The sequence below is a fragment of the Schistocerca americana genome, chromosome 11, assembly GCF_021461395.2.
Source record: "Schistocerca americana isolate TAMUIC-IGC-003095 chromosome 11, iqSchAmer2.1, whole genome shotgun sequence".
Lineage (NCBI taxonomy): Eukaryota > Metazoa > Arthropoda > Insecta > Orthoptera > Acrididae > Schistocerca > Schistocerca americana.
The window spans coordinates 109340382-109484560 of NC_060129.1; the positions used below are offsets into that span (position 1 = coordinate 109340382).

The window sequence follows — 144179 nt, forward strand, 5'->3', positions numbered from 1 at the left end:
AGAAAGCCCAGACTTGCGTGTGCTGCCCTATTTTGCATGCGCTCAGTATACCCAAATGGCATGTATATTTCCAATACATTTAGGGGCAGTGTTATGGAACAGTGTCTCCCATAACTGCTCTGTAATCTAATTAATAACCGATTCATAAAATTAGACTACAAATTCGATTCAACTTTCGAGCGATAAATGAAAGTGTACATGTAACTGAAACAAATGCCAGTGATTGTGAATCTAATAAGTTCTTCATTATTGCAAGTCTATGCTGTGACTGATGTGTGTGACGTTTCTGTGTAAGCTGGGTCTGCTGGCTGGCTGTGGGAAGTCGAGAACTGCACGGCGAGGATAGCAAGGGGTCCACAAAACTTTTTTTCTCTGAAAAGGACAGAATGCAGCCAGGTACACACTGGGAAGCAGCTGCAGCGCGGGACAGATGTGGGACGCCTAGCGTGGTCACTGCATGGGCAACCGGGAGAAATCTGCATTCTGTAAATTCCATTGTGAGAAGGAGCAAAAATAATAACTTTTAAAAACGATAGAGGTTTGTGACGGGTTGAGGAAAAAATGAAGAGAAGTACCCATTGGATTCAAAGGAGGCCAAGAGTAACTTATGTTGAAATGTAGGGGCAGATATTCTGGGGCACCTGCTACAGGTGCCGAATATCAAAACCTACGATACTTAGAATCCTTGTAACGTCAGATGCCATCAGATAATAGAGTGCTGTTGTCATAGTGAATACTAGCTCTCGGAAGCTAAGTAAGGTTTCGCTACTCTTGTGGAAGATGCAGTTTTATAATAGGACCTGGTTAGCGATGTTATACGGCTCATCGTCTGACGTTTATTGTTTCACGAAAGCGTGAACAGTTAACGTTGTTGTTTAATGATTCAGGATTGTATCGCCCATCTGAAGGGAGACGAAACCAACTACTCAGTGTTTCAACAAGAGGACGCTACTGCTAACACAGCTTGCAACACACTATGCGTCTTATGGAAGAGTTTTTTGGGGAAACTTTTCATCTCAAAGAACCTATGGCAGCCTTGCTCGTCGGACTTTACTCCAACAGACTGTTTTCTTCGGGGAATAACATGTAGTGTACCACAATCACCCATTATTGATTCGAGATTTAAATATTGAAATAACTTCATACATGACAAGCATGTCATAATCAGATGGACGGAAAGGGATTCCAAATAAAATTAGGCGGGTTGAGCCTTGTATAGTCACTCGTGGAAGTCATTCCCAACATAGTGTACATAGTAACCACACAGTTACTTTCTGAGCACCCATACAAGCAGTGGCACTCAAGACACATATTATATACTCGTTACAGAGGAAATGTTGAGGAAGACGAAATCCTGACCTATGCCGCATTCGAGCAACGAAAAAATTCATAAGTGACAAATGAAAATATCTACCAACGCTGGGGTTCTAACCCGGGTCTTCCGTTTAGCAGGAAGATGCATAAGGTAACTACACTACCTTGACATAGTAGTTAGACACAACTGCACAGACTACACAAGTGTGCTACCCGTGCTACATCCATATTACTTTTTGCCGCAGAGCCAGCCGCGGTGGCCGAGCAGTTATATGCGTTTCAGTCCGGAACCGCGCTGCTGCTATGGACGCAGGTTCGAATCCTGCCTCAGGCAGATATGTGTGTGATGTCGTTAGGTTAGTTAGGTTTAAGTAGTTCTAAGTTCTAGGGGACTGATGACCTCAGATGTTAAGTCCCATAGTGCTCAGAGCCATCTCAACCATCATTCGCCGCACACCACCAAAGATGCGTCCCCTAGTCTTCTTCCCTCTTTTCGCTCACCGCATCGCACAAAGTCCCTTGCAAGGGCGGGTTAGGAGTGCTCTGCACTGAATGATGATGTTAGCCCTGACGGCGCATATACACTGCTGAGCCAAAAGATTATGACCTCCTGCTTCATAGCCTGTTTGTCCGTCTTTTGAACGAAATACATCATTGATTTCGAGTAACAGGGTTCCGACGTTTTGGAAATTTGGAAATTTGTGGTAAGTTCCTATGGGATCAAACTGCTGAGGTCATCGGTCCGTAGGCTTACCCACTACTTAATCTATTTAAAACTAATTTATGCTAAGGACAACACACACACACCCATGCCCAAGGGAGGACTCGAACCTCCGACGGCGGCAGCCATGCGAACCGTGGGAAGGCGTCTAAGACCGGACGGCTACCCCGCGTGGCCCCGACGGTTTGTTGGCACAGCTCATGTAATTCGCGTAAATAACGGGCCGCTGATTTGCTTACGCAGTGATGGCACCAGATAGCGACTCAGATGGCTACCGTAGGATTTACATCAGACGCATTTGGTCGCCGAGACATCACCGTGAGTTCACTATATTGCTCCTCAAACCACTGTAGCACGGTTCTCGCTCCGATACACGGACCATTATACTGCTGAAAGATGACATCGCCGTCGGAGAAGACGCCGAGCATGAAGGGATGGCCGGCCGCAGTGGCCGAGCAGTTCTAGGCGCTACAGTCTGGAACATCGTGACCGCTACGGTCGCAGGTTCGAATCCAGCCTCGGGCAGGGATGTGTGTGATGTACTTAGGTTAGTTAGGTTTAAGTGGTTCTAAGTTTTAGGGGACTGATGACCTCAGAAGTCCTATAGTGCTCAGAGCCATTTGAACCATGATGGGATGCAGGCAGTATGCAACTGGCAATGTGTCCAGAATGAGATTTTCACTCTGCAGCGGAGTATGCGCTAATATGAAACTTCCTGGCAGATTAAAACTGTGTGCCCGATCGAGACTCGAACTCGGGAGCTTTGCCTTTCGCGGGCAAGTGCTCTACCATCTGATCTGCCGAAGCACGACTCACGCCCGGTCCTCACAGTTTTACTCATATCAGCGCACACTCCGCTGCAGAGTGAAAATCTCATTCTGGAAACATTCCCCAGGCTGTGGCTAAGCCATGTCTCCGCAGTATCCTTTCTTTCAGGAGTGCTAGTTCTGCAAGGTTCGCAGGAGAGCTTCTGTAAAGTTTGCAAGGTAGGAGACGAGATACTGGCAGAAGTAAAGCTGTGAGGACCGGGTGTGAGTCGTGCTTCGGTAGCTCAGATGGTAGAGCACTTGCCCGCGAAAGGCAAAGGTCCCGAGTTCGAGTCTCGGTCGGGCACACAGTTTTAATCTGCCAGGAAGTGTCAATGTGTCTCCGATTACTACCACAGGTGCCACGCAAGTGCAGGAGAATGCCTCCCACACCACAATACTGCTCCCACGAGCCAGTGTCGGTGGGTCGCTGCACGTTTGAAGCCGCCGTTCACCTCGATGACGACCATCGACCTAGTGTAGCAAAAATGTGGTCCACCGGAAGAGCCGACACTTTTCCATTGATCGACTGTCGTATCCCGATGGTCCTGTGCCCACTGCAATCGTAACTAACGATGTCGTTGCCTCAACATGTGAACACGTGGGGGTGGTGAGCTGCGGAGCTCCGTGTTGAGCAATGCACGATGAGAGGTGTGCTCCGGAACACTCGTGCGCGCACCAGCACTGTGCTCCTTCGGCAGAGGTGCCACAGATCACCATCCGTGCTGCTTCACATAGCAGAGAAGCCTCCGACCCCAACGTCCTGTGAAGAACAGTGGACGTCTGACCATTCAGCGCCTAATAGTAGTTTCACAGTCGAACCCCTTCCCGCAGATGTTCACGACAGTAGCACGTGAACATTCGACCGTCTCCGCCGTTTTAGAGATACTCGTTCACAGGTTCTGCGTACTAATAATCTGCCATTTCTCGAAGTCGCTCACCTCGGTGGATTTCGCCATGTGCAGCCCGTGTCTCCGCCGTCCGTGGCTGCTCCACTTCCGCACTTTCATCACTGCGTGACGTGCCTGCAGCGCCACCAGGCGGCGTCCAGCGACGCGGTGGGCAGTCGTCGTAATGTTTCGTCTTATCGCTGTATATCTGTACAAGTGGTGCCTGTTCTTTCGGACATGTCGGGAAGAAAAGACACCACTCATACAGGTTGTAGATGTTTTTGAAGGCCTTTATGGTCAAAAACATCAGATGGTAGAGAGTGCCGAAATTAGCACTGTGCGATCTAGAACTAACGCTCACCAATGAATACTTACTTTTGTCTTATTTACTTTAGCAGTCCAGGCTAATATTGACAGTGCAAAATGACAGCCACTCTTCTCAGTGCACGCCTTATGAGGCATGAAAGTTGCTCCCACGACTCTGATTGAGTTTTGTACACTGAATACTCCATGTAGCCACACGGGCAAAAAATACAACTAAGGTCAATATGGTTTATTCGTTTGGATGTTCACGTTACAAATTCTTGACGCAGAGACATAAGCAGTTTGCACGACGTGTGCCCACCTCTCTGCCCACTGAAGCCCTCGAGCTGCCTGCAGCACTCACTCACTCTGCATGGAGACGCTCACAACGCGACACTACGGAGCGCCCTGCCCTCTCCCACTCCTTTCGTACTCACAGGGCTTCAGGTTCAGTGTCTGGACGTAAATTTGCTGAGGTGCCACCGCGCAGTTGTCAAACGAACAAAACAAAATTGGCTTTGAAGGTGACAAGACTTCCGAGTGTTGTTACCCAAACAGCATTTGACTAACTCAGCTTGTAGCATAGTCGGATTTTCAATCATGAACACGAGAGTGGAATCTAGCTAGTAGCATACTTTTTTAAATGTAATATTTATCAACAAATGCGAACGTTAAGTAAAAAGTTTTGAATAATATTTTTAAAATAAAAGTAGCATCCTTTTATTGACGGTTACTAGATGTCTAAAAATGAATTTAAACTTCTTAGGAATATGCCAAAACGTATTTTATTCTATGAAAAAATTACATATTTCAGTAACACTAGTGAGTCTGTGAAAATGATACTTTCTCATTATCTATCTGATGTATCGGCTTCGTATGCCATATTTCAATTTACTGTCCGTAGGAACGAATAACCAAGATGTTATTCTTATTAAACACTATTCCATTTCTGTCAATTAAGATTACACTTTGTTAACAAATATAAAAGTTTTAAAAAAAATCAAAAGATACAGGGTGACGCAGAAAAACGGGAACATTTCCACAATCCAATAAAACTAGAAGTGATGAAGGAAATAAATTGCATTCATCGTAACTGAAACCTTCCAACTTTGCCATTTAGGAAACATTGATGGCATTTCTCATTTTTCAACAATTACGTCCTTTAGATGGCGTCCTCCTGTTCGAATACATTCGTGAAACCTGCTGTTGAGATTCCTCATTGACCGCTGCAACATCTCAGCTGGCATTCTGTGGATTGCATCCCGAATTCTCTGTTTTAACTCGTCCAGGGTTCTTGGTCGAGTCGCGTAGACTTTGCTCTTGAGGTAGCTCCAGAAAAAAAATCACAAACGGATAGATCTGGCGATATAGGAGGCCCGGGTATGTTAACGAATTGTGAGATCACACGGTAGCCAAACAATTCTCGCACATATGCCACTGATTGCCGTGTAGTGTGTGATGTCGCTCCGTCACGTTGAAACCAGGCTTCTTGAACGTTTGCAAAGTTGTGCAATGCAGGTGTAACGAAAGTTCGTAACATCTCCACGAACCGATCGGCGTTGACAGTTATTGTGTTTCGTTGTTCATTTGCGAGACAATACGGTCCGATTATCCCACGTGATGAAACAGCACGCCATACTGTCACTTTAGTAGCGTGTGAAGGGCGCTCATGAACGTCATTATGATTTGTGTTTTTCCAGTAGCGGTAGTTCCGTTTGTTCACCGCATGTGCCTCATCTGATGTCCACAACTTTTTTTACAAATTCATCGTCATTGTTTATTTTTGTTATCATTTGTTGACAGAATCCTAATCGTAATCGGAAATCGTGGTCCTTAAATTGTTGCACCATCTGTAGTTTGCACGGATGAAATTTTAAATCAAGATGAAGGATTCTGCGAACACTCTCCCGGGACACTCCAATCGCTGCTGCTTGCTTACGAATTGACGCCGTGGTCTCCGTAAGACAGACTCGCGTTCAACATCAGTGTTCGCTGGGGAACGCACACTTCTTGGTCGTCCTGTTGGTTTCTTTTTGAGGGCAGATCCAGTGTCTTCAAAGTTATTAATCCAACATTTTATCGCGTCTTTCGACATCCTAAATTACAAAAATGTCAAAACTCCCTCTGCGCCGCTACCAAACTATCATTGTTTTTATAAAACATTTTTATGGCTAACGCACGCTGTTGTCCGTTCCACTGACGCACGATTAGTGAAATGGCGAACTGTTTACTTGCTGTCTGTCACGAACCCGCAGTGCTGCCACGTGCGCATGGCTGCCACTCCTCATTTCAAACTTTACCGTTATTCCGTGTCACCCTGTATTTATCTTACTAGCGAGATTCGAACCATCGAACGTACTAACGTGCTGAGAAACCGACGAATTCGTCGAAATAATGAAAATTGTTTTTAACTGCACTTGGAGATCTGCTAATTGTGAAAGGTCATATTTCGGAGTTCTTTGTCGCACTGTCTTAGAAAATTTATGTGCGTGCACTGAACTCCATCTGCTACAAGTGTGCAAAAAATCGGAATCTGTGAGGACCCCTCGTCATTGTAGAATCCTCCTTTTACCACCAGCATAACTGTGACCTGAAGCCACTTTGGCACAAAAAACTTTTAATAATAACCTGACAGGTCTTTCACTGGAAACTGTCCTCAGAAACATTAATAAATCATTTCTTTGGTATTGTGTAACGTCATCACATATACAATCACGGCCTTCCCCGTACTCTCTGCACTGCCGAAGGAGTCTGCTACCTCTGCAACAAACCACCTCCGTCGCTCGCTAATGGGCGATCTCTGTCGAAATCCATACGCTGTGTGGAAAGGCCACATCACAGAAGAATTTCACTGTTCCTACTACAGACCCTGGAAGCAAATGAATCCCTTAAGCGACTTGCCATAAGATGAAACAAATTGTACTATCTTGCGTACATGGGCGTGTTACAGCGTGTCATGAAATGATTCCGTAGTATCTACCATTTTATTTCCTACTGAAAAAAGGTTTTTGTATAGCATTACGTTAGTGAAGCATCTGTATACACGGAAACTAAGGTTACAAAAATTTTTTTAGGTGCAAAAAATTTTATTTATCATAATAAAATTTAGATGCATTATAGTACAGGTGCTGCACTATTTTTCCAAGCAATCACCATGTATCTCTGTACATTTTGTCATCATTAGGACGAGTTTTTTGATTCGGGTGTCATAGACGTCTCCCACCGCCTTTTTCAGTCGGTTCTGCACTTCGATTTTCACCTCGTCGTTGTCGGAAAAGTGTTTTCCTATAAGGTTTTTCTTCAATTTATTGGCCGGCCACTGTGACCGAGCGGTTCTAGGAACTTCAGTCTGGAACCGCGCTGCTGCTACGGTCGAAGGTTCGAATCCTACCTCGGGCGTGGATGTGTGTGATGTCCTGAGGTTAGTTAAGTTTAAGTAGTTCTAAGTCTAGGGGACTGATGACCTCAGATGTTAAGTCCCATATTGCTTAGAGCCATTTGGACCATCAGTTTAGTGAACAGATGATAGTCACTAGGTGTGAGATCAGGGCTGTGAGAGAGTTGGCGTAAAACATCCCAACCAAACGAAGTCGACTACTCTTGCGTTGAATGAGCGGTGTGCGGACGCGCGCTCTCATGAAGCAGACAGAGTCTCGTTGTCAGCACGTCTGTCTTGTATGGCTCTGCGAAGTTTCTTCATGACCCCACAGTATCTTGCAGCATTTATGGTCCCACCAATTTCCAAAAAATCAACGGGCGGAACTCCTTTCCTGTCCCAAAACACTGACACGACGATTTTCCTTGCTATATCCTGGGTTCTGAATTTCTTGGCTATAATATTTCCGTTCGTCTCCCTTATACAGACACTCTATATACTCCTTTTACCTTTCAGTTTTCCCTTCCTTGCTTAGGACTGGTTTTACATCTGAGCTCTTGATATTCATACAGTTGCTTCCCTTTTCTCAAGAAGTATGTTTAAATTTACTGTAGGCGGAATCAATTTTTCCCCTAGTGAAACATTCCTACATTTGTCCTCTAGCCATTCCTGTCAAACTCATTTTGAGAGACGTTTGTATTCCCCTTCGCTTGCTTTATTTGCTGCATTTTTATATTTTCTTCTTTCGTCAATTGAATACAATATCTCTACTATGCCTTGCCTTTCGACCTATTTGACACTCTGCTGCCTACTCTATTTCATGTCTTATAGCTATCCATTTGTCTTCTACTGTATTCCCTTTCCCTGCTCTACTCAACCGCTGCGTAATGCTTCGTCTAAAACTATCAGCAACCTCTAGTTTTTCAACTTATCCATGTTTCGTCTCCTTAATTTCCGACCTTTTTGCAGTTTCTTCAGGTTTAATTTACAATTCGCTACCAATAAATTGTGGTCAGAGTCCAATCTAACCGTGTAAATGTCTTACAGTTTAAAATCTGGTTCCTGGCTTCGCTAGGTATCCTTTCTTACACAAGATACGTTGATGATATTCTAGTCATCTATAACGCACCCGCCGATAGAACTGATCATATATTTAAACTTTTTAACGACCTCCATGAAAAAATTCCTTTCACTTTTGAATTCGAAAACGATAACCGCCAATTACATTACTTAGATTTGACGCTTACCATAGAAGACAATAACATCACTTTCAATATTTTTCGAAAAGAAACGTATACTGACCAAATCGTGCCTGCTTCCTCTTTTCATCCGCAGTCTCAAAAAATGGCCTTTTTTCACTCTGCCGTCCACCGAACCACCTCCATACCACTTTCAATGAGGAGATTAATTTACTTAAAACCGTAGCAGTCAATAATGAATATACGTCTAGCATAGTGGACGATATCCTAAAAAAAAAAAACTGCAAGAACTACCACGCTCAACACCTCATGCACTGAAATTAAACCAAAAAAACCTTTTTCTATTCCTTTCATAGGACCCATTTCCTATCAGATTCGGCGCATGCTTCGCAACAAATACAACTGCAATGTTGACTTCTCTACAAATAATAATCTAAAGAGAAAGTTCATTCATAATTTGAAATCCATTCTCTCCCCTACAGAAAGTTCTGGCATTTATAAGATCATCTGCGATACCTACTCCTCCTCTTATATACGGCAAAACGGACGTGCTTTCACCGTCAGATATAAAGAACATCTTTTGAGAAAGAACGGCACCAGTCCCCTAAATTCATCCTTTGCCGATCATCTCTTAACTACTGGACACGTGCCTACAGCCATAGGCAATAACAATATTCTGCATACCGAAAAGAAGGGGCGTAGGTTAGACGGCTTAGTGGAATTGGAGATTTTCAAACATCTCACTCGTCATGATGGGCTCTTTCTCAACGAAGAGTTGCAGCTGCGAAATAAAAACTTTTTTGACTGTATAAAGCCATTGCTTGATCTTTGATTCAGATTTCCTCATGCAGTTTACCGAAATGTTGCTTTCCTGTCACATCTTTGGTGTTTTCTTGTATGTCATAACTAAAGTTTTTACGTTGCAAAATGTATCTCTATTTAAAGCAGATAAATATGTAACTTCATCCTGTTATTATTAATGCTTACTTTATGCCTGAATCAGCTGCATCACAATTTCATGTGTCTAATTTTGAATGTACAGTAGCCTAGTTGTTTCTGCGGCTACTAGATGGCGCTCGTAGCAACACCGTGTTTACTTGCCCACACTTTCTAAAGTGGGCACCTTAGTCTTGTTGCAACCCTTGTCCACAGTGCGAGCAGCCCTTAGCAGCTCGCCATCTGACAAGTTTCATGACGTCGCCTTTCCGGCTGAGATCTTTTTTAATATGTGACTTGGTTTAATTTTATTAATGTACTGTATACCTAATGTTTCACTACAGTTAGTCTAATTTTGAAGACGAAGCTCATAGTAGCGTCGAAACCAGGTCAATTTTGACTTAATATTTGTGACCGAGGGCTTATTTGTTACAATATTCTACTGAAACAATTACTCGTGATCATGTGTTACTCAAAGATCAAATCCTTACCTTGGAAAAATCCGACTTCGTAGATATCGATGATCATCTGCACACAAACTTGTCTTTTTCCATCCTTCAGACCCTTCATGTACAGTTTATACTTCCCGTAAGGTAAGGCGACGAACTTTTTTAGCGTGATCGGTCGTGTCCAGTACCGATGCATGTAGTAGGTGCCCTGCCAACAGAGGTAGCGATGTAATTACACAATACAGGTTTTGTGACTAAATCAAAACTTCAACTTGTAGGATTATTCTTTGTCGAAGTCTTTACTGAGTATCAGATGTAGCAGTCTCTCCCTGGTTTTTTTTCTGCTCCTTTCATAACTTAGACACGCTTATTGTATTTTGGCCATCATATATTGGCACATGTAAGTTAAAGAAATAACAAAGGATGTTGAAATTCACACTCTAATAGTTTACATAGCAATGAGTGAACATCCTGATACTTCTCAGCAATCAGTGGTGAATGACAAAGACAGGAACTGGAAACTCGAAATCTCAAGCCATTCGCCTAACACAAGTGAAATTAAGAAACAGACTGTAAGACGTCGTGGTCTCCTGGCCTTCATTGCTTACATATTACTCCCTCACAATCATATTCCGCACATCAAGATGCTTCATTCGAACCCAAACTCGATAAGATAAAGTCAATGTTGTATGAATTCATGTAAACGATATGTGAATAACTAATAAATCGCAAGTGCGCACCGTGGTTGAAATACTCGAGGCTGGCGTACACACTTACATTCCAGACACGATGGTCACAGGAGCTTTTGGTTCAGGAGAGGCAAGCGCACGCCAGGAGGCCAGTCCCAATCAATCTACATTGGCCGATGGCCGCCCCTGGAGCGGACAGCCTGTGCCCGAGTGAAAGGGGGAACGACCCCGTGTTCGGCTTAAAAGCAAATTCCGCTACATTGTGTGGGAGTGGCTGGCCAGCCTACGCACTCTTTACACAAAGCACGCAGTTTCAGAGATTTTCACAGGGAGACAGCAAAAGGCAAACGCCGATACTACAGATTTCCGGATTGGTAGCCTTAAACGAAACGTCATTCTCCCGTTTTAGAAGAGCAATGCTGATTGGCAGACGATATTTCCGACGCCTTGAGCTGAAGGAGTAATGGAAGGGGCCGAAAGATATACCCCTTAACGTCTGGCGTGGAGAGGGGCCGTTCTGCTTTCGCTCTTGGAGCGAGAACACGTAACGAGAGCGTGCGCCCTCGTGCGTGCACTCAAAGAGTGAGGAACAAGTCTCTCCTCAGTACTTCACTGGGAGAGCACTTCTGTTGAGAGCGAATCAAAGTGCGACTCTATATTGAGTTCTTGCGATTAAGCATTGTTCACTGTGTTGGCCGCCACACTTATTGTGCGGTGTGAACGGTCAGAGTTAAGCGCCTGCGAGCGAATTTTGAGTGGCATCGCGGTGGACTGGTTATCTGACCGGTGTACCACATCAATAGTTAGAGTAGGGGCGAATAGGAGTCCTTGACTTCATCAAGGCGTAGGGAGAGTTTGATTGGCGAAGGTCAATCCAGATAGAACGAGAATTATCTTATTTGTCAGCAACGAGCAGCGCAGACAGCTGTCATTGCAGCTTATGGTATTGTGCGCTACAGCTCTTGCGAGCCCCATATTTCCTCCACAACAGTACACTTAGCTGCATTTCACACGCAACAGCCTCGACCATACCTAGCAACATTCTAACGCATAATTATTCGAGTTGAGTGGGCGCGGCTCTCAGCTATTCTGCCAAGTCAATAACAATCTTAAACTTTGTACAGGAATTTCATTAGCGAATCCTATCCATGAGAGGTAACTTCACATTCCAAAAAGAACCAGGTAATAACGTGTTCAGTTCATAACTAAAAGTGCCATTGTGATGTCTCAGAATTTTTGCAGAATAAATAATAATTTTCGTTAGTTTCATGTTTTTCTTACACTAACTAGCACTACTCCAATACCCAAGTATCCCACTAGTTACGTGAGAAATTTTGTAAATTTTTGTGTCATTTCCTTACAGCGGACGACTCCAGAAGATATTTATTGCTGAAAGTTTTTCAGGCAGTTCTCTTTAGAACGTTAGGTGCGTGTGTCTGACTTCTGTAGTAGTCTGGGGGTATAAATTGCATCTTGCAGTAGCCACAGGGTAAAGGGTACATCTCAGATTAATCTGTTGTGCAGAATAACAGAATAGCAACCCCACGCTCACAAGAGCCACAGTGGCAAAAAGTCAGATGCCCCATCCACAACAGATACGACACTGGTATGACTTTGAGCCCTGGATCACAAACTCGTCCTGGTGCTGGAGTTGTTAGAAAGCAAATGAAAACCAAGTAAAACCGTAACAGAAAATTGACTTTGACTCTCCTGCACCACTGCCCAGGAGTGGAACATTCAAAGTGGTGACCCTGGACACCGGTACACTGGTGCACTCGTTGAATGAAAGAATTATTTACTGCTTCCAGTGTTGCCTGCTGAGGAGAATTACAAGCAAGCTCGATACGTTCCCCAGTCATCTTGTTGTCCTCGATTTGCAGAGAATGACAGTCCATATTTTATAGGAAATTACGGCCAAGTTCTCATTCAAATGAACAACAAACATGCAAAGTTTCGAAATTTTTTTGAGACAATGAAAAGACACACGTTCAACTATATTTTAGATTTGTGATACAAGAAAGAAAAAAAATGGAGCCCATAATCGAGGTCTGTTCGAGAACCTACGAGTTTGAAGTAGAGTGTAGCCTCTAGAAGTTATCTCAAATCAAAAATGGATAACATCAGTAGATACTACACTAAATTTATGGGACCTTGTACCTAACTACAATGAAATAACCTTAAATTTAACGATATGATGCTAAATCGAACTCTGAGTTGGATTTTTGTTTTATTTTGACTCTTTATGGCTTTACAAAAAGTAGTTATTATTAAAAAAAATTCATGTATTCTAAGCTACCAAGAAATCTGTTTGCTTTTCGAGAGTCAAAGTTAGAAGCTAATAGGTTGAACCGTTTTTATTTTATGCTGCATGCAGTTTTGAAAAATCGTTTTTCGAGCAAAACCATGATTAAAGTTTAGGGAGAACTTTTATATTAATTATTGGCTGAATTTACGTAAAAGCTATATGTCATTATACACTTTTGGTGTCGCTGAACACAAATCTGAAGTTAGATTTTCAAAATTCAAAAGGGATAATCCATTATGGTGGACCAAATATTATCTTTTGGCCAATTTTAATCAAATTTTGATAAAAATAGTGTTTTCGTTACTTACGTTTAGTCTGCAATTCCAGGACCATGTATCCACATTTCTGACGCAAATATCTTTCAAAAATGCAACAAAAAATCTTTTTTTCGACTATTTTGAATGAGAACCTGGTCTTAAGACTGAGTGATTTAACGGACGACGTGCAGTAGGGCTTGTAAGCCTTCGTCACAGCAGGAACGAATGCATGCAGTCCTGTGGACACGGATACATCTTCACGGAAGACCGAAGTATAGCCAGGACAGAACTGAAACTCTGGACGGAATGTGCTGTCATTTACGCAAACACCGAATATTCTAGAACACACAGACATTACAGACACACATAACAAACGTCGAGAGCCTTTTAGAAATGATTCGTACCAAATGTATGATGAGATAAAACAAATTATTCAGAGAGTCGAAGGAAACGAAAACTTAATTGTGACAGAGTACTGGAATTAAAAAATAGGGAAATGAAGAGAAGGAAAAAGTGTAGGTGAATATGGGCTGAGGGAAAGGAATGAAAGAGAAGCCACCCGGAAAAATTTTGCACAGAGTATAATTTAATCATCGATCATAAAAGAAGGTTGTATACGCGGAAGAGGCCTGAAGACACCAGAAGGTTTCAGACTGATTATAAAATGGTAATGGAGAGATTTAGGAACCAGGTTTTAAGCCGTACAACATATCCAGGTGCAGATATGAACTCTGGCCGCAATTTATTATATAGATTAAAAGTAAATAAATTTCAAAACGGTAGGCAGTTAAGGAGATGGGACATGGATGAGCTGAAAGAACCTGAGGTTGTTGAGAGTTTCAGGGCGAGAATTAGGCAACAGTTGTCTAGAACTGGGAAAAGGAATACAGTAGATGACGAATGAGTAGCTTTAAGAGATAAATAGGTAAAAAGACAAGGTGTAATAGAAATCATTGCGTAACATGAGAGACATTTAACTGATAAAAGGAGAAAACTTAAAAATTCAGTAAATGAAGCACACGAAATGGAATACAAATGTTTTAAAAATCGCATTGACAAGAAGTACAAATTTGTTAAGCAGGAATGCTGCAGGCCAAATTTTTCACTAGGGAAAGGATAGATGTCCCCTACAGAAAAAATCAAGTGGCCTTTGGGGAAAAGAGATGTAGCTGTATGAATATCAAGAACTCAGATGGTAAACTAGTCGTAAGCAAAGAAGGGAAAAGTGGAAGGTGAAAGGAGTGGATTGGATTGGATTGCTTGGGGGAGGAAACCAGACAGCGAGGTCATCGGTCTTATCGGATTAGGAAAGGACGGGGAAGGAAGTCGGCCATGCCCTTTCAAAGGAACCATCCCGGCATTTGCATGGAGCGATTTAGGGAAATCACGGAAAACCTAAATCAGGGTGACCAGACGGAGGATTGAACCGTCGTCCTCCCGAATGCGAGTCCAGTGTGCTAGCCAGTGCGCCACCTCGCTCGGTAAAGCAGTATATATAGACTCTGCATAAGGGAGATAAGCCTTAAATCGATATTATAGAGAAAGAAGTTGACGTAGATGAAGACGAGATGGGAGATATGATACTGTAAGACTAATTTGACAGAGCACTGAGAGGCTAAGTCGAAACAAGGCCCCTGGAGTAGACGACATTCCATCAGAACTACTGATAGCCTTGGGAGAGCCAGCCATGACAAAACTCTTCCATCTGGTGTGCAAGATATGTGAGACAGGCGAAATACCCTCAGACTTCAAGAAAAATTCCAAAGAAAGCGGTTGCTGACAGCTGTGAAAATTACCGAACTATTAGTTTAACTTATCTTAGAAGAGATATTAAGGAAAGGCAAACCTACGTTTGTAGCATTTGTAGGCTTAGAGAAATCTCTTGACAATGTTGACTGTAACACTCTCTTTGAAATTCCGAAGATATCAGGGTTAAAATAGAAGGAGCGAAAGACTGTTTAAAACGAGTATAGAAACGAGATGGCAGTTATAAGTGTCGAATCACATGAAAGGGAGGCAGTGGTTGAAAAGGGAGTGAGAAAAGATTATAGCCTCTCTCCGATTTATTCAGTCTGTACACTGAGCAAGCAGTAAAGGAAACCAAAGAAACATTTGAAGTAGAATTATTCAAGGAGGAAAAATAAAAACATTAAGGTTTGCCGATGACATTGTAATTCTGTCAGAAAGAGCAAAGCACTTGGAGGAGCAGTTGAACGGAATGGTCAGTCTTTTGAAAGGAGGATATAATACGAATATAAACAAAAGGAAAACGAGGATAATGGAATGTAGTCGAATTAAATCAAATCAGATTAGGAAACGAGACACTTGAAATTGTAGATGAGTTTTGCTATTTGGGCAGGAGAATAACTAATGAAGGCCGAAGTAGAGAGGATACAAAATGTAGACTGGCAGTGGCAAGAAAGGCGTTTGTGAAGAAGAGAAATTTGTTAATACCGGACATAAAGTGTTAGGAAGTCTTTCCTAAAGGAATTTTCGGAAGTGTATCCACGAAACCCAGTGAAACGTAGCCAGTGAAAAGGTTAGATAAAAAGATAATAGCGGCTTTCGAAATGTGGTGCTATGGAAGAATGCTGAAGATTTGATGGGTCGATAATGTTAACAATGAGGAAGTACTGGATAGAATCAGGGAGGCAAAGAATTTGTGACACAACTCGACCAGAGGAAGGGATCGGTTGGTAGGACACATTCTGAGACATCAAGAGATCACTACTTTAGCGCTGGAGAAAGATGTAGGTTGCAATAATTAATACGATAGAGTAGCATGGAGAGGTGCATCAAACCAGCCTTCGAACTGAAGATCACAACAACAATACTACACAGAAAAGTAGTGTTCCTACGATAAAATGACCGATTTTACTGAAAAATTGCCAAAAATGGACACAGTTTATTTAATCTGTTTCGTACCGTAATTGATGTGCACCATTGTAACTATTAGACTGTAAACTCCTCGTAATGCTGTCATCACCAAAACCACCATAACCCACCATAACCCACCACAACGACCACTACAATTCAACATCCACTGTCAAAAAACGGCCCTTCTCTCGCCTCTTCCACGCACTACGGGCTAGAAGATGTGGCTCGATTTTGTTCCCGGAAGTTCTCTGGCGAACTGGACAACTTCCCGTTCAGCTTTCTATTCGGGATTTTCTTATCATCGGCACGCGGATGGTCTATTGGTCTGTTGGTCTCAAAGACTTTCGCTTCAACATTTCAGATTCACCGCTGTCGTAATTACGCATTCAACTCGAGGCTGTTCATTTCTCTTCCCGCCTCTCCTGGTGGTTGCAGCCACGCTTCTCTCTGATAGTTTTCACAGGACCCTCTCGTTCTCCCCTTATTCAGAAATGGAAATGTTAGCTTACTGCAACTTTTCCTTTTTGTTTTGATTACGCTCTTTCACTTGCGAAACTATTTTCACTCTTCCATTTGTCTGTTTGTTTTGCTACCATGGAGTCATTGACCTCAACTGTCCGTAATACTAAATATAATCAACGAGTTTTACGACTACATTATTAGCATTTTCAGTACTGTTTTTGATGCGCGCATTGTTCATTATTTCATTATTAGGCACTGACGCAGTTCTCTGTGCTACAGGCAAACAGTTGAGTGTTGGCGGAAGAACAAAGAAACTTCCCGTAAGATCTATTAGATGATGCCCAGTCCCCCTGTTGACTACTTTAAGAATCGGAAGAATTTCCGTTTAATGTTGATTAGAGTTTTGATACTATGGAACCTCCTTGTCTGATTCTTCTTCCTAATTTAAATTCCTCACTACCATTAGGAAGTAGGATGGCTATTGTACCACTAACACATGCACTGATTAGACAAATTTATGACTATTGCCAAACGCGAAGGTGGATTCCAGAGGTGACGTTGTAGGTACGTGAGAAGTACATACACTGACGGAAAAAATAATCGCAACACCAAGAAGGAATGGTGCGACCTAAACGAAAATTGGCAGGCGTGTTACTACTTTTGAAAGCTGATGTAGATTCATATTTCGCGATAGTTACATACGAGTGCCGCTAGTGGCGGACTATGACGATGCAATTCAGGTTTGCTTCAAATACACGCTGTAACTGTCGTGTCCGTCAGTTACCATTGAGATTGGGCGTGGTGACTTGGTGTTAATCAAAAATGCTTTTAAGGCGACAAAGATACCATTATCAACACATCACTCAGTTTGAACGAGATCGTGTAAGAACCTAGATGTTCCTTCTGCGATATTTCAGGTAGACTTGACAGGAATGTACAGGGTGTTTCAAAAATGACCGGTATATTTGAAACGGCAATAAAAACTAAACGAGCAGCGATAGAAATACACCGTTTGTTGCAATATGCTTGGGACAACAGTACATTTTCAGGCGGACAAACTTTCGAAATTACAGTAGTTACAATTTTCAACAACAGATGGCGCTGCAAGTGATGTGAAAGATATAGAAGACAATGCAGTCTGTGGGTGCGCCATTCTGTACGTCGTCTTTCTGCTGTAAGCGTGTGCTGTTCACAACGTGCAAGTGTGCTGTAGACAACATGGTTTATTCCTTAGAACAGAGGATTTTTCTGGTGTTGGAAGTCCACCGCCTAGAACACAGTGTTGTTGCAACAAGACGAAGTTTTCAACGGAGGTTTAATGTAACCAAAGGACCGAAAAGCGATACAATAAAGGATCTGTTTGAAAAATTTCAACGGACTAGGAACATGAGGGATGAACGTGCTGGAAAGGTAGGGCGACCGCGTACGGCAACCACAGAGGGCAACGCGCAGATAGTGCAGCAGGTGATCCAACAGCGGGGCCTCGGGTTTCCGTTCGCCGTGTTGCAGCTGCGGTGCAAATGACGCCAACGTCCACGTATCGTCTCATGCACCAGAGTTTACACCTCTATCCATACAAAATTCAAACGCGGCAACCCCTCAGCGCCGCTACCATTGCTACACGAGAAACATTCGCTAACGATATAGTGCACAGGATTGATGATGGCGATATGCATGTGGGCAGCATTTGGTTTACTGACGAAGCTTATTTTTACCTGGACGGCTTCGTCAATAAACAGAACTGGCGCATATGGAGAACCGAAAAGCCCCATGTTGCAGTCCCATCGTCCCTGCATCCTCAAAAAGTACTGGTCTGGGCCGCCATTTCTTCCAAAGGAATCATTGGCCCATTTTTCAGATCCAAAACGATTACTGCATCACGCTATCTGGACATTCTTCTTGAATTTGTGGCGGTACAAACTGCCTTAGACGACACTGCGAACACCTCGTGGTTTATGCAAGATGGTGCCCAGCCACATCGCACGGCCGACGTCTTTAATTTCCTGAATGAATATTTCGATGATCGTGTGATTGCTTTGGGCTATCCGAAACATACAGGAGGCGGCGTGGATTGGCCTCCCTATTCGCCAGACATGAACCACTGTGACTTCTTTCTGTGGGGACACTTGAAAGACCAGGTGTACCGCCAGAATCCAGAAACAATTGAACAGCTGAAGCAGTACATCTCATCTGCATGTGAAGCCATTCCGCCAGACACGTTGTCAAAGGTTTCGGGTAATTTCATTCAGAGACTACGCCATATTATTGCTACGCATGGTGGATATGTGGAAAATATTGTATTATAGAGTTTCCCAGACCGCAGCGCCATCTGTTGTTGACAATTGTAACTACTGTAATTTCGAAAGTTTGTCTGCCTGAAAATGTACTGTTGTCCCAAGCATATTGCAACAAACGGTGTATTTCTATCGCTGCTCGTTTAGTTTTGATTGCCGTTTCAAATATACCGGTCATTTTTGAAACACCCTGTAGCAACTGTACATGTTTACTGACAGCGGTTGACACGAGAATGTATAGTCGCAAGTGGAACTACCGAGAGAGAAGACCATCGTGTTCAGCGTATGGCCGTGGCGCATCAGCAACTGGCACCAAAGTGATACGACGAAATTGCCATTTGCGACGTTGGTGGTATCAAGCGAGAGCTCACTGGAGGACAAGATGGAGATCTGTTGTGTTTTCTGATGAAAGCCCATTCTGCCTCTGTGCCGTGTGTTAGCTAGAAGGATGCCTTTCTGTGTGCTAGACGGACTGGACCTACACCTGGAGTTACAGCCTGGGGTACGATTTTGTATGAGAGCAGGAGCGCTCTCGTCGTTACGCCACGCATCCTGACTGCAAAACTGTGCGTCATTCATGTGAATCGACTTGTTGTGCTACCATTCATGAACAGCATCCCATGGGGTGGTGTGCTGCCATTCACGAACAGCATTCGAGGGGGTATTTTCCAACAGGATACCGCTCGACAATATACCGCTGTTGTAATCCAACACGTTCTACACAGTGACCACATGTTGCCTTGGCCTGCTCAGTGACCGAACCTGTCGCGCATCGAGCACATGTGGGACAGCATCGAACGACAACTCCAGCGTCATCCACAAACAGCATTAACTGTCCCTGTGCTGACCGACCAAGTGCAACGGGCACGGACCGACATCTCATAAACTGACAAACGGCGGCGCTCGTGCCATACAATTAGAGCACGTCTGCATGCTTGCATTCAACATTCTGGCTGTGGTACCGGTTACTAATGTACCGGCATTTTACATTTGGGATGGCTTATTTCGCACTTAATTTAATCTGTAATCCTGCAATGTTAATCCATTAAATATATCGGCTAGACAAATATATTCCCAAAATTTCCTTACTGTTCATTAATTATTTTTTGCTGTTTCAATTTTTTTTCCGTCAATGTAAGTGGATCAGTGACGAATGGATGATCAGTCTACCGACGATACGGCTTGCAAATGTGGAAGTGCACTGACTTTGACAAATGGAGGATTGTTCTGGCCGCCACCTGGGAACTAGCTTCCCAGGGATCTGGTGGGCTGCTCGTGAGCTTTGATCGTGAGCATCTACAGAAAGTGGCTGAAGGACGGCGAGACCACAAGAATCCGACAGATTGTTGGACTTCCAGGCCTCATCACAGGAAGTGGAGACACGGACTTTCCCGTTCTGCAGAGCCCAGTGGGAAGGCGAGCCGGTCCCAGGCACGAATCCGCGCGACGGATTATTGTCAAGGTCCGGTGTGCCGGCCAGCCTGTGGACGGTCTTTAAGGTGGTATTCCACCCGCCTCGGCGAATGCGGGCTGGTTCCCCTTATTCCTTCTCAGTTACACTATATTGGCAATTGCTGTGCAAACACTGTCTCCACGTATGTGTACAACGTAATGACTCTACCACGCAAACATCTGGGGTTGCACTCATTCCGAGGGGAGGGGGGGGGGGGGTCCACTGGGGGCTGAACCACACAATAACCCTGGGTTCGCTGTGGGGTGGCGGTGGGGTGGGTAGAGTGCTGTGGCCTGTTGTGGGGTTGTGAATCACTGAGGGCTATGGCAGGACGGAATCTCTCCATCGTTTGCAGGCCCCCAGTTCAGGGTACAATACACACACACTGTTCAGCACACACTGCTGAGCACGAGCGTTGAACCAACACCATCGTCAGTGACGCCTGTGGTGAGAACAGGATCATCGAGAGTGGAACTTGGGTCAAAGGAAACCTCTCGCCTGGTCAGATGAATCACGCTGCTTGTTACAACAGGTCGATGGTCGCTCCTGGGCTTACCATCGTCTAGAAGAATGGCAGCTCAGGGATCATACTGTGCTACAAATGGAGGCCAGTGCTAGAAGCATTAAGCTGTGGTAGACATTCACGTGGTCTTTCATGGCACCTGATGGCAACATGACAGCCGTGGACTTTGAGAACGTAGCTGCAGTCTACGTGCATCTTTCACTTTGGATGTCTTATCTGTCGGCAAAGGCATTTTCCAGCAGGACAACAGGACAACTGTCTGTAGCACATGGCCGGAATCGTGCTACAGTGTTAGTGAAATCATTACACCGTCCCCACTGAAATACTAAGAAAAGACTTAAAAACATTGTTTATAAAGAACAGACATTTAAAAATTGAATAATAAGTGGACACTAGCCGCTCAGGCGAACATACATTTTTCTCGTGTATCCGTATTATAATAATTTCTCTGTGTAAGTTTCGTGAGCAAAGAAATATAACAAAATGATCTCAAGAGACGACAAGATAAGCTCTTTTGTTAATTTTCTTAGTCGTCTTTTACTTGTTCTCTTGCCTGCGTGTAGACGAACATCTTGCGAGTGCTGGCAAATCTAAGCATAATTGTACTAATTAAGCAGATAATGTATTGATTTAAAATTATCGTTCACTTTTAATGAGTAAGAGGTGATCCCGATTTCATGTCCGCCTTCACTGAATTAATCTACATTCGAATAATTTACAGTGCAACGATCGCAGCTGCCGATGCAGCCAACCACGCCATTACGTGACGATATTAAATTATAAAAATTAGCAGAAACGAAAAACTCGCCCGCTAGTAACATAATATACATTTTTCTCCACAGCTGCCTGACGCTGCAGAATATACGTAGCTTTAAGGTAGTTATTTTCAGTACAACAGCCGAGAGCCAGAGCGAGGACTCCGACTACAATGCAGTGGTTAACGGAGTTAAGAAGAAATACTCTCGTGCGTGTGTGGGCCGCAGTTGTAATTAATAACTAAAGATTTTTTGCTTTAAAGTGAACTGACTAGCCGAGGAAATCGTATGAAATGTTTATACCATTGTTCAACTTACATGCTAATGTTGTAAGATTCAGCGAGTCTGAGTATTTGTATGGAGTGTAGCCATGTATGGAAGTGAAACATGGACGATAAATAGTTTGGACAAGAAGAGAATAGAAGCTTTCGAAATGTGGTGCTACAGAAGAATGCTGAAGATTAGATGGGTAGATCACATAACTAATGAGGAGGTACTGAATAGGATTGGGGAGAAGAGGAGTTTGTGGCACAACTTGACCAGAAGAAGGGATCGTTTGGTAGGACATGTTCTGAGGCATCAAGGGATCACCAATTTAGTATTGGAGGGCAGCGTGGAGAGTAAAAATCGTAGGGGGAGACCAAGAGATGAATACACTAAGCAGATTCAGAAGTATGTAGGTTGGAGTAGGTACTGGGAGATGAAGAAGCTTGCACAGGATAGAGTAGCATGGAGAGCTGCATCAAACCAGTCTCAGGACTGAAGACCACAACAACAACAACAACAACAAGTGAAAATATGTTTAAAACGTTTTTGACTCATTCCAAATACAAGACGATCATTCCACTTGGGATCTGTGAAAGGTACATCAGCATTCTTCTATTCGTTTTTCATTGTGTATTCATGTTCTTCTGACATGTTCTGCATCCTGGAGGATCTTCTCACTACGGATCACTTAGAACGAAAAGTTCATCTAATCCGACGCAATCTTCTTCGGGCTATCATGCATGCTTCCTGTCATCAGTGTACATTCTTCTGTATACTCGGGTGTAATGCAGAAATGTCTTGCTGTTTGAAAGTTAGCATGAGAAATTTTACTTCCACAGAGTGAAACGCCTGATCAAAAATGTGAATCACCATAGACAACAATACAGATAGATGTAAATGACTGAACTGCTTCGGGTTTTAATTACTAGTTATGTTACAAGGCTTTACATCCTCCCGCCAGACAAGACGCCGTCCTTTCGTGCTGTTGTAAATTTTGTGTTAGGATTTTAACATTTAACTCTGTTTATATTAGGTAGTAAATAAGTGTATTAATCCCTGTTCCAGTGCATTCATCAGAAGCTAACTTTTCAAACTCGTATTATTCATTGAAAGTCGAAAGTGCCTAAAAGATGAAATCACGCACTGATATCAACTGATTGATGGTAAATACATGATAAACTACTTATGGACTAATTTATATGCATTTCTTTATCGTTTAAAAAGCTATGTTTTCGAATTCATTGTGGTTATCTGCAGACTTTAACGCAGACAGTTAAGTTTATATCAGGTTATTCAGTGACTGAAAGCGTGTGCGTAGGCAAAATTTGTTTTCTCGTCTCTACAGTTATGAAGAAAACTGTGACAGGTCATAAATACGTAGTAACGTATATGTCAGTGTAATTACTTACGACAGTGCGGCTATGGGTGACAAACAAGCGTACTGCAGCAGGTTAGTTCATAATGCGGAACATGTTTGTGGGGATTGTGAATTGTGGTTCCATTGGGTTGAGTAAGGGGAACACGAGAAGAGAATACTAATGACTCTCACGGATATGTAGGCTATGCTAAAAAAACAAGAGAAGTGGCCAACAGCTGCGGAGATTGAGGCTATGTAAATTGAATTTGGGCAGTTAGGAGGAAAAAAAGGCAGCCTGCTATGTGAAAAGGTAAGAGTGAAGGGGTGTAAGAGGAATCAGTGGTTGCCGTTGAGATCGAGGATAGGTAAAGGCCGATACCAGTTGAAGTCGAGGTCCTCTTCATCCTCACGAAGTAGTTAGTGCTGTCAACAGAAGGGGTCAGATTGGTCCCATTTTTTAGATTTCCAGCAGGCCGTTCCTCGCAACTGACTTCTAATCATATTGCGTGCCTGTGGAGTATCGTCTGAGTTGTGCGACTCGATTCGTGGTTTCCTGTCAGACAAGTCACAGATCGTAGTAACTGGCGGAAAGTTATTGAGTAAAACAGGAGTAACATCTGGCGGTGCCCAAGGAAGTGTTATAGCCCGTCTGCTGGTCCTGATCTACGTAAATGATTTAACAAACAATCTGAGCGGCCCTCTTGGAGTATGCAGATGATGCTGTCATTTATTCCATTATAAAGTCACCAGATGATAAAAAGACGTCTAAAAACAGTGTAGGTGCGAAAAATCGCAATCGACTCTGAATAATGAAAACTGAGAAGTCATCCACATGAGTACTAAAAGGAATCGGCTACATTTCGGTTGCAAGATTAAATACACACGTGTGGAAGCTGTATATTCAACTATAAACTCCAATTACAAATAACTGGAATTGAAACGATCACATAGACAATGCTGTGGGAAAAGCAAACCAAAGACTGCGATTTATTGGCAGAACACTTACAAAATGGAACAGGTCTTCTAAAATGACTGCTTACAGTACACTCGTCCACACTCTTCTGGAATACTGCCGATCAGTTTGGAACCTGCATCAGATGGGATTGACGGAGGACATCGAAAAAATTCAGAAAAGGACAGCTCGTTTTGTATTGTTGCGAAATAGGGGAGATACGGACACAGGATTTGGGGTCGCAATCAATAACGCAAAGACGATTGTCATTGCGGCGGGATTTTCTCATGAAATTTCAATCACTAACTTTCTCCTCGTAGTGTGAAAATATTTTCTTGACACCCACCTACATAAGGAGTAATGATCATCATAATAAAGTAAGAGAAATCAGGTCTCGCAGGGAAAGAATTAAGGGTTCATTTTTCCTGCGCGCTGTACGAGAGTTGAATGTTAGAAAATAGCTCAAAGGTGCTTAGACGAACCCTCTGCAGGGGACTTAATTGTGAACTGCAGATTAGTCATGTATGTGTAGATGAAGATTTGACTCATTCAGTTTTAGAAGGAAGAGGGAAGCGCCAGACCATTGATAAGAGTCATTTCGGAAGCTAAGGTGTGTAGTAATAGAAAGGACTTGCTGCTACATAGCAGTCTTGGAACGTGTGTTGCTTATCTGATGTATATAGTCAGAGATACTGTCTGCTTTGCCACCTGGGTTTGTATGTGAGACTGCATTGAGACTTGCTTCCCGCATTCTCTGTTTATGAACTATGGTTTACGAGGCAACGCATTGCATAGTTCAGTTTGACATTTTATTTGAGGACAAACAGTTTACTTCTATACTGAGCTATTACGAGAGGTTCTGTTCTAAATGTATTGTACTGTGGGGCATCCAGTCTCCATTCACACAGCCCAGGATACGTTTCCTCTTTAGCGCACAACTGAATCACAAGTGCCTTGGTATTTTCGTCGGTTTCTTGAGTGCATTGCGGGTAAATTCTTCGTTATGAAGTGGTACAAACTAAGGTGTCAAAAGTCGTGGGATACTTTCTAATATCTTGTGGACCTCTTTTTTGCCCGGAGTAGTGCAGGAGGTTGATGTGACGTGGACCCAACAAGTTTTTGGGAGTCCCCTGCAGAAATAGTGAGCCGCGCTGCCTCTATAGCCGTCCATAATTGCGAAGGTGTTGGCAGTGCAGGAACTGGCCTCTCCATTATGTCCCACAAATGTCCGATGGGATTCAAGTCGGGCGGTCTGGGTGTCCCAATCATTTGCAAGAACTGTCTAGAAGGTTCGTCAAACCAATCGTGAACAGCTGTGGCCTGTCATCCATGAAAATTCCACCGTTCTCTAGGAACATGAAGCCCGTGAATGGCTGAAAATGGTCTCCAAGGAGCGGAACACAACCAGGATTCAGTACATTCCATGTAAATAAAGTCCACACCATTATGGAGCCAACGCCAGCTGGAACAGAGCTTTGTTGACAACTTGGCTCCATGGCTTCGTAGGGTCTGCACCACGCTCGATTCCGAACATGAGCTCTTACGAACCGAAATCGAGACTCATCTGACGAGGCCACGGTTTTCCAGTCCTCTTGGGTCCAAACAACACTGTCACGAGCCCAAGAGAGGCGCTGGAGGCGATGGCGTGCTGTTACCAAAGCAAAGGCACTCGCGTCGGTCGTCTGCTGCCATCGCCTATCAACGCCTAATTTTGCCGCTCGACCCTAACGAAAACATTCGGCGTACCTCCTACATTAATTTCTGAGCTTATTTGACGCAGTGTTGCTTGTCTGTTAGCACTGACTACGCAAACGCTGCTGCTCTCGGCCGTTAAGTGATGGCCATAGGCCACTGCTTCGTCCGTGGTGGGATGCAATGCCTGAAATTCGGTATTTTCGTGACACTCTTGACGCTACGGATGTCAGAATATTGAATTGCCTAACGATTTCCGAAATGGAATGTCCCGTGCTTCTAGCTCCCACTACCAATCCCCCTTCAAAGTCTGTTAATTCCCGTCGTGCGGCCATAATCAGGTCGGAAACTTTTTCACACGTGTCACCTGAGTACAAATGGCAGCCTCGCCAATACTCTGTCCTCTGATACTTTGTGTACGCGGTACTACCACCATACGTATGTGTGCACATCGCTACCCCAGGTCTTTTGTCATCTCAGTGTAGGCTCTCAGGCTGTTCATGTAAAATTTGTAATTTCTTTTACACAGTTTTACAAAACTTCTAGGGTCGGTCCAAACCTCGGATAAGGAGTATTTGCAATATCTTGGAAGATGAATGGCGATTAGTAAATAGCTTCAAAAATGTTCCAGGTCCAACCCTGTTAAAAACCTGCGTAATACTCAGACAAAATACCTGACTACATGACTAACTACACTACATATTTTCCTTTAGCTGAGAGGTAAGGGAGCGTGACCCAGCTTGCCCCCAGGTATTGGTACCCATGCTTGGTTCAAATGGTTCAAATGGCTCTGAGCACTATGGGACTTAACATCTATCGTCATCAGTCCCCTAGAACTTTGAACTACTTAAACCTAACTAACCTAAGGACATCACACACACCCATGCCCGAGGCAGGATTCGAACCTGCGACCGTAGCAGTCGCGCGGTTCCGGACTGAGCGCCTTAAGTACCCATGCTTGTATGTACAGAGTGCGGCGCGGGCATTTCCTTATTTGAAACGTGCGCAACATGGCGGCCGTTCCTCCCTGCTGTGTGAGGTTGAGCACATTCGAAACGGCAGGACCTAAAGTTACTTTAAAGGTCAGTTCAGTAGCGATCATGCAGCGAGTGAGAGGGCGACTTACTTTCCCAACACATAAAACGTATTCGCAGTTGCGAACGTGGGTAACCATCAGCTGTATAATGGAATGAGGGCAACGAAAATTTGTGTCGAACTGGGAATCGAACCTGGGTTTCCCACTTATCGCGAGCAGTAGCCTTACCATAATGCAATGTGAGCACGATTTACAGCCAGACCCAAACTTCCGTACTTCCTTCACTTCTGCTACGTGTCTACAGTCAGTACTCATACATCTACTATGTACCGGGTGGTTATAAATAAACTTTCCCTACTTAACACGTCATAACACGGAAACTAATAAGTGTACGACGACCAAACTCGGTAGCATTAATGTCAAGGACATCAGGAAGAGAAATAATGCAGAAACTGTTCAGTTGGAACACTTTTAATATGATGCTACGCTACATCATACCATTACACACCACTACCATTACAAAAGGGGCTCCATATCGCGCCCATCACTGGCCAGAAGAGTCTGAAAGCTCAGGATTGCATTGTGCGAAGCAGAACGTAGCATGTCTGTAGGTATGCTGGTCACCTCTCTTCATATGCTCCGCTTCAGATCATCACATGGCTGAATGTTCCCCTGCAAACCCTATCCTTCAGGTAGTCCCACAACCGGAAATCACAGGGAGTGAGATCAGACGATTGTGCTGGGCAAGCAGTTGGAAACAATTGGCTGATAATTCGATCGTTTCCAAATGCGTTTCGGAGAAGCAGAAGAACTTCAAGAGCGACGTGCGGTGAGCCCCATTTTGCATGGAAACTGTTGAGCTCAATGCGTCTCTCTCCTGTAGGGCGGGTGTTCTCGTTCTGGAAACATCCCCCAAGCTGTGGCTAACCCATGTCTCCGCAGTATCCTTTCTTTCAGGAGTGCTAGTTCTGCAAGGTTCACAGGAGAGCTTCTGTAAAGTTTGGAAGGTTGGAGACGAGGTACTGGCAGAAGTAAAGCTGTGAGGACGGGGCGTGAGTCGTGCTTCGGTAGCTCAGATGGCAGAGCACATGCCTGCGAAAGGCAAAGGTCCCGAGTTCGAGTCTCGGTCGGGCACACAGTTTTAATCTGCTAGGTAGTTTGATGTGGGTCTTGTACGGATACCGTTCGAGTATGGTAGGAAGCACCTTCCGAACAGTCGACCACGAGATATTCAACTGCCGTGACACAGCAAGCACACTGCCCGCTGAGCGGAAGTTGCGCACAGCGTTGTCCGCCACAACAACAGAGAGTCGATCAACCACCTGCGGCGCAACCGCTCTTCCCAGAGCAGAGCCCAGTTCTCCAGGTGATCCGAACTGCCACAGTGACAGAGAGTTGATCAACCGCCTGCGGCGCAACCGCTCTTCCCAGAGCAGCGCCCAGTTCTCCAGGTGATTCGAACTGCCACAGCGACAGAGAGTCCATCAACTGCCTGCGGCGCAACCGCTCTTCCCAGAACAGCGCCCAGTTCTCCAGGTGATTCGAACTGCCACAGTGACAGAGAGTCGATCAACCGCCTGCGGCGCAACCGCTCTTCCCAGAACAGCGCCCAGTTCTCCAGGTGATTCGAACTTCTTCACCATGCTCTGCACAGCGGGAAGAGAAAGAAGACCCTTCCGTAATCCTTTCAGCTGGCGACATTCTCCAAGTGCAGCTGTGACATTACTCTTGTTTTGACAACAGAGCTTCACCAGTAACGTCCTGCTCCTTTTGTTCGAGCTCAAGTCGACACGTCAGCTGGTGCACTGTGACTGGTCAGGTGTGTGAGACTACGAATTGCGATGGCTGGTAACGGCACCTGGTGGCCGCAGCTGCAACAAGACGGTGGTGCTGTGACGCATGGAACTCGTGCCTCCCATACTCTGGACATTAATGCTACCAAGTTTGTTACTCACACGGTAATTAGTTCCCGTGTTATAACGTGTTAGATAGGGAACGTTTATTTATAACCACCCGCTGTATTCCCTTACAGGGGAGACATTGTACTTGAGAGTCGCTTGCCCCTTGTCGGGAGATAAATACGATACTGCAGTGCCTGCGTCGTTTCGATAGCCACCCACTCGCCTATCACCACCCTGACGATGTTACTCTAGCCGCTTCCTTTCTCCAGCAGACCTTGTCTGAGGCTATGGAGGCCCACGTCCCTACCATTGCCATCCACCCGCACCACAGACCGTCCTCTGCCTCCTCTGTCAATCCTGCCATCTCTACCATGCCTTCCTTCACACGTATCACCCAGACACACTACGACGCCACGGGCAACTACGACAGGCAGACACTTGCTCGCGGCAAAGAAACGCCAGGACCGGCAACAGACGTGCACCCATCTTAATACTACACTTCCTATCAACTCGTCCAAGTACTGGTCTGCCTTCCGCCACCCTACCGGATCTAAATCCTCCCTTCTACCCTCTGCTTAATGATGACCAACCCTTCCCTGAGAACCTTAGTAAGGGCAATCACTTTGCCTCCTACCTTCCTGATATCTTTACCCTCACTGGCGATCCCCAGTTCGATTACTCCCTCTTCCCAGATGTCCACGATCGAATGGACACCTATGTGCCTCCACTCGCTCCTGGCTTCCAGTACTTGGACAACATTACACACAATGAACTCAATGGACCCATCACCACTCTGGATATCATCACTACACTCCACACGAAATGCAACACTGCTCCCGGTCACGATCGTGTTACCTATCGCAATCTCCGTGAAGCTCCCGCCTCCTTCCTCTCCACCATGGCCGGCCTCTATAATGTGGTCTTCTCCACCGGCTACTACTCCGAGCTGTGGAAAACCTCCTGTATCCTGATGTTCCTCAAACCCAACAAACTGCCATCTGCTGTCTCCTCCTACCGTCCCGTCAGCCTTACCTCGGTCTTTGGCAAGATCCTGGAATCCATCCTTACCCAACACATCCACCAGCATCTCCGCCATCACCGCCTCCTTCCCACTACCCAGTGTGGCTTTCGACCGTCCTTCTCTGCCGATGACCTTCTCCTTCACCTCACTCATCTCCTCTCCGAACAGCTCAACTCCCGCCAGTCCACCATCTTCCTCTCCCTCGACCTTGAGCGTGCTTACGACCGTGTATGGCATTCTGGTCTCCTCTTCAAGTTCCAAACATTCGCTCTTCCTGTCAACTATGTCCGTCTGATAGGGTCCTTTCTTTGCCAACGTCCTTCCTATGTCAACAACATCCATAACACAGATTCCTGCACCTTCCACCCTTCCAAAGGTGTGCCCCAAGGTTCCATCCTCTCCCCTCTTCTCTACCATCTGTATACGGCAGACATGCCACTGCTTCCACCCCTTGTCCACCTTCTCAAGTACGCCAATGACACCGCCTTCCTTGCCCTCGCCCCCACCCTGCACCGCTCCCAACACCTTCTCCAATCCCATCTTGACCAGTTCACAATATGGTGCTACCAGTGGTTGCTCAAGGTCAATCCTTCCAAGATGCAGGCCATCATTGTAGGTAAAGCCACCCCTTCCTTCCGTCTCCTCGACTTGTATATCACCATTTCTGGCTGTCCTATCACCCTCACCCCCACCATCAAGTACCTTGTCGTCACCCTCGACCGTCGCCTCTCATGGATCCCCCATCTCCGGACAATCCAAGCCAAGGCACACTCCCGCCTCTGTCTCCTCGAGCTCCTTTCTGGCCACACATGGGGTCTGGCCCCCTGCACCATCCTCCACACTAAGAAATCCCTCATCTGCCCTATGCCCCTCCAACCTTTTAGAAATCCCTTCAAATCCTAGAACGCCATGCGCTCTGCCTCACACATCACATCCATCTCCCCTCCCCCATGCGGATCCTGTATGACCTTATTCCGTTCCCGCACCTTTTCCTCTAACCAATACGGATCCTCTACACCTCCCGTAAACTTGATCCCCCTTACCTGCTCGTCTCTCCCATCCTTTCCCACCCCCGTCCACTGCTGTGCCTGTATTCCCACGTCCCACCTGCTCTCTATCTCCACTCTCCATACCTTCGCCCAAGGTGGCTTCCACCAACTCCCCCTCCCTGGTCATGCCCTCATCCCCTGCATCTAACCCTCCTACCAACTTTGATCGTCCCCTTCCACACCCTGTGTTTTTTTCCTGAGGGCACCCTATCTCCCTTCTCTCCTTCCTCCCTTCCTGCCCCCTCCTCTCCCCAGGCTTCCCCTACCCCTACCTTGTTTCCTCCCCTTCCCATCTCCTCTGCCACTGGTATCTCCACCCTCCCCTCTCCCTCCTCCCCCCCTTTTCCCCTTTTGGCAGGTCCCCGGACTCGTACACGTCAAGTGAACATTCGCGCGCCAGAGATCGTCGCCAGTGTTTTGTGTGTACCATCGTGTTAGTGATTCAGTCTTTCGTCATTTGTGCTCCTTCATTCACGCGCGCCGTTTCTGTCGTCTCTGTTAGTGCCAGAGTGCTGCACTTGTGACCGACTTCATGTATTTTTAAATTTGTGTGTCTACTGGTGTCTATGCACCGTGTTGTTTCGTTTTTCGATGTCTCCACTTGTAATAAATGTATTATCTATGGCCGAAGAGCGGCGTAGTATTGCCGCTGCCGGCCTACCTTTGTATAAGGTGTCAAAATAACAATAAAGGGAAAAAACGAAAAGCCTGTGTCGTTCAGCAGTACGATGCAACGTTCCTTAGTCACGCAAGAGTGCTCGTCCCTAAGAACGTCGCGCCCTACTTCTGAACTATACAGGCACTGCAATATCATTCTTTTCCAACGGCCGTTCTGTCATCACAGCCTAGTGAGGATTCAGGGAATGGTTTAATATCTCGCCTACAGGTTGCGTTCCTGATCGAAAATCGATTGTTGTGTGGGTGTACTTGTTTGTAGATACAGGGAAAGAAAGCAGGATCTTCAAGAACTGGCCATTTTCAACTCCCCCAAGCTACGCGCAGCTGCTGCTGTTCCTGATCGCACAGCGAGGCGAAATCTCCACGAGGGCTTAAAAACTCTTGCATACACACTGAGACTAGTCTACACACTCACTACACACATTGTCGCTTCACAGAAAACCACTTGTGAAGCCTTGATCTGAAACTTGCCTCGTGACAGCCTCGTCTTCTCCAGCGTCGAGGCACATTTTCGTTTCCCTGGATGCGTGAATAAACAACACACGCCATACTGGAGTGGCACGAAAACCGAAGAACTTAATGAGGAGCCCATGCCTACGGATCGTGTGACTGTCTGGTGGGCATTATCAAAAACTGGCATTATTGGCCCATGGTTTTTCGTAGAGAATGGTAGGGCAGTTACGGTCTCTTTTGAGCGTTATGAACAGATGATTCAGACAGCTACTCTTCCAGAGCTTAAAGAAATGTGTGTTGGGGATGTCTGATTCCAACAAGAAGGCGCCACAGATCACACAGAACGGACGTCAGTGACAATCGTTCGCGAACACTTCCCCGACCATTTCACGTCTTTGAAGGCCGATCTGCAGTCGCCAGAACGCTGGCCACGATTAGCCCGCTGCAACTTGGGGCTGTCTTATGGGGCTACCTAAAACCCTTCGTGTACACCAATCGGCCACAGACCCTGTGTGAGCTGCAGAACCATATTCGTGCTGCTAATGCCAACATATAGAATTGCTGGATGCTGAAACGAAACTTAGATTTCGACTCTCCAGATGCACTGAGGAGGGCGGAGGCCACCTTCAGGATAAAAAAAGAAATATAAAGAGAATTAAACTGACATCTTCAATACTTTCTGCTTCATGATTTTTTTAAGGTAACGAAGTTCCTGCGCCACATCCAGTACTACGAGGGTCATTCAGTACGTAATGCAAGACTTTTTTTTCTGAAAGCACACAGCTTTTGGGAATATTCCAGCACACCAGTTATGCGCAACTCTTTTCGCTACAAAAACTTTTCAACATAATCTCTGTTCAGTCTGACGCCGTTACGCCACCTTAGTGGGACGGCCTGTAAGTCCACATAGCACCACTCTAATGGTCGACGTCAGAGCCAACATCTTGCTTCATCACTAACCTCGCTATCCTCCACGTACTGTTTCCCATGGAGTGTATCCATTATTGGACCAAACAGGTGGAAGATGGCGAGATCCAGGCTGCAGGGTGGACGAGCAAGAACAGTCCAATGAAGTTTTGGGAGCTCCTCTCTGGTACGCTGACTAGAGTGACACTTTGCTTGCCATGGAGATGGAGAATTTCGTTTGAATTTTTGTTGTGACGACACTCTGCAGGAGCCACAAACGAGTGCGGCCGGCTGCCATGTGGGATATCGGACAGGCCTGCGTGACCTTTTTGCAATGATGACTGGCGCCTCGCCCAACGACTCATCGTGCTTTTGTTCAACGCCAGTTCTCCGTAGACATTCGGCAAGTGCCTACGAATATTTGCGGTGCTCTGGTTTCCCACCAAAAGAAACTCAATGACAGCTCTGCTCTTACAGACGCCGTTCTTAATGTTACATATACTGCTGCCACCCACCGAAACTTCATGAAACCGCAGGAACTGAAGAGGGAATATTCCGTGACAAATTCTGCAATTTTTCAATCGAAACTGACCGTAAAAAATAGAATCCATTGCTTACTGAACGCCCCTCGCATAAGCTGTCTTTCCAGTTGAAGTAATCAGTGACTCTCATACGATCTTTTTGAATTTATTTACACTCCTTGCCGTTATTACACTGATAGCGTTCATTTAATGAATCTATTTAACAAGCCAGGTGGTCATGTACTGCACGAGCTACACACTAGTGCGTACTCTCCCAGGATCAAATGGTTCAAATGGCTCTGAGCACTATGGGACTCAACTGCTGTGGTCATCAGTCCCCTAGAACTTAGAACTACTTAAACCTACCTAACCTAAGGACATCACACACATCCATGCCCGAGGCAGGATTCGAACCTGCGACTGTAGCAGCAGCGCGGCTCCCGACTGGAGCGCCTGGAACCGCACGGCCACCGCGGCCGGCTCTCCCAGGATCATTTTGCCTTCAGCAAACGTGTTGATTCACTGAGAGTTGCCTGCACAAGATTACTAGCAGGGATTTTGTACGAATCTTTCAGGTTGTAGGAGGTAAGTTTACATCAGGATATTCGCAGCAGGTTATCGTCACTGAGTTCCCATTCACTGTTATTCTATTATTCAACATTCTCGATCTTAGCGTGGAGAAGTACTGAAGCCAGTTGCAAGCCAGAAATGTTCCTAGCACATGCGTCGTCTGTGAGATGAGACATTGAAGCACTTCGTAAATCGAATGATGGATTCACTGACAGGAAACTGTATTATTAAAGTATACCTAAACACTCGTTTGAATAACAGTTGTGCAACGTAAGAAGGGCCGTATCTATGGGCGGGGGGGGGGGGGGGGCTGGGTTATATGTCCAGGATGGCAATTTCAAGGGGCGCCAAATTCATATTATTGAAGAAAAAACCTTGTTTTACAAAGCGACAGCCCACGTATCGATTATTCATATGATCCTGAAACAAATCCCTATTGATTTCCGAACATTCTAAGTTCATTTCTGAACGTATCATAAGTTGACTCAACGCGTGCATACAGTACGTGATGTCTCTGCTAGGGGAATCCCCGTCGCATCCAGAAGTTAATAACTTTCCCGCAGACAAAGGGGGATGGGGCTGTATGAGCCGATCCCAATAAATGAGAACGGGTGAATACCAATCGCTGTTTTTCTATGTGGTTGCTTAGGTGTGCGAATGATAAGCCTTATTTTAACTTTTAGCGAAGTCCATAGATTCAGTCAACCAGAGTGCAAATAAGCGACTAACAGCAACATCAGGCAATGAAAATTACATATTATTTCCCCAATGTATCCAACAAAATGAAATTCTGAGAGGAAATTTTTGTTAGATTGCTACACTACTAACGGCCAGCGGTACACTCTCCGGTTAGCAGCAGCTTAATTCTATTCTCGGAATGGCGCGGAAAATGCTTTTCACGCACATGTAAAAAACGCCTAACCGGAGAATGGACGCGGGATAACTATACAGGATACTGGCTGGGTTAGTGAAGTCAACTGGAGAACAATTTTTTAAAATGGCAGGAATAATTACAGAATTAGTGATGATAAGATTGCTTGTTACAACGATTAAGGAGAAAAAACGAGAATATCACCCAAATTAGATGGAAGAATACGACGATCTCAAATTTATACAAATATTTCGTACTACTATTACTTCTCGATCTCATGCTTGAGAAATTGGGGCTTATGAACGAAAAGTGAAACTCCTAACATAAAATTTTTGCTTGTAGTAAGCCTAATAGGCATTTGATATTCGTACTTTGTGAGTTATATTCTGTCGTGTTATTTATATAAATAAGGTAGATAAACATAACAATTTGTGCCAAAACAGTCGCGCCTATTTGGCGAGTGTTACAACTCCTGCAATATTAAAAAGACGTATTTCGTTTTATCTAGCAGACAGTGACAAAATAGACGTAATCAAACCGAGAAACCCCGCCAGTCTTGGGTACTACTCGTATTAACAGCTTTTTCAGTATTAGGTAGCAAATTTTAATTTTTCATGTAGCAAAACGTTTCACGAACTTTGATGACGTAATACACATACAAAAAAAAGTTTTGTATCACCCTGGTTCCCAGAACTCCTGAAGATAGACGTTGACTGTGGCTATTGTATCACAGACACAGTCCCTCTGACTGTTCACAGATGTCACTAAACCCTCCCAAAGATGTAAACAACCATGCATGAACGACGCCTATTAGACGGAAGGGGTCCGATAGCCGATCAGTTACAGCCATTCCACCAGGAAGGAGGTAAACGGTTCGTGTTGTCTGTAGTTCAGCCATGCCTAGACGGCCAATACCGCGGTTAGATCGCGTCCGCATTGTTACTTTGTGCCAGGAAGGCAAGTGTCCAGGCGTCTCGGAGTGAACTAAAGCGATGTTGTTCGGACATGGAGGATGTACAGACGAACTGTCGATGACATGCCCCGCTCAGGCCGCCCAAGGGATGACCGCTACCTGCGGATTATGGCTCGGAGGAAAGAAACGCCACCATGTTGAATAACGCTTTTTGTGCAGCCACAGGACGTCGTGATACGACTCAAACTGTGCGCAACAGGCTGCATGATGCGCAGCTTCACCCCAGACGTCCATGGCGAGGTCCACCTTTGCAACCACGACACCATGCAGCGCAGTACAGATGGGCCCGACAACATACAGAATGAACAGCTCAGGACTGGCGTCACGTTCTCTTCACCGATGAGTGTCGCATATGCCTTCAACCAGACAATCGTCGGAGACGTGTTTGGAGGCAACCCGTTAAGGCTGAATGCTTTAGACACACTGTCCAGCTAGTGCAACAAGGTGGAGGTTCCCTGCTGTTTTGGCGTGGCATTATGTGGGGCCGATGTAGGCCGCTGGTGGTCATGGAATGCGCCCTAACGGCTGTACAATACTTGAATGCCCTTCTCCGACCGATAGCGCAACCAAATCCGTAGCATATTGGGGAGGCATTCGTCTTTATGGACGTCGCGCCCCCATCGTGCACATCTTGTGAATGACTTCCTTCAGGATAACGACATGAACGCTATCGAACATGCCTGGGATGGATTGAAAAGTGCTGTTTATGAACGACGTGACACACCAACCATTCTGAGGGATTTACGCCGAATCACCGTTGAGGAGTGGGACAATCTGAATCAACATTGCCTTCATAAACTTGTGGATAGTATGCCGCGAGGAATACAGGCATGCATCAATGCAAGACATGCTACTGGGTATTACAGGTATCGGCGTGTACAGCAATCGGGACCAGCACCTCTGAAGGTCTCGCTGTATGGTAAGCAATAAAAACGACAGAAATTATGTTTACGTTGATCTGTATTCCAATTTTCTGTAAGGGTTCCGGAAATCTGCGAACCGAGGTGATGCAAATTTTTTTTTGATGTGTGTAGATTCTTTCGCGGAAAGGAAAGCACTCCGTGAAAACTGTAGCGAGATAAGAGAGAAAAATGCTTGGACCTAAGGATTGATAAAATGTGTGGTGTCTTGTTTCTCTCTTGTCTTTATTGCTATGAAGTTGTGGCACTGCACTGTGGCACACTTCAGACCAAATAAGGTGTTTTACATTTCGCCGAATATATATGTTTTATATATCATACTCTTCAGAAAGATGTGCGCTATTTTTGAAAATTCTATTTTTTTTTAATTTCTGGCGGTCTATCTCAAACTCTCGAGGGGGAGGGTCGGGGGCGGGAAGCCGCCACTATCACGTCTTGGCTCTGGTCCCAAACTATCGTAGATCCGGGGCTGAAGTTAAGTCAGATCTGTGTTAGCGTCTTCTTGACATTAAGTCAGGTAACGTTAAATTAAATCTTTTGTGGGTAAATATTCATACATTGTAAGTGGACAAATTAAGGAGGGCAGTTTTCTGTAGGTAGTGTAACACGTTACAAATCACTTGGTACGAGGGGTAGCAACAGCTGTAACGATGCATTTCGAACGATGAAAACGGCAGCAGATGAGTCAAAATGGTTTACTAATCGTGACTAGTTTCATAACATTACAGTGCTGTCTTCAGGTAACAAACTGTTGACATTCTAGCAAAAAAGTCCTTAAAATCTTCGTATGGGTAAAGAAAAGAAGTCTTCAGTCTTGCTGAACAAGATTTTGTACAATTGTCAAGAAAAACACGACCAGTGGTATTATAGAAAGGCGTTTCCCAGACATACGTGATACGTATTCTCAGGAAAAGCGGCCGTCTCGGAGGCAGGTCTCTCTACGGTTGATTTCGGCACACCAACACAAGACTCAGAGCACATTTATCACTTTATCAAGTTTTTTCCCGTAATAAATCACGTTCAGAAACAACAGCACCCTTCATAAATTCAGTTATAGAAGGAGAAATGACTTAAACTACCCACCACTAATCCATACTGTACTACAGAAAGGAATGAGGTCTTTGACGTCATAGCCAGTAATGCAAAGAATTTTATACTAAATAAAATTAACATCAAACGCTGTCTGAAATCGTATCTGCTTGAGTTGTTAACAATCCTTGTGTGTGTGTGTGTGTGTGTGTGTGTGCGTGGGCACGTGCGTGTTGTTTTAGAGAGATGGGTGGGAGATGGACAATACAAAAAAAGTGTATTGAGACAGTTAAGAAGACAACCGCACAAATGGTCAGCAAGTTGTCTTGTTTCTCGGCGAGAACATGCATTACAGCTGCAAAAGTGACTCTCTCCACATCGTAGCGAGAGATCGAAATTACAGTGCACAGAACATGAAAGTAATTAAACTAAACTCTCACGAAAGGAGTTTTGTTACATTACATGCAAGAAAGTATCTGTAAACTTCAGCTGGTGCGAGCAATGTGTTTTTCTCCGTTCATATCTCATCTCTAGTTCAAACTGACAACGTTTTCCTTACACATTAGCGTCTGCCTCCAGTTTCAGTTTTAGGATCTGATAATTTGCAGGAGAGCTGCTTAACACCAGAAAGGCGTCAAACTGATTAATTTCGAACATATTCCTTTTCTTATTGCCGTTCCTCAAAGTCATCGTAAACGAGTTTCACAAAGCATGACATTAAATAAAACTATATGGAGCTGTTCTAGATGTTGCAGTATGAATAGCAGCCTTCTAAGTATCACTTTAGTGGATATTTTGCATGCAGTTTGTCATCCACGCTTCTGAAGATACGCTCCGTCCAGAGTAGTGATTGGATACTTGCCGGAGGCACAGGCTTCTTGTTGATGCCCATGGGGTACCAGATGTACTCAAAGACGGCCGGGAAGTTAGCCAGCAAGTAGTCGAATGGCTTGGTGAAGGTCAGGTCGTAAAATTTAAGCCATCCACCAGTACTGCCCCACTTGTAAACGGTGATCTCCATCTGCAACGACACCACAGAAAATCATCAGAGAACTGTTCACGAAAACTTTCTCAGTGCAGCTCACTTGCAGACAATTTTAGAGGAAATTCAATGGGATCAAGTGCAAACATTTTCAGCTCTTTCAAAGGCACGCCAGATTGCGTACAGGGAGAAAGTAAATAGTAGGTTTAAAGAAATTGTTGTATCAATCTCTAAGCGAAGAGAAAAGATTTCCATTTCGATTATACTTTCTTAAACCAAGGTAGGGAAAGGTGTCTACTATTGTGCAGCTTCCGTTGTCTGCAGACATTCATCAGAAAGGAGATATGTAACAGATAATTCTCAGATATCCAAACTAAGTTGGAAGGAAAACGTATTTCACTCTGTAAAGGAATACTTTTCAATCATTCTAAGCCTTTCGTTAGCTGACTTGAACATTCGTTTGCTGCTGAAGAGAAAAATCTATTGACATCGAACTGCACTCGAAGGTGACTGATAGGGTTGCTTCACCGTGGTAAATACCTACGAGAAAGGGTAACAGACTGCTTCCTCGTGTTATATTAAGACCCACGAACGGTATTCACTGGGTCCAACAGATATGTGTCAACTGGTATACAGAACGAAGCTAAGACAGACACTGAAATAAAATAGATGAACTAAAGTTGAGCAATACTGTACTAAAGTAAAATAAATGTCGTGTGAATAGGGCTTCCCGTCGGGTAGACCGTTCGCTGGGTACAACTCTTTCAATTTGATGCCACTTCGGTGACTTGCGCATCGATGGGGAAGAAAAGAACCAGTCCCTGAGCTGAGAAAATCTCCGACCCTGCTGGGAATCGAACCCAGGCCTTTAGGATTGACATTCTGTCACGCTGACCACTCAGCTACTGGCGGCGGACTTCAGTATAGTAATACGAAATTGAGCAATAGTGTGCAATAACGATACCAACATGATCTGCATTACAGACAAATATATCAATTTTGAGAATTCGTGTGTGAAAAAGTTTGCTTTGGGATTGAACGTGTTCTTCAAACAAAATATTTAACTTACCATTAAAACATTCTCATGATCAGAATAAACAGAACACCTCGAACGACTAGAGAAAGGACATTGACATTCACAGTGCAACGTCCCCTTGGAAAAATTATTGAATTACTGTGCTGATAAACCTCTTACATTATTTGATTTTCAAACAGCTGAGCAAAACTGAACGTACTCAGACATTTCGCTCTTTACCTATTCTGATCAACACTAAACTGACACACAATATTTTTAGCGCAACGCAATCTGAATTTCAATAATCCCTACAAAAGAATGGCCCTGACTAACATTAACCTATACCTTTCACAAATCACTTACCTCACAAAAATCTTCGTTACTCGAACTACTGCAATACAGCGAGCGCTACTACTGCCAGCTAAATAAAAGATACAAACTACTCAAGGCACTAACTACTGATAGGCATAGTTAGCAAATGAAAGATTTTGATAGAGAACAAACAACGTATTTACCTTAATAGTGTTCAAAAGTCATTATATATATAGCAGTTCATGACATCCATTCTTACAAATGTACTGTTTCTATTGGACACACGTCCAGATCATCGGCTCTCAAAAATCCGCCATCTCACTTCACTACATCCACCACTGCTGGCGGCTCACCTCCAACTGCGCAACGCTACGCGCTGTTAACAGCCAACTGCCCAACACTACAATAGCGACTACTGCAACAATGCCGACCAGCCTCAGACTGCACGCAGCACAGTCAGTGATTTTCATACAGAGCGCTACGTGGCGTTACCAATATAAAAACCTAAACAGCCTACTTACAACAGGACATGTACATTAATTAATACGTCCTTCATAAATGATAAGCACTTCAGTCACCTCGGTTCAGCATGCATCCTGTTGCCTAGTAGCCACAGGGACTACGATGGGGCCTGATTCCTTCTTCCATGTGTGATGGCATCGACACGCTTAACCCGCGAATGGCGTCCTGTGGTGTAGGCATCATGCTTATTCTCCTGGTTCCAAAGTTCATCTGTGGTGGTTGGCATTGGTTCACAGCACTGCCACCAAAAAGGCACGTGTTCGTGCAACACCGTGCGGTCATGCATTGTCATGCTGGAAAGCAGCATTTGGGGTGTTGTGCACAAAGGGTATGGCTACAGGCCGCGGGATGTCATTCACGTGGGTCACACTGGTCACAGTGCCCTTGAAACACTCCTGTCTCTACGTCTAATCAGACTTTTCTATATGATCCTAATCTGTGCCGAAAAGGTATTTACTCCACAGAATAATATAAAACCGAGAGAAGTAGATGAAGTGATAACCAAATCGCCACTGCTCAGTACTTTAGCAATGACGATTAGACACAAAGTTCGGTTAATTTTATATGTTTTTGTTACGTAAACTAATTTTTAATAAACAGTAGTTAGTGGAAAATTTGGAAAAAAGGTTTTCAAAGTATGTCATTAATGAAAATAAGCAACGGTCGTCAATTCCTCACCACAACACGAATAATTAAATAGAAACTGAACTCTATACACGTGAGCCGTCTTGGGTAAGAATCAATTACAGTACGATTGTCTATTGGCTGTGGATAGAAACTTTTGTTACGTTATTCACCGTAATACTGACTGTTGTAATTGTAGCAAGCAGGAAGATTGGGTGAATTTACTCATTGGTAAGGACTGTTGTAAATTGTGCCAGAAGGTATAAATTAGAAACTACGCTTTGACAGTGAAATTCAGTGTCCAAATTAAGTAAAGTTTTACTAGAAATTTTTGATTATGAAAGTTACTCTATTTTCAGCAAATGAATTAATAATGGCTTTTACATCATTCTGTTTCTGACATTAGTCATACTACAGCCAAAGATTTCATTATTACATAATTGTCCAAAGGTTTTGATAACCTAATAAATTATGTTAGCTTCGTTTTCAGTTCATTTTCTGACTATCTCGGTTCGTACAAAGGGATACGATGGGTACTGTGATACTTGGATAACGACGTATGAAAATTATTTATGTGACAATATGCACGAAAACAGTGTTATTTAAGCAGTAAAGTTCCAAGTCCGCTGGTCAGCCTGTTACACTTCTAGTTATAAAAAGTCTAGGTCTACTTCACTTTATGATGCCGTTGGTTTGTCGAGCGGCTTCATTCAGCGGTAAAATAGGGCACAGGTTGATCTTCTTGCCATACCATAGCCAATAACAAGGGCCCACAGTACTCTTGATGTTATGCGAATTACTCTTGCTGCATTTGTGCTGTGCCCAATAAATGCCATACACATAGCTTGCCCATATTAAACATCCGCCAAAACAACCATTTCAGTTTTCACTGCTCCGCACTTGGGAAACAGACTTTTCGCCTCCGCGCTTTTGCACAGCCACACCGGCGAATACACTCAGCCGGCGACACCAATCGTCTCCTCGCAGCTCCCGACTTCTGCTTCTTTTCGGCGCGCTCGCACGCCCAGCGATAATGCATTTAAAATTTATTACGCTCTTTGACAGTAGCTTTTCCCTGACTAGGCCAGCGTGTCTATTTACAAAATGTTAACATTCCATGCGTATTATGTTTCTAAAATAACAAAGAACATTTGCAACTTGACAACATATTTACAAGAATAATATGCAGCACAGCTAATGATACAAACATAGGAAAACACGTAGAAAACGTATGACCACACACAGAGTTGTGGCGTTATACCCTGGTCATGCACCAGGGTTGTACCCAACGGCACGCCACACCATAAGGCCTCGAACTGTGGCTGTACGCCTCGTGCGAATGCAGTCACTGTGACGGCGCTCCCCCTGTGTATGGTGAACCAAAATGAGGGCATCGTTTTCAAACAAACAGAACCTGGATTCGGCGGAAAACACTATATGATGCTATTCCTGTCCCCAGTCACATCTTCCCATACACCATTGCTGTCTAGCATGTTTATACACGTTCGTCAATGGCAGGTGGAGAAGTGGACGACGCGCAAGTGTAACCCGTGCCGTAACAAAACAATCGGCGACGGACTGTCACCCCTGACAGTGTACGGTGTGTTACACTGTTCCACTGTTGCGGCACAGCCGAAGAGCACACAAATCTGTCCTGGAATGCCATTTGGATGAGGCGTCTATCTTCTCAGGGAGTTGGCTGGATTGTGTGACCTGGCCCATCTCGTCGTGTTCTGCACACACCCGCTGCACTGCCGACACACTTGGTCCCACAAGAGCAGCAATTTCCCCGATGGACGCATCACATTCTCTCATGCCAATGATACACCCTCTTTCAAACTCGCTCATTTGACGGTACACTACGCGCATAAGCCTCTCAGCCATCCTGCACGTCTGCTCGACGTCACACTGGCCCATTAACTTCGGTTTGCAGCGACAACGAGAGCCACAGGCGCATGTTGCGGTGTTGCGCCGTGAGGTCGATCTTGACCTCGAACCCCCGGGCCGACATTCTTCAAATGCTTACCACCGACCAGCCCACTTCTGCAGAACGTACTAATGTACATGTGCTGTGAATATGAAACGTTGTATCTCCTGTCGTTTAAGGTATTCTGTTTTATTTCTGAACATGCATGTAAATTATGTTGCTCATGTAACATTTCTAATATGTCTCTTTTAATTTTAAATACGTTTTCTCCTTTACTTGATATCTTATTTTTTGTTTTCTACGAACTACTTTGGATTTTATTATTACAGGACTTTTATATAGTCTTGGAAATACATACACCTCACTGGTTAGAGATTGCATTGTTAAGTACACTACTGGTCATTAAAATTGCTACACCACGAAGATGACGTACTACAGGTGCGAAATTTAACCGACAGGAAGAAGATGTTGTGATAGGCAAATGATTAGCTTTTCAGAGCATTTACACAAGGTTGGCGCCGGTGGCGACACCTACAACGTGCTGACATGAGCAAAGTTTCCAACCGATTTCTCATACGCAAACAGCAGCTGACCGGCGTTGCCTGGTGAAACGTTGTTGTGATTCCTCGTGTAAGGAGGATAAATGCGTACCAACAAGTTTCCGACTTTTATAAAGGTCGGATTGTAGCCTATCGTCATTACCATTTATCGTATCGCGACATTTCTGCTCGTGTTGGTCGAGATCCAATGACTGTTAGCAGAATATGGAATCGGTGGATTGAGGAGGGTAATAGGGAACGCCGTACTGGATCCCAACGGCCTCGTATCACTAGCAGTCGAGATGACAGGCATCTTATCCGCACGGCTGTAACGGATCGTGCAGCCTAGTCTCGATCCCCGAGTCTACTGATGGGAACATTTGCAAGACAACAACCATCTGCACGAATAGTTCGACAACGTTTGCAGCAGCACGGACTATCAGCTCGGAGACCGTGGCTGCGGTTACCTTTGACGCTGCATCACAGACAGGAGCGCCTGAGATGGTGTACTCAACGACGAACCTGGGTGCACGAATGGCAAAACGTCATTCTTTCGGATGAATCCAGGTTCTGTTTACAGCATCATGATGGTCGCATCCGTGTTTGGCGAAATCGCGGTGAACGCACATTGGAAGAGTCTATTTGTCATCGCCATACTGGAATATCACCCGGCGTGATGGTATGGGGTGCCATTGGTTACACGTCTCGGCCACCTCTTGCTCGCATTGACGGCACTTTGAACAGTCGACGTTACATTTCAGATGTGTTACGACCCGTGGCTCTACCCTTTGTTCGGTCCCAACGATACCCTACATTTCAGCAGGATAATGCACTACCGCACGTTGCCGGTCATGTACGGGCCTTTCTGGATACAGAAAATGTTCGACTACTGCCCTGGCCAGCACATTCTACAGATCTCTCACCAATTGAAAACGTCTGGTCAATGGTGGCCGAGGAAGTGGCTCGTCACAATACGCCAGTCACTACTCTTGATGAACTGTGGTATCGTGTTGAAGCTGCATGGGCAGCTGTACCTGTACAAGCCATCCAAGCTCTGTTTGATTCAATGCCCAGGCGTATCAAGGCCGTTATTACGGCCAGAGGTGGTTGTTCTGGGTACTGACTTCTCATGATCTATGCACCCAAATTGCGTGAAAATGTAATCACATGTATGTTCTAGTATAATCTATTTGTCCAATGAATACCCGTTTATCATCTGCATTTCTTCTTGGTGTAGAAATTTTAATGACCACTCGGCGATGTGAGTGCAGTAACCTCTGTGCATGTGCATTATGCGATTGCTTTGTTGTTGCGTAACTAATGTTGTCAGAATGTCTGTGTTTGATTTGGTATGATGGTGCACTTCGATCCCACCCATCTATTTGTCACCAGTGCGCATGCCATGTAACGGGTGTGGGAGGAGATCTACAAGCCTGCCACCTGATGCCAGCCAGCGCAACCACTAACACATCTTGGTCAAAGACGTCGAGCGAGCAGCAACCGGCATGGTGCATTCACCCCTTTGATGGAGGACACGTGTAATCCACCACATCATCCCCTGTTTCCTGGACCCCTTAATAAGCTTTTATCCCATGCCACTATATTCTGAAGATACCAGGGTAGTGAAATATTGAACTATAGAGCGTCATGAACATGTATTGATATGAAAAGGGAATTCACAATTTTGGAAATTTGTGGTGAGGTCTTATGGGACCAAACTGCTTAGTTCAACGGTCCCTAAGCTTACACACTACTTAATCTAGCTTAAACTAACTTACGCTATGGACGACATACACACCCATGCCCGAGGGAGATCTCCGACGGGAGAGCCGCACAGACCGTGACAACACGCCTTAAACCACGTTGCTACCCCGCGCGGCCGGAATTTATAATTGCTGAAGGTACTGTCGAGCCATATTCTAAATTCATTGCAACTTTTTGCTGGATTATTCCAATCTCTGTCTTCTCTAAAGCTTCTACCCTCTCCAATCACCAGGGAGTTAATCCCTGATGCCCTAACAAATTACCTAACTCTCTAAAGATCTCTCTAGTACCATGGAGTTTATCCCTGAAGACTTAACAAATTACTTATCATCCTGTCCTTTTTTTAATCAGTGTTTTCCAGATGTCTCTTTCTTCTTCCATTCTGCAGACAACCTCCACAAACCTTAACTTATGTCCACCTAATTTTGAAGATTTTTCTTTAGCCCCACATCACAAATATTTCAGTTATCTTCTGTTCGAGGCCTCTCTCGGGACTGTGTGTGTGTGTTGTCTTTACCGTAAGTTAGTTTAGGTAGTGTGTAAGTCTAGGGACTGATGAAATGGCTCTGAGCACTATGGGACTTAACTGCTAAGGTCATCAGTCCCCTAGAACTTAGAACTACTTAAACCTAACTAACCTAAGGACATCACAGACATCCATACCCGAGGCAGGATTCGAACCTGCGACCATAGCGGTCCAGACTGTAGCGCGTAGAACCGCTCGGCTGAATGGGGGACTAATCCGGTATTTGGCAATGGAGAGATCATCATTGCACTTTTTTCAATTACAGGCCACATATCTTGTGGATACACATTATGCGTTTTTAATGCAGTAATTTCCATTGCCCTCTGGAGCCTCAAGCTGTTGATCATCACTGATTCCTCTGCCATTTTGGGGCAGCATCCCCTTCCTGATAAAGGCGCTGGCATGGCGAGGATAGCTTTGCATACCGGCTGTCTTCGGCCACCAATGCTGATGATTTTTATTTAGAATTTAAACTGTGGTTGTGTTCGAACCTAGGACCCGTGACGTGTTGATTACTAATCAAAGACCTTATGCAAAGATCACAGGCCTAACTTGATAATACGACATTTTGTGTACTTTTCTTTCTGAAGGGAGAATTTTACTTAACTACAGTATAACATAATGGTGTAATAATATTCTTTGATTAGTTCTACATTCATCACTACAAGATGTTTTCTACGTGTTTAATCTCTGTTTGTCGCATAACTTGTATGAAAAAATATCTTCCTTGGTAATTATTCGTAGCTCTACTGTTATGTCAGGTCACTGCACCGACTGATCTGTCGTGCGCCATCCAACCTAACAGGACTTTTAAGGCCTTTAGGGATCCGATATTGCTTTCATCCTGATTAACTGCATATTAGACAGAGTGCTTACACAGTAATTGCCTGTGTCTACGTGGAAGTGTCTTTTGTTCATTAACTTCTGTCTTTAGAAGTAAATTATCTCCACAGCTTCGAAGTCAGACAAAATTCCTCCCTTTTTGCTTTATGGCAATGTTCCACTGACAAGTTTTCTATGTATTTGTATGTTGTGTACTTGGCCGGTACCTTCGTTATTCTATGATTTTGTTGACATTATCAAAATGGTTACATTTATGTCAGGTACACAATATTAGTTTTTGGAACGCCAACATGTTAATAATCGACTGATATTTCTTGCTATTGGTAATCCGGCTAGGACGACTTGAATATTTCGTTCGTTATTATGGTTCAAATGCTCTGAGCACTGTGGGACTTAACTTCTGAGGTCATCAGTTGCGTAGAACTTAGAACTACTTAAACCTAACTAACCTACGGACATCATACACATCCATGCCCGAGGCAGGATTCGAACCTGCGACCGTAGCGGTCGCTCGGTTCCAGACTGCAGCGCCTAGTACCGCACGGCCACTCCGGCCGGCCGTACGGTATTACATTTGAATTTTTTTTTTCTTGAAATTCGCATTGCACGTGAGGAATTCCACGTCGAAAACTTAAGAATTCCTTGGATGTGAGGATACAATTGCAGCGCCTTTTTTCGTTAGAACGAATATGGTATCTGTGAGCTGTGGCAACGTGTGGTTAAACCTCTCTACATAGCGAGCAGAAGAGGAAGTGCTCGTTAACACAGGTAGCACAGGACAGGTGGCGTGCCCGCAAACTACGAGCAGCACCGTCGCTTGAGAAATGAGAACCGTCGTGGTGCATTTGTGTATACGACCGTGTACTTTGTGTGCTTGCTTTGTGGTTTTGCTAACGGTGTTGTGTCGGAAACGTTGAAGAGATCCAGTCTCCTGTTATGACTTCTCTGTATCCGTATTGAAATAAGGAGAAGGAGGAAAAAATCTACATGTTAGTTGCAGTGTACAGACCCAGTTACAGAGAAAATAAAGGAAATATGTTTCAGATATATGAAGAACGGAGCTGAATTTTTAAAATCAGTGACAACAGTTCCTCCAAAAGACACAGATATGAGTCGAAACTGATTAGTGTGCGGCTCATGATTCGCTGAGGAACTTCTTACAAAAACGAAAATGTTTATCTTCGGTGGTAAACAAGTTGAAATTACGTGACAAAAAATATAGTCTCTAAAAGCTGGAGTTGTTCCCCGGTTATTTCCTTGTTTACCGTAATATCTTTTTAGGATATTACTGAAAAGAAAATTGCCAGTAAAGCACTCACAAAAAGGCCAGTATACTGTAAAGGAGAGAAAGTTGTGATGTGCGCCAGTGTTTCTTCAGTCGAGGAAAATATACAGAACAAATCAATGCCGGACGCAGCAATAATTTCAGTAAAAAGAACACACACGTGTAAGAAACTGGAAATTGTGTGATTACGTGAGGATATGGGAACAGAGAATTCCAAAATAACTCTACTGCAAAAACTGCTCACTTCTTAAAAGCATGAGACGAGTGAATGAGACCTTGTACAATTTATATCATTCTAAACTCAGTAAGAAGCATAGCTGACACATGGTAAGTGATAAATAATAGATCACTGCAGTATGATCATGTATTTGTTATTGACGTCCTACTTTTGAAAACTAAGTCGTCCAAAGGATACATATATTGCTTTTATCACGGATTGTTGCCACTTCCTTACGAAATAACTCAGAAATTTACCAAACAGTCTCAAATAGGCAAACGTAATTAATACATATTCATCGGAAGCAACTGGGAATTATTACAAGATAAAAATAAACGCATAGGTATGCTGCTTTTTCACGAAAATAAGTTCCAAGAAAAACTGCCGTTCAGTTGCACTTGGCTGAAACTGAAATATTCCGTTAATTTAAAGAAAAATAATCCAGACGATTCTAAGGGTAAAGTTTCAAATCACGCCTTTCTGCTCTGTAGCTCGAATCAACTTTTCGCAGTGTATGTAAGCCATAACACAACTTCTAGAGTAATGTGGAACAAGAATTAGTGTATTCTCTTCTGATGACAGTCATCCGAATAAAAAGATCTGCTGGTGTCTTGGAATTGATGGCATAAAAAAATAACGTGTTTTATACCAAATCCAATTGACGAAATCAGAACGTGGTAATTTTCACACACCATTTATGTGATAAAATGCGTAAGAAAGAATTTTTATGATAAAAGAAATATACTCCTTAATGACGAGTGCGTCACTAATAACTTTGTCAAGGAACTGATCGCAGGGATAATTGTCCTGAATTCGTGAAATTGAGAATTTGCCACAAATTAACTTGAACTCAGTTGCATCTGACGCCATTTCAACGAAGCAACTTTAAGATTAGCTTTGCATTGCTCAGTAACTCAGTAGCCAATGGCAAAATATTGTCGAGGCGAAAATAAGCCACAAGATTAGATGGCACTGAGTCAACAAATCTAAACTGATTAATCGTTACATAAAGGCCTAAAAAATGTCGAAGTCCTCCTGGAAACTAATCAAAACCACCTGACAACTGATGTCCGCCGAGGTACGTTAATTAACTTTCCGGGATGTGAGGTCGTGGTCCAAGAACTTTTCTGCTCCTTACGTTTTGTCCAGGACTGCGCTGGACTTCCTCAGAGGCGCTGCTCCGCTGAGTCTTGCCGACTGACTGGTCGGGTGTCTGAGAGCGACTATATATTGTGAGAAAGGAGGGCGTGAACCACGCCCCCCTTTCTCACAATATATAGTCGCTCACCACGCCCTCCTTTCTCACAATATATAGTCGCTCTCAGATACCCGACCAGTCAGTCGGCAAGACTCAGCGGAGCAGCGCCTCTGAGGAAGTCCAGCGCAGTCCTGGACGAAACGTAAGGAGCAGAAAAGTTCTTGGACCACGACCTCACATCCCGGAAAGTTTATCAACAGCCATGTCAACCGGTCGTGAAAGCCTTCATTCTACAATACGTTAATTAAACCCACATATATTTTACATTCAATTATATACAATCCGGTTCGTTAACTGTATTCGTGCATTGAAATTGCCATGGGTTACAAGCAGAGGAGCTGACATCTCGCGGCAGAATCCGTCAACTAGAGGAGTCAACACACTTTCTCTTCTTCTCCCTATGCTCTCTCGAGGCGGAACCGGTCAACTAGAGGAGTCAACACACTTTCTCTTCTTCTCCCTATGCTCTCTTGCGGTGGAACCGGTCAACTAGAGGAGTGAACACACTTTCTCTTCTTCTCCCTATGCTCTCTCGCAGCGGAACCGGTCAACTAGAGGAGTGAACACACTTTCTCTTCTTCTCCCTATGCTCTCTCGTGGCGGAACCGGTCAACTAGAGGAGTCAACACACTTTCTCTTCTTCTCCCTATGCTCTCTCGAGGCGGAACCGGTCAACTAGAAGAGTCAACCACTTTCTCTTCTTCTCCCTATGCTCTCTCGCAGCAGAACCGGTCAACTAGAAGAGTCAACACACTTTCTCTTCTTCTCCCTATGCTCTCTCGCAGCAGAACCAGTCAACTAGAGGAGTCAACACACTTTCTCTTCTTCTCCCTATGCTCTCTCGCGGCGGAACCGGTCAACTAGAGGAGTGAACACACTTTCTCTTCTTCTCCCTATGCTCTCTCGCGGCGGAACCGGTCAACTAGAGGAGTGAACATACTTTCTCTTCTTCTCCCTATGCTCTCTCGTAGCGGAACCGGTCAACTAGAGGAGTCAACACACTTTCTCTTCTTCTCCCTATGCTCTCTCGCAGTGGAACCGGTCAACTAGAGGAGTCAACACACTTTTTCTTCTTCTCCCTATGCTCTCTCGCGACGGAACCGGTCAACTAGAGGAGTCAACACACTTTCTCTTCTTCTCCCTATGCTCTGTCGTGGCGGAACCGGTCAACTAGAGGAGTCAACACACTTTCTCTTTTTCTCCCTATGCTCTCTCACAGCGGAACCGGTCAACTAGAGGGGTCAACACACTTTCTCTTCTTCTCCCTATGCTCTCTCGCGGCAGAACCGGTCAACTAGAGGAGTCAACACAGTTTCTCTTCTTCTCCCTACGCTCTCTCACGGCGGAACCGGTCAACTAGAGGAGTCAACACACTTTCTCTTCTTCTCCCTATGCCCTCTCGTGGCGGAACCGGTCAACTAGAGGAGTCAACACACTTTCTCTTCTACTCGCCATGCTCTCTGGTATCCACAACCAGATACGACGCTGCTCGTTTGGAGAGTGCAGCGCGGGGCAGTCGTGTGCTGTCGTTTGGAGTTGGCCGGAGCCCTTAAAGACGCCGTGCTTCAGTACAGAGGCGCCGCAGTAAGTGCTCATGCTGCATACGTGAATAATGCTTAATGTCGACGCTAGTGTTGGAAACGCCATCCCAGACTGAACCGTTTCAGAACCTTAAGCGTTATCAAAATCTTGCAACATGAGTTCATTATTCTGAAAGGGCATGAATAAAAAAAAATGTTGCGTGCTAGTGTGTTGGGCTTTCAGAATTTCACCGAACGATTATTAAACAATCTGCTTGCAACCTGAAGAAAGAAGAGGTACAAGCCATCAAGAGGCTTAAGGCCGACAGTAGTATATTGTTACTGCCTGCCAATAAGGGAAATGCAACCGTCGTAATGAACACCGAAGATTATGAGCTGATGATCCGGGACCTCTTAGTTCCCACGACGTACCGAAAACTAAGCGCATATCCGATGCAGCGTATCACATGGAACACGGATCGGTTAATCAAGGCATCTTATCTGCCAGCGTACATGCAGAGGAAGCTGCTCAACACAGAAGTTCTACTGTCTCGGCCGTATGGATAACTTTCCACTGCCAGCCAGAGTGGCCGAGCGGTTCTAGGCGTTACCGTCTGGAACCGCGCGACCGCTACGGTCGCAGGTTCGAATCCTGCCTCGGGAATGGATGTGTGTGATGTCCTTAGGTTAGTTAGGTTTAAGTAGTTCTAAGTTCTAGGGGACTGACGACCTTAGAAGTTAAGTCCCATAGTGCTCAGAGCCATTTGAACCATTTAACTTTCAACTGAGACCTATTGTTAGCGCTCCTGGGTGACTGACGTATAAACTGGCGAAAAACTTGGCCTCTCTGCTCCAGCCGCAAGTGGTGAAGACTGACACATACATAAAGGACTCAGGACAAAAAAATGGCTCTGAGCACTATGGGACTTAACATCTGAGGTCATCAGTCCTCTAGAACTTAGAACTAGTTAAACCTAACTAACCTAAGAACATCACACACATCCACGCCCGAGGCAGGATTCGAACCTGCGACCGCAGCGGTCGCGCGGTTCCAGACTGTAGCGCCTAGAACCGCTCGACCACACCGGCCGGCGACTCAGGACATTTCATTAAGAAGCTGAAGAAACAAACATACACCGAACGACATCCTGGTCAGATACGATGTTGTTTCTTTGTTTACTCTCTGGAGCACATCAGTCCCATTTTCACGCAGGACATCGCCAAGCTCTTTCATGCATGTCTCACCGCGAGCTATTTCACGTGGAATGGCAACCTCTATGAACAGCAGCAACGCGTCGCCGTGGGTAGCCACCTTAGTTCAGTAGTGGCCAGCTTCTTCATGCAACATTTCGAAGCACAGGCACTGGACTTGGCGCCTTGTAAAGTGCGGTACGGACACGTAGATCATACCTTTGATGCGCGGAACCATGGTCACAAACAGCTTCCTAAGACACTTGAACAGCCTCCACGCCAGCATAAAATTTACCAGGGAAGCAGAAAAGGACAAACACCTACCATATCTAGACGTGCTGGGCACAAGCGGCGGTGGAAACGTGGGAGACGAGGTGTATCGAAAACCGACGCTCACGGACCGCTACCTGCACAAACTGTCAAACCACCACAGTAGCGAGAAAAGAGGCGTGATTAATACGCTTGTTACTGCCACACATTCCCAGAGTGAGGGACAGCATCGGCCGTATATTACGCAAACACGGCGTAAAGACTATTTACGTACCGACAAAGAAGATCAAAGAGTGTCTCAAATCGGCAAAGGAGAAAGGACCCACTTGCAATGTCGGGAATACACCGCATACAGTGCACATGCGGAAAAGTTTATGTCGGAATGACTGGACGATCAATCAACACCAGGATCACACGACATAAACGACATTGGAGGCTCGGAAAGAAATCGGCCGTGGCAGATCTCGCGCTGTGTGAGACCGACAACGTAGTAAAGTTCGCCGACACGGAAGTTCTGGCTGTAGAGAAGAACTATCACACCCACTTGTTCATAGAAGCTGTGGAAATACACAAACACGAGAATAGCTTCAGCAAGAAAGAAGAAAGCATCAAGGTAAGCGAATTCTGGACTCTCGTGCTGCAGCGATGTCGGGAAAAATTATCAGACTAACGTCGGCCAAAGACCCGAAACAGACCACAGGCAGTTCGTAAATTTTATTAACTAACCTCCATGTCGTCGTCCAAAAGAAGAGAAATGGGGCAAAAAAAGGAGGAATCGCAAGAAGCTGTAAAATTGCTTTAAAGGAAGGACAAGTCTCACAACTTAATGCCTTTTCACGACCGTGGACTGTCAAATTAAGAATTACGGATTTCGTCACTTAAAACTTGTGGGCTAATACGCCGTGCTAGATATATAAAACTCTCTCCTAACATTTCCTCTCCGACTCCCTTGGCGGTGTGGCTCTTAGTCCGGCTGTGGCCGACTTGTTTACAGGGAATTTGAGCAACGGGCGTTGCACACTGCCAGCAAAAGAGCAGCACCGTGGTGCCGTTACGCCGACGATACTTTCGTAGTGTGAACGCACGGTGCAGAGGAATTGTATGCCTTCCTGAGACATGTCAAGAGTATCAACCCGAAACTACAATTTAGTACGGAGACGGAGAATAATGGCCAACTGACTTGCTCGCGTGTGTCTCTTATCAAGTGAGGATACGGGACGTTGCGCTATAGGGTGCACGAAAAAGCCACGCACACTGACCATTACCTGCACAAAGATTCTGACCACCACCCCAACCAAAAAGAGGTATGATGAAAACCTTGGTGGTCAGGGTGGACAAAACTTGTGAACCGACTTATTTAAAAGATGAGCTTGAAATCTACGGTCGACATTCAAGAAAGATGGTTACTGGAACAAGGAGATAGATCGAGCACTTCGCAATATGGAGAGAATCAGGATGGACGAGGACCAACGGTCACCCAAGGGGAAAGTTTTCCTTCCGTTCATCAGTATGACAACAGATCGCATTGGGAAAGTGTTGAGCAAGTATAGTGTGGAAACTGGATCTGTTGATAAAATATCGATATAACGATATTTCTTCCAAAAATATCAATAAGTATAGGTGATATGTGTTCCACGATATACAGACATCAAAATGGCGATATCGAGTGCCGATGTGTGAAGGACTCTTACTGCTTTTCAGCTATCCTGACATCCAGTCTCTCTCTTTGACTGTGTGAAGCAAGCATATGTGGTACACGAGAAGAAGTATGTCCGATAGCACCGGGGGGAGGGAGGGGGGGATGTTTGCGGTGTGAATTGAATGACAAGATTTTCAATGTGAAGAAACAGCACAGCAGTTGCCTTAGAAAACAATTTTTAGCGCAGCTAGTGTGTTATTTCTTCGATTCGGCATTCTAAAACAGTTGCTAAAAAGGATGAACAAAAATATAAATAAAAATATAAATTCCGCGCAGGATTAGCCGAGCGGTCTAGGGGCTGCAGTCACGGACTGTACGGCTGGTCCCGGCGCAGGTTCGAGTCCTCCCTCGGGCATGGGTGTGTGTTTGTCCTTAGGATAATTTAGGTTAAGTAGTGTGTACGCTTAGGGACTGATGACCTTAGCAGTTAAGTCCCATAAGATTTCACACACATTTGCACATTTGAAAGATATAAATGACTAGATTGGCCTCTGCGGTGGGCAGATACGTGTGAGGGGAAATGCTGACCGACCCGGCGCTTGGCGCTACCAACAGAAACTGTAGCTTTTAGCTCCACCACGTGGTTTTGACACAAGTGCTACGTCGCTGGCGTTGGCAGAAACGAAAAAAAAAAAAAGCATGGAAGTCGACATGAAGTGTTCCGGACACATCCGATGCGTGACGAAACGGAACGAAGGATCCATCGGACGCCTCATATTGTTCCACTTACTTGCAGCTACCATTGTTAGCAAAGGGGTTATGACCAGGCGTGAATGACCATCGTTCTCCTTCCAATTCTTGCTCGAAGGGGGATAGGAAGGCTGATAGTGTGTATCTAGTAACAAGTCAATACATAAATATACAGCTCTAAGACCGGCAGCATATATACAATGTGAAGCCCGTACGTCGATATTTTTTGTTGTCCATATAAATCAATACTTTTTCTCGGTGTACCGAGAGCCGGTATTGTTACTTTCTTAAATATTGATATATCAGACTCCCGATATTTTTAAAAATACCAACAAGCCTGATGTAAACTATCTTCAGACCCACCAGTAAAATAAAAGGATGTTTAAGATCGACAAAAGATATACGACATCCTTTGACTACACACTGTGCATATGAAATTCCTTCTAATTGGGGTCGGGTTTATATAGGTAACACAGAAGGAAGTTTCACAAGCTGCTACATAATCACGAATATAAACAGTGATCCAGGTACTGTCAAATGTTTTTTTTCCAGTCTTTGACCACGATATAAAGTCTTTCGACGGTGACCGATTTCAATCAGTAACGACTACTGGGCAGTCTATCTTTCAAAACAATACAGTGCTTCCTATCACGATATACTCTGATACAAACTGGGAATGTACAGATAAAATAAGGTAAAGCGTACCTGTTCTACACCGTGTCCTAATGTGTTAAAACCGTAATGGCATCATCAAAACATATAAATACACTCAGAAAACCATCGTCACGTAGAATTAAAATATGGTGTAAAATAGGCCACATCGTCCACACAGTCTGATCTCACATTGCTTGCCTTTTACCTGTGGGGTCATTTAAAGCAGCTCGTATATGCAGAGAAAATAAAAAACTGATTATCATCTCGAAGAACGCACTGAAGAAACGTGTGCCAACATCTCTGCAGAAATCCTTCTGCGAGTGCATGACGATAGGATTCAGCGCCTTGAAATGAGCGTTGACCGAAAGGGACATCGTGCTGAACACATTCAATGACTGTTTTTTTATGGAGAACAGTCCCCCTCGTAATTCCAAGAAAAATGTGTTATGACTTTAGAACCATAAGTGCTACTTAGAATTTGTTTGTAGGAATGTGCCTGTCGGAAAATGCTGATGTTATTTGATATATCACGTAACCGTCTTTCCACTTAAAAATACCGACTTCGATTCAGAATAGCCGATTGCAAGATGGCGCCCATGTTGTGTATATACAGCAAAGGATAGATCACCTCACCATACCTTAGCGCAATGTTCAGGTCTCCCCATTCCTGCAGGGTTTTCGACATAGAGGGGTGTACTGCGACTTTTGACCCGCCCTGCACTCCTTCTGCTCCTGTTTTATCATGGTCTTAATCATCAAAGCAATAAAATGATCAGGGCCACAGTCTATTCCTGTTTTTAACCTTACATCTTGCACCTTAATTACCCGGTGCCTCAGCACTCTCACACATTCTGTAATGGATTTTAAGTCCCTCGACCGATTGACCCAAGTGTATTTATGTATATTTTTGTGCTGGGGTGGGGCATTCATATGAGTACTCTTCTGAACCTTACACAAGTTAATCAGCCACATTCCGTTCTCTACAGCTTAATCATTTAATCTTTTCCCACTTCACCTATTTAAGTCCGTCATTATTAATAGTTTGCTTCCATCTGGAAATTCGTCAACCACTTCTTGCAAGCCGTCGAATAAACTCGTCTTATCTCGTCAGTTGCTGCTTTGTTAGGGTCATACACAAATTAATTCCAGTTTTTGTTCCTTGAATTTTTATTCTTACACTGACTATCCTTCATTCTCTTCCTTCCAATTAATTATTGCTTGTTTCCATTCTCGTTTATAAGAACTGCTTCACATGATTTTGTCTTTCCACTTCGCTCCAAACCCAAAGTCAGTTTGCCGTTACTTCTTGTCCAGATCGTCTCATTGTCGTTTCTCTTATTTCCAGGATATCCATTTAATTCTGACAAAACTCTACCATCTGGTGAGCAAGATGTATGAGACAGGCGACATTCCCTCAGACTTCAAGAAAATTATAATAATTCCAATCCCAAAGAAAGCAGGTGTTGGCAGATGTGAAAATTACCGAACTATCAGTTTAATAAGTCACAGCTGCAAAATACTAACGCGAATTCTTTACAGACGAATGGAAAAACTGGTAGAAGCTGACCTCGAGGAAGATCAGTTTGGATTCAGTAGAAATGTTGTAACATGTCACGCAATACTGACTGACCCTACAACTTATCTTAGAAGAAAGATTAAGGAAAGGCAAACCTACGTTTCTAGCATTTGTAGATTTAGAGAAAGCTTTTGACAATATTGACTGGAATACTCTCTTTCAAATTCTGAAGGTGGCAGGGGTAAGATAGAGGGAACGAAAGGCTATTTACAATTTGCACGGAAATCAGATGGCGATTATAAGAGTCGAGGGACATGAAAGGGAAGCAGTGGTTGGGAAGGGAGTGAGACAGGGTTGTAGCCTCTCCCCAATGCTATTCAATCTGTATATTGAGCAAGCAGTAATGGAAACAAAAGAAAAGTTCGGAGTAGGTATTAAAATCCATGGAGAAGAAATAAAAACTTTGAGGTTCGCCGATGACATTGTAATTCTGTCAGAGACAGCAAAGGACTTGGAAGAGCAGTTGAACAGAATGGACAGTGTATTGAAAGGAGGGTATAAGATGAACATAAACAAAAGCGAAACGAGGATAATGGAATGTAGTCGAATTAAGTCGGGTGATGCTGAGGAATTAGATTAGGAAATGAGACGCTTAAAGTAGTAAAGGAGTTTTGCTGTTTGGGGAGCAAACTAACTGATGGTGGTGCACATCGACAGCGCAGAAAGATACGTATATAGCTTCTTTTCTATGTTTACTTCGTAGATTCTTACTTAAATTGCGTGTGAGTTTCGTATAGGAGCTGTAATTTCGAGTTTTAGTTACTGTAATCGTAAATTCAGGCAGATTGTAGCGCAGTCGTTAGGCATTTGTACAGGTTAGTTCATACTTTCTTTGCGTGTTTCCCTTGCGTTATCTAGGCACTGACTCGTGTTTCAGTAACTGTTGTTCAACATCGATTAGAATGGACAGGGACTGTGATTGATGTATTAGGATGAGGCTGAGTTGACAACCCTTCGCTCACAGGTGCAGGCGGCACTGACTTTGGTTGCGCAGCTTGAGGCTGTTGCCAATGGGCTCCACTGTGGGGAGCCGGACTTGGGTATCACGGGGATGTCAACCTTGTCCCGTCTGTCCCCAGATCGGTCTGCCACTGTGGTTGCCCCAGTTGCTGCCCACAGTGGGGCTGAGCCCTCGCCTGTGGTTGATTGGGATGTCGATCCAAGGTGTGGCAGGCAGCGAAAGACGTCCCCGGAGGCTGATCAGAAAGCCTCCCCGGTGCGTCTGACAAACAGGTTTCAGGTACTGTCTCTGGCTGAGCCAGATGCAGCTGCCTGCCCTGTTTCAGAAGATGATTCTCAGCCTTCAAGGTCCGGGAAATCGCAGTGGGTGGGCTTATTGGTAGTTGGGAGCTCCAATGTTAGGCGCGTAATGGGGCCCTTTAGGCATATGGCGGCTAAGGAAGGGAAGAAATCCAGTGTGCACTCCGTGTGCATTCCGGGTGGAATCATTCCTAATGTGGAAAGGGTCCTTCCGGATGCCATGAGGAGCACAGGGTGCAGCCAGCTGCAGGTGGTGGCACATGTCGGCACTAATGACGTGTGTTGCTTTGGATCTGAGGAAATTCTCTCTGGATTCCAGCGGCTGTCTGATTTGGTGAAGGCTGCCAGTCTTGCTTACGAGATGAAGGTAGAGCTCACCATCTGCAGCATCGTCGACAGAACCTACTGCGGACCTTTGGTGCAGAGCCGGGTGGAGGGTCTGAATCAGAGGCTCAGATGGTTTTGCGACCGTGATGGCTGCAGATTCCTTGACTTGCGCCATAGGGTGGTGGGGTTTCGGGTTCCGCTGAATAGGTCAGGAGTTCACTACACTCAGCTGGCGGCTACGCGGGTAGCGGAGGCTGTGTGGCGTGGACTGGGCGGTTTTTTAGGTTAGAAGGCCTCGGGAAAGTACGGGGTGGGCTGCAATCTCGAATGGTGCGTGGCAAATACAGGACATGCTTGGATCAAGGAACAGTCGGAATTGTAGTTGTACATTGTTGTAGTTGTGCTGGGAAAGTCCCTGAGCGTCAAGCGCTTATATAAAGCACAGAAGCTGAAATCGTTATAGGTACAGAAAGCTGGCTAAAGCCTAAAATAAGTTCTGCAGAAACTTTTGGAAACTTCAGGAAAGATAGATTAGGCAGAATTGGTGGTGGAGTGTTTGTGTCTGTCAGTAGTGGTTTATCTTGTAGTGAAGTCGAAGTAGATACTCCGTGCGAATTGGTATGGGTGGAGATTATACTTAACAGCCGAACTAAGTTAATAATTGGCTCCTTCTACCGACCCCCAGACTCCGATGTTATAGTTGCTGAACAGTTCAGAGAAAATTTGAGTCTCGTAACAAATAAATACCCCACTAATACGGTTATAGTTTGTGGGGACTTCAACCTTCCCTCGATATGATGGCAAAAATACTTGTTCAAGGCCGGTGGTAGGCAGAAAACATCTTCCGAGATTGTCCTAAATGCTTTCTCCGAAAATTATTTCGAGCAGTTAGTCCACGAACCCACGCGAATTGTAAATGGTTGCGAAAACACACTTGACCTCTTAGCCACAAACAATCCAGAGCTAATAGAGAGCATCATGACTGATACAGGGATTAGTGATCACAGGGTCGTTGTAGCTAGGCTCAATACCGTTTCTTCCAAATCCACCAGAAACAAAGGCAAAATAATTTTATTTAAAAAATCGGATAAAGTGTCACTAGAAGCCTTCCTAAGAGACAATCTCCATTCCTTCCGATCTGACTATGCAAATGTAGACGAGATGTGGCTCAAATTCAGAGATATAGTAGCAACAGCAATTGAGAGATTCATACCTCATAAATTGGTAAGGGATGGAACTGATCCACCATGGTACACAAAACAGGTCCGAACGCTGTTGCAGAGGCAACGGAAAAACCATGCGAAGTTCAGAAGAACGCGAAATCCCGAAGATTGGCTAAAATTTACAGATGCGCGAAATATGGCACGGACTTCAATGCGAGATGCCTTTAATAGGTTCCACAACGAAACATTGTCTCGAAATTTGGCAGAAAATCCGAAGAAATTCTGGTCGTATGTAAAGTACACAAGCGGCAAGATGCAGTCAATATCTTCGCTGCGCAGTGCCGATGGTACTTTTATCGACGACTGTGCCGCTAAAGCGGAGTTATTGAACGCACTTTTCCGAAATTCCTTCACCAGGGAAGATGAATGGAATGTTCAAGAATTTGAAACAAGAACAGCTGCTAGCATGAGTTTCTTAGAAGTTGATACATTAGGGGTTGCGTAGCAACTCTAATCGCTTGATACGGGCAAGTCTTCAGGTCCAGATTGTATACCGATTAGGTTCCTTTCAGATTACGCTTATACAATAGCTCCCTACTTAGCAATCATATACAACCGCTCGCTCACTGACAGATCTGTACCTACAGATTGGAAAACTGCGCAGGTCGCACCAGTGTTTAAGAAGGGTAGTAGGAGTAATCCATCGAACTACAGACCTATATCATTGACATCGATTTGCAGTAGGGTTTTGGAGCATATACTATATTCACACATTATGAGTCACCTCGAAGGGAACGATCTATTGATACGTAATCAGTATGGTTTCAGAAAACATCGTTCTTGTGCGATGCAGCTAGCTCTTTGTTCGCATGAAGTAATGGCCGCTATCGACAGGGGATCTCAAGTTGATTCCGCATTTCTAGATTTCCGGAAAGATTTTGACACCGTTCCTCACAAGCGACTTCTAATCAAGCTGCGGGCCTGTGGGGTATCGTCTCAGTTGTGCTACTGGATTCGTGATTTCCTTTCAGGAAGGACGCAGTTTGTAGCAAAACTGAAGTGATATCAGGTGTTTCCCAGGGAAGCGTCCTGGGACCTCTGCTGTTCCTGATCTATATAAATGACCTGGGTGACAATCTGAGCAGTTCTCTTAGGTTGTTCGCAGATGATGCTGTAATTTACCGTCTAGTAAGGTCATCCGAAGACCAGTATCAGTTGCAAAGCGATTTAGAAAAGATTGCTGTATGGTGTGGCAGGTGGCAGTTGACGCTAAATTACGAAAAGTGTGAGGTGCTCCACATGAGTCCAAAAAGAAATCCGTTGGAATTCGATTACTCGATAAATAGTACAGTTCTCAAGGCTGTCAATTCAACTAAGTACGTGGGTGTAAAAATTACAAACAACCTCAGTTGGAAAGACCACATAGATAATATTGTGGGGAAGGCGAGCCAAAGGTTGCGTTTCATTGGCAGGACACTTAGAAGATGCAACAAATCCACTAAAGAGACAGCTTACACTACACTCGTTCGTCCTCTGTTAGAATATTGCTGCGCGGTGTGGGATCCTTAACAGGTGGAATTGACGGAGGACATCGAATGGGTGCAAAAAAGGACAGCTCGTTTTGTATTATCACGTAATAGAGGAGAGAGTGTGGCAGATATGATACGCGAGTTGCGATGGAAGTCATTAAAGCAAAGACGTTTCTCGTCGCGGCGAGATCTATTTACGAAATTTCTGTCACCAACTTTCTCTTCCGAATGTGAAAATATTTTGTTGAGCCCAACCTACATACGCAGGAATGATCATCAAAATAAAATAAGAGAAATCAGAGCTCGAACAGAAAGGTTTAGGTGTTCGTTTTTCCCGCGCGCTGTTCGGGGGTGGAATGGAAGAGAGATAGAATGATTGTGGTTCGATGAACGCTCTGCCAAGCACTTAAATGTGACTTGCAGAGTAATCATGTAGATGTATATGTAGATGAAGTAGAGAGGATATAAAATGTAGACTGGCAATGGCAAGGAAAGCGTTTCTGAAGAAGAGAAATTTATTAACATCGAGTATTGATTTAAGTGTCAGGAAGTCGTTTCTGAAAGCATTTGTATGGAGTGTAGCCATGTATGGATGTGAAACAAGGACGATAAATAGTTTGGACAAGAAGAGAATAGGTGCTTTCGAAATGTGGTGCTACAGAAGAATGCTGAAGATTAGATGGGTAGATCACATAACTAATGATGAGGTATTGAACAGAATTGGGGAGAAGAGGAGTTTGTGGCACAAGTTGACTAGAAGAGGAGGTCGGTTGGTAGGACATGTTCTGAGGCATCAAGGGATCACCAATTTAGTACTGGAGGGCAGCGTGGAGGGTAAAAATCGTAGAGGGAGACCAACAGATGAATACACTAAGCAGGATGTAGGCTGCGGTAGGTACTGGGAGATGAAGAAGCTTGCACAGGATAGAGTATCATGGAGAGCTGCATCAAACCAGTCTCAGGACTGAAGACCACAACAACAACATCTATTTAATTACCACTAAATGACGTAAAGTCAACTTTCATATCTGTATTATTTACACTTACACTATGTGATCAAAAGTATCCGGACACCTGGCAGAAAATGACTTACAAGTTCGTGGCGCCCTCCATCGGTAATGCTGGAATTCAGTATGGTGTTGGCCCACCCTTAGCCTTGATGACAGCTTCCACTCTCGCAGGCGTACATTCAGACGCTGGAAGATTTCTTGGGGCATGGCAGCCCATCCTTCTTCACGGACTCGGTGCCCCCACTCCGCTGCTCGACTCGCTGCGGCTCGCACCGTTTCGTCGCTCGCGCACGCCTTTGTTCGTTCCAACCACAAGTTATTGCAGGACGCAAGGGGAACAAGCTAGCAGCCGCGCTGGATCACCTCATCAGTGCCTTGGGGAGCTCCCGCGGCCGCAGGCGACCACAGAAGCCGAAGCACAAGCGGAGATCACTGCAACATGTGCAGTGCTACAGGTGCCAGCAGTTAGGGCACGTGGCGGGTGTCTGCCGGAACACAGTCGCGTGTTTAAAATGCGCGGCGGCACACGACACCCGTAACTGCCCCAATCCACGCGGAGCAGCCAGCAGATGCGCGAACTGTGGCGGACCTCACGCCGCCAACTTGCGCAGCTGCAGTTACCGCCGGCAGCACACCACAGCAAGCTCTGAGGTGCCTGCCGCCAAGTCTGGCTCCGGCGGGGGGCGCGCCTCGTGCCGCGTCGAAGCGGCAACCGACCAAGCGCTGGCCGACCTGCAAGCAGCCATCGCGGCCGAAAGGGCCGCAACGAGGGAGGAACTAGTGGCTGTCCACCGACAGCTTCAACAGCTGCGGGAGGAGCTGCGGCTTCTCAAGAAGACGCTGCCTGTGCCAGCTCCCCCCGCCCCTGTGAGGCGGCCGCTGGTGGCAGATGCCGCCACCCAGACGTCCACCGACTCGCCCCCTGCAGCAATGCAGGCGGCGTCCCGCATGGAAGTGGACGTCGTGACGCCTGCACTGTCCTCTCACCAGGAGACAGCTGCAGAAGAACCAGCCGACGAAGAGTTGCCGTCCGCCTCTTCACAAGACGAAGAAACGGACACCGACGAAGGACTGCCTCTCCCGCTCCCAGACGAGCGGAGTGTGCAGCCCTTCCTGAAGAAGATCGCGGCGTCGCTGAAGGACGGGACGTACCCTCACGGGGACAATACGTACCCCTTCACGCCGGCGCACGCGAAACCACCTCTTCCGCACGTACCGTGCGACCTACGCTTCTCGCGTGGCATGTTGCATGAGGCGATAACACGGAAGGAGCTCAAACTGCTGAACAGCCGCCCCATCTTCACCCCTTCGGACTGGGACCACATCACTGAGGTCACAACGAAGTGGTTGAGGGAAGAGTGGCGCTCCGGCAGGCGGCAGCCTGCCCCAGGAGATCTTCCAGCAATCGAATACTTCGCCAGACTAGAACTAGCGAAGCATCCAGAGGCCCATTCCAACGAGACGCCACACTAACGTCAACAGAGCTGTCAACGGAGGAATAGCAGCACTGCTGCTTAGCCTCCACCACCACCGGACAGATGAAGTCCGTGATTTGCAAACGGAACGGAACGGAACCATTCTTCACGGAGTGCATAACTGAGGAGAGGTTGTAACTAACCTGCTTCTATGGGTTATAACGCTTAAATTAGGGTCGCCACCGACTCTAACCATACAACTAATCAAAAGTTTGCCTGAGACGGAAAATAAATTAATTTGATCACAGACCAAAAACTCATAAAAAATGCATACGTCTCGATATTGCTCACAGGGGATGCGATGTAAGTAATAGTATTGCCCGTGCACTATTCACGAGATTCAACCACTTAAAATGAAATAGCACATGCAACGACACTGTGCAGAAGATCTGCTCCCAGGAACACATCTGAAAATAAGACTTAATGTAAGGCATTTGTTTTAAAATAAAGGGAGAAACTAATCACTGGACCTGTGCGTAAGGAAACGCGTGGGATGTGCTAACGGGAAAGCTACGAGGTGAGTGGCTCAGGTGCAAAAACGTAACCTCGGAAGACAAGAGAAAATTGTGGATAAAATCATTTACTCCTGATAATGGATGTGAGGCATGTACACAATTCGTGATAACATTAATTCCTAAAACATTAAAGAAAAGCATCGATACATTCACCGTTATAATCTACATCTAAAATCATTGATGTGAATCATTCATACAACTGCTGTTGTCTGATAACTGGTCGCAAGAAGTCGTGAAGCGGTACACGTTTCGCAAGTACACCCGCGTGCCAACGTGGTTTGTGGAGACGCAATCTCCAGGTATAGTGGCCAAGTTGTAACAATATCACATCACATAATCATGAACAGTTAACATTCTTTAAAACAAACATGAGATCGGACAGTTAGTGATGACAGTATCCCACCTAACTCTAATTTTCAACCACGTGGTTGGCCCCCCTCGGACGAAAGATACATAAAGCAAGGAAATTTTACGAGAAGGTGAAGCTATTAATATTTAGGAAAATAAAAACTTATACAGGCACTGCTGAAAGCAGACAGACATTCATACGGAAGCGAGTGCTCACTTCTTATCGACACCTTTGTGTGGCGCTCTTCCGGCGGATCCAAGTCTGTTATAGAAATTTTCTAAAAGAAAAATCTGCCAAAGTTTTGCATTCCTTGCTGCGGCAAGGCAAAGCAATCTTTCAGAGTTGTAAAGCGAGACCAAAAGCTAACAGCTCTTCTCTCGCCAAGTAACAGCGCGCCACACGGTCAGTCTAACTCACCCTTCTCCGACTGGAGCACAGCTGTGGACGCTTCCCGTACTGGCGGAAGACTGCCTCCCTTTTTCTTCTCCAGCCTCTTCCACGCTCCGCGTGGCCCCTAAAACCTAAAGACGCCATTTCCGCTACCAACCTAACGCAGGTGGATTTCTCTCAAGTAGCGCAAACCTCTTGGCCTACTTGACCACTACGAGAGTCCGCAGCTCGCGGTCGTGCGGTACCGTTCTCGCTTCCCGCGCCCGGGTTCCCGGGTTCGCTTCCCGGAGGGATCAGGGATTTTCTCTGCCTCGTGATGACTGGGTCTTGTGTGATGTCCTTAGGTTAGTTAGGTTTAAGTAGTTCTAAGTTCTAGGGGACTGATGACCATAGATGTTAAGTCCCATAGTGTTCAGAGCCATTTGAACCACACGCTAGCAGAAGACGCTCACCGGGAATTCGCTATAGTCACATCCTGCCATCGGATCGCCACATTGCGTACCGGGATTCGTCACTACACACAACGTTTTTACACTCTTCAGTCGTCCAATATTTACGCTCTTTACACCAGCTAGGCGCCGATTGGCATTTACCGGCGTGATGTGTGACCATGAAATCCAAGTTTTCTCACCTCCCTAACTGTCATAGTACTTGCAGTGGATCCTGTTGCAGTTTGGAATTCCTGCGTGATGGTCTGGATAGATGTCTGCCTATTAGACATTACGACCCCCTTCAACTGTTGGCTGTCTCTGTCAGTCAACAGACGAGGTCGGCCTGTACCCTTTTGTGCTGTACGTATCCCTTCACGTTTTCATTTCACTATCACATCGGAATCATTGGACCTAGGGATGTTTAGGAGTGTGGAAATCTGGCGTGCAGACGTCAGATACAAGTGACACCCAATCACCTGACCACGTTCGAAGTCCGCGAGTTCCGCAGACCACCTCATTCTGCTCTCTTACGATGTCTGATGACTACTGAGGTCGCTATATGGAGTACCTGGCAATAGGTGGCAGCACAATGCATCTAATATGAAAAACGTGTGTTTCTGGGAGTGTCCGGGTACTTTTGATCACTTGGTGCATATCGGTATCAGTGTCGATCTTTCAAATGGAACTTCAGGATTTGTGCTGGTAATATCGTAGTTCAAGGGACACAAATTCAATTGCGTTTCACTCTTTTAGATCCTAATAGCTGTTTCGGAGAATTTGTAGTACTTACAACATTGACTTTACCTGTTTTCAACATGAAACCTATTGGTGCCTTATATGGAACTTTGTGTTGCAGCCATGTGGGTCTGCTTAAAAAAGTGCAAACTGGTGCCGGCCGGGGTGGCCGGTGCTACAGTCTGGAAACGCACGACCGCCACGGTCGCAGGTTCGAATCCTACCTCCGGTATGGAAGTGTGTGATGTCCTTAGGTTAGTTAGGTTTAAGTAGTTTTAAGTTCTAGGGGACTGATGATCTGAGAAGTTAAGTCCCATAGTGCTCAGAGCCATTTGAACCATTTTGTAAACTGGTGCTAATAATACTTGGCTAGATGTGATAGAACAGACGCTTCCACTGGAAAACAAAGCACGTGGTATCTAACGTTAAAATTTCTGGTCTCGTTTCTGTCTGCACATTGCAAGGAAGGTGCATGTAAAAAATTACATGGATCTATAAAACAGGGAACAGAGGTATAAGTACGTTTCATGAGTTTCGGTATAAAGAATTCTTTGAAGGAAGGGCCGTTTGTCCTAATGTTGCATCAGATCCGAGCGGTAGAATTCCACGCGTCTTCTGCAGTCCCTATAATTAACCGGCTACTCAAGTGCCGCCCATCACTCAACAGGTGAGTACGACGCAGACAGAATGGAGGCTACACTTCCTCCGTTGCCCTGCGTACCGGTAAGGTATAGAAAGACGTCTTCAGCGTACCATGAACTGCACTAGAATTGTTTTATTTGTCAAAATCGTTTTTCGGTTTTAAAACACATCTCCAGAGGCATTTGGTACAGAGGAACAAACAACTGTGCGTGCATAGAATTCTACAAAATGGTAACTGAACTTATATAGCTCTAATATAAGTTTATTTACATCATGCACTTCTGTATCAGTGACATGCTGTCAGTCAATACGACAGGATCTGAAATAGACTGAAGAGCCAAAGAAACATGTATAATATCGTGTAGGGTCCCCGCGAGCACGCAGAAGTGCGGCAACACGATGTGGCATCGACTCGACTAGTGTCTGAAGTAGTGCTGGAGGAAGCTGACAGCATGAATCCTTAAGGGCTGTGCATAAATCCGTAAAATTACTAGGGGGTGGAAATCTCTTCTGAACAGCACGTTGCAAGGCAGTCCATATATTTAGGGACTTCGGTGGCCAACGCAAGTGTTTAAACTCAGAAGATTGTTCCTGGGACCACTCTGCAGCAATTCTGGACGTTTGGGGTGTCGCATTGTCCTGCTGGAATTGCCCATGTTCGTAGGAATACACAATTGACATGAATGGATGCAGGTGGTCAGACATGATGCTTACGTGCGCTTCAGCTGTCAGAGTCGTATCTAGTCGTATCAGGAGTCCCACATGACTTCAACTGCACACGCCCTAGACCATTACACAGCCTCCACCAGCTTAAACAGTCCCCTGCTGACATACAGGGTCCATGGATTCACGAGGATGTCTCCATACCTATACACGTCCACCCGCTCCATACAATTCCAAACGATACTCGTCCGTACAGGCCTCATGTTTCCAGTCATCAACGATCCACTGTCGGTGTTGACGGGCCAGGCGAGGCGTAAAGGTTTGTGTCGTGTGGTGATCAAGGGTACACGAGTGGGTCTTCGGCTCCGTAAGCCCATATCGATGATGTTTCGTTGAATGGTTCGCATGCTGACACTTGTTGATGCGCCAGCATTAAAATCTGCAGCAAGATACGGAAAGGTTGCACTTCTGTCACGTTGAACGATTCTCTTCAGTCGGCGTTGGTACTGTTCTTGGAGGGTCTTTTTCCGGCCTCACCGATGTCGGAGATTTCATGTTTTACCGGATTCCTGATATTCACGGTACACTCGTGAAATGGTCATCCGGGAAAATCCCCACTTCATCGCTACCTCAGAGATGCTGTGTACCATCGCTCAGGCCCCAACTATAACGCGACCTTCAAACTCACTTAAATCTTGATATCCTGCCAAAGAACAGTAACCGACCTAGGGACCGATGGCCGTAGCACCAACCAGTAACCGACCTAACAACTGCGCCAGACACTTGTTGCCTTATACAGGCGTTGTCGACCGCAGCGCCTATTCTGCCTTTTTACATATCTCTGCATTTGAATACGGAAGCCTATACCAGTTTCTTTTGCGATTCGGTGTATGTTATGGGAAATATTTCAGATCCTGTCATATTAACTGACCGATATCTCATTGCCATATAAAGCATAATGTAAGTAGACCTATATTACTGCTATATATGTACAGTTATCATTTTGTAGAAATAGATGTACATACAATCGTTTGTTCCCGTGTATCAAATGCCACTGGTGATGTGTTATTAACCCGATAAACCGATTTTGGCAAATAAAATAGTTCTAATGCAGCTCGTGGTGTATTGAAGACGTCTTTCTATAAACTTTGTTTCCTCTTTATCAGTCATGACGTATTTCCTATTTGCCTAAGAAACTACGAGTTCCGCGTTACGACGGCAAACCACTTCAAGATCAAACCAGACAGGTGTTGTAACTACTCCGAAAATAGTGTAACGTCTTCGTGCAACTGCGATTCTACCTGGATAAATTTCTACAGTTGCATTAAAAATAAAAGGAAAAAAAACGTCGATATCTGTTTCTCTGTAATTAAACTAAACTCTGCCCGAACTGGTCATAAAGCCCCAACGGTACCGACCGGTCGCCGTTTCATCCTCGGCCAACAGGCCTCACTGTATGCGGATATGCAGGACCATGTGGTCAGCACGCAGCTATCCAGATTACGAGACCGGAACCGCTACTTCTCAGTCAAGTACCTCCTCAATTGGCCTCGAAAGGGCTGAGTGGACCCCGCTTGCCAACAGCGTTCGGTAGACCGGATGGTCACCCATCCAAGTGATAGCCCAGCTCGACCTCGCTTAACTTCGGTGATGTGAAAGGAAGCGGTGCTACCACTGCCTTCTCTGTAAGTAATTAGCAATGAAAATACGCTAAGAGCCGCTTAGTGAGTGCTTCCTCACAATTCACCCAGTGGAAACGATATTACGACATTGTAAACGGCTTCGGAAGCAGCTGAGGTGCAGAGCTTAGCCTAATCGCCCCTTACATCGGACAACACGCGTGTGCTCCAGAGCTGAGCGACGGTGCCGCCGAGCGCTCACCTCGCAGTCGTCCGCCAGGTAGTCGTAGCTGGCGGTGAACTCCCCCGTGTAGGCCGTCTCGTTGGCGGCCTCGTCCAAGATCAGCGACACGTTCACCAGCATCCCCGGGTATTCCCCGTCGTCGCAGGCGCCAAAGTCCACGGTCTTCAAAGCGTACGGGCCCTGCCGGGCACAAACAATACATTGCAAGGGGTCTTCAGGCACTCGTGTCGACACAACGAATGTTGTTCTGAAACCAAGTGCTGACAAAACAATACGTTGGTGCTTCATCTACACTAATATATAGGATGATTTCTGCTCCATGTACAAGCTCTAGGGATTGACTGAGGAGAGGATACAGATCAGAAAAGGTCTAATTAACTTATGCCCGAAAGTGTATGGTTTCTATGCTAGAGGACATTTATTCAACCGTACGAGGGTCGTTCAATAAGTAATGCCCTACATTTCTTTTCTCACAACATATTTGCTGTTAAGAGTCAGAATTTGGTGACACTAACAGAGTGATTATAATTAAACTTTCAAAACGCTGTAGGAATAACACCTCTGGTCACAATTACGTCAATTTGCAACGGAATATTATCGGAGAAGGAGGAAAACATACGGCAGAAGGAAAAAAATTGTGTGAAGATTGATCAGTAGATGGCGCTGTATGTGTCAGAATACGTAAATGAAAACACCTGCCATGCGCACGACCCAGTGAAGTTGGTATAAACACGCCGGGTACACGGCTTTTCCTCCTTTCGCGTCTGCAACGTTCGCCATGACTGTCTCAGTGCAGGATCGCGCTCTGCTCGTAAAGCCGCATTACAAGTATGATGGCTGTGCACACGTCGCTCTGCAGAAGCCACAGCAGTGCAGGAGGAGACGAGTGGCGGAGTGCCAACGTGTGGTGCACGGAGAACTGCCAGAACGTTGGGCGCACCCGTGAGCACGGCGCGTAAAATCCTACGAGACATTCTTCTTTGCTGTCCATTCAGAATTTCCCATGTGCACGAGTTGCTTGCTGTTGGCCTGCCAGCAAGAGAGAGACGTTTGCTTTAGAATTTCTTGCTCGCACAGAAGTGGACAATGATTGACAATGGAAGATTTTGTGGACAGACGAAGCCCACTTTCATCAGACAGGATGTGTCAGTACACAGAATTGTCGAATATGGGCAACGGAAAATTCACACGCAAACCAACCAGTACCACTTCATCCTGAAAAGGTCTCTGTGTGGTGCGGGTTTACGGCATCGTTTTTCATAGGGCCATAATTTTTGGAAGAGACAGGTGCTTCCGGTCCCGTTACCTGTACCGTCACTGGTAAGCGCTATGAGTGTCTTTCGCGCAACCACGTCATTCCAGCTCTCCAAGAGGGTGGATGTGTGGATGTAATCATTTTCACGGAAGATGGCGCACCTCCGCACACTGAAAATCCTATTAAGCAGCTGCTGAAGCGCCATTTCGGAAATGCTAGAATTATCAGCCGCCATTTCCCTACAGGCTAGCTGTCTCTATCACCAGATCTTGATCCGTCTGACTTCTGGCTGTGCGGCTGTCTGAAAGATGTTGCGTTCAGTGTTCCGACTGCGAACGTAGCTGCACTGAAGGCACGCATTGCGCAACGCGTTTTGAACGTGACCCCGGAAACACTTCGAACAGTTGTGGAACATGCTCTTTCTCCATTTCAACTGAAACAGTGAACAGCATATTGAACACGTTTTCCACCAGTCACAAGGACATAACCCGATTTCATTATGATTGATGCTGTTTATGCGGTTATTGTGCTCAGGACAATTAAAAACTGATTTATCTCAATCCATGTGATATGACCTTGTCATGGTGGATGGGCTTACGTAATTAACAGTAAGACACCTGTACACCCATGCAGATTGAGTAGTACAGTTTGTTTGACGTCAAACGTACGCCTTAGGCTTTGTTGTATGATTCATTTGTAGTCGACCTCTATTAAACTATGATGCTTACAGCGCCATCTATTGCTACATTCTGTAACTATTTATTTTTCTTCTACGATAGATTTTCCCCCTTCTCCGTTAATATTCCGTTGCAATTTGATTTTATTCTGACCAGTGGCGTTATTTCTGCAGCAGTTTGAAAGTTTAACTTTAATTATAGTCATCCTGTACATGAACTTGTCTTGTCCAAGTCCTACTTTTCTACATAGTCTCCATCACGTTCTATGGCTGCACGCCATCGTTGTGGAAGAGCATGTATTCTCTGCTATTAAAAGCTCTTGTCCTGTAGGCGTAGCCATGTTTTCACTGCATGACTGACACTCCCGTCATCTTCAAAGTCTGTACCCCATACAGAGTCTTTAGGCGGCCCAAAGAGATGCAAGTCCGAGGGTGCAAGGTCTGGACTGTAGGGTGGATGACGCAATGATTTCCAACCCAATGGGGCGATGTGTTCCCGGCTTCCCACACTTGTGTGTGGGCGTGCATTATCGTGTTAGAGCAAGGTTTACACTGGATTCTTGTCCGATCGAACACATCCGAAACGGTTCTGGAATTTATTCGAAGTCTTCACGTACGCCTCTGAATTGATGGTTAACCGTCTTGGAATCACATCCACGAGAATAACATCATCAAAATGTAAGAAGACTGTCACCATGACTCTTCCAGTAATGATGGTTGTCTTGATTTTTCTCTTTTGTGGTGAATGAGGATGATGTCACTCCATGGACTGCCTTTTCGTTTCCGGCGCAAAGTGGTGCATCCAGCTTTCGTCCCCCGTAACGATCCATGACAGAAGTGTGTCTCCGTCGGTTTCCGAACGCTCCTACAATTCAGATGAAATGGTCTTTCTTTGAATCTTGTGGCCCGCTGTGAGCATTCGTGGAACCCATCGTGAGCACCTCTTTAACTATCTGAGAGTCTCCATCATTGCAGACGCACTTCAAATGCTGACCGACAACAGTAGAGCCAGTTGTCCAGTTGTGATGCGTCGGTCGGCACGAATAATGGCATCCACACGATTCAGCATGTCTTGATCAGTGGCTGCTACAGGACGTCCCGAGCGGGGCTGATCGTGGAACTCTGTTTCTGCATTTCCCGAGGCTCTAACTTTCTTTACCCATCACCCAACTGTACTCCTATGAACTGCAGCATCGCCAAACACTGCAAACAAATGTTTATGGATGTTCACCACGGTTTCTGTTTCTGCACACAAGAATTCAATAACAGCACGCTGCTTGTAACGTGGGTTGTATGTAGAAGCCATTTTGACGCTGTACTACGGCTCTGCCACTTGCCAGAACGGTTCGAAACCTCCCGGCGCAGGGAACAAACATCAAATGTGAAGCACCCACTAGGACGTTTGTCTGTGTATTTTAACAATTTTAAAGAAATGTGGGACGTTATTACTGAACTGCACTCGTACATTGTTGCAGAGACTGCGGTATAATACGCGCTGTCGCATGTAGCCACAGTTACAATATGTGTTGGAAACGTTTCCCGTGTGCCTCATCTCATCCGTGCACGCGCTGCAGCGTGCTCTGTGTGACACGTCCGCACTGGCCAGGCTGCACCCGGACAGTGCCACAGGCGGCACGGATACACTGCTCCAGCGTCTGCACATCTGGAGTGGGCTCTGCCTGCATGGTGCTACTGAGATGACCCCCTAACCAGTAATCGCACGGGTTGAGGTCCGGTGAACGAGCAGGCCATGCGACTGGAACCACCCCACCTCGATGTGACCCACCGACAAGGGAGGGCAAGGCTGAGACGCGTCCGGGCGTTGGCGGCGATGTTAGCTGGAGCACCTGCACGTAGTAGCCGTACAATCCTCCGAATCATCAAAGGCACTTCTTCCAGCAGGGGGGATAAAGTCAGCCACAGGAAGTTCCGGCCTGTTATGTGTCTCGGAAGGAAGATCGATCCCAAAATACGGTCGCCAGTTATTCCGGCCCACACATTCCGGCTGCACCGATGCTGGTCATTCGCTGTCATCATACCCTGCGGGTTCTGCATAATATGCCACAGATGACTGTCCCGAAAGTTGATGATGCCACTCTGCGTAAAGGTGGCCTCATCTGTGGATAGGATGGATGACACAAATCCCGGAATCGTGGTTGCCAGTCGCAGAAACCAGTGACAAAGCTGATCCCAATGTGGAAAGTCTGTCGCTAGTAAGCCCTGCACACGCTGTAAGTGATAAGGGTAGCAACAGTTGTCATCGAGAATGTCCCACACGGCCGTCTGACGCACCCTGTACTGGGGGGGGGGGGGGGGGGGGCACTTTATGGTACTGACACGGCAGTCGCCTTCCACAGTGTTAGTCACATTTTCCTCCAAGTCTGGTGTCCAAACATTTGGGGTACGTCCTTCATGATTTCTAGCTTCCTGAAACGACCCCGTCTCAGACAAACGGCGAAACACTGTTGCAAACATTGAGAGCTGTGCCAGAATGAGATTTTCGCTCTGCAGCGGAGTGTGCGCTGATATGAAAGTTCCTGGCAGATTAAAGCTGTGTGCCGGACCGAGACTCGAACTCAGGACCTTTTCCTTTCGCGGGCAAGTGCTCTACCAACGTAGCTACCCAAGCACGACTCACGCCCCGTCCTCACAGCTTTACTTCTGCCATTTTCATTGAGAGCTGTGGTTGTTGGCGGGAACAGATCTGATACAACGTTACTTCCAGTAGCCCGTTGCTATTTGCCTTTTCGTAAGTAGACACCATGTCGGCAAGCTGTCGATTCGAATATAGGAGCATTGTGAATAACGCTCCATCACGTCCACTACACGGTAAATCAAGAGAAGTGAATCGGACACAACGTTACCAATTACTGTGGCTTGAGAGGGCGCTACGGCATGACATACGAGGAACAGTACCACCCTCTAGGAGGAAACCTCGCGTACTGTGGCTGCATGCTACAGTGCGTATTAGACCGCATTCTCTGTAACAAAATACGATTCAGTAAGTGACCTCTAGCATGGAAACCATGCCTTTCCGCACATAAGTTCGTTACACTATTTTTGTTCCGTATCCTCTCATCGATCAATCCCTAGAGTTTGCACATGGTGGTAAAAATCACCCTATATAAAGGAGAAACGTTGTCTAACATTGTTCTCAAAAATCTCTAATAGTTTACCTCAAATTTTTACACAAGGCTCTTATAAGCGATTGAAAGAACATAGGCTACACATTTTCTTAAACAACAATGCACATATTTTTCTGTTAAAACGGAGTCCGAGAAAGAAAGAGCTGTTGTGTGTTATGAAAAGTGTGGCTTCGACTGCTTTCTCACAGATGGCTTCTGTTACGGTAGCAGAATGTTTAAACCATTATACAAAATTTTTATCCCTCATATATTGTTTCTCAGGGAATATAATTTTAAGCAATATATGTCTACCGAACAAAGTGCTGTTTTGTTTTCTTCCTCGAAGTCGGATTTCACATAAACTTGTATGATCAGAAATTTGTATTTCTACCTTATAGGCTTGTGCAGTGTGAATCATCCTAAAGTTTGTAATGCTATTTGTCTGTGGATTAAGACTGCGATGTAATGTCACAGAAGATGCTTCCCTCACACATCAAGCAGCTGCAGAGGTCTCTCTTGTCTCTTGTCCCCCAGATACCAATCATCGTAACCGATCTATCCATTCATTTTAAGTCAATCAACATTTATTTTGCAATAACAGAGAATGCTCACGGTCTGGCATACAAGTACGTTGGAACGGATCTACGATCAGAGTGTTTGTACCGTTGTGAACTGTATGTACCGTTTCACTGACACTTGGCACACAGTAGCACAGAAACTAAAATTGTGCTCTGTAGTACCAGGGCGTAGGCTACAACTATTGTACAAACAACAGTACACAAGTGTACAGGGTGAAGTGAAATTCGCGCACTCGGGCTTCGCAGCCCACCACATGTACAGTAAGTAACTCTGTCAACACACACATCCAGCGCTGTACAGTTGGTGCTTCTGGAGGCGAACCACGGCCGAGTTCTACCGGCGGTGCCTGAAAGGCGCACTCGGCGCACCGGCAGACGACCAGCAGTACCTGCCGCGACTGAGGAGAACCGAGGCGAAACTCCTTCAAATAAAGAAACAACAAATGAGAGGCGTCCTCACCAGAAGCAAGGCGTATGGCGAGGTGGATGAAGGGCCGCTCACCGTGCACCACCTAAACAGGGGAAGGGAGAGAGCCGCAGGGAAGTGCGTAAGTGAGCTGCAGGACGAGCAGCGGCAGACGCTCACGAAGGAAACGGAATTAACAAAACACATCGAAGACTATTTCCGAGACGTGTTCCGTCGAGAAGCGACAGACGACGAGGCGACTGCTGGAGTTCTCCAGGAGACGAGGAGCGTGCTAACAGGCGCGGACAGGGCGCTGCTGGCAGGGAATGTCGACGAGGACGACGTCACAGAGAAGATGGAGACCAGCGCCAGAGCAGCAGCACCGGCCGCCGACGGCATCCCGCTCCAGTTCTGCCCCTCGTACTGGGACGTGCCGGGAGTGCAGTTCACGGAGATGGTGAACGAGATAGTCGATGGGGCGCAAATTCCACCTGGGCTGGCCGAACGGACCGTAACCCCCATCCCTAAGAGGAGAGCCGCCCGCCGCATTGAAGAGTTTCGTCCGATTACGCTCCTCAACGCCGACTATAAAAGAATAGCAAAATGCGTCGCAAACAACCTGAAATCGGCGATGAGGAAAGTCATGAGTCCGTGGCAAACATGTGCGGTACCAGGGAAAATATATATTTGACGCCACATGCACCTAGAGGGACATAACAGCACAGGCAGCCACCATCAGAGGCGCAGGTGCCATAATTTCGGTGGGCTTCAACAAGGCCTTCGACAGAATCGATCACAAATATCTCGTAGAGACACTAAACAGACTCGGGTTTGGGCAACAATTCATCACAATCATCCAGAAGATACCAAGTACTGGGAGATCGACAGTAATAATCAATAGTTGGGAAACAAAACAGATAAAACCGGACAGATCCGTGAGGCAAGACTGTCCACTGTCAATAGCTCTATTCGCTACAGCACTGGACCCGCTGCTGCGGAAACTCACAAATGACATCAGAGGATTCTCCGTAGGAGACAAAGCAATAGCATGTATAGCCTACGCTGACGACCTAGGCATCTTTATTGAAGATCAGGAAGATATTGGCAGAGTAGAAACCACCATGAATTTTGTGGCGGTCTTCGTAGCAACGAGCACCGCCACACTTTTAGTAGCGGGCCGACCGGTCCGCTGGAACAGTGAACAAAGAAATGAAAACACAAACACTCGGATTGAATGAAAGTCGGTACTTATCTTTATTACGAAGATACAGAAACACAGTGGTGAACATTGTCTCTACAGCAATCGGTCTGGTTCGAGTCGGGCAGCTAGGTCAGCGTCGGCTGACGACAAATAACAACTCGGCTGCGATGTACCCACACTGACTAACAAGTACACACGGCGGTGGCGAGTCTACAACTCAGCGGCCGAATCCAGAACTGAACTAGCGCTCGCGACGGCAGTGCTTAAGAAGCCAGTCGTGGCGCGCGCAGACTTGCGGCGATTTCCTTAATCGCTGGCGCTGCTTGTGCGGACGGCGTCCGGACTGATGCTGCCAACCTTTTGGCAGCGGGCTCGGTTGGCCGGACTGGCTAGGATATAACAATGAACACATTCCAAAAAGCGTCAGGCGCCCAAACCAACAAACAGTGCTACTGCCGATAGGGAATCAACGACTCAAACCAGACAGCCAGTGGTACAAAATAGCATGGTACCTGGCGCAAATCTTGAGCATCCTGGCCGAAACTGCGAAAGCACTTAGGAGCGCAGTGTACTACCTGTTGTGGCGTCAAAATATATTCAAAGTGGCGCAAGCAACGTGCTCGCTGCCAACTAAAGAACGGGGCTAGGTCTAGTTGATATAAAGACCAAATGTGCAGCCCGTCTACTAAAACGAACGCTCGCCATCCAGGACAATAACCCTGACAGCGTCACAGCCAACATCATTGCAGGATACAAGCCCGCATCAGGAGAAGCGCCGGTCTACACGAGGCAGAACGCGACACGTCAGGCTGCACTACGCCAACAAAAGTTACGTTCTGGACACCGTGGCGAACCCCAGCCACAGAAGAGCCAAGAGAATACGCTAGGCCCTCAGGGGGAAGCCGGCGAAAAACAAAATTGAACACAAACTGCCGCAATACAACTGGAAACAAATATGGGCAAACGTCTCGGAAAACGTGTCGCCTAATCATGCGAAGGAGACATGGTACAAAATAGTCAACAGAACGGTTCCAACCAGCCAAAGACTGGTGGAGATAAAACTCGTCGCAAGTGACAAGTGCGACGAATGTGCCACGGCCGACAGCCTCGAGCACCGATTCACCTGCTGGAACGCCGCCGACATAATGGGAAGCGTGCCAGCAGACGGTGGCCCACGTCGGCAGAACGGCGCCGGGGAGCACCACAGTGGAGGCGATCACCGCCCCAGGCTGCAACCCACTTCCACGACCCGAGCGACTGGCGGCTCTCTGGACCCTCGCCGTGACAGCACACGCCGTCGTAGCTGGCCTTCCTGGTGGACCTCTGGGAGGAGAACGAGACGGCCCAGCAGCACAGGCGCTACCGCGGGAACTTCACAAACTTGCTGCAGATTCCACAGCAGTCAGCGACCGCCAGAGTCCTCCCCGGCCTGTGGCCCTCAGCACCGCCACCAGCCACCTCACTACACTCACCACACTCACCACGAGAAGAACGCGTGCACTGACAGTGAACGAGTGCAACAGAAAAGATAAAGTGTTCTCTCCTCTCGCCTCAAATACTGAAGTATAGTAGTATAAAGTGTTTCTTCTTAGTGAAATCAGTGATACAAAGTGCTTCTCACCAAACATCTGTCATGCTCACAGCCAAATCAGTGTCAAAAGTATGCCCAGTAGTACTAACAGTGATTTGTTTCCTCATTATTTGTACTATATTGTGTAGGATACATGCATTACTTAGTGGAAAGTGCCAACTACTCATAATTTCTTTTTTTGAATGATTTCCTTTACTACGTGCACTATAAAATTTATATTGTTTACTCACACTTTTCTCTCTTCTTCTGTTATATAATATGACATAATTTTTTCTTTATTCTTCAATTTATGTATAATCTGTAGCACATGTAAAAAAATTTCCTTCCACTTCTGCTCCATTTATCATGCTGATCTTTTACCTCATACTGTCCCACTTAACAGTTCAAACTAGAGAAAGAAATCAAACCAGAATACACAATGTGAATGTGGCATCACAAGTGCATGACATACAGAAATTTGAACTCAAAATCCATGTGTCGATGCTATGTATAAATTATTATACCTGTCCTGCAATGTTTTACCCAAACAAAAAAGACGACAAATGGCCATGTAAAATGATTCAAGGAACAACAATAAGAGGAACACGAAAAACGAAACAAATATAGAAACGAAAACCTATAAAATGACAGTAATGTTAACCAACTCTAGAAATAGGTTAATGGAATGAAATGTTTTATTTTATTTCAAATCTATCGTTGTTAATATATTTAAATAAATAGATATGGTTACAAAAATTAAAAACAGTGCAGTGGATAGTGTTTTGGGTTAGCATGCAGAAGGTCGAGGGTTCGATCCTGGGTTCAAACATATGTTTCTTATTTGGTAAATGTAGTCCAGGTGGTACGGTATCTGGCAACTTAATTGTCAACAGCGATTGCAGCGGGTCCTCTGGAAAACATTTGCACTTACATACTACTGTACAAGCGTAGAAATGGAAGATTGGTCAGCTTTGAAAGAAGCCTTTTCTACCTCGTGGGCTAGAATTTATTCGCTCTACTTCATATACTAGACGCGAAACCTGTTTTCTTTGTACCTTCCTCTAGTGGTCACATTGATTAGCACCAACTATTATTCTTGCCTCGTTCAGGTCCATTACATTTCGTTAGGACCTTACGTTACCAGTAGGACTAGCAACATGCTTTGCAGATAATGTCCAAACCCGGTTACTGTTTCTATGTGTTATCACCATGGTCTAATTAATTGTTTCAACTGTTTATTTCTTATTTGTCTAACCACGTATATGTTGAGTTCAGCAGTACAAAATGTTGTAAATTTAAGATACATATGACATAAGAAACGGTATATATTACAGTATGAAATGTCAGAATGAAGTTATCAAATAAAAAAATGCGCCCCAACCCAGGGTTGAACCCCCAACCTCCTGCACGCTAACCCAACACTCTGTGCACTGCACCTTTTTCCTTTTTTTCATTTTGTTCGTTGTTGCTCGTTGTGTTTGGTCGTTTCGGAAATCACATGACATCGGTTCAAATTCGTTGTTGGGCCCTTCATTCAGTTTTTTTTCATTACAGAGGCAAACCAGCTCTCTGACCGAACACACTGAACTACTGTGCCGGCGCACGAAGTGCTCAGCACACGTAACACTTGCTGTTAGAGGTAGTTACTAGACATGTGGCTATAGTGTTGCCAGATTGCCACTCTTTAACGTCCTTTTCCTGCCGGATGTACTCCCCGGACGAAATTTTCTGAGAGACTTTTTTATCCCTGGTATGTGAAGAGTCGCTCTGCGAAGGATCACCCTGTATAATAGAATAGATGTGCTGTATAAATGGGCTCTTTTGCTCTCCTCATTGTGGTCGGTTTAGGTAAGACAGCAAGGCATATTTAAATAATCAGACAAGTTTTTAACATGATCAGTTTATTTTGCCCTTTCATGAATCAGTGGTTAAGAGAACTACTTCATACTGTTACTTACCACGCAGTGTCCAAACAAACGAGAAATTTGGTGTATTCTGCAGTTTTGTAATTGTTTTCTGTAGAAGAATTTACAACAAACTTAAAAACAAAATCCAAAACCTAAAACATGAGTCTGTTACTTTCGTATTATATATGAGTTATTACACTTTAGAGCGCCGTACCTCCAAAGTGATCGAAGTAGCAAATTTGGCACCAGACAAAATTTCCGGAGTAGGATACGTATATTTAGCGACTGCGAAGCACTGCCGAGATAGCTAGTCTTTAATGTAACAGTAATTCACCAAAATGTTTTCCTAATAAAGGATGTACCAAAATTCAACGAAAAAATTCAGAGATAGGAAATTAAGTAGAACATCGAAAAATTTAACGAGTTATTCGGGCAGTAACAAAAATCTACGGTAAAAATTGCACCACACATAACTCATATGTAGACGAAGAAATCATGTTATATGAAAATGGATCTTGGATCGCTTTCTTTGCTTGTACATCTGATTTTCACCAACTCGTTAATCACGGGAAACAAACAAGAGCGGAACATTAGAATCATGGGGGACGTGGTCTCTTGGCGGCGTCTGATTACGTTGTGCACCACCAGTGTTTTATTTTACACGTCCCTGTTGCGACGCGACGTACGTCATTGCTTGTTTTCAGTTAACATCAACTTTTCCTGCGTTCAGTACGACCGTTGCCGGCACACAGGTTACTACGTAAAGTTAATGACAGTCGGCCGCTGTGGCCGAGTGGCTGTAGGCGCTTCAGTCTGGAACCGCGCTGCTGCTACAGTCGGAGGTTCGAATCCTGCCTTGGGCATGGATGTCCTTAGGTTAGTTAGATTTAAGTAGTTCTAAGTTTAGGGTACTGATGACGTCAGATGTTAAGTCCCATAGTGATTAGAGCCATTTGAACCATTTTTTAAAGTTAATGACGGACGAGGCTGGTGCAGTGGCCGTGTACACAAGTTCAGAGATGTCAGATGCCCATTGGATGTATGGATCAGCTGACGGCAATGGCGACCGTGTTCAGTGCTTGTACAGGAAGAGATTTCCAGGACGAAGGTGCCCCGACAGGTAAACGCTTGAAGCCCCTGATCGTCGACTCAGGGAGCGTGGGGCGTTCGGGCCTGGTACTCGCAACCGTGGGAGGCCTGGGAAGACGAGGGCACCGCAGCGGGAGGCGGCTGTCGGCGGCGACCCTAGCGTCAGAACAGGACGTGAAGCTCTAGCACTGTACGATGGCCAGGTGACTGTCTGGCGAGTCTGACACGAGGAACGTCTACATCTACATCTACATCTATACTCCGCAAGCCACCCAACGGTGTGTGGCGGAGGCCACTTTACGTGCCACTGTCTTTGCCTCCCTTTCCTGTTCCACTCGCGTACGGTTCGCGAAAAGAACGACTGCCGGAAAGCCTCCGTGCGCCCTCGAACATCTCTAAATTTACATTCGTGATCTCCTCGGGAGGTATAAGTAGGGGGAAGCAATATATTCGATACCTCATCCAGAAACGCACCCTCTCGAAACCTGGACAGCAAGCTACACCGCGATGCAGAGCGCCTCTCTTGCAGAGTCTGCCACTCGAGTTTGCTAAACATCCCCGTAACGCTGTCACGCTTATCAAATAACCCTGTGACGAAACGCGGCATTCTTCTTTGGATCTTCTCTATCTGCTCTGTCAACCTGACCTGGTACAGATCCCACACTGATGAGCAATACTCAAGTATAGGCCGAATGAGTGTTTTGTAAGCCACCTCCTTTGTTGATGGACTACATTTTCTAAGGACTCTCCCAATGAATCTCAAACTGGTACCCGCCTTACCAACAATTAATTTTATATGATCATTCCACTTCAAATCGTTCCGCACGCATAGTCCCAGATATTCTACAGAAGTAACTGCTACCCGTGTTTGTTCTGCTATCATATAACCATACAATAAAGGATCCTTCTTTCTATGTATTCGCAATACATTACATTTGTCTGTGTTAAGGGTCAGTTGCCACTCCCTGCACCAAGTGCCTGTCCACTGTAGATCTTCCTCCTTTTCGCTATAATTTTCTAATGCTGCAACTTCTCTGTATAATACAGCATCATCCGCGAAAAGTCGCATGCAACTTCCGACACTATCTACTAGGTCATTTATATATATTGTGAAAAGCAATGGTCCCATAACACTCCCCTGTGGCACGCCAGAGGTTACTTTAACGTCTGTAGACGTCTCTCCATTGAGAACAACACGCTGTGTTCAGGTTTGTTAAAAACTCTTCAATCCAGCCACACAGCTGGTCTGACATTCCGTAGGCTCTTACTTTGTTTATCAGGTGACAGTGCGGAACTGTATAGAACGCCTTCCGGAAGTCAAGGAAAATAGCATCTACCTGGGAGAGTGTATCTAATATTTTCTGGGTCTCATGAACAAATAAAGCGAGTTGGGTCTCACACGATCGCTGTTTCCGGAATCCATGTTGATTCCTACATAGTAGATTCTGGGTTTCCAAAAACGACATGATACTCGAGCAAAAAACATGTTCTAAAATTCTACAACAGATCGACGTCAGAGATATAGGTCTACAGTTTTGCGCATCTGCTCGACGACCCTTCTTGAAGACTGCGACTACCTGTGCTCTTTTCCAATCATTTGGAACCTTCCGTTCCTCTAGAGACTTGCGGTACACGGCTGTTAGAAGGGGGGCAAGTTCTTTCGCGTACTCTGTGTAGAATCGAATTGGTATCCCGTCAGGCCCAGTGGACTTTCCTCTGTTGAGTGATTCCAGTTGCTTTTCTATTCCTTGGACACTTATTTCGATGTCAGCCATTTTTTCGTTTGTGCGAGGATTTAGAGAAGGAACTGCAGTGCGGTCTTCCTCTGTGAAACAGCTTTAAAAAAGGTGTTTAGTATTTCAACTTTACGCTTGTCATCCTCTGTTTCAATGCCATCATCATCCCAGAGTGTCTGGATATGCTGTTTCGATCCACTTACTTATTTAACGTAAGACCAGAACTTCCTAGGATTTTCAGCCAAGTCGGTACATAGAATTTTACTTTCGAATTCACTGAACGCTTCACGCATTGCCCTCCTTACGCTAACTTTGACATCGTTTAGCTTCTGTTTGTCTGAGGTTTTGGCTGCGTTTAAACTTGCAGTAAAGCTCTCTTTGGTTCCGCAGTAGTTTCCTAACTTTTTTGTTGAACCACGCTGGTTTTTTCCCGTCCCTCACAGTTTTACTAGGCACGTACCTGTCTAAAACGCATTTTATGATTGCCTTGAACTTTTTCCATAAACACTGAACATTGTCAGTGTCGGAACAGAAATTTTCGTTTTGATCTGTTAGGTAGTCTGAAATCTGCTTCCTATTACTCTTGCTAAACAGATAAACCTTCCTCCCTTTTTTTTATATTCCTATTTACTTCCATATTCAGGGATGCTGCAACGGTCTTATGATCACTGATTCCCTGTTCTGCGTTACAGAGTCGAAAAGCTCTGGTCTGTTTGTTATCAGTAGGTAGAAGCTGTTATCTCCACGAGTCGGTTCCCTGTTTAATTGCTCGAGGTAATTTTCGGATAGTGCACTCAGTATAATGTCACTCGACGTGTATCTGTGCCACTCACAGCGTGTGCAGGCGCTATCAGCAGCTCATTTTTCCCGCTCAGGTACTCTCCTGCGACTGGTTTATTCAATTAATTGTAAACCCTAGTTGTAGTGCAACGGTGCTGTTCACAGATGAGGCGTCTTTTCATCGAGATCAGACTGCAAATTTCCACAATCGGCACGTATGGACTGACGTCTGTCTTCACGAAACTGTTGAAGCAAGTCGTCAACACAGATTTTCTGCCAGTGTTTGGGCCGACGTTGTCGTGACTGTTTGGTATGGTCTAAATTTCTTCCACCCAGGCTCAACGGACAAAGTTACCATAATTTCGCAAAGAATGTTGTACCTGATCTGTTAGCAGATGTGACTTTAGCTGTGCAACGAAACATGATAGAGCATCTCCTCATTTTAGTGTTGGTCGGCCTCTACATAACGTCTTTCGTTGCATAGGTAGAGATGGACAATTGCCTGGACTCCACGCTCTCCAGACCTAAGCCCCATCGAATTTTATTTGTAGAGACATTTGAAAGCTCTTGTATATGGAACCGCAGTAGAAGACGTTCAAGGGCTTCCGTGCTCATATTATGGAAGACTGAAGGACCGTATGCAATATTCGAGCGGTACATGAGCGGATCTGAGATTCACTATGACAATGCATCAGGGGCATATTGAACATCTCCTGTGAATTGCATGTAGTATGGTCGATCGTTCTGTCCATTTGTGTTTCCCGTCTTAATGAGTAGTAATATGGAAACAAAGTGTTTCCAGACTCATGTTCAAACAAAAACAATTTCATCAGCTACATGTGAGGAATGTGTTCCGGCGTAACCACAAGCGCCGGCATCAGGATGAAGAACGCAGGAGCAGAGAAGCCAGTGAGAGGACGTCGAGCTCGCTGACTAGGACCGCACCACGACAGGAGCGGCCTCTACAACAGGAGAATGTAAGTGCCGCTGCTGCCAGCCTCGGCCGCGCAGTACCAGCACAGCAGCAGAGTCGCCACCCTAACTGTTGCACTGAGACAAGTGCCTCGTATCAATAGCTTATACGCACACTGTGTAAAGCATGTAGCCCATCGTCTGCGACACGTACTTGTAATACAGAGTTAAGTATTGTCAGTCTTCTTTATTGTAATAAAAATTATTAATGTGATTTACTTGAATTGTTGTACAAACCACAGAAGCACCCCGTCTCCAGGCCACAAGTGGCCCGTCGGGACCATCCGACCGCCGTGTCATCCTCAGCTGAGGATGCAGACAGGAGGGGGGTGTGGTCAGCACACCGCTCTCCCGCTCGTTATGGTGGGTTTCTGAGGCCGGAGCCGCTGCTGTTCGGTTGAGTAGCTCCTCAGTTGGCATCGCGAGGCTGAGTGAACCCTGAAAAATGGCAACAGCGCACGGCGGCCCGGCCGACAGCGCTTAACTTGGGTGACCTGACGGGAACCGGCGTATCCACTGCGGCAAGGCCGTTGTCGAATTGTTGTATAGCAATCCGAGAAAGCAGCATCCTTTGGGCAGCCTATAATAGACGAGTGGGCAGGACAACACAGAATGTGTCCTGTGATTTGTGCTATGCATTTTTGTTACACCCTGTACGATCCAATCTATAAAAACTTTTTCTCAATAGTGGTCGAAGATGAGTCTTTCTGCGAAGTCATTTGGACGCGATTAATTGGCTGAAATGCACTCCAGTCAGTCATTGGATGTTTTTTACCAGCCATCCGATTCCGCCGTAACAGTAGTGGAATGATCAAAGAAAGTGTATGCACGGTAGCGCGGAATATTATTCGGAACCGTATTTACTCTACAATGTACACATTCATTGTAGGTGGTATGGGCAGAGAGTCCTAGGAACTACACTACGCAATTAGAAGTTTACTTTTTCGGAACTCAGTAAATGTTTCTGACTGCAATGTACATGCTTGAAATGTTGCTCAAAGGTGCCTACAACCTTCCTCTGTAGTGGTGCAGGAGTGGGCCGCCCTCCGAAGTCTCCTTCTGGCTCGACGACCCTTCCAACAGCGAGGTTGGTTCAAAAAATGGTTCAAATGGCTCTGAGCACTATGGGACTCAACTGCTGTGGTCATAAGTCCCCTAGAACTTAGAACTATTTAAACCTAACTAACCTAAGGACATCACACACATCCATGCCCGAGGCAGGATTCGAACCTGCGACCGTAGCGGTCGTGCGGTTCCAGACTGTAGCGCCTTTAACCGCTCGGCCACTCCGGCCGGCAACAGCGAGGTATCGACACGGGCGAAATAACGGCCACATCTCAGCAGAAGTTCACGTGACTTGTAAAGTAGGTTAATGGTGTCACACCGGCGCCAAACTCCACCACAACGCTTTCCAACGCAGCCGCGGGCGTGTCACAAGATGAGAAAGACGTCACAGCCCGTAAACACTTACGGCTCTCGGACTGACGTTGGGGCCGGGTGTGCCTTCGTCGTCGACACCCGTGGCTTTCGATATCGGCTTCCGGCACTCTACTCGGTATTTACAGCAGAGCTCTTCGGCCTGTATTGGGCCACGGAGTACATCCAGCGACGCAGACTTTTCAGTTGTGTCCTCTGCTCAGACCCTCTCAGCGCCCTTCAAAGTCTACGTGCACTGTACACCAGCCATGCCTTAGCGCAGCAGGCCCAGGAAGAATGTCACTCGCTCACTCTTGGTGGAACCAGTGTGATGTCTATGTGGGTCCCTGGCCACATCGCTCTGCCAGCAAACGAGGCTCCTGACGCTGCTGCCAAAGCTGCAGTGCTCGTACTGTACCTCAGCCTGCTAGTTCCTGTATTCCACCCGATGATGGCTGTGTTGCCGTCTGTCAGGAGGTGGTGTCCCTTTGACATCTCGAATGGTCCTCCCTTTGACATCTCGAATGGTCCTCCCTTCACGGGAATAAGCTCCGGCTTATTAAGCCTCTCCCAGCGGCTTCGACGGCCTTCTCTCGGCCCTCCCGCCGGGAGGAGGTCATTTTAACCAGGCTGAGTATTGGGCACTGACTTTTTAGCCATCGTCATTGGATAAGTGGCGCTACCCCTCCACTTTGCACTTTGAACGCCATTTCCTGACGGAATGCCCATTTTTGAAGCGTTTACGTTCCCGCTTGGGTTTGCCGTCTGGGTGATCGGCCGTTTTAGCCAATGACGCGCTGGCTGGCGACCGCCTTTTACTTTTTGTCTGCCAAAGCAATATGGCGAAGGCCACTTAATTTTTAGTTTTTCGGCGTCCGTTTCTGTATGGTGTCTTTTTTAGCCCTTTCTCCACATCAATGTATTTAGCTGTCTTCTCTTATGTCAATTGTGACTGACATATAGTCGTTTTTTAACTCCTCTTTGTCTTCGTATTCTAAACTTCTGACCTGAGCGCGTATGACCCCAGTTGTTTTTTACTCCCTAAAGCAAAACAAAACCACAAACCAAAACATATCGCCCCCTCTTTTTGGGCCCCTGCGATTGAGGTCAGAACCGCGACGGCCAGCGTTGAAATCACGCGATTTTCTTGTGACCGATCCAGGGAAACATTTCAGACACGCTGCCGCTTAGAATGGAAAGGGGAAGACCTCAGTGGGGTAGCACAAAGGGCGTCAATGAATCCACCCCTTTCCCTGGGCCGTTGTTTTCTAGACATTTCGCAGTCGAAAACGACAGCTAGATATTCTTGACTATCAGTGCTGACGCACTCGGACGTTTCAATCCTTCTGCATGGACTCTGTAACGCTGCAGCTCCATTAAACGCAATCGCACCCCTTTTTTTAGTGCAGTGCTACCGCTATTTTCTCTCTTGTGTACAGGGTGGACCCACATTCGACGATATTCGAACGTGATCCGAAGCAGCCAAGGGCTTTCTATGCTAATGTTTGACATGCTCCTCTGGTGTGGTCACACAGAGGTGCGACATTCATACAGCTGAAGATAAAACGGTAAAGCATCCCTCCAAGACCCCGCAGTTTTCCAAAACCGTCGGTGGCACCTGCGCACATTTAGCGAAAATTTTAAAAATTCATCTTCATCGAGGAACTTTGTGAAGCAGTTGAGGCGTCTATTGGTAGGCAACCGTTTGATACAGCTCTGAGTTCAGTGGTAATACCGGTTGCCGTCAGAAGTTAAGCGCTGTCGGGCTGGGCTAGCACTTGGATGGGTGACCATCCGGTCTGCCGAGCGCTTTTGGCAAGCAGGGTGCACTCAGCCCTTGTGAGGCAAACTGAGGAGCTGTTTGAATGACATGTAGCGGCTCCGGTCTGGTAAACTGACATGCGGCCGGGAGAGCGGTGTGCTGACCACGTGCCCCTCCGCATCTGCATTCAGTGACGCCTGTGGGCCGAGAATGACACGGCGGCCGGTCGGTACCGTTGGGCCCTCCAAGGTCTGTTCGGACAGAGTTTCTCTCCAAAGGCTCATTTCTGATTATTCAATATATGTAGGCGGGCAGCTTTGAGCGTTTTACCGAAAAGGTGGCTCTTGGAGGGACCCTCCGTCATTTTATTCTCACATGTGTCAATGTCATACCCCTCTGTCATCTTACCACAGGAGGGCGGGAATAGGTAGAACTGAAAATGTATAACAACCCTTTGCTTCTTCGTATGACGTCCGAGTTTGGTTGAATCGTTTCCAACAGTCCCTATTGGCTCCATCCTGGACACAAGAGCGAAATTGACGGTGCTACTGCAGTCTGAAGGGGTGCGATCACGCCTTAGGGGACGCAGCTCCACAATGTCCATACAGAAGGACTGAAACGTCCGAGTGTGTCAGTAGCGTCGAAGTTTGTCGAGAATATCTATCTGTAGTTTTCGACCGAAAAATGTGTGGGAATTAACGTCCCAAGGAAAGGGGTGGGTTCATTGATCTCCTTTGTGCCACTCCTTGAGGTCTTCTCTTTTCGATTCTGAACGGCGGTGTGTCTGAATCGTTTTGCTGGGCCACTCTTTAGAAAATCGCGTGATTTCAACATTGGACGCCGCGGCTCTGACCTCCATCTCAGGCGCACCAAAAGAAGGGGTTAATTCGGGATAAGACCAGCCGTTACGACCTTCCTATTGCGTGACGCTTCGGCGGTGGCGATGGACAGAATTGTGGCGAAATTTTGTCCCAGTGTGTGGTCATTAGCCCCCTTTACGCGTCACAGGTCACACGAATATTCAAGAAAGGTAGTAGGAGTAATGCAGTTAATTACAGGCCCGTATCATTAACGTCGATATGCAGCAGGATTTTGGAATGTATATTGTGTTCGAACATTATGAATTACCGCGAAGTAAACAGTGTATTGACACATAGTCAACACGGATTTAGAAAACATCGTTCTTTTGAAACATAACTAGCGCTCTCGTCGCACGAAGTGTTGAGTGCTTTTGACAAGGGATTTCAAACTGATTCCGTACTTCTGGATAAAAAAAAAAAAAATTGTTCAAATGGCTCTGAGCACTATGGGACTTAACTGCTGAGGTCATCAGTCCCCTAGAACGTATAACTAATTAAACCTAACTAACCTAAGGACATCACAGACATCCATGCCCGAGGCAGGTTTCGAACCTGCGACCGTAGCGGTCGGTCGGTTCCGGCCTGGAGCGCCAAGAACGGCTCGGCCACCCCGGCCGGCTTCTGGATTTCCGGAAGGCTTTTGACACAGTACCACACACGCGGCTTGTTGTGAAATTGCGTGCTTATGGAATATTGTCTCATTTATGTGACTGGATTCATGATTCCCTGTCAGAGATGTCAGATTTCGAAGTAACTGATGGAAAGTCATCGAGAAAAACGGAAGCGATATCTTGCGTTCCCCAAGGTAGTGTTACAAGCCCTTTGCTGTTCCTTATCTATATAAACCATTTGGGAGTTAATATCAGCAGCCGTCTTAGTTTGTTTGCAGATGACGCTGTCGTTTATCGACTACTAAACGCATCAGAAGATCAATACAAGTTGCGAAACGGTTTGGGAAAGAAATATGAATGGTGCGAAAATTGGCAGTTGACACTAAATGAGCCGGCCGGAGTGGCCGAGCGGTTCTGGGCGCTACAGTCTGGAACCGCGCGACCGCTACGGTCGCAGGTTCGAATCCTGCCTCGGGCATGGATGTGTGTGATGTCCTTAGGTTAGTTAGGTTTAAGTAGTTCTAAGTTCTAGGGGATTGATGACCTCAGATGTTAAGTCCCATAGTGTTCAGAGCCATTTGAACCATTTTGAACGTTTTGTGAAGACGGTCTTCATCAGCTAGTTGTACAAGCCAGCCGCGTGGAGTGGCCGCGCGGTTTGAGGCGCCATGTCATGGATTGCGCAGCCCCTGCTGCCGGAGGTTCGAGTCCTCTCCCTTGTTCTTAATTCGTAGAACAAGTTAGTTTAAGTAGTGTGTAAGTCTAGGGACCGATGACCTCAGCAGTTTGGTCCCTTAGGAATTCAGACATTTCTGCAATCCACACGCAATGAAATTATTTTAGACCTTGCAGTTACAGACAGGTTTGAGCTTAACGACAGTGTAAGTTTAGAAATAGAGATTAGTGATAATAATGTCAAAATAGCTTTGATTGTTATCGAAGTTCGTAAACTCAACAGAAAGACTGGGATACAAATTATGCTGGAAAGACCAGGTAAGCGGCAATTAGCTCCCTACTTAAATAGTGGATAGACAACATTTAGTTCAAATATTATTGAAGCATACGAATTATTGCAAGTTTTAAACTCACTGTAGATAACACTCTGGAGTATTATGTGCCTAATAAATGTATCAAGGGCGGGAAACAAAGCTCAATCCTGGTCTTATGAGAAAATTCGGAAAATACTGAAGAAGCAGAGATTGTTGAACTCTCGGTTCAGAAAAGGAGGTGCAAATGTCGACAGGCAAAAGTTAGAAAGAAATTTATGGATCTTGAAAAAGATCGAAGCGTGAAGCGTACAAAATCTTCCGCCGTCATACATTAGAGAAAGATCTTCCCGAGAATTCGAGAAAATTCTCGACCTATGTACATCAAGTGGCTCGCAGTCAGTCACTCGTCGACCAGTTTCATGTGGTAGTCAAAGACAATAAAAGGAAAGGAGAAGTTGCAAGTGTCGAGCTAAAAAAAAAAAAAAAAAAACATAGCCGCGTCGTTGAGATGTACCGTCGTTAGGCCGTTGCACGCGCTCACGTCTGGAGGCAGCGGCGGAGTGTGGGGGGAGGTGAGTGGGGGTTGACTGAAAGGGATGCCACCCCCGGCCGTCTGTACCTGGGGTGGCCTGCTTTTGTCGTGGGCCTCATGATCTGGAGGCCCCCCCAGGACAGAGCTGGTTCTAATAAAATCTGAAACAAGGCCAAAACGTGTTCGGTAATTAAGACGCACTCTGCAGTTTGGTGCTGCATTATCAGCCTATTGCGCTTGCCTATGGAGCGTTCAGAAATTTTAGATTTTTTTTGTGAAATATTGCATGAAATCTAAAAAATACAGAACGATAAGCATTAGCTGATAGCAAACGACTCTATACCGCCACCGTTCATTCCACGTAAGGCACGGAAAACTAAAAGAAATTAGCACTCCTACAGAGGTGTAAACAGTCGTCTTTCCCTCACTTTATTGAAAAGAGGAACAGGAAAGGAAATTACTTCCAGTGGTGCGAGGTAGCCTCTGCGATGCACCACACGGTGGCTTCCACTATACGTATATAGATGGAGGTGTACATCTACATCTGCATCTACATCTACATCAGTACTCTCCTATTCACACTTAAGTGCCTGACAGACAGTTCATCGAACCATCTTCACAATAACTCTCTATTATCCCCCTCTTGAATATCGCGTGGGAAAAAACGAGCTCTGATTTTCCTTATTTTATTATGATGATCGTTTCTCCCTGTATAGGTCGGCGTCAACAAGATATTTTCGCATTCTGAGGAAAAATTTGGTGATTGAAATTTCCTGAGAAGATTCCTCCACAACGAAAAACGCCTTTGTTTTAATGATGTCCATCCTAGATCCTGTATCAAGTCTGCGACACTCTCTCCCGTATTTCTTGATAATACAAAACGTGCTGCTCTCCTCTGAACTTCCTCGGTGTACTCCGTTAATCCTATCTTGTAAGGATCCCGCACCTTGCAATACTGCTCCAAAAGAGGACGGACGAGCATAATATAGGCAGTCTCTTTAGTAGGTCTGTTGCATCTTCTAAGTGTTCTGCCAGTAAAACGCAGTCTTTGATTCGCTTTCTCCACAACGTTGGCCGGACTCTATGGCCGAGCGGTTCTAGGTGCCTCAGTCCAGAACCACACGGCTGCTACGGTCGCAGATTCGAAACCTGCCTTGGGCATGGATGTTTGTGATGTCCTTAGGTTAGTAACGTTTAAGTAGTTCTAAGTCTAAGGGACTGATGACCTCAGATGTTAAGTGCCGTAGTGGTTAGAGCCATTTTGAACCCACAACGTTTTCTATGTGTTCTTTTCAGTTTAAGGGGACCACACAGTGGTTCAGGTCGAAAAAACTCGATTTTCGGTTTTCATCATATTTCGATAGATTAAGGTTTTCTTTAACTACTCTGAAAACGATTTTGCTGAAAAAAGTTTTTTTCGAGCATTTAAAGAGCATTTTCCTGCCACGTGTGCTTATATGCCACACCCACTTTTCTATCACCCACTTTTCTATCACCCACTTTTCTGCATATATTTCAGATCTTTATATCCTCTACACTGCAAGTTAGGGATGTTTTTTTACTCCCAAGTGTGTTGGCTATCCTTGGAATGCAACGGTCGGTATTCTTTTGTATCTGCTTTCAGACACACGGTTACTTTTGTTCAAGTGTGATTGCGAGTAGTTGTTGTACTTACGTTTGCAGTACTTTTTCACGTGTGTTTTGTAGTGTTTATTGAAGATGACAAAACGGAAAGGCATTTTCAAGAAACGACAATTTAGAGGAAACAATTTAGAAATCCTTCTATACAAGACGTTATGTCGCCTGGCAACGATGTTTCTAATTGTATTTCTTCAACAAGTGCATCATGAAAGAAGCTCTCACCATTTGAAGAGAGTTACAACGAATTTACAGTAAGTGACAAGGAGTGCAGTAACATTATCATAAATTTGAGAATATTATCAGATGTAATTTCTAAATTTGTACAATATAGATAGTGTGGTGAGTCACAGAGTGTGAAAATTTGGCCGGCCGCGGTGGCCGAGCGGTTCTAGGCGCTTCAGTGCGGATCTGCACGACTGCTACAGTCGCAGGTTAGAATCCTGCCTGGGGCATGGATGTGTGTGATGTCCTTAGGTTAGTTAGGTTTAAGTAGTTCTGAGTTCTAGGGGACTGGTGACCTCACATGTTAAGTCCGTTGTGCTCAGAGCCATTTGAAGTCAATTAATCCTGGTGAAAATATGATCACTGGGCTGCAACATTGCGAGAAAATGAGGATAGCCGATGCAGACAGGTCTGCATGTAATGTGGCCAAGAAAGCTGGACAAACATCCAGGAAGGTGAAACAGAAGCTGGAAGACCTGCTAGAGGGCCAAGAAGAGCCATCATATGCAGCAGGACAGTTTTAATTAACTGTAAGTAACAAATTTCAAAAGTTTTTTCTTTAAAGTCAATTTCCCACAAATTAAAATTTTCGGTACATATGCCCCATTATATATGAAACTATCATACATAAATGTATGAAATAATTAGAGACAATGCATAACATAAAAAGCCACCTCTGGTACTACATTCATTAATATTCCCCCATTAGGAAGTTAAAAAAAAATATTATCTGCAGAAAAAACTTAATATTTTTGTTAGTAAATTTAAAAAAGTATTTCTTAAAAACTATAAAAAGGATAAAGTATATTTTAGTACAGTTGACTATATTAGCATCATGTAACATAGAGTAAAATTATTAAGGTCCTGCATCAAATAGTTTTTCAGAAGTTTGTCAAATACTTGCCTAAATTGACACGGGTTAGATAGGCAGGGTGTGCTCCCCTTAAGTTGTTTGTAATTGTAATTTACGGCCTTCATATTTGATTGATTTATGGTGTAACTTGTGTAACCGAAGTTTAACGCATTCCTTTTAGCACTCATGTGGATGACCTCACGCTTTTCATTATTTAGAGTCAAATGCCAATTTTCGCACCATACAGATATCTTCTGTAAGTCGTTTTGCAATTGTTTTTGATCATCTGATAACTTTACTAGACTATGAACGACATCATCATATGCAAACAAGCTACGAGGGCTGCTCAGATTATCTGTCAAGTCGTTTATATAGATAAAGAACAGCAGAGGCCCTATAACACTACCTTGGTGAACGCCAGAAATCGCTTCTGTTTTACTTGATGACTTTCCGTCAATTACCACGAACTGTGGCGTCTGTGGCACAAAATCACTAATCCACTAGCGAAACTGAGGCGGTATTCCATAAGCACGCAATATGACTACAAGCCGCCTGTGAGGTACGGTATCAAAAGCATTATGGAAATCTTAGAAATACGGAATGAATTCCAAATCCCTTGTCAGTAGCACTCAACACTTGGTGTGAGTAAACAGCTAGTTGTGTTTCACAAAAGCGATGTTTCCTAAATCCATGTTCATTGTGTGTCAATGGACAGTTTTCTTCGAGGTAATTCGTAATGTTCGAATACAAATATGTTCCAAAATCCTGCTGCATATCGATGTTAATGATACGGGCCTGTAACGTAATGGATTTTTCCTATTTTCTTTCTTGAATATTGGTGTTATCTGTGCAACTTTCCAGTTTTTGAGTAGGGATCTTTCGTCGAGTGAGCGCTTTTATATGACTGTACAGTATGGAGCTATTGCATCAGCATGCTCTGAAACGAATGTTGTCTGTATTGAGTCTGGACCGAGGGACTTGCTTTCATTAAGTGTTTTACATCGCTGCACTACCTCCGAGGATATCTACTTCTAAGTTGCTCATGTTGGCAGCTGTTTTTGTTTCTAATTCTGATATATTTACCTCGTCTTCTTTGGTGAGGGAATTTCGGAACGCTGTGTGTACTAATTCTAGCAGCACTGTCATCGGCAGTATTTCTGTTGGTATCGCGCAGAGAAGGCATTTATTGCGTTTTTCCGCTTGCATACTTTACGTACTAACAGAATCTCTTTGGATTTTCTGCCAGGTTTCGAGACAAAGTTTTATTGTGGAAACTACTGTAAGCATCTCGCATTGAAGTGCGCGCTAAATTTCGAGTGTCTGTAATAAATTGTCAACCTTGTGGATTTTGCGTTCTTTTAAATTTGACACGCTTTTCTCGTTGTTTCTGCAACAATATTGTGCACTGTTTTGCGTATAAAGTCGTTTGTTAATTAATTTGGTATAAATCTCTCAATTGCATTCGATATTATTGCTTTGAGTGCAAGCCACATCTGCTCTACACTTACGTAGTTTATTTGGAAGGAGAGAAAATTGTCTCTCAGCAAGGCGTAAGTGAATTTTTATCTGATTTTTTGAATAAATATATATTTCCTTTATTTTTGGAGGATTCGGGTGTCCAGTTTCACTAGGATCACTCTGTGTTCGCTAATCCCCGTATCCGTTCTGCTGCTCGTCATTAACTCAGGATTATTTGTTGCCAAGAGGTCAAGTGCGTCTTTACAACAGTTTACTATTCTAGTGGGCACGTGAACTAATTACACGAAATAATTTTCAGAGAATGCGTTTAGGACAATTTCGGATAATGTTTTATGCATACCTCCGTATTTAAATATGTATTTTCGCCGACATATCGATTGTAAATTGCAGCCACCACCAACTACAATTGTACGAGCCGGATACGTGTTAGAAATTAAACTCAAGTTTTCTTTGAACCTTTCAGCAATCGAATCATCTGAACTGGGAGGTCGGTAAAAGGATCCAACTGTTATTTTATTCCGCTTGTTAGGATTGACCTCTACCCATACAAACTCACAGGAAGTATCTATTTGAGTTTCTACACAAGATAAACTACTTCTAACAGTAACGAACACGCCGTCACCAAAGGAATTTATTCTATCGTTTCTGAACACCGATAGGTCCTGCTCAAAAATTTCGGATGAACTTATCTCCGACTTTAGTCAACTGTCAGTGCCTATAACGATTTGAGCATCAGTGTATTCTATTAGCGCCTTCATCTCTGTTACTTTCCCAATACATCCACGTCAATTTACAACAGTTATAGCGATGGTTCCTGGTAGATATTCAGGTATCAGCAAGACGCAGTTATTCTACATGAAACGTTTATTGATACGTATACTACACTTGAGCGTCAAAGAAACTGGCATAGACATGTGTATTCGAATATAGAGATATGAAAACAAGCAGAATATGCACTGCGGTCGGCAACGCCTATGTTAGACAAGTGTCTGGCGCAGTTGTTGGGTCGGTTTCTGCTGCTACGACGGTAGGTTATCAAGGTTTAAGTGAGTCTGAACGTGGTGTTATACTCGGCGCGTGAGCGATGGGACACAGCATCTCGAGGTAGCGACGAAGTGGGAATTTCCCCGTACGACCATTTCACGAGTGTACCGTGCATATCAGGAATCTGGTACAATATCAAATCTCCGACATGGCTGCGGTCGGAAAAAAGATTATGCAAGAACGGGACGAAACACTACTGAAGAAAAGTGTTCAACATTCCGGATGTATAGCCCTTTCGCAGATTGCTGCAGATTTCAATGCTGGGCAATCAACAAGTGTCTGAGTGTGAATCATTCAACGAAACATCATCTATATGGGCTTTCGGAGCAGAATCCCCCCTTGTGTACCCTTGATCAAGCTTTACGACTAGCCTCGGCCCATTGACACCGACATTGGACTGATGATGACAGGAAACATGTTGCCTGGTTGGACGAGTCTCGTTTCAAATTGTATCGAGCTGCTGACGTGTGGCCGCGCGGGATTAGCCGAGCGGTCTTAGGCACAGCAGTCACGGACTGCGCAGCTGGTCCCTCGGGCATGGGTGTGTGTGTTTGTCCCTAGGATAATTTATGTTGAGTAGTGTGTAAGCTTAGGGACTGATGACCTTAGCAATTAAGTCCCATAACATTTCACACAGATCTGAACATTTTTTGCTGACGTGTGCGGGTATGCAGACACCTTCATGAATCCATGGATGCTGCATGTCAGCAGGGGACTGTTCAAGCAGGTGGATGCTCTGTAATGGTGTGGGGTGTGTGCAGCTGGAGTGATTTGGGACCCCTGATACGTCTAGATACGACTCTGACAGGTGACACGTACGTCAGCATCGCGTCTGATCACCTGGATCCATTCGTGTCCATTGTGCTTTCCGACGGACTTGGGCAATTCAAGCAGGACAATGCGACACCCCACACGTCCAGAATTGCTATAGACTGGCTCCAGGAACACTCTTCCGAGTTTAAACACTTCCGCTGGCCACGAAACTCCCCAGACATGAACATTATTGATCATGTCTGGGATGGCTGGCAGCGCGATGTTCGGAAGAGATCTCCACCCCGCTAGTACTCTTACGGATTTACGGACAGACCTGCAGGATTCAGGGTGTCAGTTCCCTCGACCACTACTTCAGACATTAATGGAGTCGGTGCCACGTCGTGTTACGGCACTTCTGCGTGCTTGCGGGGGTCCTACACGACATTTGGCAAGTAAACCAATTTATTTGGCTCTTCAGTGCTCTCTTAACAGCAAAAAATACGCTGTTGCCAAATATGTTTATCCTATCCTTTCGTAACAGGATTAGGTCCTGCTCAATGATTTCGGCTGAACTTATCTCCGACTTCAGTGCCTATTACCGTTTGAGCATCAGTGCTTCCTGTTAGCAACTCGAGCTCTGATACTTTCCCAACACATCCACTACTGTTTACAACTGTTGTACCAATAGTTCCTGCTAGATAAACAGTTGTCAGATAGACGCAGTTGTTCTACATGAAACGTTTATTGATACCTCTACTATATACTCAGCTGGACTGTAAGTACCGTTACTATGCAAGACAGCATAGTGGAAGTTTGAGGGCTCTCCTTAGGTTTCCTTACGTCAGGCAGTACTGCAGAGATATATGAAAAGATACTCAACTGCAGCTGGAAAAAGATGTGATGGATAATGCTTCGTGCAGGGCTCAAGATTATGAGAATATCGCATTAATATCAGGTATACATGGAGGAGTACAAGAAGAAAAATTCTAAAAGTTAGTCCGAAAGTTCTGTTCAGTCCGAACTCAAATCATTCCTTGAATCTTTGTGGAGTTGATGCATTCTCACGTGTTCCCTCCAGCGTCGTCTGTTTTGGAACTGTAGAAAAGTTATATTAACCCTTCTCGTCTTGCACATGTACATGGGAATTATTTGTAGAAGAAACGGCAAAATGACTGTGTGCTGATTACAATGCAGTTTAAGTCGTAAACGAAAACGTCGAAATAATTGAAAACATTCTGGAAGACATGAAAGATTCGTGGAAGGCAAAGCTTGGTGCTAGATCTCCAGCAAGCACGATCCTCCCAGCTCTATGAGGCTTCACCTTTCTGATTTACGAGTACATCATCTGTTGGCACACTACACTGGAGGAGCTAAATTTAGCCCAGTCTCCAAAAATGACTTTCAATCAAGGAGTCGCTTAATTAAAAGTCCTGATTGAGAATTTAGTTATGACATGAACTACGGTTGACACTAAAAATTGCAATGATATGGACATTAACTTCAGCGATGAGGAAATAGTAGCCTAAATAAAACAATACCTGCTCAACTAGCTCATGGCTTTAGATTGGCGATCAGTAAGTAGTTCGTCGATCAGTGTTTGAATGCGTAGACCGATCTATAAAGTACAAGACTGTCACAGCGATATACGACCGTGAAGGAAATTAGCCAAATTTTCCAAACTTTCGGAAACAAAATTCGTTCTTGAAGCTTCCGATGACGCTATGTCTGTACGACGAGATTTCCGTGACTCTTTACCCTGTACGTCACTAATAATCCAGTACTTGATGACCATTTATGTCTCAGAATTTTTTGTAAACTGAAATTAATATTAAAATTGTTTTCGCTCTACGTTGAATCAAGAACGACTAGCGAATCTGACCATTTCATCAACCGAAAGAAAAGTTTCATATGAAACAGAAGTCAATGAAGTTATTCAGAATTTCAGTGATATAAAGGCACCAACATAAACTGATGACCCAAAGAAACTGCTGCATCCGCCTGACATCGTGTAGGGCCCTCACGGGCACGAAGAAGTGCCGCAACACGACGTGGCATCGGCTCCACTAATGTCTGAAGGTGTGCTGGAGGGAACTGACACCACGAATCCTGCACGGCTGTCCGTAAATCCGTAAGAGTAGGAGCGGGGTGGAGATCTCTTATGAACAGCACGTTGCATCTCATCCCAAATACGCTCAGTGATGTTCATGTCCTGGGAGTTTTGTGGTCACCGGAAGGCCGCGCGGGGTAGCAGCGCGGTCTGAGGCGCCTTCTCACGGTCCGAACTGCTTACCTCGTTGGAGGTTCGAGTCCTCCCTCGGGTATGGGTGTGTGTGTGTGTGTGTCGTCCTTAGCGCAAGTTAGTTCAAGTTAGATTAAGTAGTGTGTAAGCTTAGGGACCGTTGGACTAAGCAGTTTGGTCCCATAAGACCTTACCACAAATTTCCAGCCGAGGCTTTTAAACTCAGAAGAGTGTTCCTGGAGCCACTCTGCGGCAACTCTGCACATATAGTGTGTCGCATTGTCCTGCTGGAATTACGCAACTCTGTCGGAATGCACAATGGCCATGAATGGATGCAGGTGGTCAGACAGGGTGCTTACGTACGTGACACCTGTCAGAGTCGCATCTAGACGTATCAAGGGTCCCATATCACTCCAACTGCACACGCCCCACACCACTAAAGAGCCACCAATAGCTTGAACAGTCCTATGCTAACTTGGAGCGTCCCTGGATTCATGAGGTTGTCTCCATACCCGTACACGTCCATGCGCTCGATACAGTTTGAAATGGGACTTGTCCGACCAGGCAACATGATTCCAGTCATCAACAATCCAATGTCGGTGTTGATGGGCCCAGGCGAGGCGTAAAACTTTGTGTTCATCAATCATCAAGGGTACACGAGCCCATATCGATGACTTTTCGCTCAATCGATCCCACGCTGATACTCGTTGATGGCCCAGCACTGAAACTTGCAGCAATTTGCAGAACAGTTGTACTTCTGTCAGGTTGAACAGTTCTCTGCTGTCGTCGTTGGTCCTGCTCTTGCAGGTTCTTTTTCAGGCCGTATTGATGTTTTACTGGCTTACTGATACTCACGATACAGTCGTGAAGTGGTCGTCCGCGAAAATCTCCACTTCATCGCTAACTCGGAGATGCTGTGTCTGATCGCTTGAGCGCCGACTACAACACCTCGTTCAAGCACACTTGAACCTTGATAACCTGCCACTGTAGCAGCAGTCACCGGTCTAACAACTGCGCCAGACACTTGTCTAATATAGGAGTTGCCGACCGCAGCGCCGTATTCTGCCTGTTTACGTATCTCTGTATTTGAATACACATGCCTATACCAGTTTCTTTGGTGCTTCAGTGAATGCACCATAATAAAATTAACAATAACTTATATTTTAAACTAAGTCTACATAACTAAATGATATAATTGTACAAGGTTTGTTTCCAGACATATAAAATAGAAGCTAATTGTGTTATTGTTGTCTTTTTAATTGCTTTGCACTCTACAATATGGTTGCTGTGCTATATCCTGTTTCAAATTCTGTGTTTCTCAGTTGTGTGTTTAAGTATGTATATTCCAGCTACTAGAGCGTAGAAAACACAATATAAGTACTTTACTTTTTTGTCAGCCATTACATCTGTCTTATTCATTTTTTAGAAAATGCGCACCAGAAATACGTCCATTTCCAAGCAGGCCGGGGGCTTCATTTGGTTTCGCTGCCCCAGATCTATGACGGCCTCAGTGAAACACTGTTTGTTTTGTTTCGGTTTGGTTTTAGGGCGAAAAACTGCTACGGTCATTAGCGCCCGAGTCCAACACTGTGTGGAGGACATACACTGATGAACCAAAAAAGTCAAAGTCCGCGGCCTATCCTGGATCACACAGTGGGGAATCCTCCAAACTCTACGTTCTTTGATTAGACGTCGTCCAGTCGTCCAGTACCAGTCAAAGTCAAAGCCAGCGCGAGACCGACTGAACGCCTCCCGGTGGGGCTGCGGGCGCGTGGCGCAGTAAGGACAGAATGTAAACGGAAGAGACACGAATGGGCAGCCATTATAACGAAGATCGGGCGACAAATGCCGAGATCCACTGATATAAGCGACTTGAACAAAGGGCGCATTGTTGTGGCGCTGTGGCCTGAAACGAGAATCTGTGAAACAGCGAAGCTGGTCCCCTGTTTGGGTACCAATGTCGTGAGCACCTATGGGAAGTAGTTGAGGGCTGGTAGAATAACGCACAGTCTGTATGGTATCGGACGACCACGTCTAATCACAGAACGTAGAGGTCGGAGGATTCCCCACTGTGTGATCCAGGATAGGCCGCGATCTGTGGCAGCTCTGACGACGGAGCACAGCGCCGGTGCCGGTACAGGTGTTCCGGGGCGCACTTCAGAGGCCGCTGTTGAACATGGAGCTCCACGTCACATGACCCCAACGTGTTGCTGTGTTGACCCAACGACATCGTCAGTTACGACTGAAGTGGGCACAGCAGCACTGAGTTTTCACTGCGGATCGATAGAATCGTGTCGCCTGCCGACTGAACAGCATTTCTTGTTACACCAGGTCGATGGATGGGTGCTTACATGCCGTGATCCAGGCGAATGGCTGCACGAAACCGCGCCAGAGATGCAGACGAGTGGGGACAGAACTATGCTGTCGGGTACATTCAGTTGGGCTTCCGTGGGATCCCTGGTCGTAACCAAAGGCGTCATGGTGGCAGTCAACTACGTGAACACCGTTGCGGACCACCGGCATCGCTTCATGCTTTAAGTCTCCCCCTATGGCGATGGCATCTTTCAGCATGATAACTGTCCGTGTTGCAGGGTCATAATTGTGCTACAGTAGTTTGAGAGGCATTACAGTGAACTCATACTGACGTCTTGGCCAGTAAATGTACGTGATCTGTACCTACTGGAATACATATATGGCTGATAGTGGATGCATAATGGCGTGGCATGTCGTTACATGGAATGGACTTGGTCCTATGATCCAAGTGAACCGATCATTAACTGGGAATGGCTGCGTTCTGCTACTTGGAGACCATTTTCAGCCATTCTTTGACTTCATATTCTCTGACAACAATGGGACTTTTATGGATGGCAATACGCCATGTCACCAGGCCACTGTTATTTGCCATTGACGTGAAGAAAATTCTGGACAATTCCAGCGAATGATTTGGCCACCCAGATCCTCCCACATGAATCCATCAAACATTTATGGGACATAGTTTAGAGGGCAGTTTGTGCACGGAATCTCGCACTGGAACATTTTCGCGTTTATGGACGGCTATAGAGGCAGCGTTGCTCAATTTTTCTACAGGGGACTTCCAGCGACTTGAGTCCACAGCAGGCCGGGTTTCTGCACTACGCCGAGCAAAAAGAGGTCCGATTCGGCGTTGTTGGGAGTCCCACCGGTTTCGTCAGATCGGCGTAACTTTGGGAAACGCATGAGAGCCGAATGGGGCCGTTTCGGAGCTGTGTGGAGGCTGGTGGATGACAGAGAGCCCGAGGCGCCGGACTATCGCAGACGTAGCTGCTCCCTCGTGTCATGCTGGAGGAGAGGGTGCTCCGTGTGTGGACCGACTGCTCGACTCCAAAACTCGATTACAGCACGCTGTTCCTCACGCACTGACATAGTTATGTTACACACCGCCATCTTGTACGCTGCGGTCTGGAGCCCTCTCGCACCAGAGAGAGGATTGCAACTCACGCCAGCGAATAGGCGAAGTCAACCGAGTAAAATGCGTGACGTGTAATACCACAACCGATATTCAGAACTGAACACAAAATTTGGAAGAAATACTTTTCATTTCGTCCTAGAAATTTTGTAGCCAACCGCATTGCCGCAGTGGTAACACCTGTTCCCGTCAGATCATCGAAGTTAAGTGCTGCCGAGCTGGGATAGCACTAGGATGGGTGACCATCCGGTCTGCCGAACGTTATTGGCAAGCGGAGTGCATTCAACCCTTGTGCGGCAAAACTGAGGAGCTACTTGATTTAGAAGTAGCGGCTCCGGTCTCGTAAACTGACGAACGGCCTGGAGAGCGGTGTGCAGACCACACGGCCCTCCATATCCGTATCGAGTGACGCCTGTAGGCTGAGGATGACACGGCGGCCGGTCGGTATCGTAGGGCATTCCACGGCCTGTTCGGACTGAGTTTAGTTTTTTCAGTAATTGTTTACTGTGTGACTCTTTGAGATAGGTTCGAGCAACTGAAAGAAAGACAAATCTTCAGCTTCAACTAATATGGCTCCGTCTCCTAAATTTTTAGAAAAGGAACCTATCTGAGGAACGAACGGAAACAAACGACCCATTATACTCCGTCCACGTTTCTGTAACAGTCAGCTTAACATTTGCTCACGTGCAATCGAAATGGCTGTGCTCAGTTCGACTACACTTGAATACCATTTGCCGTCTTTACGGATATCTCATTCTAGCTTCTCTACGGAATTGCGTTGCTGCTACGATGAGAGGTACAGACGAAACGACTCCCTTTCGGATTTGGAAATGTTGCGTGCATTATGGCAGTGCAACATTCGGGAGTTACGAAATGCTGATGAAAATCTTTATTACAATGCGATGTGCTTTCCTAAGGAGGCAGACAAACAGGCACCTCAGACCGACGCCGACTCACGCCCATAGTATAGTTCTCAGTCGATCTCACCCCTTCTTCTCTTATTTAATGCCGTGTCTGGTACAGGTCACACTTCCGATTGCAGCAATTAAGGGTTACCTGTTTTTGACCGGCCTACACGCATGAACAAGTGATTCCATGAGGTGTATGGTAAGTCAATAACTTTTTTGAAGTGCAAAACACAGAACCACGCGGCTGCTACGGTCGCAGGTTCGAATCCTGCCTCGTACATCGATGTGTGTGATGTCCTTAGGTTAGTTAAGCTTACGTAGTTCTAAGTCTAGGGGACTGATAACCTGAGACGTTAAGTCCCATAGTGCTTAGCGCCATTTTTGCAGACCACAGGGAGGTTTGCACGCAAAACTATTTTTCCGGGCAGGGGCCGAAATTGGAAAGCTAATTTTACCTACGGTGACTTTTTACGTTATAATATAAATACAGTCTCGATTAAACCTTTCAATAGATCGGTCAGGTCGACAAGAATCGACTCTCTGTTTTCATTCGCATTAAATGATCCGTGAACGTGTTAACAGCACAAACTAGATGAATATTTGTTTAATTTACAGCAGTGTTACTGAAGTATCAGTCTCACATAGTACTCCCTTCGCTGTGCCTTTTTATACAATTTTTCCGGGACTGCCTTGTTAGTGCGCGTTACCACTTACATGAGTCGGCACCTTCGACGTTTACTATTAATTTATCTACCTTATCCCTTATTTAGGTCTTACTTTTCCCTAGTAAGGTTGTCATTTAATTATTTGATGTAGTCTATCTAGACAGCAGAAACACGAAATAAGATCAGCGGTGTGGAGGTAGTCTTGTTTATTTGTTTTTATATCGAATTGATGGACACGAATTCTGTCCAATGTTGTGCTTAGGAATAACGAGTGATCAAACGCCGATCGCTGTGACTTAGAATTTCAGATATATTTACTTGAAAACGACTTTTTTGTCGGCTATCGAAGAGAGGCATCTTTACAACTCGTTAAATAAATTTGTCTTGCTTAGAAATTATTATGGCGTGGATGAGATGCTTAATGACATTTCTGTTTTTAAAAATTGAAATTACGAACTAAATGATTCGCATCACTCGCATTAATTCCAGTGATTTGAGATGCTATGGTGACCTTCTTTGTATCTGCAGTACAGTTGAAGTAAGGATACAAGATAATGAAGCGCTGGTTTACCGCACTTCCTTCTTCACTGATGACACACCCACACTATAACAAACAAATTGGATCGAAAGTTGTCTTACAAGTTGGTCGATGAATAATAGCTAGTTAAGTGACTCCGAGAGAATGTCTTAACTTTTTATGTGGTTGGAGCTGCTTACTTTGACATGATTGGACAGGGGCTTTAAGACCATGCTCGCTTTTATAGGTCTACTCCACTCCACCTGACCGTTCCTGCTGAAATCAGTCACTATTTTGTTTTCTACACGAAAGGCAACTATTTACTTTATACGAGTTTTCGAACAAAGGTTCGAAAGACCTTGAGTCTATTATTTCCTGTTCGGAAATGGCCGAGATGCAGCCTTGTATGTCTAAGTATGGCACTGAGACTCGAGACAGGAAGATAGTTATCTGAAACGTATCCTCAGATGATTTATTTGTTTCCAACTACACGGAAAACCTTGCGTGAATACAGATTTAGTGATGAAACTGTCCACCATCTACTCTGCTTCACAAGAGTTTTAGCCTCATATAGGTTGGTGAATCTGCTGTTCTTCATCAACTTCTTTACCCCTGAAACTCTTTTCACTTTCAGTCATAATCAAGATTGAATAATATTAAGAAAGTACACTGAAGCACCAAAGAAACTGGTGTAGGCATGCGTATTCGAATACAGAGATTTGTAAACAGGCAGAATAAGGCGCTGCGGTCGCTGCAAAAACAAGTGTCTGGCGCGGTTGTTAGAGTTACTGCTGCTACAGAGCAGGCTATGAAGATTTAAGTGAGTTTGAACGTGACGTTGTAGTCGGCGCACGAGCGATGGGACACAGCGCCTCAGAGATAACGATGAAGTAGGGATTTTCCCGTACGACCATTTCACGAGTGTACAGTGAATATCGGAATTGCAGTAAAACATCTAAACTCCGCCATTGTTGTGACCAGGAAAAGATGCTGCAGGAATGGGACCAAAGATGACTGAAGAGAATCGTTCAGCGTGACAGAAGTATAACCCTTCCGCAAAATGCTGCACATTTCAGTGCTGGGCCGTCAACGTCATCGTGCGAACCATTGAACGAAACATCGTGTACACTCGATGGCTGCAAAGCTTTACATCTCGCCTGGGCCCATCATCACCGAGACTGGACTGTTGATGAGTGGAAACATGCTGAGAGGTTGCAAGTGTCTCGTTTCAAATTGTATCGAGCGGATAGACGTGCACAGGTATGGAGACAACCTCAAGAATCTGTTGTAACTAGGCTGTTTAGATTTATATATTGGTAATGCCACGTAGCGCTCTGTATGAAAATCACTGGCTGTGCTGTGTGCAGTCTGTGGCTAGTTTGCATTGTTGTCTGCCATTGTAGTGTTGGGCAGCGGCAGCTGGATGTGAACAGCGCGTAGCGTTGCGCAGTGGGAGGTGAGCCGCCAGCAGTGGTGGATGTAAGAAGAGAGATGGCGGAGTTTTGTAATTTGTCATGAACTGCTATATATATTATGACTATTAAGGTAAATACATTGTTTGTTCTCTATTAATATCTTTCATTTGCTAACTATCCCTATCAGTAGTTAGTGCCTTCTGTAGTTTGAATCTTTTATTTAGCTGGCAATAGTGGCGCTCGCTGTATTGCAGTAGTTCGAGTAACGAAGATTTTTGTGAGGTAAGTGATTTGTGAAAGGTATAGGTTAATGTTAGTCAGGGCCATTCTTTTGTAGGGATTTTTGAAAGTCAGATTGCGTTGCGCTAAAAATATTGTGTGTCAGTTGTTCTAAGGGGACGTTTCACTGTGGGCCCTGCATGTCAGCAGGGGACTGTTCAAGCTGGTGGAGGCTCTGTAATTGTGTGAGCTGTGTACAATTGGAGTGATATTGGACCCCTGATACGTGACAAGTACGTAAGTATCCTATCTGATCACCTGCATCCATTCACGTCCATTGTGCATTCCGACCGACTTGAGCAATTCCAGCAGGACAATGCGACACCCCCTACGTCCAGAATTCCTACAGTGTATCTCCAGGAACACTCTTCTGAATTTAAACACTTCCGCTGGCCACCGAACTCCCCAGACATGATCATTATGACCATATCTGGGATATCTTGCAATGTGCTGTTCAGAAGAGATCTCCACCCCCTCATACTGTTACGGATTTTTGGGCAGCCCTGCAGGATTCGTGGTGTCAATTCCCTCCAGCACTACTTCAGGCGCTAATAGAGTCCATGCCACGTCGTGTTGCAACACTTCTGCGTGCTGGTAGGAGCCGTGCACGATATTAGGCAGGTGTATTAGTTTCTTCGGCTTTCCATTGTACTCAGTTTAAGCCCAAACTTTTTCGGGGGGGGGATGGAGGGGGAGGGTGCGTCCCCAATCGGCTTTCCATTGTACTCAGTTTAAGCCCAAACTTTTTCGGGGGGGGGGAATGGAGGGGGAGGGTGCGTCCCCAACCTCCTCCCACCTGCATGTGAGACTCATCACGGTTTGGAAAAGCTCCAGTAGTGGTAGTCACGTAGAACTGCAATGATGAGCCGTAAGAGGGGGAGGTCGTCTGAAATTCCACGGGGAAAAACGCCGTCGTTTGAGCGGCTGACGCAGGGTGGGTACTCACGGCGAGGGCGATGTTGGCGCTGGTGATGCCCGCCACCGCCGCCGCCGCCGCCAACATCAGCAGCGCTCCGGGCCCCATGCTTGGAGCCGGCGCGTCTCTCTACCTCTCTACGCCTGCCTCTGCCTCCGCCTCCACCTCCGTTCTGCGCTGTCCCGGTCGCAGTGCTGCGACCCTGCACTGTCTGTCGCCCCCGGCGGTCCTGCTCCTTTGTAATTGCGCCGCCAGATGCCACAAAGCGGTCCCTGTGAACTGCGCGCTTGTCCACCGCCGATACCATCTCTCCCCCACTCCTCGTGCATCGTATCTGTGCGACCCTGTCCTTCTGCTCTTCCTGTTTTGCAGCTTGTGTCAGCTGTTGGAGTATAATTCGCCGCTGCCAGGTTAGCGTGCTTTACTAGCGAAATGGAATTCCTCATTTCATTTCCCAACACCTTCTCTCTTTTTTTTTTCTAATTTGGGAAGTTTGAATTGTCTACTACTCTTCCTTGTCAAGTCAGATGAATGCTTTGACTCCACAAGCATTACTATCGACACACAAGCCTGTAAAACTTGTACTGTGGTATCAGACATTTACTTTAGGAAAAATTTTTATTTTTCTGATTACGATTACAGTTGCATACATTATCATACCGCTATCCCAGAACACTGTACCACTTCCAGGTTCTCTACATAGCGGACTCCAGTGGCAACAAAAATTTCATTTTCAATATTTCGCACAATTATTCGCCGTATATAGAAATTTAAAGTTTTGTCATAATCTACTCTTTAAGAGGTGACAGAAGTGATGGTATTGCGGCATGTACCTAAACAGATGTCGATAGGATCGCATATACGAGGTACAGCTGCCGTAGCTGTCATTTGTACTCATTCGTGTGAAAAGGATTCCGACGTGATTATAACCGTCTGTGGGAAATTAACGGACTCTGACCGCAGATGATAGTTAGAGCTACAGAATCCACGCCCGAAATCATTAGGGAATTCAATATCCCAACACCCACAGCGTCAAAAGTGTCCCGAGAATACCAAATTTCGGGCACTGCCTCTCAGCACGGAGGACGCAGTGGCCAAAGGCCTACACGTTTGTGTAGAGTTGTCAGTGTTGACAGACAAGCTACAGTGCATGAAATAACCACAGAAATCAGTGTGTCACGTACGGCGAACGCATCTGTTCGGACGGTGAGGCGAAATTCGGTGTTGATGGGCTGTGGCAGCAGACGGCCGGTCGGACTGCCTTTGCCAGCAGCACGACGTCGCCTGCAGCGCCTCTCCTGGGTTCCTGACCAGACCGGCTGAAGCCTAGACGACTGGGAAACCATATCCTGGCCAGATGAGTACGGATTTCAATTGGCAAGAGCTGATGGTAAGTCCTGAGTGTGGCGCAGATACCATAAAGCCATAGACCAACTTGTCAACAAGACACTGTGCTAGCTGGCGGCGGCTCCACAGTGGTGCGGTCTGTGTTTACATAGAGCAGACTGGGCCTTTTAGTCCAGCTGAACCGATCACTGACTTGAAATAGTTATTTTATTCTGCCTGGAGATCATTTGCAGCCATTAATGTTGTCTGTGGTCTTCTTGAAGTCTGGGGGTATTTCGCCTATCTCATGCATCTTGCACACCAGATGGAAGAGTTTTGTTTTTCTCATGCCTGGCTTTCCCGGAAGTATCACTAGCTCTGAGGAAATTCCGTACGGATTATTGTCAAATTCTTCTCGCGGTATCGTATCCTCTATCTGACATTCATTTACATCTTTCAAGCTAGTTTCCCTGCAAAGACCCTCTATACTCCTTCCAAATGTCAGCTTTCTCTTCTTTGCTTGTTACTGGTTTTCCTTCTGAACTCTTGATATCCATACAGCCTCTCTTCTTTTCTCCAAATATCTCTCTAGTTTTCCTGTACGCGGTGTCTACCTTTCCCATAGTTATATATGGGTCTACATACTTACATTTGTCCTTTAGCCATCCATGGTTAGCCATTTTGCACTTACAGTCAGTCTCATTTTTTAGATGTTTGTAGTCGTTTCCACATGCCTCATTTGCTCCATTGTTATATTTTCTCCTTTCGTCAATTAAATTCATTATATCCCGTAATATATAAGGATTTCTCCTAACCCTTTTCTGTTTATCTATATGACCCTCTGCTGCCTTCACTATTTCATATCTCAGAGCTACCCAATCGTCGTCTACTGTACTCCTTTCCCTTGTTTCAGTCAATCGATGCCTATTGCTCTCACAAAAATTCTCAATAACTTCTAGTTCTTTCAACTTATCAAAGTCCCATCTCCTTAATTTCCTACCTTTTTCAATTTCTTTAGTTTCAATCTGCAGTTTATAACCAGTAAATTAAGAGAAACAACAGATTTACATCATTATACGTTTTTATACAGAGTCGTTGAGAAACTGATTAATGAGCAGATGGGCATAGCCATGGTAACTAATTCAGAGTGGAAGGAGAGAATTACACCCTGCACTTTTCATAATGAGTGATTAACGCTTTTAAGGTCGAAAACAGAGCGAGGTCACCTACCTGTGACTGGAGATCATTGGTCTGAAAAGAGATGAGTATAGGACTCAGATAATGTTTACGAAAAGCTCCTGCTTGTGTGTGCGGAAGTAAACGAACCATACTTGATTTATGTATGTGAGGGTTGGAATGTCTGAGTGGGTAATAACAGGATTAAAGGCGTGGTGGGGAGATACGGAGGATATACTCTAAATTCAAATGGTAATGAGAGAAGAAGTTTTTTTACATACACTAACTTCATAGTAACTAAAACGTTCTTCCGAAAGAAAACTATTCATAAAAACACTTGGCCCAACACATGAGCTAAATGAGTTATATATTTTAGTAAATGAATTGTTTCTTTCCTTAGTGTAACACATTAAAATTTTCACGCAGTGCGATATTTTCAGAGACGATTTTTTGTTATGGCCAAAACAGCATTTCTAATATAGTGAAGGAGACTCGTGGGCTCATCCCCTACAGATAAAGAAAAATTAATCAATTTTACATTACAGTTTTTAAAAGATCCTTCAGCTTCAGATCTCTGCCACCAAAGATTGCATTATTATTTAGTGCATTCACCTACACAAAATGATGGAATCGGGAACATCAAATACTGCATAAATAAGACAGCAGTTGAAGCAGTAAGTAAGTAAACTAAATGGCGAAAGGAGAAAAGAATTGTAATTTGGAATGAAAAAATTAAAGAAATAGTTTAAGAGAAACAAAGACTATATGAGTGTTTGCTGCAGTGATCAAGCAAGCGAAAGATATAGACCGATGAGAAGAAAGCAGAATCACTAACAAGAAAGGCCCATCATGGTTGTTACATTTGTAACAGAGACATAACGTGATGTTTATGACAGATAGCACTTTGCTTTAATAGTGTTAAGAGACTAAAACAGATACGATGTACAACAAATAAATGTAATATGTCAGGAATAATGGATAGAAAATCACAAGAATCTGTAGCATAATACATGGGCAAGTAATCATTATGAAAATATAACTGATTATGTTAACACTGATTTAATAACCCTAGAAGATACAGAATATTTTACTGAAAAAGAAAATTGTGGGAAAACTAAAAGAAATAGAGTAGGATTGTACTAGCAGAATAGGGTATGAGGTATATCGGTCCCATCAGATTAGGGAAGGATGGAGAAGGAAGTCGGCCGTGCCCTTTCACAGGAACCATCCCAGCATTTACCTGAAGTGATTTAAGGAGATCAAGGAAAACCTAAATCGGGATGGCTGGACACGGGATTGAACCGTCATCCTCCCGAATGCGAGTCCAGGGTGCTAAACACTGCACCACCTCGCTCAGTGCCTGAAGGTGAACATGAAGAAGTGTGAGTAGTTGCCCGTTGGAACGGAAAAGAAAATAATTTGGAGGTAGATGAAAAAGTGATTGGCGCTATGGAAAAGGCAAAATGTGGTATTATTTAATGAACAGAGCGCAAGTAATGATGAAATCACAAGTAGGTTTAATAATGAAGGAGCTGTAAGAAGAGCAATTAACTCTGTTCTGAGAAAGAAAAAGATCAGAAGAGAATGTATAAACCTGCAGTGCAAAATGTAGCAGCCTTGAGATGGATTGTTTAAGGCGAAGCTCAAGCTGTACTAGGATGTATAGAATAAGAAATGACGCTATCCGACAAATGGTGGAAATGGATGGGGATATCTGTGACGACGTCGAACAGAAACAGCTTATGTTGTTTGGCCGTGAGGATAGGATGAACTTAGTGGAACTTAGCAGTTATACCGAATAGCATACCGCGGTGGAAATAATCCCAGTGGAAGGAAAGAGGTCGCTCACAACGCAAATGGCAAAATGATGTGAAAGGAGGCAATGGAAACACGGAATATGAACGTTGAGGAAACTGAAGACAGAAGGGCGAAGATGCGGCGCCAGCCAAAGATAATCCACAAGAAGAAGAAGAAGAAGACAAAAATGCAAAAAATGTCCAGGACTTGATGGGATAAATATAGAACAGATCATACGTGTTTGATTACTGATTTTGTTTTATTTATACATCCGATCAATACCCGCTAACTGAAAGCTAGAATTCCAGAACATAGTTATACAGCAGAAAATGTCTCCAGTGTTAAAAAAAGGGGGGGGGGGGCGATCTCAGGAAAACTTCAAATTACGAAAGTTTCATATTGTTAAACATTGCCTACAAAATATATTTAGCTGTATTAAATAACTGATTAAAGAATATGAGAGATCTGTTGTTTATAGAGCCTTCATAAGTGTAAGGTAATGTAGCAATAATTTATTTACAGTGCAAGAAATAATACAAAGAAGGTAATTTAATTTACCAACTTACCCAGATTTCATAGATTTTGAAAAATCATTTGACACATTGATGTGTAGAGTAAGTGGAAAATTATTGCAGAACGTGGATACCCAAATCATTTAATAAACTGCATCAAGTGTCTGCGTAGTGGAACTTACATTGTTCTTGACGCCGCGAATTAAAGAGGGTAAAAGGTTTTAATAAAACAAGGGTCAAGACAAGAATTCATATCGTTGCCTACTCTTTTTAATGTTTATACAGACGAGGCCATTCGAAAATGGAAAGAAAGAGCACCGAAACGTATCCAAATAAACAGGATTTAGTGTTATCGTACTATACACTGATGAGCTAAAGCATTATGACTACCTGCTTGACAGCTTGTTTGTCCGTCTTTGGAACGAGATACATCACTGATTCTGTTGTGTCGGCAGATTAGCCAACACAACGTACACTAATTTATAGAGGAGGCCGAAATGCACGCGTCAACTCACGCAGGCTTGCGTTAAGTCTGAAACAGGATACGTAATGAATGCTATAAAGAAAAGTACATAGCTGTTGGAATACTTAACTTTAATCCATCATTTGTATACAGCATTCTTGATGATACAAGTGAGACTCTCTCTAGAAATGGTTAATGGCGCCTTGCTAGGTCGTAGCCATGGACTTAGCTGAAGGCTATTCTACTGTCTCTCGGCAAATGAGAGAAAGGCTTCGTCATTGTAGTCGCTAGCAAAGTCGTCCGTACAACTGGGGCGAGTGCAAGTAAGTGTCTCTAGACCTGCCGTGTGGTGGCGCTCGGTCTGCAGTTACTGACAGTGGCGAGACGCGGGTCCGACATGTACTAATGGACCGCGGCCGATTTAAAGCTACCACCTAGCAAGTGTGGTGTCTGGCGGTGACACCACAGATTCTGCGTATCAGGAATCCGATAGTCGGTAGGTTTTCGGAGGTACGGCATTAGATATCTACGCACAGGCTGCGTAATTCGCGTTAATGTGGGGTCGCTGAATTGAGTACGCGGTGAATGTGCCCGACAGCAATACACATGAGTTCCACAGCTTTTACGTCAGGAGAATCTGGTAGCCGAGACGTCAACGTGAGTTCACTGAAATGCTCATCAAACCACTGTAGGACGGGTCTGACTCCGAGGCATTGACAGTTGTACTGCTGAAAGATGACATCGCCGGCAGGGGAGACACCGAGCTCGGAGGGATGCAGGTGGTTAGCAGCCGCCAGCGTGTCTTCCATTGCTACCGCAGGTCCCATGCGAGCACAGGACAATGCCTGCCACAGCACAACACTGCTGCCGCCAGCCGGCGTCTGTGGGGCGCTGCACGCCTCGAGGCGCCGCTCGCCTCCCTGGCGGCGTTTGTGGAGACGGCCGTCGACCTGGTGTAGCAGAAATCTCACCCACCCCAGGAGCCGACACTTTCCCATTGATCGACGGTCGAATAGCGATGGTCTGGTGCCCACTGCAGCCGTAAATGACGACGTCGCTGTCTCGACACGCGCACACGTAGCGGTGGTCTGCTGCAGACCTCCACGTTCCACAGTGGGCGGTGAACGGTGTGCTCCGAAACACCGGCACTGTGTTGTTTCGGCAGAGGCGCCACTCACCATCACTGGCCCCACCTCACACAGCAGACACGCCTCCCAACCCCACATTCTGTGAAGAGTCGTGGACGTCCAGCCATTTAGCGCCTAGTAGCAGTTTGACTGTCGTTCCGCCTCTTCCTGTACGTGCTCACGGCAGTAGCACGTGAACATTCGACCAGCTTCGCCATTTTCACGGTATTCGTAATCTGTTATGTTAATGGATTTCCCCATTCGAAGCCCGCACCTTCGCTAGGGTGATCCCCCGTCCGAATCTGGCTGGATGCAACGTCACGGTGGTCGGTGGTCATAATGTTTTGGGTTATCGGTGCACCGCTGTCAACAGGGCACTAATGCTAAATTCTGAAGACAAACTGCGAGAAGCAAATTCGGTTGTTTTGAAAATCAGCCTTATGCAAACACAATTAGTTTATTTTCGTATTTAACCAGACATGTTTCGACACCTACGTGTCATCTTCTGTGGTTAAAATTTCTTATTTCTGTAAATTACAATGTGAAATGTATAATAATTTAACTGTTGTAGACGTAAGAATTGCGGTATGTGCAATTTGCTTTGTTTTGTTGACACGCACACCTTAAAATTACATCGGTAAATCAACTGCGTTGTTATACACCGGTTTTCGTGATCTTTTCCATCATTTTTGGACAGCATGTCATCTGCAATCTAGGTACGAAGGAAGTTTAAGGCGTATTTCGTGGGTAGAGGTAATATTCGTCCTGTTGCGTGTCTGGTCGGTGTCTCGATCAGCAGCTACTCAGTGCATTGTTTTTCGAACAATTTTCGTTCACTAATTCACTTCACCTGCACTTACAGAAAAATTGGCGAAATGTGTTCTGAGCAGAAATTTCTGACTCCATTCTTAATGAGAGGTGTTATGTTATTGCCGCTGCTCACTTTCAAGAGGAGCTTCTAACCTTAATAAAATGCGTACCAGAAGCAATCTACCTTTTAAACTTAGTTTTAATGAATTATAATTTTAAGATAGCAATATATATATATATATATAACAAAAATCCCATTGAATGGTAAATACCAAGAAAATCTTAGGAAGTTCAGCAGTTTAGTTTTCTAGGGAGCTATACCTGTAACGAAGATAAGGATGTATGCAGTAAACTTCAGAGGTGTCAGATTGTAAGTGGCACTGTAAGCAGAAAATTGGAAACCACGAGTGGAAGCTCGAAAATGAAATTCTATAATGGGACAGGTGCATCTCTTCCACAGTATGGCAGCGGATCCTGGGCTCTGCAGAGAAAAGATTCTAACCACGTTAAAGTGGCCGAAGTGAATTTCTTACAAGCAGTCAAAGAATGCATTAAGTTGGCAATGGATCCTAAATATTTTATAAAAAAAGCACTCCGTCTTCAGGCCACGAGTGGCCTACCGGGACCACCCGACCGCCGTGTCATCCTGAGAGGAGTATGCGGATAGGAGGGGCATAGGGTCAGCAGGCCGCTCACCCAGTCGTTACGATGGTATTCTTGACCGAAGCAGCTACTATTCGGTCGAGTAGCTCCTCAATTAGCATCACGAGGCTGAGTGCACCCCGAAAAATGGCAACAGCGCATGGCGGATGGATGGTCACCCATCCAAATGCCGTCCACGCCCAACAGCGCTTAACTTCGGTGATCTCACGGCAACCGGCGTATCCACTGCGGCGAGGCCGTTGCCCAAAAATTTTACAATAAAAAGCAAAGCATAAAAGTACGCTCAAAACTGGGAGGAATAACTGAACGAATGAGAGAGAGAAGGGATGAAAATATGGCCTTGCAGTGCAAAGCCAGAGGAAAGGCGGACGTAGGAAGGCCAGTTAAAAGATGGAAATGAGGACAGGACAGGCCGACAGGTCCACTGTGTGAAACGAGGAGTAAGAAGAAGAAATGTAGCTGTAGTGGTAGATGTAACAGGGAATTTTTGTATTTGTAACTGTAGTTTTCTGTGGTAACAGTACTGATAGTAGCGTATATAGAGTCACCAGTCAAATTAGTGAATGTAAGTTGAAAAACGAAAACCTGTTGCTCTAATACTGTCACAATCAAGGAAGAGCCGACTGAGAGTGTGGATGTTAGGCGCTTAGATCCGAAAAAATCAAACTTTTTTTAAAAAAGCAAATTGACTAAAGGAAATTACAAATGAAAATGAAGGTCCTTTACGTATAAGTAGTGGTATATTTCAAGAGTAACATTGCTCGACGTTAGCCCTTCAGCCGCAGTGACAGCCTCCAATCTTGTCCTGAAGCGATCGCACGCAATCTTGAAACAGCGACATACGAGCGAATGCTGCTTGGACAGAGGTGCGAAAAGGTGCGAAACTCGGGTACCTCGTCTTACTGGCAACTCTTTCGAACACTCTCCAGACGTGTTAGCCGAGGGGGTTCCAGTTCGAACTCCTTTCACCGGAACACGTCAACAGTATCCGAGAGCCGCTTCTGGACTAAATGGCTCGAATGACGTTCTCCTCTGCCGTCCGACGCTCTGTTCGCTCGTTTACATTCAGCACTGACGCCAGTTTCCCCAGCGACAGCCACTTTCCTCCGGAATCGGCGCCTGAGCCTTTTCGATGGCTGCCGCTATTCGTGACACGCGTTTGCTCGGAAGGGGTTTCCTCGCCGGTTTAGCGGAACCTCCCCCAGACTCTTCCGGGGCATTATTCTCGGCCACGGCAGTTGGTATCGCGTAGCCGAAGAATCGAACTATTTCGGTGGGCGAACGCCGAGTGCGAATAATTTCGATAATCGCGGCTGTTTGGTTGTACAGGGTGCGGTTGCGGCGCGGGAACTCCCTTATTTGAAACGCGCGGCACACAGCCCCTGTTACTCACTGTTGCGTGGGTTTCAGAGCAGTCAAAAGTGCGAGACTTTGGGTTTTTTAAAGGTTAGTTTGGTAGCGACCACGCAGTGGGAAAGGCAGCGGCGATCATGCAGGCCGTGGCGGCCTACTTGTCGAATGGACGTTCGGTCATCAGGACTCAGCGTGCATTCAGGAAACAGTTCCACATCGCGCCTGCAGGCGCGTGATGGTAAATCAGTTGTTATGTTGGTAGACACCTACACGGATACTGGAAGAGTGCAGATAAAGAAACCAGGACCTTAATAACCAGCAGAACGCCTGAAAACATCGAGAGGGCGAGCATATCGATTTTGAATTCCCCCAAGCGATCTGCACGCAGAGACGCTGCCGCCCTCGCAATTTCTGAACGCACAGACGAATTCTTCAGGAAGAGTTGAAATTTCACCCGTATAAACTGTCAGTGGTGCACTCACTTCATCCACGTGATGCGTGAGAAGTCTCGATTCGACGAGCTGCCTCGTGACGCCTTAGCGTTCTCCAGCGACGAGGCACATTTTAATTTGTCTGGCTGCGTGAATAAACAAAATATGCGGTATTGGAGTGGCACGAGCCCCGAGAACTTCACGAGCGGCCCCTGCGTACAGAACGTGTGACTGTTTTGTGGGCACTGTCTAAAGTTGGCATTACTGGCCCACGGTTTTTCGAAGAGAACGATAAGGCAATGAAGGTCACTTTTGAGCTGTGTGTTCAGATATTCGAACACTTTATTCTTACAGAACGTGAAGAAACGGATGTGGGTGACGTCTGGTTCCAACAAGGTGGCGCCACAGCTGACACGGCGCGAACCTAGATGGCCGTGTTGAGGGAACACTTGCCCCTTCTCCCCATCTCTTTCGGGGGCCAGCACGCTCGCCAGATTTATCGCCATTGCGACTCTTTCTTATGGGGCTGTCTCAGATCCAATCGTCCGCAAATGCATATACAATAATTAATATTTAAACACTATTATTTATTTTATTTATTTTATAACTGTCTCTACCATTCTACTCGCTCTCAGGTTCGCTCATGTTTTCTACTCAGTACTTTCTTGCCGCCAGAAGCATCCCCCCACAACATCGCTCTGCAAGCAGCCGCACCTTGGGTCCAGGTCAACGCCTCGTATTGCACTGTGTGATGAAATATGTGTCACATTTCTGGAGTACCTGTGACGATCAAACAGAGTAAACAAGATATAAAATCGATCAGTACGATGACTGACGGTTCTTAACTTTTTGATCTCCGCCCTGACACGCTATCATTCAGTACTTGAGACGCGAGATTAAGCTGACCCACGCTGGCGTCACCAGGTAGACGGGTCGCGGCCTGTGGGGGAGCGCTACTGCAGCGGGGGCGGCGCCCGCACAGCGGCGTCCCTCCAGTGGTGCCACTTTGTTTGCCCTCGCTGCCTGTAAGCCTCTAGGGGCACAGCCGCAGTTAAAGGAATGCTCTCATGAATATTCAGAACACATGTCTATATATAATACCAGATAAATTGTCCTCACCTGTAACAACAAGCGTTTCTTCTAGTTTTGCCCAAGAAACCTGACTATTAAAATTCTGCTACTAGCATCACACCGGAAAATCTAAAATGTGGGCGACTAATTGTGTTCGTCTTAGTTTCAAATTGAGGTGTTGACACAGGAAATAATTTAAGTCTCAAAGAAATCGGAACCATCTTTATTTCCGTAAAACATGGAACACCCAAGCCACCGGCACGGTGAACCCAGTAAGCGCCTAGACGGAATACACCACTGGCCATTAAAATTGCTACACTAAGAAGAAATGCAGATGATGAGCGGGTATTAATTGGACAAATATATTATACTAGAACTGAGATGTGATTACATTTTCACGCAATTTTGGTGCATAGATCCTGAGAAATCAGTACTCAGAACAACCTCCTATGGCCGTAATAACTGCCTTCATACGCCTGGGCATTGAGTCAAACAGAGCTCGGATGGCGTGTACAGGTACAGCTGTCCCTGCAGCTTCAACACGATACCACAGTTCATCAAGAGTAGTGACTGGCGTATTGTGACGAGCCAGTTGCTCGGCCACCATTGACCAGACGTTTTCAGTTGGTGAGAGATCTAGAGAATGTGCTGGCCAGGGCAGCAGTCGAACATTTTCTGTATCCAGAAACGCCCGAACAGGACGTGCAACATGTGGTCGTGCATTATCCTACTGAAATGTAGGGTTTCGCAGGGATCGAATGAAGGGTCGAGCGACGGGTCGTAACACATCTCAAATGTAACGTCCACTGTTCAAAGTGCTGTCAACAAGAGGTGACCGATACGTGTAACTGATGGCACCCCATACCATTACGCCGGGTGATACGCCAGTATGGCGATGACGAATACACGCTTCCAATGTGCGATCACCGTGATGTCGCCAAACACAGATGCGACCATCACGATGCTGTAAACGGAACCCGGATACATCCGAAAACATAACGTTTTGCCATTCGTGTACCCAGGTTCGTCGTAGAGTACACCATGGCAGGCGCTCCTCTCTGTGATGCAGCGTCAAGGGTAACCGCAGGCACGGTCTCCGAGCTGATAGTCCGTGGTGCTGCAAACGTCGTCGAACTGTTCGTTCAGATGGTTGTTGTCTTGCAAATGTCCCCATTAGTAGACTCAGGGATCGAGACGTGGCTGCACGATCCGTTACAATCGTGCAGATAAGATACCTGTCATCTCGACTGCTAGTGATACGAGGCCGTTGGAATCCAACACGGCGTTCTGTATTACCCTCCTGAACCCACCGATTCCATGTTCTGCTAACAGTCATTGGATCTCGGCCAACGTGAGCAGCAATGTCGCGATATGATAAACCGTAATCGCGACGGGCTACAATCCAATCTTTATCATAGTTGGAAACGTGATGGTACACATTTCTCCTCCTTACACGAGGCATCACAACAACGTTTCACCAGGCAACGCCGGTCAGCTGCTGTTTGTGTGTGAGAAATCGGTTGGAAACTTTCCTCATGTCAGCACGTTGTAGGTGCCCCCACAGGTGCCAACCTTGTGTGAATGCTCTGAAAAGCTAAACATTTGCACATCACAGCATCTTCTTCCTGTCGGTTAAATTTCGCGTCTGTAGCACGTCATCTTAGTGGTGTAGCAATTGTAATGGCAAGTAGTGTAGTTTGGTTTCTGCAGTTCTCAGAAGACGGCGTTAGCAGAAGCACGAAGGTATGGGCAGGGAGGAGGCAGTGTGTCGACGTCACGGGGCAGCAGTCTGACGTCAAGGGTGGTCTCCATACTCTTCACGGATGCCGCACTCTCAACGGTGTTATTTTTTTTTTGGTTTAGAACTTTTTTTGTTTACTTATAGACGCAATCACATTCTAATGACACAGTCCTAACCGGTTTCGGCCATACAACGACTGTCTTCAGATTCTAGAACAATACAAAAGAAAATTTATATTAAAACCTAAAAATAAGTACAACATTTAACCAGGCTTATTGGTAATGTAACTGAATTTATGCCAAACAGATGTAGTTGATACCTAAAGGCGGCATGCACTGAACACAGGTTCGTGCGTTGTCAGACTAGCTACAAAATGTAAAACACCGGTCTTATATAGGTATAAAAATTCTGTAGATTTTATTCATCCTCTTTGCGCTACATGCGCGCGTCCTCTGTAAGATGGTCTCTATTTTTCAGAAGTCTAAAATATGACAAATTTACTAGTAATATTTAGGTCAAATGTATATAAAATTCAAAAATTACAGAACAGATCGTTAGATCAGTGAAATGACATTTCAGAACAAGGAGAAAACATTGCTGTAGACGCAAATAGCGCTAGCCCTTGTAGGGTGTACTCGTGACGGCCGTCTGAGCCGTTGTCCACCGGTAGGGCAGGGACGGCGCGGGCAGGTGGCTGCGGCGCTCCTCCGCCTCACAGGTTGTTCTCGTCCGCTGCGGGCCGCACTGGCCAGTGAAACACTCGAACTTAGAATCTGAGCTAAAATTCACTTGAAAAAGTGATGTTTGGAATTGGAATAGTTCCTAAACATGCGAGAGTTAAGATAAATAATTCCTCCCAAATTGCCAGAAAAGCTAAACGCGAAAGAGAGTTAAGATGGATACAGTTCGAACTGAAGGAGGATTACAAGATAGAACAGCCTTTAAATGATAAAATAATTAAAGGACATCTATCGCTCAGTAATATGCTTTTACCAGTACAGTTTTCTGACGTGTGGGATATGACTGTAGATCACGTACATAAAGAGCTTTAAGACGAGACACGAGAAGAAAATTTTTCATTTAAATTCCAGCCGTTTGGGACAACATAAAAGTAAAGTACAAAAAGTCGAAAAAAGTTTTAACCGTGTTGAAAATTTGTCTACTCTGATTTTAGACACTGACGAAGAACACCTTTTAAACAGGGGATTACAATATAATGTAAGAAAGAAGCAAGGCTGAGCTGAGATTAAAATGGCATGTGAGATAGGAAAACTAACCAGAGGTGAACAGTTTATTATTGCAACCAAAAGTGAAAAGCTATTGAAAAGGTCGAAAAATCTTTCACGAAAGCATATCACCGAGGATAAAGTTATTACAAAGCTCAATAATAAACTTAAAGATCGAAAAGTTCTCGTCACCAGAGCAGATAAAGACAACACAGCCGTTTTGTTCATGACACTGATTACATAAAAAAGACAGAAGATCTCTTTAAGAAAAATAACATTGTCGAAGTTAAAAACGACCCGACAAAGAGTTTCCATATAGAATTAAACAAAAGGATAGATAATTTGAATTTCTTGTTTTAACATAAAGAAAGAAAGGTACCTAAAGGTAATGAACGCATGTACACCAAATCTAAGAGCGCAAATAAAGTTTCATAAACAAGAAAACCCATTGGCCAGTGATTAATAATACAGATTGTCCTACATATAAGATTAATAGGGAACTCAACAAAATTTTGAAAACTAATTTTGTTTAGGAAGAATCACACGTGTTAAAAGCAGTGCGGCCTTCGCGCAGGAAGTAAAAGATATCGAGATACCGGAGGATGCCATATTCACACGAATGGATATCGAGAACTTATACACAAATATTCCCATCGATGAAGCGTTAGAGGTAATAGAAACTAATGCATCACGTATCGGGCGTCTAGGCCAACCTGAAGTTCTAGAACTGATTGAAATATTTCAGTTTGTTGTATTGTGTAACTACTTTCTATTTAACTATAAATGTTACAGACAAGGCGATGGATTCGCTATGAGAAACTGCTTAGCAGGAATAACAGCAGAAATTTTTATTAACCAGCTAGAAAAGAATTTCTTCGAGACGAATCACGAGATTCTGACGAATGTACTATATTATAGGAAATATGTCGATGACTCAATTATTCTTTGTAGAGGTAGTAAAACACAAATAGAAGATGTGGCATAAAAGATAAGCAGTATGCATTCCAAGATAAAATTCACGACAGAAACTGAAGTAGCCAAAAAAGATAAACTTCCTAGATCTGACGATTCATAACAAAAATGCAAAAATGGTAGACATGCGTTCCAAATATTTAGGAAACCAACATGTACGGGCGAGATTATCAACGCCCGGTAAGTCAGAAACATGCATATTTTTATTCAGTAATATAGAGAATAGTAAGACTTCCATTATATGAAATTGAAGTGAAAAAGAAGCTTGACATAATAAGAAAGGTCGCCCTTGCAAATGATTACGACCGAGATATACAGAGCAAAATTAAAAAGAAGATAAGAAGGAGCGAGGAACGGCACGTAAAAGCGAGATCCGAATAGAATAAGTACACCACTGTGAAATATATAGGCAAAACATCAGATAAAATCGAAAATATATTCCAAAGAAACGGGGTTAAATTGCATTTAGGAACTTGCGATAATTTTGAAAGACTAGTGCTTCGCAACTTGCCATGGAAAAGTAATAAATATAGTAAATCGGGGGTGTAGAAAGTATCATGTCACGAATGCGAAAGGAACCTATATTGGACAGACAGGCAGGTCCTTTGATGTAAAGTTTAAAGAACGCACGTATCCCAGTGATAAGACAGCGTGAAAGGTCTATGTTGGATTCCTTTCATGTTAATTTCTTAAATCTGTTGTCTTTTACGTCATAAATTCCTCTTCTAAATTTACTGTGGCGTTTCTGACTATCTGGGAGGAGACTGAGTAGTGGAACGTGTTACTTTTACACATAAACAATAACGATCTGTCACACTACTACACTTTAAAACACAGTTTATATGTAATTCATGTCACAGAGTCTCATACGGAATCTACATCCGCTTTCTTTTATATACTGTATATGATAAGATACTGTCAACTCCCTTCCCTTCTGTGTGAGAGGATGGATGAGCAAATGTATTTCTAGTTGCATGCCTCAGGGTAGCAGACAAGCCTGTCTGCTAGAGAACAGTAGGACCAACGTCGGAACAGGTAGCTACGCTTTCTAAAAGCAAAGAGGTTTCTATCCTTAGTATGGTCCTGTCCGTCCCTTGTCATGTTCGTATAGGAAGCTGCCTCTCTGGCCACTTCCGTATGTATTTGTGAGCCACCCCTCCGGAAGGGGCCAGGGCAGTCTGTCCGTGGCGAGCGTCTGAAGTGGTAAGATCTCCGGCTAAGCGCGTGTCTGCTAAGTCCGTAGGACAATGGATTTCTTAAGTTCAGCCTAACTGAAAATTTAATCACCTTTATTTCAGGTTTAGCCCTAAAATATCTAATGTTATCTTAAATTGCAGCGCAGTGTAATTCGCGTGTGAAGTTCAGAATATCTTCCGGTAGTTGCTTTGTTACTACTTTGTGAGTAAAGTGGAACCACGTGTTGATCAGTAACTGTAACTAAGATCATCAATCTTAAATGCGAATGTGCGAGAGATAATAACATCTCGTCTTGACAATATTTTTCAATATAGCAACTTTTCTTTATGTTCAACCCACGTGGGGTGTACTTTGTGAGACCACTACCACATGCTTATATTATTGTTTGACCCATCAGGTTAAGAGTAAGACGTTAGTAACCAATTCGAGGTTTTTCTTTTGTAAATTGCTTTTCGATCTAATTTATTTTAATTGTCAAAATTATTGTGGAGTTACACTCTTTGTGTAAACCAAGTTGACCACGTGAAGCATGTGGCGTAATCATCAAAGTAGCATTCAGCTATTCTTTTTTGGAAGATTTCACAGAGAGTTAGTATGAATTTAGTATACCAGTGTGTGGTAATTACCTGACGGACAGGATTGTGCTACGAACATAATTTCTTTGGGTGAAAATTGAATCGGTTGGTTGTGGTTAATTTCCTCTTGCATATGTTTCAACGTTCTTCGTGTGTTGTTTTATGAATGCAGTGTTTGTTATATGCAGTCTCCCAATCTTGGCTCCATATTTGATGTGTTCCGTAAGATTACAAACCCACATTGTCACAGTCCTAAATAAGGCACCGGCTTAGTTATGACTCACGTTTAATATACTGAAATTTTAATGATCAATGTTAAAATAAATTTCCAAATATAAACTGATTTATTTCTTTTTATTTAAATTCTCTTTTATATATATATATATATATATATATATATATATATATATATATATATATATATATATATATATATATCACCGGTTATCGTATGCCTATTAAAAGATTATAATTCATGTTTGTCTGGTTGGGAATCTGGTAAGCTAAACTGGATACCTGGTGAAACAGTTGCTCAGTAATGCAAGATTAACTTCCCCAGACAGCTCACAGCTTTTAACCCGCTTTTATTGTCTATCACCACCGCTTACACCACAAATAAAGCAACAACGTTACAAGCGCTAGGCTTACATATGCGAGAGGAGGGTCATGATATTGGTGACACTGACAAACAGCTTCTAATTTAGATGAAGTTAGAAAAAGTAAACGATTAGACATTTTAGAACAACTGGAGATTTATGTTACGAGACGCAGAGAACCTGACAAACTCCTTAGTGTAGAGAATGTACTTGCAACAGACGCATACTTCAACGTTTACGACGATCTGTTCGCCTGAGACACTCGTTTTTACCGCATACGTGCTTCAGCTGAGGATGGAGCCTTCCGGCGGTCGGGTGTTGCACTGCCCAGTGCGGCCCGCAGCGGACGAGAACAACCTGTGAGGCGGAGGAGCGTCGCAGCCACCTGCCCGCGCCGTCCCTGCCCTACCGGTGGACAACGGCTCAGACGGCCGTCACGAGTACACCCTACAAGGGCTAGCGCTATTTGCGTCTATAGCAATGTTTCCTCTTTGTTCTGAAATGTCACTTCACTGATATAACTATCTGTTCTGTAATTTTTGAATTTTATATACATTTAACCTAAATATTAATAGTAAATTTGTCATATTTTAGACTTCTGAAAAATAAAGACCGTCTTATAGAGGACGCGCGCATCTAGCGCAAAGAGGGTGAATAAAATCTACAGAATTTTTATACCTATATAAGACCGATGATTTACATTTTGTAGCTAGTCTGACAACGAACGAACCTGTGTTCAGTGTATGCCGCCTTTAGGTATCAACTCCAACTATTTGGCATAAATTCAGTTACATTACTAATAAGCCTCTTTAAATATTGCACTTATTTTTAGGTTTTAATATAAATTTTCTTTTGCATTGTTCTATAATCTGAAGATAGTCATTGTATGGCCGAAACCGGTTATGACTGTGTCATCAGAATGTGACTGCGTCTATAAAAACAAAAAAATTTTTGCGAAATAATCAATCGCTTACTGCGTTGACAAAACGTTGTTTTTCGTGGTGTTGCTGTCGAAGTGATTTAGCTGTTTCATTGACTGTGGAGGATGCCGAACAAAATTATTCTCCTCAAAGCAGTTAAGGAGACGCCCCTTGTTGCAGGGTACAGTATACTCTTCAGAACGGCTACATTTTTTAATGTTGATTTTAAGCCACCTTCAAGTGTTGCAATGTAAAAATATTCATTCCATATAAACTGTATCGCCTTTTTGAAAGTAACTGTCAAAACTTTCTGTTTAGGCTAATAAAACGTTTTGACGACAAGGAGGACAACATTTTCGTCTTACGTTTACTTAACAATCACCATAAATGCTTAAATTTTCATATATATGCTGTGACACTTCTTACTGAAGTTTAGGTGAAATGGAACGGGAGTTCTGTTGGACATGTTGGAAACAACAGAGACTCGGCATTCATATAACTGATTCGCCTCGAAGGGCAGTGAATGCACGACCTTCAGTGTGGATGCACGTTTACGTTCGACCTCCAGCGGGAATCTTAAATTAGCGAGCAAGGGCTCTGAGGACAGATGGCGCTGCATGGGGATGTGGGTTGCCCTGGGAACCAGCCTAGGGAGACTGTGTGCTTGAGAAGAGCACCGTGACCGCGTGGCGCCGGGGTAAACACAGCTGCCCACTCTCCTTCCCTTTCTCCACCCTCCACCCTCACCTCCATAGTACCATCATAGGGAGATAGGACAACGCTGCAGACAGCAAATATGGGTGGCATAGGATCTCAGTAAGCAAGATACGATGTACGAAACTCCGTGTTGCTATTTACAACCTCACATCAGATAGAGGGAAACACCCTCTAGCAGAGGTCGGAGAACAACAGTGTCTACGACCATTGTGACGCTGCTCCCTGCGTGGGCGATGTTAGTAATGCAAAACACTCGTATTGTGTGGCTTGTGTAGGATACAGGCTAGACATGTAGGTCCCTAACTCCACCGTAGCCCTGATACATTACAGTAATGAAATTTGCGACAATGAAGCTAATGTCTTATGGTTGACAATTGCTCAAAAGCACATCGTGTGAATTTCCACGGTATCAAACAAAATCAAACCTAAAGAATAGCGTACATTTTATTGCATATCGGTTTGCCTCGTCTTACATGGAATCCTATTATCTGTTTAATATTATGTTAACAGTGACATAATAACTTTCCTCTCAGTTAATAATGCATTACAAGTATTCCTGTTTCGTGTTTGTATAACAAAGTTGTTATGGAGGACATACTATCAACGGACACTAGGTGTTGATTAAAGAAGGCCGTGACGTAGGAGTCTGCTACATGTCTAAAGATTTACGGGGATATTCCACCAAAATAAATAGAAAACACGGCGAAAACAACCTTTGAACCCACCATTAATTTTACTTCTACAATTTTAAACCAAGAATATGCACAATGATTAGAAGCAGACTGATATAAGCCATTGCTTTTTTGTTATCTTTCGGAATCAAATGCATTTCACTGTTTCATTAAATTTGGAGAAACGTGCAGCGTGCGCTGTACGTACAGTGCATCCAGAAGTGCAGACCACGGACGCATCAAGTCGTGCAGAAGGCGGTGTCCACTGTGGACACGCGATGCCACAGATGGAATCCAGTGGACTTCCAGCAAGCGGTGGGGCAGCCAGAGGGCGTAAAGCTGCGTCTGGAGCTCCCTGGATATGACTTTTCTCGTGCTGGGAACAATAACTTCGTTCACAATGTAGGCCACTACAGGTTCCTTGGTATGATGCAATAAAGGCACGGTATATCGCACATTATGTTTAAGGCATGTTACATTGTTAGATCGCTGGTGGAATGAAGAGGATGGCCTTTAATATACACTCCTGGAAATTGAAATAAGAACACCGTGAATTCATTGTCCCAGGAAGGGGAAACTTTATTGACACATTCCTGGGGTCAGATACATCACATGATCACACTGACAGAACCACAGGCACATAGACACAGGCAACAGAGCATGCACAATGTCGGCACTAGTACAGTGTATATCCACCTTTCGCAGCAATGCAGGCTGCTATTCTCCCATGGAGACGATCGTAGAGATGCTGGATGTAGTCCTGTGAAACGGCTTGCCATGACATTTCCACCTGGCGCCTCAGTTGGACCAGCGTTCGTGCTGGACGTGCAGACCGCGTGAGACGACGCTTCATCCAGTCCCAAACATGCTCAATGGGGGACAGATCCGGAGATCTTGCTGGCCAGGGTAGTTGACTTACACCTTCTAGAGCACGTTGGGTGGCACGGGATACATGCGGACGTGCATTGTCCTGTTGGAACAGCAAGTTCCCTTGCCGGTCTAGGAATGGTAGAACGATGGGTTCGATGACGGTTTGGATGTACCGTGCACTATTCAGTGTCCCCTCGACGATCACCAGTGGTGTACGGCCAGTGTAGGAGATCGCTCCCCACACCATGATGCTGGGTGTTGGCCCTGTGTGCCTCGGTCGTATGCAGTCCTGATTGTGGCGCTCACCTGCACGGCGCCAAACACGCACACGACCATCATTGTCACCAAGGCAGAAGCGACTCTCATCGTCTTCAGTCTCCATTCGTCCCTCCATTCACGCCTGTCGCGACACCACTGGAGGCGGGCTGCACGATGTTGGGGCGTGAGCGGAAGACGGCCTAACGGTGTGCGGGACCGTAGCCCAGCTTCATGGAGACGGTTGCGAATGGTTCTCGCCGATGCCCCAGGAGCAACAGTGTCCCTAATTTGCTGGGAAGTGGCGGTGCGGTCCCCTACGGCACTGCGTAGGATCCTACGGTCTTGGCGTGCATCCGTGCGTCGCTGCGGTCCGGTCCCAGGTCGACGGGCACGTGCACCTTCCGCCGACCACTGGCGACAACATCGATATACTGTGGAGACCTCACGCCCCACGTGTTGAGCAATTCGGCGGTACGTCCACCCGGCCTCCCGCATGCCCACTATACGCCCTCGCTCAAAGTCCGTCAACTGCACATACGGTTCACGTCCACGCTGTCGCGGCATGCTACCAGTGTTAAAGACTGCGATGGAGCTCCGTATGCCATGGCAAACTGGCTGACACTGACGGCGGCGGTGCACAAATGCTGCGCAGCTAGTGCCATTCGACGGCCAACACCGCGGTTCCTGGTGTGTCCGCTGTGCCGTGCGTATGATCATTGCTTGTACAGCCCTCTCGCAGTGTCCGGAGCAAGTATGGTGGGTCTGACACACCGGTGTCAGTGTGTTTTTTTTTCCATTTCCAGGAGTATATATATATATATATATATATATATATATATATATATATATATGTGTGTGTGTGTGTGTGTGTGTGTGTGTGTGTGTGTGTGTGTGTGTGAGTGTGAGTGTGTGTGTGTTTACCATCAATGATTGGCTTTTAGCTGTGAGAATGCCTTTTTATCAAACAGCACAGATCTTCTTTGCTGCTTTTATTAGCTTATGCAGAAGTCTAAGTTGCTTACTAAATTGTCATTCACTGCAAAACTTGGTTAAATGTTGCTTTAGGTATGTGTCGTAACTCCTCTACTCTTAATAGATCAATGAAGAATGCCGTGTGACTATGGCCTCCCGTCGGGTAGACCGTTCGCCGGGTGCAAGTCTTTCGATCTGACGCCACTTCGGCGACTTGCGCGTCGATGGAGATGAAACGATGATGATTGGGACAACACAACACCCAGGCCGACCCAGCCGGGAATCGAACCCGGGCCCTTAGGACTGAGATTCTGTCGAGCTGACCACGCAGATACCGGGGGCGGTGGCTGACAGTCAGCGTCTTTTGAAAGCTTGCAACACTTTTGAGTGCACTCAGCGTAACATGACTTATTGACTTCCAGCGTACAGCTGTACAGGGCACCTCAAGAGGAATAGTAGATAGTTTAAGTGGTGGTAGTATAAACTAATGTCAATATAACATTTCATATAATACGTGTCCAGTTTGTATTGGCTACAGAAAGATAGATGGTTATTGAGATAAGTTTTCATTTCAAGTGCTCATATTGAATTTGCCGTGGGTTTATTTTGGGGGCCAGTTTGTGAAGTTTCGCTTGGTTTTGCTTAAATGAACTTTTCAACTGCGCTTCTGATTTTTGACCAATACTATCATATCGTTTTAACTTGCACCCCATATTCACAAATGCTGAGTAAGCCGATATGGTGTTTGTGTATGGGTCTTGTAATGGAAACGCTGCTTGTAGGTAACATGCTAGAGGATTTCCTAACCACAGACTGCCAGATTCAAGGTGGTTCAATCCAGTTTTCTCTGAACTGTGTGAGACTGGTGGAGTACACCTCACCTGAACAGAGCGTGGATGAAGGGGGAGGCATTATGTATTTAATCCTCGAATTGGCACACACGAAAATTCTACATGTATTTGTGTTCAACATACAAGAGCATAGCGGATGTTACCTATGCTCATCTACATCTACATCCATACTCCGTAGGCCACCTGACGGTGTGTGGCGGAGGGTACCTTGAGTACCTTTATCGGTTCTCCGTTCTATTCCAGTCTCGTATTGTTCGTGGAAAGAAAGATTGTCGGTATGCCTCTGTGTGGTCTCTCATCTCTCTGATTTTATCCTCATGGTCTCTTCACGAGATATACGTAGGAGGGAGCAATATACTGCTTGACTCCTCGACTTGCGCCATAGGGTGGTGGGGTTTCGGGTTCCGCTAGATAGGTCAAGAGTCCACTACACGCAGCAGGCGGCTACACGAGTAGCAGGGGTTGTGTGGCGTGGGCTGGGCGGTTTTTTAGGTTAGATGGCCTCGGGCAAGTACAGAAAGGGCAGCAGCCTCAAAGGGTGCAGGAAAAAGTCAGGACATGCGGGGACCAAGCAGCAATCGGTATTGTAATTGTAAACTGTCGAAGCTGCATTCCTAAAGTACCGGAACTTCAAGTGCTGATAGCACCGAAGCTGAAATCGTTATAGGTACGGAAATCTGGCTGTAGCCAGAGATAAAGTCTGCCGAAACTTTTACAAAGGCACAGACGGTGTTTAGAAAGGATAGATTGCATGCAACCGGTGGTGGCGGTGTTGTCGCTGTTAGTAGTAGTTTATCCTGTAGTGAAGTAGAAGTGGATAGTTCCTGTGAATCACTACGGGTGAATGTTACACTCAACAACCGAGCTAGGTTAATAATTGGCTACTTTTACCGACCTCCCGACTCAGTAACATTAGTGGCAGAACAACTGACAGAAAATCTGGAATACATTTCACATAAATTTTCTCAGCATGTTATAGTCTTAGGTGGAGATTTCAATTTACCAGATACAGACTGGGACACTCAGATGTTTAGGACGGGTGGTAGGGACAGAGCATCGAGTGACATTATACTGAGTGCACTATCCGAAAATTACCTCGAGCAATTAAACAGAGAACCGACTCGTGGAGATAACATCTTGGACCTACTGATAACAAACAGACCAGAACTTTTCGACTCTGTATGTGCAGAACAGGGAATCAGTGATCATAAGGCCGTTGCAGCATCCCTGAATATGGAAGTTAATAGGAATATAAATAAAAGGGAGGAAGGTTTATCTGTTTAGCAAGAGTAATAGAAGGCAGATTTCAGACTACCTAACAGATCAAACGAAAATTTCTGTTCCGACACTGACAATGTTGGGTGTTTATGGAAAAAAAATTGTTCAAATGGCTCTGAGCACTATGCGACTTAACTTGTGAGGTCATCAGTCGCCTAGAACTTAGAAATAATTAAACCTAACTAACCTAAGGACATCACACACATCCATGCCCGAGGCAGGATTCGAACCTGCGACCGTAGCGATCGTTCGGCTCCAGACTATAGCGACTAGAACCGCACGGCCCCTCTGGCCGGCTTATGGAAAAAGTTCAAGGCAATCGTAAAATGTGTTTTAGACAGGTACGTGCCGAGTAAAACTGTGAGGGACGGGAAAAACCCACCGTGGATCAACAACAAAGTTAGGAAAATACTGCGAAAGCAAAGAGAGCTTCACTACAAGTTTAAACGCAGCCAAAACCTCTCAGACAAACAGAAGCTAAGCGATGTCAAAGTTAGCGTAAGGAGGGCTATGTGTGAAGCGTTCAGTGAATTAGAAAGTAAAGTTCTATGTACCGACTTGACAGAAAACCCTAGGAAGTTCTGGTCTTACGTTAAATCAGTAAGTGGGTCGAAACAGCATATCCAGACACTCCGGGATGATGATGGCATTGAAACAGAGGATGACACGCGTAAAGCTGAAGTACTAAACACCTTTTTCCAAAGCTGTTTCACAGTGGAAGACCGCACTGCAGTTCCTTCTCTAAATCCTCGCACAAACGAAAAAATGGCTGACATAGAAATAAGTGTCCAAGGAATAGAAAAGCAATTGGAATCACTCAACAGAGGAAAATCCACTGGACCTGACAGGATACCAATTCCATTCTACACAGAGTACGGAAAAGAACTTGCCCCCCTTCTAACAGCCGCCTACCGCAAGTCTCTAGAGGAACGGAAGGTTCCAAATGATTGGAAAAGAGCACAGGTAGTCCCAGTCTTCAAGAAGGGTCGTCGAGCAGATGCGCAAAACTATAGACCTATATCTCTGACGTCGATCTGTTGTAGAATTTTAGAACATGTTTTTGCTCGAGAATCATGTCATTTCTGGAAACCCAGAATCGACTCTGTAGGAATCGACATGGATTCCGGAAACAGCGATCGTGTGTGACCCAACTCGCTTATTTGTTCATGAGACCCAGAAAATATTAGATACAGGCTCCCAGGTAGATGCTACTTTCCTTGACTTCCGGAAGGCGTTCGATACAGTTCCGCACTGTCGCTGATAAACAAAGTAAGAGCCTACGGAATATCAGACCAGCTGTGCGGCTGGATTGAAGAGTTATTAGCAAACAGAACACAGCATGTTGTTCTCAATGGAGAGACGTCTACAGACGTTAAAGTAACCTCTGACGTGCAACAGGGGAGTGTTATGGGACCATTGCTTTTCACAATACATATAAACAACCTAGTATACAGTGTCGGAAGTTCCATGTGGCTTTTCGCGGATGAAGCTGTAGTATACAGAGAAGCTGCAGCATTAGAGAATTGTAGTGAAATGCAGGAAGATCTGCAGCGGATAGGCACCCATAACATAGACCAATGTAATGTATTGCAAATACATAGAAAGCAGAATCTTTTATTGTATGATTGTATGATAGCGGAATGAACACTGGTAGCACTTACTTCTGTAAAATATCTGGGAGTATGCGTGCGGAACGATCTGAAGTGGAATGATCATATAAAATTAATTGTTGGTAATGCGGGTACCAGGTTGAGATTCATTGGGAGAGTCGTTGGAAAATGTAGTCCATCAACAAAGGAGGTGGCTTACAAGACACTCGTTCGACCTATACTTGAGTATTGCTCACCAGTGTGGGATCCGTGCCAGATTGGGTTGAAGGAGGAGATAGAGAAGATCTAAGGAAGAGCGGCGCATTTCGTCACAGGATTATTTGGTAAGCGTGATGTTTAGCAAACTCAAGTGGCAGACTCTGCAAGAGAGGCGCTCTGCATCGCGGTGTAGCTCGCTGTACAGGTTTCGAGAGGGTGCGTTTCTGGATGAGGTATCGACTATATTGCTTCCCCCTACTTATACCTACCGAGGAGATCACGAATGTAAAATTAGAGAGATTCGAGCGCGCACTGAGGCTTTCCGGCAGTCGTTCTTCCCGCGAACCATATGCTACTGGAACAGGAAAGGGAGGTAATGACAGTGGCCTCCGCCACACACCGTTGGGTGGCTTGCGGAGTATAAATGTAGATGTAGATGTAGATAAAGGTTAGTTCTCGAAACTTCAACAAAAGCACGTACCGAGCTACTGAGCGTCTCTCTTGCAGAGTCTTCCACTGGAGTTTATCTATCATCCCCATAATGCTTTCGCGATTACTAAATGATCCTGTAACGAAGCCCGCTGCTCTTCGTAGGCCGGCCGTGGTGGCCGAGCGGTTCTAGGCGCTGCAGTCCGGAACCGCGGAACTGCTACGGTCGTAGGTTCGAATCCTGCTTCGGACATGGATGCTGTGATGTTCTTAGGTTAGTTAGGTTTAAGTAGTTCTAAGTCCTAGGGGACTGATGACCTGAGATGTTAAGTCCCATAGTGCTCAGAGCCATTTGAACCATTTTGCTCTTCGTTGGATCTTCTTTATCCCTTCTATCAACCCTATCTGGTACGGATCCCACACCGGTGAGCAGTATTCGAGCAGTGGGTGAACAAGCGTACTGTAACCTACTTCCTTTGTTTTTGGACTGCATTTCCTTAGGATTCTTCCAATGAATCTCAGTCTGGCATCTTCTTTAACGACGATCAATTTTATATGATCATTCCATTTTAAATCACTCCTAATGCGTACTCCCAGATACTTTATGAAGTTAACTACTTCCAGTCGCTGACCTGCTATATTGTAGCTAAATGATAAAGGATCTTTCTTTCTATGTATTCGCAGCACATTACACTTGTCTACATTGAGATTCAATTGCCATTCCCTGCACCATGCGTCAATTCGTTGCAGATCCTTCTGCATTTCAGTACAATTTTCCATTATTACAACCTCTCGACATTCTACAGCAGTATCTGCAAAAAGCGTCAGTGAACTTCCGATGTTATCCACAAGGTTATTTATACACTCCTGGAAATGGAAAAAAGAGCACATTGACACCGGTGTGTCAGACCCACCATACTTGCTCCGGACACTGCGAGAGGGCTGTACAAGCAATGATCACACGCAAGGCACAGCAGACACACCAGGAACCGCGGTGTTGGCCGTCGAATGGCGCTAGCTGCGCAGCATTTGTGCACCGCCACCGTCAGTGTCAGCCAGTTTGCCGTGGCATACGGAGCTCCATCGCAGTCTTTAACACTGGTAGCATGCCGCGACAGCGTGGAAGTGAACCGTATGTGCAGTTGACGGACTTTGAGCGAGGGCGTATAGTGGGCATGCGGGAGGCCGGGTGGACGTACCGCTGAATTGCTCAACACGTGGGGCGTGAGGTCTCCACAGTACATCGATGTTGTCGCCAGTGGTCGGCGGAAGGTGCACGTGCCCGTCGACCTGGGACCGGACCGCAGCGACGCACGGATGCACGCCAAGACCGTAGGATCCTACGCAGTGCCGTAGGGGACCTCACCGCCACTTCCCAGCAAATTAGGGACACTGTTGCTCCTGGGGTATCGGCGAGGACCATTCGCAACCGTCTCCATGAAGCTGGGCTACGGTCCCGCACACCGTTAGGCCGTCTTCCACTCACGCCCCAACATCGTGCAGCCCGCCTCCAGTGGTGTCGCGACAGGCGTGAATGGAGGGACGAATGGAGACGTGTCGTCTTCAGCGATGAGAGTCGCTTCTGCCTTGGTGCCAATGATGGTCGTATGCGTGTTTGGCGCCGTGCAGGTGAGCGCCACAATCAGGACTGCATACGACCGAGGCACACAGGGCCAACATCCGGCATCATGGTGTGGGGAGCGATCTCCTACACTGGCCGTACACCACTGGTGATCGTCGAGGGGACACTGAATAGTGCACGGTACATCCAAACCGTCATCGAACCCATCGTTCTACCATTCCTAGACCGGCAAGGGAACTTGCTGTTCCAACAGGACAATGCACGTCCGCATGTATCCCGTGCCACCCAACGTGCTCTAGAAGGTGTAAGTCAACTACCCTGGCCAGCAAGATCTCCGGATCTGTCCCCCATTGAGCATGTTTGGGACTGGATGAAGCGTCGTCTCACGCGGTCTGCACGTCCAGCACGAACGCTGGTCCAATTGAGGCGCCAGGTGGAAATGGCATGGCAAGCCGTTCCACAGGACTACATCCAGCATCTCTACGATCGTCTCCATGGGAGAATAGCAGCCTGCACTGCTGCGAAAGGTGGATATACACTGTACTAGTGCCGACATTGTGCATGCTCTGTTGCCTGTGTCTATGTGCCTGTGGTTCTGTCAGTGTGATCATGTGATGTATCTGACCCCAGGAATGTGTCAATAAAGTTTCCCCTTCCTGGGACCATGAATTCACGGTGTTCTTATTTCAATTTCCAGGAGTGTATATGCCATCCAGTCTTACAAATTTCAAGTCTCCGCCATTTCTCTCCCCACATCCACCACTGCTGGCGGCTACGCGCTGTTCACATCCAGCTGCCGCTGCCCAACACTACAATGGCAGACAACAAATCAAACTAGCCATAGACTGCATACAGCACAGCCAGTGATTTTCATACCGAGCGCTACGTAACGTTGCCGATAAGAAAACATAAACAGCTACTTACAACACGTTTGTGACTATTACAGCGCCATCTATCACAAAGCGAAAAAAGTGGTCCAACTAAAACATTCATATTTCTTTACGTACTACACGAATATGAAAAAAAATGGGTGTTCCTATTTAGAAAAACGCAGTTGATATCCGTTTGACCTATGACAGCGCCATGTAGCGGGCCAACCATAGCGCCATCTGGGTTCCACTTCCAAGCTAGACGAGTTTCGCTCTTTGTAGTTTTTTCGTTTGATGCTTATTTCGTGAGATATGTGGCCCGGTCATGATCAATGGACCACCCTGTATATTGTGAATAGCAACGGTCCTACGGCACTCCCCTGTGGCACACCTGAAATCACTCGTACTTCGGAAGACTTCTCTCCATTGACAATGACATGCTGCGTTCTGTTATCTAGGAACTCTTCAATCCAATCACACAATCGGTCTGATAGTCCACATGCTCTTACTTTATTTATTAAACAACTCTTTGGAACTGTATCAAACGCCTTGCAGAAGTTAAGAAACAAGGCATCTACCTGGGAACCCGTGTCTACAGCTCTCTGAGTCACGTGGACGAATAGCGCGAGCTGGGTTTCACACGATCGCCTTTTCGAAACCCATGCTGATTCCTAAAGAGTAGATTTCTAGTCTCCAAGAAAGTCATTGTACTCGAACATAATACGTTGTGAGGTGTGGGGTTGGTCTGTTATTCTGCACAACGGATTAATCTGAGATGCACCCTTTACCCTGTGGCTCCTGCAAGATGCAATTTCCATCCCAACACCACTACAGAAGTCAGACAGACGCTCCTAACGTCCTAAAGAGAAATGCCTGAAAAACTTTCAGAGATAAATATCTTCTGGAGTCGTCCGCTGTAAGGACATGATACAAAAATTCACAAAATTTCTTACGTAACTAGTGGGATACTTGGGTACTGGAGTAGAGCTAGTTAATGCAAGAAAAACATGAAACTAACGAATATTATTATTTATTTTTCAAAAATTCTGAAAAATCACAATGGCACTTTTAGTTATGAATTGAACATCCTGGTTCTTTTCGGAATGTGAAGTTACCTCTCAAGGATAGGATTCGCTAATGAAATTTCTATACAGAGTTTAATATGGTTGTTGACTTGGCAGAATGGCTGAGAGGCGCGCCTACTCAACTTGAATAATTATCCTTTAGAATGTTGCTAGGTACGGTCAGGAATGTCGCGTGTGAAATGCAGTGAAGTGTACTGTTGTGGAGGAAATATGGGGCTCCCAATAGCTGTAGCGCACAATACCGTAAGCTGCGATGACTGCTGTCTGCGCCGCTCGCTGCTGACAAATAAGATAATTCTCGTTCTATCTGGATTGACCTTCGCCAATCAAACTCTCCCTATGCCTTGATGAAGGCTAGGATTCCTATTCGCCCCTAGTCTAACTGTTGGCGTGGTACACCGGTCAGATAACCAGTCCACCATGATGCCACTCAAAATTCGCTCGCAGGCATTTAACTATAACTCTGTCCGTTCACACCGCACAATAAGTGTGTCGGCCAACACAGTGAACAACGCTTAATCGCAAGGACTCAATATACAGTCGCACTTCGATTCGCTCTCGACATAGGTGCTCTCCCAGTGTCTCTTCCATTGCTCCTGCAGTTCAAGGCATCAGAAATATCGTCTGCCAATCAGCATTGCTCTTCTAAAACGGGAGAATGACGTTTCGTTTAAGGCGACCAATCTGGAAATCTGTAGTATCGGCGTTTGGCGTTTGCTGTCTCCCTGTGCAAATCTCTGAAACTGTGTGCTATGTGTAAAGAATGCGTAGGCTGGCCGCTCCCACACAGTGTAGCGGAATTTGCTTTTAAGCCGAACACGGGGTGGTTCCCCCCTTCCACTCGGGCGCTACGCGGGCGGTAACCGGCCGACATAGGCTGGGTCATTCTCTGAAGGGACTGGCGTCCCGTTGTGCGGTTTCTCTCCCGAACTAAAAGCTTTTGTGACCGTCGTGTCTGGAATGTATGTGGAAACGCCAGCCTCGAGTATCTGAACCACGTGCGCTTACTTGTTAATTGCGTATCGTTTACATGAATTCATACAACATTGACTTTATCTTATCCACTTTGGGTCCGAATGAAGCGTCTTGATGTGCGGAATATGATAGTGAGGGCGGAATATGTAAGCAATGAGACCACGACGTCTTACAACGTGTTCCAAAATTCTACAACTGATCGACGTTAGAGATATAAGTCTATAGTTCTGCACATCTGTTCGACGTCCCGTCTTGAAAACGGGGATGACCTGTGTCCTTTTCCAATCCTTTGGAACGCTACGCTATTCTAGAGACCTACAGTACACCACTGCAGGAAGGGACAAGTTCCTTCGCGTACTCTGTGTAAAATCAAGACTGTATCCTTACCATTTAGAGCGGATTCAGTACTTTCGAGAAGGAGGGGATGGTGAAAGATTGAACTTTTGTCGCTGGCTAATTGCAAATCACCGAGCAATCGCATTAACAATGTCTTCTGGTGAAGCTACCTTGAGTCGATATAGTATCAATGTCTCACATCCGTGGTCAGATGAAAACCATAACAGCTTTGTGGAGAAATATTTTCAAGTACGGTTTCTGCATAAGAGTGGTGCGCTGCGGTAGACTACCAGCCGACTGGCCCTGTCGTGTTGCCGCACCGTCTTAAAGGAAAATCGGCTTGCAGGAGCGTTCTGAGAGGTTGCTCCGCCTGTGAGGACGGGTGTGTTGTGCCAGCATGTCTGCTGAGACATCAGCTAAACCTGGCATTTCCAGAACAATGGATTGGTACAAATTGTCACTTTCCTCAGTCACCAAGGTTCCGGGAGCACATCCATTTATGTCTATTGCCTATAGGGGGTGTTGAAAGGCGGAGTCTAGAGATTTAGAATGAAGTCACAAGACGAGCTGATCGTTTGCTTTATCAGAAGCGGTAGCAAAGAACCCTACCAGGGTCTCAAAACAGCTATGCACACGCTATGCCGGGAGAATTCAAAATTGCTTTGAAGTCAGAGGTGGAATTTGCGAATGGCAACATTGAGCTTAAACAGTTGGCTTTGCTTAAGACCTTCAGTGAGTATTGCGTTGGCTTTCATTCCAATAGCTGTGGCTCTGAAACAGTAAGAGTTGCAGACGCGTTATATGGAATGTTTTATTCGCAACAGTCGCTGGTAACACCTACTAAAACACTTAGTATCCCCACTGAAGATCCAGTACGCATTGCACGTAAGTTTCGTGCATCTGTCCCTGACAGAGGCTGAGAAACAAGCTAGCAATGGCAACACGGTGCACTGTATTCTCGCAGCCGTTTTGATTTCCACAGTTCGTGCTTTCAGATCACCCAGGGCAGTGAGCGGCGGGTCGTTGCTGGGACCGCCGTCTGCGGCAGGGGGTACTCCCCCACACAGGAGGGGGACATCAGTGTTTATCGCCCCGTCGATAGCTAGGTCACTAGAGACGGGGCACAGGTGCGGAATAGGGAAAGATGGCGAAAAAAATCAGCCATATCCTTTCAAAGGAAACATCCCGGCGTGTGTCAATAGGGAAATCACGGGAATCCTAAATTAGTATGGCCAGACACAGGTTCGAACTGTCATCCTCCAAAATGTGAGTCCAGTGTGCTAACCATTGTGCAAAGTTAAAAAGACTTCTGTAAAGCACATTTTTTCACATATAGCGTAACACACGAACGAAAGTATTTGAAGACGCATTAAATTATTTAATCATGTATTGTTTCCCAGTTAAGTCTTCTCGCCTGTAATCGTTCACGGAGGACGTACAGAAATATGGAATCCTAACTATCTCGTCGCATTTCAAGGACTCTCCAGACAGCAGATAATCTTATCGCTGGAGGCTCCAGATAGCGACAGTCCATCGGCCTCAGGTATCTGTTGACAGAACGCTTCTTTATCGAACCGCCGGCAGTTTGCAGCCCAGCCTGTAGGACCGCCGGGCCGTTGTCCGAGTGTCGGCCTCCCCTGCGGGACTCCCCACAGTCGCTCCCCGCCGTGCCGCCTCCTGGCCACGCCCCCCTGCTGCCGGCTGTTTGTAGTTAAAGACTAATGTCGAGAGGTGAATGAGTGCATGTAATAAAGATATTAAAGGGCTGAGAAACTGATATCTAATTTAAATAAATTTAAACAAATTTATAGAAATTTAAAGAAATTTTTACAGCTTTAAACAAATTTACAGAAATTATATTCGAATTAAATGAGGAGCCTCTAGTGGGGCGACACCGTACCAACGCCACTCAGCAAAATTTTCCAAGAGCATGGTCAACACAGTTGATGGTGGTACTGCTTGTAATTGTTTAAATAAAGACTTATGTCCAGTTGCTAGGAAGGGGTGGCTTAGGTTAGTGTAGGTAGCCCGAGTGCCGTTTCTTCCGCAGCGTTTTCTTGCGTTGGCAGAGGTAGCCCAATTGACCTATCCCCCCACGGAAATTCTAACTCCCGGCCAGTTCCTAGGATGATGTGACTTATGTTGGTAGTTGTAGTCCAACTGCAGTGTCTTCCCGCCATCTTGAATGACGTCAATCGCGTCATCAGCTGACGTCACGTGATGTCACGAACTTGCGTCACAGTCGCCATATTGGATAACGGTGATGGCGGCCCTTGGGGTGACCTACTTTCTGGCGACTCTCCCCTTGTCCCATTATTCACAATTTCTTTCGATTTGGTCTGCAGCGTTGCATTTGGTGCTGCAATATTTTACTATAAGCTGTCATATGCTGTACAAATACTATGTTAGTTAAATTTTGTTAAAATTTCTTAAGAGCCATATACATTGCACTTGTATCAATCCTGATGGATTTGTTATTTTAACGATTGTTTAATATATTAAAAAAATGGAAAGTTTCCACTCACCAGTAGTCACTCACAAAGAGAGCGTGGCGAGCCACTGCTGTGTCTTGAGCGCCACCTGACGGCGGTCGAGTCGTTAAGCCCCTGGCCACTGACCGTGCCGCTGCCGGTACACACCCACACCAGGAACAGACACGTGCTTCTTGACAATGCACGCTGCACTTGTATTGATGTTCTAAAGTATTTGGCACGTATTACACACGTACATTACTGTATTTGTAATATATTTAATGTTAGCACTTTTCGTTTTGTAATTTAATGAAATACTGTGCATTCTATCGATATTTTCTGCTGCTCAGAAAAATATTTAGTAATATGTGAGAACAAGTCTATATCCCATATTTTTACTTGTTACCTCATGACGGCTCCGATGGTAGCACTTAACCGAAACGTGTAATCAAAATAAGAAATAATAAAGGATGATGAAGACATAAAAATGTTATTTATTTCTGTATCATTATGACCGATGAGTTTTGCAAAGATGTCATCTCTGCTGTTTGCATTAGCGCCTGTCACGTGACCACAGGCAGTACTCCCAACATGGCCGACATACACATTTCCTTCCCTCATCATGCTCTTATTTACGGACTCCAGTAGATCCAGCAGTAAATCTGCTCGGGATTTAACGACAGGGATGCTAATACGGAATCGATGGCTTCAGGAGGTCCTCTGTCAACGCGACGCAGGATGTAATGGCCCCATACGTCTAGCGCCTGAGAGGAGTTTGCTCTTTTCTGCAAAGTGCTACAGAAAAGTCACCAACCATGCCTGAGCTAGGAAACAGGCTAATTAGCAGCAAGCCATGTATCCATACAGACGGCTACATGTCAAGTGGGCGGGGTTCTAAGGCCTAATCTCAAAGACCGCCTTCCCTTATCTAATTACAAAAGGTTTTAACTCGACTAGAACAATTACTACACTACAGGTATTCATTATTTACAATACCCACCATTAAAAACTACCTAAGGATAAACATACTTCATTACTTGTATGTTGACTTCGTCATATCCCTAGATTTCTCCAGATGAGCAAGACTTCCCCCTGCACCATTGCTTACATCTGTAACCTTCCTAGTCACAGACACTACTAAACCCAGACCAAAGGATGACCGACTCGAACCAGAGGCCAGCGACGTCGCCACTGGCGTAAAACACAGGACACCGCCGCTTCCTCCTCACACACACACACCTGGCTTTTCTCTCCCATCTGTCGCCATGCCGCAGCATTTCCCTCTGGTGCATCTGGTGATCGTGGCCTCAAATATTCTCTGTTAAATCATTCCATTAGAACTACTGACAGCCTTGGGAGAGCCAGTCCTGACAAAACTCTACCATCTGGTGAGCAAAATGTATGAGGCAGTCGAAATACCCTCAGATTTCAAGAAGAATATAATAATTCCAATCCCAAAGAACGCAGGTGTTGACAGATGAGAAAATTACCGAACTGTCAGTTTAATAAGTCACGGCTGCAAAATACTAACGCGAATTCTGTACAGACGAATGGAAAAACTGGTAGAAGCTGACCTCGGGGAATAAATAAATAAATAAATAAATAAATAAATAAATAAAAAACTTTTTTATTTTAAATTCAGTGCATTAGTATTTGTAAAATGACTCTTAGTGTTCATTAAAATATGACGATCATTCCACTTGGGACCTGTGGAATGGTACATTAGCTTATTTGTTTTAGTTGTAAATATTTGTCATGTATTGCTGTTTTTCTGACATGTTCCACATCCTGGAGGACCTCCTCACTACGGATCAACTGGAATGAAAGTAAATCTAATCTAATCTAAAAAGATCAGTTAGGATTCCGTAGAAATGTTGGAACACGTGAGGCAATACTGGCCCTACGACTTATCTTAGAGAATAGATTAAGAAAAGGCAAACCTACGTTTCTAGCATTTGTAGACTTGGAGAAAGCTTTTGACAATGTTGACTGGAATAATCTCTTTCAAATTCTAAAGGTGACAGGGGTAAAATACAGGGAGCGAAAGGCTATTTACAATTTGTACAGAAACCAGATGGCAGTTATAAGAGTAGAGGGACATGAAAGGGAAGCAGTGGTTGGGAAGGGAGTGAGACAGGGTTGTAGCCTCTCCCCGATGTTATTCAATCTGTATACTGAGCAAGCAGTAAAGGAAACAAGAGAAAAATTTGGAATAGGTATTAAAATCCATGGAGAAGAAATAAAAACTTTAAGGTTCGCAGATGACATTGTAATTCTGTCAGAGACAGCAAAGGATTTGGAAGAGCAGTTGAATGGAATGGGCAGTGTCTTGAAAGGAGGATATAAGATGAACATCAACAAAAGCAATACTGGAATGTAGTCGAATTAAGTCGGGCGATGCTGAGGGAATTAGATTAGGAAATGAGACACTTAAAGTAGTAAATGAGTTTTGCTATTTGGGGAGCAAAGTAACTGATGATGGTCGAAGTAGAGTGGATACAAAATGTAGACTGGCAATGGCAAGGAAAGCGTTTCTGAAGAAGAGAAATTTGTTAACATCGAGTATAGATTTAAATGTCTGGAAGTCGTTTCTGAAAGTATTTGTATGGAGTGTAGCCATGTATGGAAGTGAAACATGGACGATAATTAGTTTGGACAAGAAAAGAATACAGGCTTTTGAAATGTGGTGCTACAGAAGAATGCTGAAGATTAGATGGGCAGATCGGGTAACTAATGTGTGGAAGTATTGAATAGGATTGGGGAGAAGAGGAGTTTGTGGCACAACTTGACAAGAAGAAGCGATCGGCTGGTAGGACATGTTGTGAGGCATCAAGGGATCACCAATTTAGTATTGGAGGACAGCGTGGAGGGTAAAAATCGTAGAGGGAGCCCAAGAGATGAATACACTAAACAGATTCAGAAGGAAGTAGGCTGCAGTACGAATTGGGAGATGAAGAAGCTTGCACAGGATAGAGTAGCATGGAGAGCTGCATCAAACCAGTCTCAGGACTGAAGACCACAACAGCAACAAAATCATTTAACCTCTTAATCTGTTTTTCATCACGCAAGCCTTCCTATATATCTTACCCTGTTATGATTTACCTCTCCTCTAAGACAACTTGTGTCCTGGGCGTCCCAACGTGACATGCTCTGGGATGTCTATTTCTGCTCTCAGTCATTACCACTGGTATAATTGTCTCGACTCTTTTCAGCCAATATATGACCCCACGGTGGTCAAATCAACTATGCACATCATGGTTAACAAAGAAAAACACTCAACTCTAAAAATACCATACTAATTATCATAACAATTATAAAAATTTAAAAAGTCAAGAATGCTGAAATTTGTTCAAAAGCTTTATAGCTTTATGAAGGTGCTTTATTCGTAAGCACCAGTTTAACGTTAACACGGATGCATCTTCAGCTTTACAATGGTTGTCTTATCATAATGTACATGGGCAGTTATGGGGTCCCAGCCTCCAGGAAGTTATCCATGTTATGAGTCAAACCTCACTGAGTACACCCCAGAAGATGCTTGTCAAAATATACAAAGCACGACAGCTGAATGAGCCAGGCCAGATAGTGTCCCACAGAATATACTAGAGGTTTTGGTAGACACAGGCTGTATAAAACCAATGT

At 45.1% G+C, this 144179-nt stretch overlaps 1 protein-coding gene across 1 annotated transcript; it reads right to left on the reverse strand.

Annotated features, from left to right (window-relative positions):
* Window positions 1-4972: 4972 nt before the first annotated feature.
* Window positions 4973-107622, reverse strand: LOC124553338. Its single transcript, XM_047127214.1, has 5 exons — window positions 107443-107622; window positions 69590-69751; window positions 38668-38826; window positions 10037-10202; window positions 4973-4983 (listed from the first exon to the last, which is right to left on the reverse strand). The coding sequence occupies exons 1-5, from the start codon at window positions 107518-107520 to the stop codon at window positions 4973-4975; spliced, it is 576 nt and encodes a 191-aa protein (XP_046983170.1). The 5' UTR covers window positions 107521-107622.
* Between the last annotated feature and the right edge of the window lie 36557 nt (window positions 107623-144179).

Coding starts and splice junctions, on each gene's coding strand:
- LOC124553338 (XM_047127214.1), bottom strand. CDS start 107,520: ATGGGGCCCGGAGCGCTGCTGATGTTGGCGGCGGCGGCGGCGGTGGCG. Junction 38,827..69,589: donor ACCTGGCGGACGACTGCGAG/GTGAGCGCTCGG, acceptor GTGTCGTTGCAG/ATGGAGATCACCGTTTACAA. Junction 10,203..38,667: donor ACAAGAAGCCTGTGCCTCCG/GCAAGTATCCAA, acceptor CTCTGTTGGCAG/GGCACCTACTACATGCATCG.